We start from the raw sequence: 144,179 nt of genomic DNA on the forward strand, positions 1-144,179 counted from the left end.
GGGTAAATATTCGCATGGCCAATTCCCAAAGCAACTTTTAACACAAACTACCAAAGAACTAAAAAAGTATATAAAGTACGAAATTAGGACACAATCATACAAAGAGAAGCCGTTTTCAATGGGGCTAGAAAGACGCAAGGTATGTTCTAGGCGAGTGGGAGAAATCAGTATTCAAATACTCATTCGCCTTGAACAGTCATCACCATATGTTTCTCTCAACAGCCCTTTTCTGAACATTGAGGGATTTCAGTTATATATCTGAATACGTAATAGTTATCTGTAGATAAATATTCAATAAACGTCACCTATACTTCTACTTCTAAAATTGTCAATTTTGTGTTAATGGCATGGTGTTTCGATTTGTGTCTACACTCCTGTAAAAGCAGTTCAAGTTGCAAGTACCCTATCAACGGAATGATAGGCATGGCATGATGGTACTTATTTTCAGAAATGGTAAGTATGACATGATGATAGTCATGACAAATTATGGTAAGCGAAATGATGTTGGCTTGAGCTTGCCACGGCGGCGTTAATGATTTATTTTTTTTTTATTTGATTGGTGTTTTACGCCGTACTCAAGAATATTTCACTTATACGACGGCGCCCAGCATGATGGTGGGAGGAAATCGGACAGAGCCTGGGGAAAACCCACGACCATCCACAGGTTGGTGGCAGACCTCATCGTTACTGATGACATTGGCAGATATAAGTGCGATTATAAGAAATGATGATACAACTAAGCTATTCTTGTCAAGAAATTTATTTGCAATTTGCAGGGAACTGCAGCTCGGCTTTGGGTATGGAAAGTGGTAATATTACAAGGTCTCAAATTACCTGCTGGCCTTCTAGAAACTGTCATTATGCGAGACCAAATGGTGAGTCAAACATCGCTACATGTTTTATGGCACATTAAGGGTAAAATGCTTAAACACACAGGCCAGCAACGTTGCACACTGCTATTTAAACTTATGTACAATTCTGTGTAAAAGTATCACATGAATGTTCTAAACTTTAATAACGAAGCTCTTTATAGATTTCACCTGTGTGGACCTCTGTGATTTTCAGAGTATGGGTGGACTAACTACCAGTCCTCTCCACTGGCCTATAGTCAAGTTGACTTGTTGCGGGTGAAACAAGTCACTCGGGTGTCGCTGAGTTCTTCTGTTCCGTACTACACTAAGAGTTTCCGCATCTACTACAGTGTTGATGGCAGAGTATGGCAGACGTACCAGCCTCGGTCAAACTCAAGTTTCTTAGGGCAGATTTTGCCAGGAAATAATGAGGTTACCTCCACCGTCGATCGCTACCTGAACCCGCCCATACTGGTGAGTGAGTGACAGAGGAGTTGGGTTATGGTATTACGTTGCCCGTCGTCAGCCGGGCAAACTGATACCACACACTGATATTTCATTCTGCAATAGCGTTTTATCTCATCGAACCAGAATATAGCCATCCGACGCCGTGCCGTGGAATCAGACATCGTACTGTTAGGGTCTATATTGTGTTAATCTACTTTACGTTGACATCGCTCTGTTGACAGATAACTTCAACTGGTATGAAAGACATCAATAGGTAGCCCCATGAAGTTGATTTAATTTTCACATTGATGCTTATATAAATCTCTCCTTTCTAAAATCTAAATCTTTTAAGGGTATTTGTAAATAACAAAATGTTTTGAGTGTATAAAAGAATGGTGTAAAAAAACTACCGGTGGGTGGGACATTACTTTGTCGTGTAAAGTGTAAGGAACAAAACTCTCATGGAAAACATAACATTTAAATACATTTCGTTGGTTGCTCCAGTTTGGGTTGTGAAATCTTGTATCAAAGGAACCGGAGATGAAGTGTCATTTTACTACACTCTGTTATTATTCATCAACCAATTGTAATCCTAAATCTATATCTACTTATTTATATAGAAATTACTAAAATTTCCGTTGTACCAAAATACTCTATTAACTATCAAAAGCCATATTATTATTAATGATGCATGGATTGACAAGATTTATTTATTTATTTATTTGATTGGTGTTTTACGCCGTTCTCAATAACATTTCACTTATACGACGGCGGCCAGCATTATGGTTGGAGGACAATCCGCAGGTTGCTGGAAGACCTTCCCACGTATGGCCGGAGAAGAAGCCAGCATATTCTGGACTTGAACTCACTAGACTGACAAGAGATTACTTATTAATCACTGTGAGTTCAACTCATTCTGGCTTACTCTCCGGCTATACGTGGGTAGGTCTGCAGCAGCCTGCGGATGATGGTGGGTTTCTCCCGGGCTCTGCTCGGTTTCCAACCACCATAATGCTGGCCGCTGTGGTATAAGTGAAATGTTCATGAGTACGGCGTAAAACACCAATCAAATAAATAATTAAATAAATCAATAACAGCAAAGACTGAAAACAACTGCTACTCAGTGGAAGAAAGAATTAATGCATTGTAGTTTGCGTATATTCGGTTATTTTTTTTTGTCAATGCATATTTGTCAGAATGGTCCTAACATAACACATGTTGTAGGGGAGTTCGGAGTTCGAACTCGCTGAAGGTAAAACAAGTTCTGCTTTACGATGTAACCTGTCAGAAATGACATACAATTTTTAACTGCATGTAAGAGGTCTGAGAAAAGTTTTACATGACGTTAGAGCAGACAGGCCATGAGCAAAATTGACTGACTCTTTGTGAACTTAAGAAATTCCTGAATGGAAGCAGTATCATTTGTGCCTCGGGACACGGCGAGACAGGCTATTGGTAAACTAATGTCAGCAAAAGTTGTCTAACATATCTGACTAGTCACATGATCCAGTATGACATTTTCGTACCTCAAGTGACAAAGCATTTCGACCTAAAAAAAAAGTTTGCCAAGATGAAGATGTTTGGAAGTGTGACTATTGTCATATTGTATGTGTGTCTTTTAACTTCCCTTTATCGTCGATGTTCGCAGGCCCGTCACATCGCGCTGAACCCTGTCGAATGGAATGTGTACGCTTATTTGAAGTATGAACTGTACGGATGTGAGGCTGTCTCCCCTGCTCAATCAACCGGTCAAAATGTCACACAGGATATCGAGGTGAGGGCCACACGTTGTATTGTTTGATATTTATTTATTTATTTGATTTTTTTATCCCACACTGAAGACTAATTCACTTATACGACGGCGGCCAGCATAATGTGGGGGAAACCAGGCAGAGCCCGGGAGAAACCAACGGCCATCCGCAGGTTCATTGTTTAATACAAAGCCTTGCTAACTCCATGCAGTGATATTGAACAAGAGAATTTCAGTATCCGCTTTCAGAGTACAACCATTAAAATAGTGTCAACATGCGGAACTACAATGAATAAACGCCCATTTGAAAGCTTTCATTAAACTTGATATCACTGATGGCTAAATGTCGCCATTCATTATGCCCTTCCTTATATCATAAGGTTTGTCAGCTGCCTTCTGCGAGACATCAAGCACAAAAACTGTTTTCATGTTTACATTGAATCCAGTCATATTATTCGTGATGTATTAAAATAATTAATAAAAAGTATAATAAAAAGAGAAATGAGCCTGAATTACCGGTCATAGTTACTTCCCATTACAGTACTGCAAAAACACTGGTGTAGAAACGCTGCTCACAGAATGTGCTATAATACCATTTGTAGGATAACCAGGTTTTCGTGACAAGTCTGAGTCCCTATATCATCGACCGGGCGATCCACATAAGACCTGAAGCCAGTCTCACGATCCAGGCAGGCGTTCGGGTGCTCTTCACCAACACCGAGGCTAAGTTGGTTGTCTACGGTAATTGTCTGTAAACATCTACCTGTTACAATAATGCGTTCCGACAACAAACTGTGAAAAAGCCAGTAATGTTGCGAGTTTATAACAACTAAATCACGAGGCGTTTGATCGTTATTGTCAAATCTTTGGGTTGTTTTAGGACGTTTGAGATCCGATGGATTAGAGGGCCTGAGAGTTGTATTTTCTCATAATTCCCTTCCTCTTGGTGACTCAGCCTTTCGATGGGATGAAGTTGAAGTCAAGAAAGGCTCCGGTAAGCTAATACAATCTCCTCAGTCAAAAAAATACGTCGTACTGCATGTGGCTATTTTCGGTTGGATAATATATTTTTGAACAGGTAATTTTCCAACAAACTCACATTTAAGTTATACTTTGTAATGAAAGTTTAAAATTGGTCTCCAATTTCACAGATGTTATGCTAACGAATACAGACATCTGGCAAGCACAACGTGGTCTTCGTGGCGATGCTGATGACATGGATCTCAGCAGTTGCGGTGTCTACGTGAGTTCATCAGGAATTGTCCTTACATCCGGCAAAAAGAACAGGACAGGTCAAGCATTTACTGGCGGAATTGTGTATGGATGTGGGCAAGGAATAGAACTCTCCTCGGGGCAGCAGTTAAGCCATTTCTTGTTCAGGTCGTACGAAATTGTTAACAATTTAAATGAAGGCATTATCACCAAAACTAAAAACTGTGGTCTTGAGGTTGAAAACTCTCAGATATCTGACAATAGAGGATCAGGGATTAGCGTGTCGGGTTACTCACCGTTGGAATATATGCGGATGAATAAGGTGGACGTCACAGGAAATGCCAATTACGGAGCTCTCATTTATGTGAATCAGGTGGTGGATATTCGCTTTTGTAGTTTTAGGACAAACAAGTATTATGGGGTGCACGTACAAGGTCACACACAAGCATTATTTGCAGTATTTCAGAACAATTCTTTTGAACACAACGGTCGATCTGCTGTGTATTTGCGGCTAAGTAACGTGACTTTCACAGGAAATACATTGACCAGGAATGGAGATCGCTACGCTGTAGAAGTAACTGATTATCGCGGGACAGACAAGGACAGCTGTGTAATCTCGGGAAACATCTTACATGACAACTATGCGGGCGTGTACATCAGAACCTCGTCAAATGTTACATTTTCTTACAACTTTATAACTGGTACTCAATCAAAGCACGCTGTTTATGTCGACGCGGAATGGGTCTTGTTCACTTACAACGAAATTGTCAACAACTCAGCGGCAGTTTTCATCAAAAAATTTCCACAGTACTCTCTCTCAATGAACACGTTTATTAACCCTGAATCTGAATATGAAATTGATACAAACCTTCCTTTTAGTGAGAGCTATTTCATTAATGCCGCTTACAATTATTGGGGATCTTCAAACGGCTCCTTCGTCCGGTCTCGAGTAAGGGATGCCTTTATCAATATAGATCTCGTTCTGATCTTTGTATCCCCGTTTTTCGTAACAAGTGACTTGGCTGAGCTCTATACAGGGCAAGACCCAGACGAGTTCACCCAGGACGACTTTACCATCGGCGGACGGCTCGTCCAAAACGTGACTCTACGCAGGAATACTTCCTTCTCCGTTACACGCAGTATTTACGTCCCAGAAGGAATTTCATTAATGATCGAGCCTGGAGTTGAACTTCGATTTCCGGGATGTCCATATCTCTCAGATGGCTACGGGAATATACCTTACTATAGAGGATGGAGCCTCTGTGGAAATGAACATCGAGGAAGCTACAGTTGTAGGATGCCAAAACGGATTTCGGCTTGATCGACAAAACAGTGGACAGGAAAGATTTCTTCGACTAGTGTTATGTATGACTATTTAACGTCTTCATGTACTGTTAGTCTGCGGACCTTTGTGTTATATGTTATAAGCATAACAGGCCCTGTTATATATGTACAGTGCGGACCTGGCCGAAAGCACCTCGTTCAATGCTCTGTTTATTTAACTGGATGTTCATTGGCTGTTAATTCTGTGTGTCTAAGAATAGTTGAATCCACCTGGACCGTATATAAGCCGTGTTTTCTGTGCAGAGTAGAGGTATTTTTGCTGCATCCACTGGGAGCCAGGAGAGTGTGCGACGCTCTCGTATCGAGTCCATTATTTTGATATGAGCTGGTGATGCCAGTTTCATTTGGGAGGACAGATTTTTATGCCGACACCGTTTGTGTACCACAGTAGTACTGATGTCTGGTTTATGTGAATTTCTGCGGAAGTCACGTTTATTGGTGTTCGGATCTTGATTATGATTATACAGTGTGGACTGTGTAATTTGTTTAACACGCTGACCTCACCTGACCGACAAGGTCGTCAAGGACTCTAAACTGAAGTTTTCAGTTTTGCAAAGGACGTTCGTTCTGCCACAAGGTGACATTACTCTACGTCTCTGAACGGCTCGTTTGTGAGCTTCTGCGGGAGCTGTGACTGATCTGAAGTGGATTATACCGCCATGCCTGTATTTACCCTGTGTTGTGCTCTGCGGGTGTGACGTCATTCAAAGGCTTGACTGTTCCAGTTCTGTGTAACCTGTGTACTGTGTTCGTGTTCGCTATCCTAGCGAAGTACCTGTCTAGGACAATTTGTGACTTGCGTGAATTGTGTGTTTATCCCATGGTCTTTACGTTGGATTTCCTGGAATACGTTCCTTGGGGTGTAAAGGTGAACTGGAAACTTGTAAAGACCGGTAATACTGATGTGTATGTTGTTGTTGTTGTTGAACTGTCTGTAAAACTGTACGTCTCATTTTATATATAAAGCATTGTTTACATTGTAATATTGAGTCACTGAGTCTGTTTTCTGTTGCTGTTTTCAATACCGTAACAGAAATTGGGGGCTTGTCCGGGAACTGATTGTTTCCCTTTTGTTTTGCACCGGATATTTGAAGTTAAACACAAGTGAGAAGCGATTGCTTAATTTTAACGGTGAATGATTCAGTGGCTAAATATTTACAATGGGAGATTTTGATCCTAAACAGTTTGTTAATGCGCCCGATCAGGATGTTTTTGAGAGTTTAAAGAAGGAAGACTTGGTTAAGTTAGGGACATTTTTAGGTTTGTCCATAAAGTCTTCATGGAGGAAAAGAGATATGCAGTATACTTTGTTGAAACATTTAGTGGAGATAGGGAAGTTTGATAGTTCTGCATTATCTGATTATGAGTTCGAGGGTCAGTCTGATGCCGAGCTTAAGTTTAAGCAGTTTGAGTTAAAGTTGAGATTGGAGAAAGAGGAAAGAGAGAGAGAGAAAGAGAGGGAACATGAGATGGAAAAGTTGAAAATGGAGAAAGAGGAAAGAGAGAAAGAAAGAGAGAGGGAAGTGCAGAGAGAGGAAAAAGAGAGAGAGAGGGAAGTGCAGAGAGAGGAGAGAGAAATGCAAGAAAGAGAGAGGGAAAGAGAATTGGAGTTTCAAATGAAAAAGTTAGAATTAGAGAGAGATGAGAAACCGGGTCCTTCCGGTAGACAGGATTCAGGATTTGATGTGACCAAATACATTCGGTTAGTTCCATCCTTTCAGGAAAAAGAGGTGGATAAGTATTTTCTGCATTTTGAGAAAATTGCAAATAGCTTGAAGTGGCCTAAAGAGTTCTGGACTATGTTATTACAGAGTGTGCTAATTGGAAAGGCCAGGGAAATTTACACTCAGTTAAGTGTAGAGAATGCTTCCAATTATGACTATGTGAAAGAGGTAATTTTGAAGGGTTATGAATTGGTGCCTGAAGCTTACCGCCAGAAATTTCGTAACTGTGAAAAAGGTAGAGATCAGACATACGTTGAGTTTGGTCGAGCTAAGGAGCAGTTGTTTGATCGCTGGTGTATAGCCAAGAAAATAGGCAAGGATTTTGAAAGTTTGCGTCAGCTTGTGCTGGTAGAAGAGTTCAAGCGTTGTATTCATAATGATGTAAAGGTGTTCGTTGATGAGCAGAAGGCGAGTACACTTGAAGAGGCAGCCAGTTTAGCTGATGATTATTCCTTGACACATAAGGTTACATACACGGGTAAGCCATTTAATTCATTTACACGTAGGAATACCCAGTCACATGCAACAGGTAGAGGTAGCTCTACACAGAAGAGTTCTACACCAGGCTCCAATGGTTCTACAGCTCATGGTTCACGTAGTTCAGATTGGAATGGTAGTCCTCGAAATAGGGTCACTTGTAATTTTTGCAAGCGGGTAGGTCACGTGATGAGTGAATGTTACAAGTTGAAAAGGATACGGGAAGCTCAGAATGAGTCTAAGCCCACAGGTCTTTGTGTTGCAATGCACAAAACATTGCCGGAAGTTACATCAGCAGTTAAAAGCAGATCTGAGTTAGCTGATACGGGATTGGATAAGATTCCCAAATGCTCTATGGATAGCTTCGCTCCGTTTATCAATTCTGGTTCAGTGTCGCTTAGAAGCGACATGTCTTGTGCTACCCCTATAAAGATATTGAGGGATACTGGGGCATCTCAGTCTCTGTTGTTGATGAATACTCTGCCCTTTTCTGAAGAGTCATACTCTGGGGTTCGTGCCCTTATTAGAGGTGTAGAGTCTAGTGACTTTGTCAGTGTTCCCCTTCATGATATTTATTTGTCATCAGATTTGATATCTGGACCTGTCCGGGTAGGCATTAAGCCTTCATTACCTTTTGAGGGTATTCATTTGTTGTTGGGAAATGACTTAGCACATGATAAGGTTACTGTTGATCCCTTAATGGTTGATAAGCCTTCTCTGAATTCGGTCACAGAGCCAGTTGAAAGCGAGATAGCGGGTTTATATCCGTCCTGTGTTGTTACAAGAGCTATGTCTAGAAAAGTCAGTACAGACCAGGGTAGTACTGTTGATTTGAGTGAGACTTTTCTTAACAACATGTTGGATGGAGATTCTTCCAAATTAGACAGCCAGCAGGAAGTAGATACTAATTTTGTTAGTGGTGATCAGCCATTTTGTAGGACTGAGTTGATTGCTGAACAACACAGTGATCCAAGTATTTCTTGCTTGTTTAATGATGCAGCTAAAGATGGTGAATCTTTACCTGACCCATGCTACTACTATGTCAAGTCTGGCATATTGATGCGGCAGTGGAGGCCTCCCGATGTTTCTTTGGAGGATGAATGGGCAGTTAAGCATCAGGTAGTTGTGCCCAAGTCTTATCGTAAAGACATACTGACCATAGCGCATGAAACGCCGTTAGCAGGTCATTTGGGTGTTAATAAGACCTATTATAAGATTCTCAGTCATTTTTATTGGCCAGGAGTAAGGAAAGATGTTACTGAATTTTGCAGGTCTTGTCATGCATGTCAGTTAGTGGGGAAACCTAACCAGACAATCCCCAAGGCAGCCTTGAGGCCTATTCCTGCAATTGGTGAGCCATTCAGTAGAATCTTAATAGATTGTGTTGGTCCGCTACCTAAGACAAAGTCTGGAAATCAGTATATGTTAACCATAATGTGTACTTCAACTCGTTTCCCAGAGGCAATTCCACTAAGGAATATTACTGCCAAGACTGTAATTAAGGCTTTAGTTAAGTTCTTCACCATGTTTGGTCTGCCTAAGTCAGTACAGTCAGACCAGGGTTCAAATTTCATGTCTGGTGTGTTCTAACAAGTTATGCATGAGCTAGGTATTAGCCAGTATAAATCCTCCGCTTATCACCCACAAAGTCAAGGAGCACTAGAGAGATTCCATCAGACACTGAAAAGTATGATAAGAACTTACTGCTTTGAGACAGGGAAAGATTGGGACGAGGGTGTACCTTTGTTAATGTTTGCTGTAAGAGAGTCTGTACAAGAGTCACTTGGATTTAGTCCATTTGAGCTTGTGTTTGGCCATACTGTGCGTGGTCCACTACAGTTGTTCAAGGAAAAGTTTGTGTCTGGTGATAGTGACAATGTTAACCTATTACAGTATGTGTCAAGTTTTCGTACTAAGCTCAACAGAGCATGTGAGTTAGCCAGAGAGAATCTTACAGCTTCTCAGAAGAGTATGAAAACTAAGTATGACAAAGAGACAGTAAGACGCAGATTTGAAGTTGGTCAGAAGGTATTGGCCTTACTTCCAGTTAGTGGTAAGCCACTTGAGGCACGTTATTTTGGACCTTATGTAGTAGACAAGAGGCTAAGTGATCTTAATTATATTATTTTCACTCCTGATCGGCGCAAATCTAGACAACTTTGTCACATTAACATGTTAAAGCCATATGTAGACAGAGATAGCACTGATATCAATGTTGTACATCCTAGTGGAGTTGTTACCTCTAACTTATGCCCTGATTCAGCTGTTAGGGATGATCAAGATTTTGACTTAAGGTTCCGGTCAGCCAAACTCCAGAATTCAAGTATTCTTGAGAACATTGATTCTGTGTTGGGTCATCTGGAATATCAGCAACGCCAGCAGTTGAAGGATTTGGTTCGTCGATATGAACATTTGTTTCCTGATGTTCCAACCAGGACTGAATCCATCTACCATGATGTTGAAGTTGGAGATTCCAAGCCAATTAAACAGCACCCATACAGACTGAACCCAACTAAAACTGAATACTTGAGAAAAGAAGTTCAGTATTTACTGGAAAATGATCTGGTCGAGCCCAGTAACAGTAACTGGAGTTCACCTTGTATTCTTGTGCCAAAACCAGATGGGACGTACCGTATGTGTACAGACTATCGTAAAGTGAATGCCGTCACTAAAGCAGACAACTTTCCCATTCCAAGGATCGACGACTGTATCGATGCCGTGGGAAAGTCCAACGTTGTCTCCAAGTTTGACCTATTGAAAGGATTTTGGCAAGTACCGCTCACGCAGCGCGCTCGTGAGGTGTCAGCGTTTGCTACCCCAGATGGTTTATACCAGTACAAAGTCATGCCCTTTGGGATGAAGAACAGCCCTGCCACCTTTCAACGACTTGTGAACAACGTCACATCAGGCCTTAAAGGGTGTCGTGTTTACATCGACGATGTAATTATATTCAGTGACACTTGGGAGGAACATTTAATTATCATGGAGGCATTATTTGCGAGACTGTCCCAAGCCAATCTTACAATAAATTTGGCTAAGTGTGAGTTTGGTTGTGCTTTTGTCACATATCTAGGGCATGTTGTCGGACAGGGTCAGGTAAAACCTGTTAATTCTAAAATCAGTGCTATCTCTTGTTTTCCAGTGCCAAGTTGTAAGAGAGAGTTAAAGCGTTTTTTGGGCATGGCAGGTTATTATCGTAAGTTCTGTAGGAACTTTTCATTTGTTAGTGAGCCACTAACTCAGCTGTTAAAGAAAGGTGCTAAATTCTTGTGGTCCATTGAGTGTCAGAGATCTTTTGATAGATTAAAGGCCATGCTAAGCAGCGGCCCCATACTTGTAGCACCTGATTTTAATTTACCATTTAAGCTAGCTGTTGATGCTAGTGATATATCTGCTGGGGCAGTTTTGTTACAAGAAAATGAAACAGATCACGTTGATCACCCTGTATGTTTTTTTTCTCGCAAATTTGACAAGTGCCAGAGAAATTATTCGACAATAGAAAAGGAGTGTCTGTCCTTGATTCTAGCATTACAGCATTTTGAAGTATATGTGACTTCCTCAAGTTACCCCATTGTTGTATATACAGATCACAATCCCTTAACCTTCTTGGACAAACTAAAAGGTAAAAACCGAAGATTGTTACGGTGGAGTTTGCTTTTGCAAGAATTTAATCTAGAGATTAGACACATAAAAGGGAAAGATAATGTGATTGCTGATTGTTTGTCACGTGTCTAGTTGGTTTTCTGCAGCTTTGTTTTTAAAGACTGTGTGGTAAACGTTATTATTATTCGTGATTATGAATATGTTAAAGAAAGTTTTATGCAAAACTTTCTTTCCCTGAAGGGTGGGGGTGTTATGTATGACTATTTAACGTCTTCATGTACTGTTAGTCTGCGGACCTTTGTGTTATATGTTATAAGCATAACAGGCCCTGTTATATATGTACAGTGCGGACCTGGCCGAAAGCACCTCGTTCAATGCTCTGTTTATTTAACTGGATGTTCATTGGCTGTTAATTCTGTGTGTCTAAGAATAGTTGAATCCACCTGGACCGTATATAAGCCGTGTTTTCTGTGCAGAGTAGAGGTATTTTTGCTGCATCCACTGGGAGCCAGGAGAGTGTGCGACGCTCTCGTATCGAGTCCATTATTTTGATATGAGCTGGTGATGCCAGTTTCATTTGGGAGGACAGATTTTTATGCCGACACCGTTTGTGTACCACAGTAGTACTGATGTCTGGTTTATGTGAATTTCTGCGGAAGTCACGTTTATTGGTGTTCGGATCTTGATTATGATTATACAGTGTGGACTGTGTAATTTGTTTAACACGCTGACCTCACCTGACCGACAAGGTCGTCAAGGACTCTAAACTGAAGTTTTCAGTTTTGCAAAGGACGTTCGTTCTGCCACAAGGTGACATTACTCTACGTCTCTGAACGGCTCGTTTGTGAGCTTCTGCGGGAGCTGTGACTGATCTGAAGTGGATTATACCGCCATGCCTGTATTTACCCTGTGTTGTGCTCTGCGGGTGTGACGTCATTCAAAGGCTTGACTGTTCCAGTTCTGTGTAACCTGTGTACTGTGTTCGTGTTCGCTATCCTAGCGAAGTACCTGTCTAGGACAATTTGTGACTTGCGTGAATTGTGTGTTTATCCCATGGTCTTTACGTTGGATTTCCTGGAATACGTTCCTTGGGGTGTAAAGGTGAACTGGAAACTTGTAAAGACCGGTAATACTGATGTGTATGTTGTTGTTGTTGTTGAACTGTCTGTAAAACTGTACGTCTCATTTTATATATAAAGCATTGTTTACATTGTAATATTGAGTCACTGAGTCTGTTTTCTGTTGCTGTTTTCAATACCGTAACAACTAGTCATGACCAAGTCTGTGTTTCGACAAAACACACATTACGCCGTATATATGACCACAAACAACCACCCAACATCAGTGCTTATTTCACAGTGTTTGATGGAAGGCAGCTCCCGATATACTCATGGAATGTACGTTGATTTGAGATATGGTAATGTTTCAGTTATAAACAGTACATTCAAATCACTTGCGAGGCCAATAGATTTACGATTCCATGATCAGTGCCAAAACATTAACATTGAGCGCAACCGCGTTGAAAATACCTTATCTCAGAGACATATTGATTTGTATAAATCTGGTTCTGGAAAAAGCGAAAACTGTACCTTGAACATTGTGGATAACATAGTTAGCCAGGATAGTGGCGACACTTCTCAAACCGGCGGGGTAAGGGTTTGGGCACGCTACGATATTATGAGAATCAACTTAGACAGAAACAGCCTGTCAGGTATCAACTATCTGGCACTTTATCTCTATCTCTATCACACTTCCGCTCTTGTTTCTGTTTCCGAAAACGTTATCGCTGACTGCGAAAAAGCCATGCACGTTGAAGCATATGGTGGGTCGGCAACTGTCAGCATACATCAAAATACGGTTCTAAGAAATTTTGGAACGGATATTATCAAACTCATAACAGCTGATTATTTAAAACGTCCACTGGAGTTTGAAAGAAATTCGATGCGAAATAACTCCAACACAGTTGTTACTGTTGAGGCGTCAAATGCTTTACTACACTACAACGTATTCAACAACCCGGATGCAACGTCCAATATTAAAGTGTCCACATCACAAGGAGGTTACGGGGATGTGAACGCCACTCTGAATTACTGGGGCAGTGTTGATTCAAGGCAGATTGCGGGAAAGTTGTACGACCAGAGATCAAACCCTGCACTACCTCTCGTCATATATCAACCCTACTTTGAGAACAGCTCCCTATCTTCGGTTTACGAGGAGACGCGGAGGTTTGTGACTCCAGACGGTATTCTTGGTGGTGACGTCAATGGCAACGTCACATTGACTGTAGAGGGAAGCCCGTACACCGCCGTTAGTTCCATTAACGTACTCCCCGGTGACGTTCTTCAGGTTGAAGCAGGTGTCGAGATCAACTTTTTGCCGAACATTGGCGTCACCGTCGAAGGTATCAGAATCCTATTTATAAGAAGACTGTAGAAAACATTATGCCATGTTTTTCATGTACATACGAACTGTCTTGATGGAGATGCTTTATCTCATTAATTTGTATGAGTTACAAGTAATTATAGTTCCAAGTGTCTTATCAACTCTTAACAACGGTTTACTTCATAAACTTACTGTAAAGGTTTTTTATAGATCTGGAGTGAGTTAGCAGAATATTCGTCTAGGTTTTCATAACACACTTGACTTTGAGTAGTCTTTTATCTGCAGAAATAAACACATTTTTGTAACTTTCAAGGAACGACAACTGTTTAATGAAGGCCCGGCAATCCAACTATTCTATTCGTAAAACTATTTGCATTTTCATGAGGAAAACCTAACATTGTCCTGTCAGAAGATACTGGAGATCAAAAAGGAATAATTCACAATCGATTTTAAGCGCAAATATTTATTTCAAACGTATGGATGTTGTGAGCCAAGTATCGAAAGCAGAGCTATGGCCGTTAACCTGTAAAACCATATTCAGTGAAACTAACCAAGTTCTTCTAGAGTTAGAAATTTGAAGTAGTTGAGTCAAATTTAAAATAAAAAAGTTTTCCATGGTTTCTATGATTGTTTGACTAATTTTCTGCCAAACAGATCATTACTTTGTTGAAAGATAATTCTAGCCGAAGACAACTTTACGGTTAAATTTATCCATTCCTGACGCTTTGGTAGCAGTACTCTAAACAACGTCCATGACCCACATTTATCAAACGTCTTAAGATTTTGGTAAAAAATTCAAACACAGCTAAAATTAAAATACTTGGCTCTGAAAACCCTTTAAATCTGTATATTAATTATTTACTTCAGAACAATATGAAAAGCATAATTTGAGAAATCTTAAGTAGCTTGATAATTACGAGTGCTTATGATATAATAGTATGTTTGTACCTAATTTCTCACCCAAAAATTTTCATCGAAATCAATACTTGTCATGTTATGCATGTCTTAGAGTTTGAAATAATGCCAGACAATGTCCTATGGTTTTAATATCAATAGAAACCGAGTGAATTTATATGTTCTCCAAAGTATCGTCAGACGAGCAGCTCGGTAACGGTACATCACATTTAAGCTAAATATGGCTGCCTATATAAACCAGTCTATAAAATCTACGACTTCAAATATCAAAAATTAATTATTTTGTGCTTTTTCGATGCCTTAGTTTCTTTACCGAATCAAAAATGTGCAGTGTTTCCATGTAAGAGATATATGTAATTTCAACTTATGGCGGACTAGGTGAAAGCGCATTGCATCAGGCAGTTAATGTTTCGCAGAGTTGTGCGGGCCCAGTTTCCAGCTGACCCATAATGACCTTATATCTGATCTAAATGATGATATTTGCTTACACACTGAGCGAATACCACGCACACCTTTATGCGAATTAATTATCCCACACTCTCTTACCACAGGTGCATTAATCGTGGAGGGCAACATCGATAATCCGGTGAATTTCTTACCTCAATCGACGGAGAAAAAGTGGCGTGGGATTGAATTTCTACACACTGGTAAGTGCTGAGTTCTGTTGGGTGTGAACATATCAAGGTATTTGCCATCTAGTGCACATTACACCAGTAAACGATCCAATAATTTTATCCATAGGTAAACATTATTAGTATGGTCCAAATGTCTAAAATGTAAGAAACAAAGGTAGTTTTGGATGTTTTTCTTCACTCGAAGAATTAATCTGTTAATTTGAACAGAAAGTCTGTTGTCTTAGTGATGCTAGAATGTATTTTGTAATTACAACATAATATTCTGCCATATTCCAGATAATATGCTGTTGGCTTTGTAAATTCTTTATGTTGAATTAAGTGTTATATTTAACAGAATAATCGGCTGCAATAACAGAATGCATTCTAACGTCACTCTTACAACAGACTTTCTGTTAAATTTAACCCCTTGTTTTTTTTTTTTTGGGAGAGTATGAACGCTCCAGTATCATTTTGCAGGACAAAGATACAGCCAAGACAATAACTACAAGAACGCCTGAAAAGGCGATAAATTAATAAAAGCTGAACATCAAGTTAATTAATCAAAAGTCAGGCTGTTTTGTAATTAAACTAAACACGGAAAGACAACTAGGAAACACAATTTATTTAGCTTTTAATATCTGGATATGGAGATTTCTTACAAGAAGTTCTTCAGTAAGACATTAGGTTTGTGGATATCACACCTTTTTGCTCTCAGTACTGATCAAGGCATTATAAAATGGATAATTTATGGTTAGTTTTAAACATAGTTGAAACTGAGTTTAATATCATCCACGTGGCTTCCAAACGTTTTGTGGGGAAATAATGTCCTACAATGTTTAAAATGTGGATTGTGCCTTTAACACAGATAATACTATCACAGAAATGCAGATAAACATTAGAATAAATGACACCGGTACTTTTGTTACGCATTGCAGAGTACTTTCCGGATCCGGACATCCGTCTCGTTGCCGGCAAACTGCCGAACGAAGGTCGTGTCGAAGTACGTTATAATGGCGAATTTGGGACAATTTGCGACGACAATTTTGGCCAGGAAGACGCCATGGTGGTTTGTCGAATGCTTGGCTATGAGTAAGTAATATATGCCGTTACCTTGTTGTAAGTTTCTCAACGTCGTTTGCTTAACGCTGCAACAACGTAGTCAAGGTAACTTTGAATTAGTGTTTAAATTCAAAAGCCAAACTGTCTTTCAAAATGCCACGAATTGCATCGAAGTTAGTCAGTAGAAATACAATCATTAACTTTTACTTTGACAAAAAAGCAGGCATTTAAGAAAAGGGATTACAATAATCTGTCAGCTTGGTATATGGCCTTGTATCTTGTTAGTCCACGGGGAGGGGTCACCGTCAAGGCAAGCGCAGCGTATGGACGCGGAAGTGGGACCATCTGGATGGACGATATCAACTGTATAGGTGACGAGCTCAACGTAACGTCCTGTATTTTTAATGGCTGGGGCAATCATAACTGTGGTCATTGGGAAGATGTTGGGGTAATCTGTCATGGAAATAGACTCAAGGAAACCAAGCCAGGTGAGGTTCTCAGTTATACCTCGGCAAAACCAAACCAAGTAAAATTTACAGGTAATACTGATAGACGCAGAGAAACAAAACCGGTCGAGTCTCACAAAGTCTCCATTTTCCTCTGACTCAAGAAAATCTACCCAGGTAAGCTTCTCAGATGCTAATGATTAAGTGAAGGAAGACAAACCTCGTGGGACTTTCAGTTAATGTTGATAGACTCAAGAAAGCTAGCTAGGGGAGTTTCTCAGCTAATGTTGATAGACTGAACGTAATCTGGCATGTTGCTAGATTCAAGGAGGCTATGCGAGCTTCCCAGAGTGTTGACAGAAATCAAAACATAAATTAAAGATGCTACCTTCCTTACAGCGATACCAGTGACCAGACACCAAGGTCCAACTGAATGTCAAATAAGAAAACACTATAAAAGTAATGCACTAAACTAATTTGTCACCATCGGAAAAATTATGCTTTGTCAAGCATCTTTTTACGAACTGGCACTAACACACATAACGACAAATAACTGGATTTAACTGCCCAAGCACATAGACAATGGAAAATTCAATAAATCAAATCCGCATGTACAAATTGTAACAGTGTTTACAAAACAGACAACATGGAGAAAAAGCATGACAGAAATGAAAATAACCAACTGTGTTTGAATCCAACACTACCAGATATCATATACAATGCGTCTAGTGCTGAAAAGCACCACTGCGTCTTGTCCGCGTTAGGCCATGTTAGGCCATTAAGTATGTACATTTCAACGTTGCTCGACACATGGCCTGCAATCACCTCACTCTAGTGTCCCATCTGGTTTGCCTGAGCTCAGTTCAGATTTGAGAGCGGGCAAGGACAAAGTGCATGTAGGTGACAGGAAATGTTAGGAGAATGTACAGATATGACATTGTGGTCTAAATAGTTTTAAAAGGAATAAGCGATGTTACATCAAAAAACATCCCCAGTCCAAAGCCATGGCTTACGGTTTCGTAGTTACTTTTCTGTGCGGCATCCTAAAGCGTAGACCTTAAATTCAAATTTTTCGTTTGCACATGACGTCACATCATATGTATAGTTAAAACCTAATTTGCAAACATATTGCACCTTTCTCTAAACAAGTAGTCTCCAGGAAACGCTTGTTATGTGTCCTAAATTTTAATCAATCTTACATTGAGTTTTGGAGAAGATGACTGCTAAATGATTTAAATTCAACCCAAAATAGTTGACAGGTCACGTTACTGAGGACACCCAACTCGTAAGAGCACATCTCCGGGTCTACCACGCACCTAAGTTTCACGCATTTCTGTTGAGCCTTTTTACCTGTAGAAGTTGTTCAATATTAAAAAATGTAAAAATAGTATCTTTTTAGAATGTACCACTTCTGGTTTACCGACGTCACTTCCGGTTTTTTGCATAAATCGCATTTTCGGAATCAGCGTATTAAACTGCATCAGATAGGAATTTTGGCAGGACACCCTCTGAAGAAGTGTGGAAATTATGAGCAAGTCACGAATTTTTTGGTCACATGACATTTTCACCCAGTAGACAGCTTGTACAATTTTCAACCAACCAAATTCTCATCTTCAAACTTAACATGCATAGTCTGTGTACAACTGCAGTTTACATTTCAGCTCATTCACATTAGCCGGTCTGGAAAAGAATATTTTTTAGCTTTTCATCAAAACCCAAGGAGGCCGCCAAGTCACGTGATCATATCTGCCCAAAAGTTACGATACACAACTTCAAGTGATACAGACAAACACATTAAAATTTCACATTCTAACCTAGACTAAACTAACTGTTTTCACTAGAAACGCGTCACAATTTTGGTGAGTTACCATAGGATTCGAGTTACACGTCATTGTAATTACGAAACTGACAAAAGTTTTTTAACCATATCTCAAAAAGTTACATAGATAGGCACAATACAAAAGCAGATTCGGAATCATCGTTGCCAGATACACCAGAATACATGAAAACATTATCAAACTTAGACGTCATAACTTCAACCAAAGGCTAGCTTCCAAAGCTTTCGATGAATGTCCAAGTTTTTTTTTCCAAATTTTCTCTGTCTGGGATCACACTACCATTACATCAAATGTCAAAGGAATTCGATCGTTGGTTCTTGAGAAGAAGATTTTTAACGGTTTTAATCAAAACCCAAGATGGACACCATGTCACGTTAGCAAAGTTAACCAAAAACAGCCAAAATTTGCGTTGTCCTTTAACAGCTCTTAAAGTTTGCAAAAATCTTTTAAGAAAACGGAAGAAAAATAATAAAAATCACAGCACAGAGTGCTGGGCCACCGGCCAACTGTATGTATCACAGTTGTCAATCTTTATTTAGACCCAATGACTGATTTCAGGAAACCAAGCCAGGTGGATTTCTCTTCCAAAAGCATAGCATACAAAAATGACCTAATCCAAAGACTGGTGCAAGTCAAAACAACAAGTAAACAACAAAAGCTGTTTACTACTGAGTAAATAATAAATGCAGATGTTATTTAAACATATAGAGTTAATGTAATTTGGTTAGTGCTGTGGAAAGGGTTGGGACAGTAAATAAAAAAAAGGATGCTAGAAACTGAAGCGTTGCTCAATAAAATTGTGCAGTGGCAAAAATTGGGGTCATGCTCTGCTAGTCTTTGTAACAGAATAGCTTTGTTTTAGTGGATAAATATAACAGCAAACGGCTCTTTCAGTAATTAGGGAAAAATGTTGCTACGGTAATGAAATAGTTTATGTACATGTACATTATTCTTTCCATTTTGCTCTGATTTTCCTATTGTTTTCACACAATGCCTTTCCTACCAACTTATTACTCTTAAATTTTTCTCAGCTTAACGTGCTTTATGATGTCTTAAATACCTGCATGCATTTTACCACCAAAGCTATATGTATGATCCAGTGGAATCCTGGTAGTACTGAGGATTGCACAAACACAGTGATCGAACTATAAATTAACCTATACGACTTACATTATCGGAGTTACCTTGGTCAAGGAGGCCAAGCTAGACATACTCCTCAATTAGTTTGATACATTCAAGGAACCAATCCAGACGAGCTCCTCATACTTAATGGTGATGGCAGCAAATAAAAGAAAGCCAAGCGATTTTTTTAAAGAATGTCGATAATAGCACTAAACCAAGCAAGACCAGCAGCTTCCGAGTTAGTCTTCATCGATTCAAAGAAAACTGGCACAACTAATAAAAAACTGTGATTAAATAATTTTTTATACATTTTTAAAACCTTTTCTAAAACAGATAAAACGTTTGAAACCACCTATAAGCCAGATTTACTCTGTCCAAAGTTCTACCATGCTTAAAGAGGCTATACCACAAATTTGTGGCAAAAACACTATATTCGCTGATAAAATCAGTGTTTCTCTATTTATTACGAATAAGTTAAATGATTGCCCTTCAGATATTTTCTGATTTAAAATAACTGTACAACACCTATTTACAGTATTAAAGTTATTCTAAATTTTGAAAGTTATGAAGTAAAAGATATCACACATTTTACAAACTTGATCGATTTTGAAATATAATACGTGAACAAACAAGGTCAATAATTTGTGAGATTAAATTATTTGGGCTAGTACAAAACACATGTAATAGGAAACGTTTTGTCAGATCGTTTGCTAAGATTCACCGGTATATCTATTTAAGGCTTATTGAGATAAAATCAGATTGAGAAACCACCAATCCTCCTTATGGATAATGGGTCCACAAAAAATACCGAAAACTTGTTACAGAACAATGACTAAAATTAACACCATTTCCATGAAATGTCCATGGCAATCTACATTGTACTCCATCAACATCAAATGAACAGATCATTTGCCACGGACACCTTTTTCCATTCACGATGAGGTCATACGTCGGCGGTAAACCTACCACTGACTCTTTGCCCTAAACGATCTTGGCTTGGGAGTGGTTGTGACAGCAAACGCATTCATCCTGGAACTGCAGAAACTCATAAACATAAATGGCGATGACATCGTCACAGTGGAAGACCCTTCACATACATCTCTGGATTTTCATGCTGTGACTCATCTTCACTATTGCTAGTCACCTGGTCGCTTCCACTGTCGTCATTAGCTTGTCTTCGATTAGGTTCACGACGTAAGATTTGCAAGCTGAAATGATTTTCTTCAGTCAAAGCTGTAGCGTTCAACAGTTTGCTCGCTCGTATATCATTGTTACTGCTTTTTGTCTCGTAGAGGAGCTTTTTGATATATTTAACTACAACGACGTAATTAAGATGATCTAATGTCTGCACTATAAGCGTAGAGAACCTCAACTTTTTGTGTTCCCTTCTAAGAATTCACGCATAGTTGAGCCAAAGTTGCTAACTATTTTATTTCACATCACGTACAACTGTACCATTTCAGGTATAGTTTTATAAACCATGATTTCTGAAGTGCTGACCACCCTCGTATTGGTGAAATATTGTTGAGTATGACGTAAACAAACGATCAGATAAATAGATCAATATGATCTCTGGCTGTGCGTGTTAGCAGGGATGCAAGTGTCTATTTCCGTGCATTAATCCATGCATCATTTTAAAATTATGATAAAATGAAATGCCCAGCGAACCCCTGTCTTGATTCCTGGTTTAGATGGGATCTGTTTTTTTCTTCATGACACTAAGACAAGTATGGAATGTCAGCTAGCTTTAAAACAAGGGGAGATTATAACCATATTATGAGACAAGAAATCTGGCACGACTTAGTACATGTACTTGTCTCTTTTCTTGGTTGCAGGCGCGTTGCTATCCCAGCTACACTTCTTATTGGTGAATGAAACAACGGATGGAATCAAAATTCATGGAAGACTTCCCCAGATGAATGCTGTGTCTGTAACGTTTTCATCGGCTGATGGTTTTTTGTTTGAATACCCCATTGTACGACAGGATACATCAATAAATATGCTGTTAGCTGCATTTAATTCCAAAGCAGGGATACACGTATACTTTGGTCGCCAGGAGTTTGCTCCATACCTTAATGTTAATTCGGTCTTCCTTCGGAATAACACTAACACTGGCATACGAGTGGAGAATAATGGCAAGCTTGAGGTAAACAGTTGTGAAGTGTACGGTTCAAAAACCGCAATCAGTCTTGAGTCGAACTTAGCAGGTTCCTTGATTTTCCGTGCTTGTGATTTCCACGATAATTCCGAGCGAGTGATATCATCTCAACGACACACATCTTCTGGGGGAAACTTTTCCTTTGTTCTGGCTGACAGTTCAATTCACGATCACAGTTATTACATTTATTGGTCGTTGAACTACAGACCTTTGATTGATATTTATCCCAATGACCAACTTGAGCAGGCTACGTGGACATTTAAAAATAATAAGTTTTTCAATATGTCCATTTCTGGTACAATTTTAGACATAGATGCTCGATATGTTCGCTCTGAACTCAACGTTTATATCACTGGGAACCAATTCATGGACATCGCTCGCGGAAGAGCTGTTGAAGTGAGAACAAGTATTAGGTCATCCATTAACATTGCCAATAATCTGTTTGAGAACATCACAGATCCTCGCGCCAATGCTTTGGTCGAAATTTATCAACACGTAATTAACGCAACAGTACGTGTTGAAAACAACACGTTTCAGGCCAATGGAGTTTCTAGCATGGTCTATCTTTCAGGGGAATCGGGGACCTTTCCCTATACATACATAACATCAAACACGTTCCTCAACAACTCCGTTAGTAACACAATTCTCAGTGCTATTTCAGGCTTTCAAGCCCGGAACAACATATTCACGAATCCAAGAGCATCATGTGAAATTAAAGCACCAGACTTTAATGACTTTGCTCCGATTGATGCCTTAAATTGCTACTGGGGGTTTGGTGACTTAGACAAAATAGTACAGCGGGTGTGCTCGTTTGAGAAGGACATGCGTTTATCCCGGGTAAACTTCATTCCCTACCTGCTGTCAGCTGATTTGGGGAACAAGGTGGATATTACGGACGGGACCTTCCATTTGGACACTCTGATTGGCGGAGTGGTAACGGGCACTATTACCCTTGCTAAAGGACCTGAACCAGTCGTCATATCTAGATCTGTTTATGTTGAGTGAGTTCACATCTTAATTTTCTTTCCCTTGCCTCTAAAAGTATTTCAAGCATACGTACACAAAGCGTTAATTGGTAATATATACCCCCGCTTATATCTAGCAATCAGTTTTAGTGTAAACGCTTTTTTTGTAATATTAACCTTTGAAATTTGAAAAGAAATTAACATCTAAAACTTTCCTGTTGCTTGAAATATCAAATTATAAGGAGCGCCTGACTTTATTTTATACGTATATGCAGGCCAGATGGGTCGCCCAAAAACGCAAATATATACACAGTTATTAAAAGCAAGGTTCACGGTTTTTATGCTAAAAAGTTGTGTATAATTTTTGCTTGTGTCTCAAACAGGGAAAATGCGGTGCTGGTCATTGAAGCAGGATCAACTGTGGAATTCGAGGAAGACTGCGGTATCTTTGTCAAAGGTATGCATCTTATATATATATATATATATATATATATATATATATATATATATATATATATATATATATATATATGTTTTCATATATATATAACATATATATGTTTTCAGGTTGTTCGAATCGACTGAAGAATTAATCGTCACCAATATAGCATTAAGTCTACTATATATGGCGAATAGGAGACACTATGTCTTACAGATTTAGATTTCAACACTTTTTGCATAAACGCTCATACCAAAATTAAACAGTTCCATATCACTTCAACTCACGTAAATGTCTAGCACTTATCCTAAGCTACAAATTAAACTGGCTCATCTGGGAAACAATCCAATGGCATGACATTGTATTGGTTAATAACAATTACGTGGTTAGTCAGATTTACAATTTTGATAGCAGTTTTATACTTTTTATAACCTGAAACAACCTGAAACAGAAACTAGGCTAAAAGCTAAAACCACAAATCTCCGGGTTGATCCATTGAAATATTAGGCTGATTCCGTCTCTAAATACATCAAGGAATCATTTTATTCCCTTTGACCACGAACCTTTAAGTAGAAACAAATTTAATTTCACAGACGGGCATTTGTGCGACCACTCTCTAGACATTCATAGATCTACTTGAAAGCTACTTTCTGTTATCGTATAAGATTCACCCGTTCAAGATGGATGCTGTTTGGCCAGCAAACGTGCCATATACTGAGTTTTATGTTAAGGCCTTATCATACGATATGTAATTTTTACCATAAATGTTTTCTGGTAGGTGTTACCTGTATAATTTCCAATTTACTTTTTTTCAGGGAAGGTTGTCATTGGATCTGACAAGGCAAGTCGTACAACCCTTCAGCCTCATAACTCCGATTTTTGGGAAGGCATTGTGTTTGGTTCTGGCAGTTTGTCAAAATCCCGGTCTGTGACGTCTGTATCAGAGATGAGGAACACGCACATACTAAATCCTAGAACTGGAGTTAGGTTCCTTACTTCTCAAGTCAGCCTGTTTAATAACGTGATTTCGGGGTCTGGAAATGCTGGAATAACTCTTGATGTGCAAAATACTGTCTTTGACTTTAATGGAACAGCAGTGATAGATAGTGGTAGTTATGGACTTTACGGTGACCCTATAACAGATATCCGGATAAGAAACGTTACTATTATAGGAAGCAACTACGATGGAGTGGCCTTAAGGTCTGCAGGTGGTCATGTGGAGCTAGAGTATGTCACACTTGATGGGAATAGCGGTGCTGGAGTGGAGGTTACATACTCGAATAACGATCTGGAGAATTTCTTCACTATGTCTCATTCACAGGTTTTGAACAATCAAGGCGTAGCGGTCCAAGGTGAATTTTTCATGTTTTACCGGGATATCGGAATAAACATTAACAATAATAACTTTACAAATAACACCAGAGGGGGTTTGCTTGTTACATTGTCCGAATCTTATGGCTGGAGAATCCGGAATCCAAGACTGTGCACGTGTAATATTACGGACAACGTTTTTACCAACAGTGGAACAAGTTCTGTTCGCGTTCAGTCTTACGCAGTGATAGATATAAACAATAATCAATTCCTTAACAGTCATAGCTTAGATGCATGCATATTATCAATCGAGTCCTCTGCATGGATAAACGAACCACCCTCGCAGGTTATCAGCTTAACCACTAACCGGTTTGAGATGGGAAGTGGAGAGTGCGCCGTCGGTCTGTCATCCCAAGACGAAGGAAACCTGGAAGGCTTGTTCGTTTACAATCAACTGACTTCTTTTGACGCGACGGAAGCAACTATTATTGTTGACTCTCTCCATTTTAATGTGACCGATAACATTTTAGACAACCCTGAATCTGTGTATGAGATTAAGGTGACCAAAGCAGGCACTGGTGTAGTGCACGCAGAGCGGAATTGGTGGGGAAGTACCAACCTACTGTCGGCTAAAGCTCGTGTCTTCGATCAAACTCGGGACCCATCTCTTTTGGCGCTGGAAATTCAACCAATCCGCCAGGAACTGACATTTGACTGTAGCCTGGTTAACAACTGCAGTGGTCAGGGAGAGTGCGTTAGGCCGAACGGATGTCGTTGTTACCGGGGATGGGCGGGAACAAGATGCACCGAGTATGACTGTTCTGGAGTTAGCCAGTGTTCTGGTCGCGGGGCGTGTATCGGACCTAACGTCTGTGAATGTAACCTAGGTTATACTGGTTCACGCTGTGAGCTAGCCACGTGTTCTAACGTAAATGACTGCTCGGGCAAAGGGTTTTGCATCGCTCCTGATACCTGTCAGTGTTTCACGAAATATTCAGGCTCAACATGTTCGGAGTGTGGACCGGAAAGATGGGGAGAAGACTGTCTGCCATGTCCATTCTGTGTTAGGCCTCAGGGAACGTGCAACACGCAGAACGGTAAAATACTCATGTGTTATTCTCAGAAAAAAAGCTTTGAAACAAACAAGGCATCAAATCTTGAAATAATAGGAATCGATTAACATTTTTTGCTTTTCCCCTTTAATTTATATTGGTCCTCACTAGTATTTGAACTTAGGTCTAGTTTGCTGGGCTGAGCGTTTATATATGAAGGATTGTCAGATACATTGCATGATTCTGTTCTGCTTCAAATACTGGTAACAAAGCAAAAAAAGTGCATACTCCTACCTCTACTTGTATTGTTTACAACGAAATTCTTGTGAAAAAATTCTTGTGATTTTATTTCAATTTTATCATACCCGTAAGGAACGTGTCTGTGTGCCTCCAACTGGGCCGGAGATATTTGCGATCGATGTGCCAAAACATTCTACGGATCTGACTGTGAGCCTTTGGTGACTGTTCTGAACGTGTTTCCTGACGGTGGACCGGACACTGGTGGTACGGAGGTGCATGTGAGAGGACACAACTTTCCAGAGACAACCAACAACACGTTTTATTGCCGCTTCGGTTCCATAGTCGTGGAAGGCATTCGCCTCTCCAGAGAGCATGTGGTTTGTGTGTCACCGCAGTTGCCCGAGGCGACGTACTTTGTGGAAATCTCTGTGGATGGCGACATGGATTTCACAGACAATAAGGTAAACATTTCCACAGTACCTTTGGAGTACAATTCATCTAATGCGCCAGATTTCCCTTGAAGTTCTTTCTGTTGCCAGTTCTGCTACGACTTTAAGGCAGGAGTGTAGTCTAGTGCAAACCGAACTATGCCCCTCTCCTTCTACTCATAAACCGGCTCATTGCGGAATGTAACTCTGTATCGAGCAACACGAAGTGTTGGGAGAGTTATAGGGAATAACTGTTTCTGATGTGTCGGATCGATGGCAAGCCACATTTACAGCACCTTCACACGCGCATTAAATCTTCGCTAGCTTAAACTCATGGCAACCAAGTGGCCCCCGTAATCAATAAACCTGTTCTGGGTCTCTCTCAAAAACGATTAGAAGAAGTTATTTCACGTTTCTCGTTCAACATTTCGTGTTGCTCGATGAAGAATTTCAACATTTCCTTTTACATTTCGCAACTACCCATAAACTTAACCAACGTCTCGAAACAGAAGAAGTGCTCAGTACGGTGGAAAACATACAATCAAACAAGTTCATCAAATTCAGCTATGCAGAAGAAAGGAATTTTGTAATCTCAGTTCAGTGTTGGATGTCATTTTTTACAACCACTGATCAGTTTTTTTTATCTATATATGGAAATGTCATAATACGGTATAATAGAACAATACAAAAATAAACATAACTCCCCATATTTGAGATCCTTGCTGGCTAACAAAATGAATAATTAAATACTAAAAGTATCTCCACAAAACTCAGACAGTATATAGATAGTTTTAACACAAAAAACTCACAACAGTATCAATTTGAATATATTATAGTAACAATTTCTGTAAAGGCTATATAGTACTTTGAAAGACAGCTTTTGTGTCTGATGTTTAATAGGGTCATGGGTAAGTATGTAATTGACACCACACGATTTTAACAATTTTTCAGGTACCTTTCAATGTCTATGCGCAATGTCCTCCAAATGCTTGTGGAAAGAACTTTAGTCCAGCGCACGGTTACTGTGCCTTCGGGGGATGTGTGTGTGAGTTACCTTGGTCTGGACAAGATTGTCTCACTGAGATTAGAGTTCCGCGAATAGCTGATGTTGACTCTCCTATCGCCATCAGCGAGGGGGACAGCTTTTCTCTGAAACTAAACCTAACACAGGTAGGAATGCTTAAGGGTTTAGCACCGCTGTAACTGTGTTTGTTGTGTAAACAGATACCATGAACGTAATCGCTTACCGGTCTACTTTTGAGTGTGACCCTGGCCTCCCGAAAATACCTCAAAGACTATAAAAAGGTCCTGACAATAACTAGAATTAAATTAAAAGAAAAATCGAAAGAATTTGTTTGATAATGTGTTCTACCAACGACAACAGCGACAGATGACATGTGCAGGGGTGAGAATACTGATGATCTTCTGGTTTATGGAGCACTCCTCCATAAACCAGGTTTTATGGAGCACATTTGTAAATTACGCGAAGGACTTTTTTGTGGTCATTCATAAATGTTCTGTCACAACACAAGCAATTGATGCATATATAGTACAAACAGTACCAAGTAGATTTTAGCGCATTTTGCTTATCTATTGATATAGAAGATGAATCGGGTTGTATACATTAGTACCATGTTGTTTTGTTTCGCCAGTTTACATAAGCTCTCTGTTTCCATCGATAGCGATCAGACGACGAGCACTCGCACTGCCAGAACAACGCAGAGCAGTGATAATGTGTGCGGATTATCTAACACGGCTTTTGGTTTAATTAGCTCGGTAAATGCAAGGGTTTCAGTATCATAGGGTTTCTTGGTAAAATTTTCAAATGTGTGTGAGTGTGTGCTTAGTGGGCAAGTTTATATTCTTCTTTGCAATTATTATTTTTTAATGGTATTTAACTTTCCTCTCATTCTAAGGGAACATCGCCAGTAGCGTGGTTTATCCAAGGTCAGCCTCAGGGTATGGTTCTGGATGTGCGCTCAGCTACGGTCACGTGGGACAGAACGATAGGATCCGGGACACCTTATCGTGTGGTGATTGGTGCCACAAACATCGTGGGGACGGACACAAAAACCTTAGAAATTCGAGTTCCCTTGTCATATAACGTCACTATAGAGACCACGACACCGTCTGGAACCCTGTCCACCCCGGAACCTGTTACAATCCGTGGTCATGTGAACTTCTGGAATACCGACGGTTCACGGGTTGCTCTGGTGGATTTGCTGTATGCACCTGTTTCTTTTTATTTTCTATTATAATGCTCATTCACTACTTTTTTACGCCTCTGAAATCTGATTTGTAGTCTCCGGTTATGATTTGTACGTTATAGCCGAACATATCCTGTAATTTTTGTCGGTAAAATTAAAATAAAAGTTGCACAAATCAGGCGTATAAAGAGCTCTGGTTTTACCTCAGAATATAAGGCATTATCAAATACGAAGGCTATCAAGTAATTCATTCGTGATTAATGGATGTTCCGAAATTTGATCTGGATTTGATTTAAGAACACCGATACCAATTTCACCCAGCTGCTGTGTGCTTGTCTACGTACACTGATATTCCAAGTTAGGCAAACAAATAATGTCCTTATTTTTTTAGGATTCGTCAAAATGACAAAACTAGACCACTTACCACCTTTTCTGATCCCGGGAGAAACGGATATTTTGAAGCTATATTTTATCACCAGTCCCAGGACAGTGGAGAATTTTTTGTGGTAAGATATATCATGTTTACCCCTTCATGTACTCCAACATTCCAGTGGTTAGTTTGAAGGTAACACCAACTTCTCTCTCCAACATCTGTGTATTTCTACCAATGAACCACCAAGAATCGAAAGCCATCTTAATTGGAATAAATGTTATAACTATCAAACATTTAGTAGAGGCGTAGTTAATGTCGTGCTTCGTCATCTAATCACAGTGGAAGCAATGTACATATACAGTAAATGTTGCTTGGGTGATATCTTTAAAAGTGTTATATGTATTGAGCTCAGGTAACACAAAGTGAAGTTTCATCATGGATGTCGTGCAAAATATAGGAATGGGCCTATTATCCGTATTTAAGGGTCGGTCGTATCTCAAGAAAAACTGGGTCCACTGGGCTCAGGTTTTACCTACATGTAAAGCACAATAATAAGAGTGGGTATGTTGCGTGTAGAAAATCATAGTTGGGTAAATAATGGAGACGGTACCTCAAAACGTACTGCAGGTATTGAGCTCATACTATGCACACATGTGAAGAACACTACCACGAGGGAGATTTTTAATCGTAGGTGCTCTGCATGTGTGTTTATAACCAGATGTTGCCAAATTTTGTGTATTACAATCCATAGTAAAGATTTCAGTTCTTCATTTATTGAGCTGAGTTTTACATTGATGGGCCTCATCTTTGGTAGCCTTTCTACCACATATAAGATATTTTAAATGCAACAATGTTGCTAAATTGTTTTATAGTGGATAACCACTTACTTCATACTATCTAATAGGTGATTTTAAATGTTAGTAAACAATGTTTTTTTCATCGAGCACACGGTATATCTTCACCAATAAAAAGAATCACTTTATTTTGAACTTCTGATGTAGACTGATTGGCTTACATGCACCGCTCAGTTAGTAATTACACCGTTTTCTTTAGCTTCTCTCAGCATAATCTTAAAACAGAAAGTTGACGTGATTGTCATGACTAGGAGTGTGCGGAAGAATGAAAGAACTTGTTTTAATGTAATTGTATGTTCAGTGTGATGACAACACAGCATTTTGAGTAATTCTAGATCAGCAGTGTATAACAAACTACAATTAACATTATTTTTTTTACCTACTTCTGCTAACGCCGTTGTGCTAGGAGGCTTGTAAATTGGTGGTATTTATGCATTTACATGAACAGTTAGAATAAAACCCTGACTGAGGTAAATTGACAAGAAGTATTTCACCGGTTACGTGTGCCCATTTGACATGTATCACACTGTCGTCGCTATTCTTATTTTACTCTCTGTACTGTACGTTTTCAAATATATTATTCACTTTATTTCTGACAGTCCGGAAACCATCCATCGGATCCAGTTTTTAGGCCACAAGCAAGTTGGAAGGTACAAGGTCTTAGGTGTTCTGACTCATCTTTGAGACTAGTTAGCTACCTGGATGAGGAGCAAGTTACGTTTCCTAGTGTCGCCCAGCTTATTAATACTGGACTGGAGAATGTTCGTAACATTCGGTCAGAGGTAAATATACCGGATTTCGTCTGTGCAGAATAGTTATTCGTTTTTAATAAGCCGATCAAACAGAATTGGTATCTTACATTGTTTGATCTGATTAACGGATCCTCTAAGGAGATAATTCATAAATCTCGCATTAATGACACATGGTTCCTCGTCACATAAGATACGCGTATTCTTATAGTATAAGCTGGGTGTTGTATTTCGGTCATGGTTTCAGGAGATGTATGCGTATTCAAGGATTCGCATCAACAACTAGATTAGAAACCTAACAGAAAAGAACTCATAGGAGTCCGAGTTTCACCAGCGCGTGATTATTTGTAAACTATGACATTGTCGTCGCTGCTCTGGCATTATTCGCTGAACTCTTGTTTTCTGGGCTCTTTACCTGCACAGAACCTGAGTTAACTGTTGACTTCTTAGCCTTGATTTCATTGTATTGTTTTTACATATGACAACACAACGTATTTAGTAATTCTAATCCAGTGACGCGAAAAACATTGCTATTCATAGAGTTGCATTTGTAAGCGTAATTCTGTTTCTGCGGCTAGGGAGAGTAAAAGTTTACAAAAATGAACTGACATAAACTGACATAAGAGGCCTGGTTTTTACAAAATACTATACCATACTGCCATCGCTCCTTTTTTTAATCGCTATGCTGCAGTCATGTCTAAGCATCTGTACACAGTAAATAAAGGTGAAGACAGCCGATATTCTGGTTATGTCATCTACATATAATTCAGATATCAAACTCGTACTCCATTAATGTTAAACCCAGTAGGTTTTTAACTTGACTTTCGCTTCTTCGTGCAGAGGCATATATTGCCTGAGTAAAGTTGGCAATATTTTTATTCTGATTTGACATTTAAGGTTTAGAAAAAGTTGTATAGCTTTGGTTGTATTGTATCAACAAGGTCGATAAAGTGAGACCTTGCAGCCTAAGCAACTTAATGTAAAATTGAAGAAAAAAGTTTTAACACACAGATTTTAATGGGTTTTTACCTGCAGATTTTCCTAGTCATTGTCCTTAACTTTAGACCCGTTTAACGTACTTTCCGCCAGCTTTACTTTTCTTCCATTGAACCAAAGGGCTTTTGGCTCACACTATCGGTAATGCTTGGAAGGACTCGCACTCTAAATTGCAAAGCGTGTTTTATGTTTGTAAATGTACATTTTGTCCATTTCAGGTTTTGGGCGTTGGATCGCCTCTTCAGGCTGTTACCGTGATACCTACAGGCACAACTGACTCTGGTGCAACTTACTTCACGACGTCTCTGGAATCAAATGCCGGTATAGCCTTTGACGTAATCTTGAACGCTTCCGGACCGCTGCGAGGGACTATTGCTGTGGTTTTCACCGCTGACGTGGGTACAACAACAACGTGTAGGATGAGCATTAACCTAAGCATTCGGAAACCTCATTTTACTATTTCGCCTGGGTCACTACGTGCTAACCTTCTAATTGGCAGCCGAGCATCGTATGAGATTGAAGTCACAAATGACGGAGAGGCAGAGGCCACTAATGTACGAGTCGACCTACCCAGTGACGATAGGTTCTCACTAGTATCTTTTAACAAACGTTTGTCCGCATCAACACCGAATGACGTTCCCCAAGATGTTTTGTCCCTGAGTAAAGATGAATCTGCTATTTTAAGTATTGGTTTACTGTCTGCAAGATCGGACACTTTGGGAGAAGTCCGAGGCCAGATTGCTGTAAAATCGGATCAGATCTCTGTTGCCATTCCATACCACATCATTCTCGTGTCGGACACCCGCCTGAACCTTACGATTCGTGTTGAGGATGAGTTTACTTACTTTGATGGAAGTCATCCTCTTGTTAGCAATGCCGCAGTTACTCTCGTCAACGGACGCCGAAAATTTCGGACCTCTTTAATGACAACAAGAGAGAAAGGCAAGTCATTCTGATGTACACTGTAATACTAACATCCTCCTTGGGTTAAACAGTCTCGTCTACTCCATGATATTCCATGACCCTTCAGTTCAGCGTGTCACATTATCCCCTTATTAGGTTAGCCTAGCTTGAGTATGGCTTTAAACAACAGACTGACAAATATAAAATAATGAAATGTGTTAGCTTAGTAAATTGCCCTCGTATTTTTGATTTTATTTCATAGATTATTATTGAATTTCCTAAACAAGAATTATTCACTTATACGTTTGAGAATAGTTCCACAAATGGAGGAAACCGGAGCGCCTATGGTAATCCATCGCCATTTTGTCAGTTCCTGAGAAACATTCCGACTTCAGCCAGGCTAGGATTGCACTCGAGACTGATACACTGGTAGTAATGGAAGCTATGAATATCTTGCCCAGGGATCTGTTTCATGAAGCACAGTTAGCTAAGAAAGCCTTTCACTGCCATGACAACGTATGCTGTGGAGATGTGAAGTTGGCTTCATTAAACTAAGGGTAGACTGGGTTGAACAACATTTTCATGAAGATGACGATTTCTCGAATGGCATATTTATTATTTTATATTATTTTATATTATTTCCTTTTGGTAGGTTGGGTGACCTTTGAAAATTTACAGGAGGATAAGTACGACTTACGTGTTCAGGCACCTGGTCATGGCTCGCACGTTGCCGTCATTGTTGCTGACAGCACATCTCCAAATATGAGCGTTTTTCTGCAGCGAACCGCTGTCACTTACACATTCAGTGTAACGCCAACCACGTTTGAAGACAAATACGTAATTACCCTTGAGACTACGTTTGAGACTCAGGTAATCCATGCATATGCTTTAGTCGTAATTAAACCTGTTTACATGATAAATGCAATTTACGCCACGCTGATGTCCTGTTTACTTATGACGACAGTTAATATATTAAATGTTGTAAATGTATATTTTTGTTTATTTAGAGAAGATGATTTTCCTGGAGCCTGTTTACAGTTTGTGTAAACTAAAATATACAGCTAAACACATTTTAATTAGTCTTGCTCGTTTATGGATTCTACTAAAACCGACTTACAAACGCAGACTGTAGATTCATTCAGACAAATGAATCTGTTTGCACTGAAGACACAGAAGAGATATTGTGTATTCAATGTACGCTATTCTACGCGTAAACGGATCTTCTCGCTATTTGCCTAACTTCAGATGCATTTATTCAGCCCTTTTGCTTACCATGCTTTAACAAGGATGTTGAGTGCTACAGTTAAAGTTTTATCGTTTATATGAGGAATCAAAATCAAAAGTTGACCGCTTTGCTTCACCAGTTTTATGTATGTCCTTCCACATACCAAGTGTAATCTTGTCGCTTCTTTAACTGATTTTACTTTTCCATGTGCTTCATCTCCATTTTGGATCATTTTGTCTTATCAAAAGGTACCAATGCCAGTCGTTACTGTGGAACCCGCGCAGGTTGATACCATTCCGTATGAAGAAGGTCGCAAAAACATCATGGAATTCCGCCTTACAAATCATGGGCTAATCCGTGCTGATAATGTGCGTTTCGCTCTCCCCAGCCATCCTCGACTCCTATTTTTTATGGTAAGAATTATGCTTTTTCATTTTCTTTTCGTTAAATTTGCATTTACTACCCGTTGTGGGACGAGGTACTCCTAACTCATATAAATAATATATTTCTCCATTTAACATTAAGGAGAAATTTTTAATATGTATAATATTGCAAATGGTTTGTCCAATCACATTTTGATTTTCCTGTATGTATTAATCATTAGTACTCTCTTAACCGTCATTACGTCATTATCTGTAAACAGACTATTGATGAGATTGGTCATTTAGAAGCGAATAGCAGCATCATCGTTCCTGTTCGAGTGGAGAGAAAGGTAACGGAGACTGCGCCATCTCCCACTACAGTCTCTGTGAAAACCATTTCACCACGGACTCTAAATCCCGGTGCTACAACAGGCCGGCCATCACCAACCAATGCGCCGGCAACGAGAGCACCATCCACTCGGACTCCTACGGGCCGGCCCAACCCACCATCTTCCGGTGGTCCCGGTGCTACAACAGGCCGGCCATCACCAACCAATGCGCCGGCAACGAGAGCACCATCCACTCGGACTCCTACGGACCGGCCCAACCCACCATCTTCCGGTGGTCCCGGTGCTACAACAGGCCGGCCATCACCAACCAATGCGCCGGCAACGAGAGCACCATCCACTCGGACTCCTACGGGCCGGCCCAACCCACCATCTTCCGGTGGTCCCGGTGCTACAACAGGCCGGCCATCACCAACCAATTCGCCGGCAACGAGAGCACCATCCACTCGGACTCCTACGGACCGGCCCAACCCACCATCTTCCGGTGGTCCCGGTGCTACAACAGGCCGGCCATCACCAACCAATGCGCCGGCAACGAGAGCACCATCCACTCGGACTCCTACGGACCGGCCCAACCCACCATCTTCCGGTGGTCCCGGTGCTACAACAGGCCGGCCATCACCAACCAATGCGCCGGCAACGAGAGCACCATCCACTCGGACTCCTACGGACAGGCCCAACCCACCATCTTCCGGTGGTCCCGGTGCTACAACAGGCCGGCCATCACCAACCAATGCGCCGGCAACGAGAGGCCCATCCACTCGGACTCCTACGGACCGGCCCAACCCACCATCTTCCGGTGGTTCCGATGGAGGGTCGTCAAGCAGCAGTGGATCGTCAGGTTATTGTGGGATAATCATAGTGTACGATTATGTGTGCGGGGTCCGTATCAGCCGGCAGATTACGGTATCTCTTCCTAGGGTGTATCCAGGCAGACCACCTATACCGTGTGTGACTTCCACAGCTGTAGCCACTCTGCCGTCCATCAGAACAGGAACAGTCGGTGTAGGAGGAGGAGGTGAGTGAGAAAAGTTCATACTGCCTGAGTGTTTTGGATGCAGATTGTTTCAAGCCATTCTCAAAGTGAACTAATCTGTGAAGGATAATACCCGCACACGCAGCATCCGATTGGTTTCGAATCCGCCAGGAGGCTTGAATCCAACTGTCTCTGGTTCGACTGGGTCCTTAAATCAGATTTATTTTGGGGATTGTGGTTTCCTCATCACAGTCGTCAAATTGAGAAAAAATCGACTGAATACGAAGCAAACCATATGATTTGGAGTTACACAACGGCTGCATATCAACAAATACTTTGGTGGATCTATTATGAATAAACATCAGTAACAAATGATAATAAACACCAGTAACAAGTGATAATAAACATCAATAACAAGTGATGATAAACATCAGTAACAAGTGATAATAAACATCAGTAACAAGTTATAATTAACGTTAGTAACAAGTGATAATAAACATCAGTAACAAGTGATGATAGACATCAGTAACAAGTGATAATAAACATCAGTAACAAGTTATAATTAACGTCAGTAACAAGTGATAATAAACATCAGTAACAAGTGATGATAGACATCAGTAACAAGTGGTAATAAACATCAGTAACAAGTTATAATTAACGTCAGTAACAAGTGATAATAAACATCAGTAACAAGTGATGATAGACATCAGTAACAAGCGATAATAACCGGTCGGCGATGCTTGTATGCTTGCCATTGTATAGTTAAAATATTCAAGTAAGGAGGTAAAGATCAATCAAATGCATCAATATGTAAGAAGGTTTAGGTTTACTTTGTAAGCATGATATGTATTGTTTTTTTTAAATGAAAAACATCGTTTCAGGTGGGGCCTCCGTGGCTCAGTCGGTTAGCGCGCTAGCGCAGCGTAATGACCCAGAAGCCTCTCACCAATGCGGTCGCTGTGAGTTCAAGACCAGCTCATGCTGGCTTCCTCTCCGGCCGTAAGTGGGAAGGTCTGCCAGCAACCTGCGGATGGTCGTGGGTTTTCCACCCACCATAATGCTGGCCGCCGTCGTATAAGTGAAATATTCTTGAGTACGGCGTAAAACACCAATCAAAAAAAAAAAAAAAAAAAAAAAAAAAAAAAAAAAAAAAAAAAAATCGTTTCAGGTGAAAACCATTAGGCCGAGACTTCAGTAATATTAATTTTCTGAGATTACTTCCAAAGCCTGGCGTAGCTTTAAGATTCCTCCCTATGAATTGCTTACTGTGACAGCGATTTAAACAACGTAGATGACCGATGTACCGATGAAATGGCCGCCGCCCGGAGCCCAGCTTACAGTATGATAAAGTCCACCAAGGATTATGTATAGTTTGTGCCTCCTTTATTTTAGGCAGTGTATATGGAAGCGGAGGACTTGTTGTATACAGGCCTGTCACGCCAATCTCCTGCGATTGTTTGAAGTCTTATGTCCAGAACTGTATTCCATTTGGGAGCTGTGCAGTGAGCACGTTGGAAGGATCCTTGGCTGGAATTTTGAAGAATTGTGTATTACCGATTCTACCGATCTCTGGGTGTGCGAAAGCAATTTGGGCAGCCTTTCCTCAGAGCAGTTTCCTCGACCGTATCATCAGCGTCATTGATATCGCCATGTCCTGTGTAGTGTCGGCTATATGTCCTATCTGTGGACCCATCTGGACCCTCATCAAGTACGTTTTGTATTGTACTGAGAATGATATAAGCTATAATGCCTTCTAGCATTAACAAAAACTTTGCCTTCCTTTTGTATCATATAAAGTATACCCGAAATGCATAATACTCACGGAATGTTACTCTTTTTGACAAGCTTGCTTTAACCATTATTCACTGACGGATTGTCATGGCCAAATGTCGTGTTATGTCAACTCACATTATTCTTTAAGACTTTGTAGTACGATTTTAAATTTCAGTTCACTGAATCTTAATATGGGTGAAAGTGTCATGGCTTTTACGGTTAATTTTTAGATGTCTTGTGAAGGTAATAGCTGCATGTTCTTTCGGTGGGCTCGGTCGAAGGAGACGAGATGTCAGTTCAGCTATCGTGGAAAATTTAGTGATGAAATCTCCGCCCATGGATAACTTCCTAGACCTCAGCGTGGGAATCCTTGGAAACAGAGACATGTAAGTTCTACAACAAGTACCACATAAGCCTTTATACCTGTGCATCCGAGGTTTTCTGTTTACACTCCCTCATTACCGTCGTGTGTTGCTTTGTGTAAAATCCCGCTCTCTTTTATTGTTGTAGGTTGGAACTGCCTGATAATGGTTGGTATTCCAAGTTCAAATCGGCCATTGGTGACGACAGTCCCAGTGGAAACTATCTCACAACTGCTGAATACAACACAGTGTGGACAGGGCTGAACGATACAAAGTCGCAGGAAGCTGTTCGTACCTTCCTAAGGAGATGGAACAACACCGTGTCGGCCTTTAACGACGGCACTCTGGCATCACGACCTGACACAGAGAATATCATACCTTTCCGCAGCTCACAGGAGAAATATGAGCAATACCTCAAAGATACTGCCAATGCTAAAGAGGTACAACTATTTGTGATTTTATTTGGATGCTCTCCACATGTTAGATTTTCCATGTTAGCCGTCGTACAGAAATTAATGTAAAACTTTAACGGAGCTTGTGTCTCGTTTCTTCGACGCTTGTACTGCTTGTTATAGAGCTTTTGTTAGCAACTTTACCATATAATGCAATACAGCATCAGACTTTGAACACCATTCCTTTCAGCAGAATCTTTTTAAGCATTGCTTTTTTATTTTTCAGTCTGGATTTGACACAATTTTTGATGAATTTGACAGTGCGATTGGGGTTTATATTGATGCGAAGAACAAGGAGGTATGTGAAGTTCTTATTAATTTGTTGAATGTTAGAAACCCAATCGGTTGATTGAGTGCAGTTTGTACAATTCAAAGTACACGGCATCTTCACGCGCACTGTACACGTCATAGTGCGTGTTAACGGTTTACCGCCAAATTCTACCAATCAACAGGAAGCTAAATATAACTGGATTTGTTGGCCACGAGATTGATTGAGTTGGAACTTAACCTGTGACTAGCTAACCGTGCTGAAAATGTATTCCACTTTCCCACCACTAACACTAACACTACCTCAGTGCTATACTTATTATGAAGTTAGTATACAACTTCTCTTTATTAACTTAAATTCCAGTTGTGAAAATAATTGTTCTATTCTATAACTTCAAATCTTAGCATTTATATGTTTAGGCCTCTTGTTTGTCAGTTTGTCTGCTTTATGTCTGCTCTACCAGAGCCCGGTGTTCTTCTAAACTCTTTATGTCAGCTTAGCAGAGTCCCGTTTTCCACCGGAACACTTGTCTGTCCTGTAACGTACCTGAGCACACTATTGTATTTACTATACATTAAATGTGCCGTACATACATTCCAGCTGGGTGACGGGTATTTGTGGAACACTCTTTATGCCAAATAAATCGTTAAAATTTATTGCTAAAATTTGTTGTCTTTGCCATAATAATGGTGGGAGAAAACTGGACAGAGCTCATGGGAAAACCACGACCATCTGGCGGTTGCAGACTTAGCTGGCAGACTTTCCCACATATGGTGGGGAAGAAACTAACATCAGCTGGACTTGAACTGAAAGGGATCGCATTAGTGAGAGGCTTCCGGGTCATTGTCTGCGCTAGCACACTAACAACCAGGCCACGGAGGTCTCCCAGTCTCACTTGTGTGTCCCAAAAACATTGGAGATATGCTATACACTGTTATAGTTAAGTTTCTGTTATTTTCCCCAGTCTGGACAGGATAACGGTGTGTGCGCCAAGGTTAGAGTGCAGATAGTCCAGGATCTCGTACTGACACGCGATGCATTTAATGCTCGACTGGAGATCGAAAATGGAGAACAGTCGGCTTTGTCTAACATAAAAGTCGTCCTAAAGATTACCCCGGCCATTGATCCAACCAAAAATGCAACAGACAAGTTTGCCATAGGTAGATGGTTTGTCTTTTGATGCTTACCATTAACTTAGCTTTTTGGCATTAAGAAAACTTGTGCAGAATTTCTCTTTTTTTGGAGAATAAATCTACGCTGTCCTTGATTAGGATTGTTCTGTCAGTTATTTCATTTCCACATAAGACATTGCTTGAAGCCTTGACTTTAGTACTTTTGTTTCTGTTAGTTTTTAAATTTACTATCTAATACCACATGTGGCAAAACATCTGGAATAAAACGGTATTCAAGGGGCACGTAAAAACGTTATTTTCTATGATGTTTATCTTTACAGGCTACGCCGAATTGGTAGGCATTACAGCTGTAGATGGGACAGGATCCCTGGGGCAAGCCAAATCGGGCACAGCAGACTGGCTGATTATCCCTTACCCCACAGCCGCTATTCGCGAAGACACCGAGTACGATGTCGGAGGGAGCTTCTCCTACAGTGTAGGTGCGTCTTCTCTGACAGTGTCTCTCGTACCAGATACTATCACCGTAAAACCCAACCCCAACCTGGAGGTTCACTATTTCCACGATAAATACGTTCAGGGTGACGATCCCTTCACCGATGCCGTAGAACCTAGCGTGCCGTTTGTCCTGGCAGTCATGATTACTAACACGGGCTACGGGGTGGCCAAGAGTTTAAAAATAACATCAGCTCAGCCGGAGATTATAGAAAATGAGAAGGGATTGTTGGTGAATTTCCAAATCGTTGGAACAGCTCTAAACGGAAAACCTGTACCGTTTTCTTTGTCAGTTGACTTTGGAGACATCAATCCTTTCCAGACAAAGGTGGCAAGATGGTACCTGACCTCTTCTCTAAAGGGATTCTTTTATAATTACTCAGCCACATTTGAAAACATAAATCCTCTTGGTGACCCTCAGCTGTCTGTACTCGACGTGTTGAGGAGTCACGAACTCATACACACTGTGCGTAAGGATGTCCCAGCTGATGACAAATTAGATGATTTCCTTGTTAATGATGAGCTGGATGCTGATGATATGGCTGATCATGTTTTTGACAGCTCAACCGGCCTTAAAGATCGCATCGTTGACTCCGAGGTGACGCAGTTCCAAGAACGCGTTGGATCAGATGGACAATACATCTCTGTGAGCCTGATATGCAACGTGTTTGATGTTGGCTGGTTTTATCTCAGAGTCGAAACCGACCTGGCTTCTTCGGATGACAATCGAGGGGAACTATTAGCGGTCACCCGAGAGGACGGTAGAGAGATTTCACTGGGGAAAAATGCGTGGACAACTGATCACTACAAGGACGCTTCCTTTTTCCATCTGTTTGATTACAGTGACGATAATTTCACTACTTTCCATTACACTCTCATATTTGGCCCGGAGAACAATTTTGAGCCAGATTTTGACAAAGACAATTACAATGTCAAAGTTAAGTTTCCGATTTCTGCAAACGATATTGTAACCAGAGTACATGCGAGTGACGCGGACGGCCATCCTGTTACTTATTCACTGCAAATGCCAACAGGACAGTTTTCCATTAACAACCAGACCGGAGATATTCTATCATTAGTAGCGATCTCGGAACCGCAAAGCCTGATGCTGATTGTCATTGCCACCGACAGCGGTGTGCCGAGCAGAATCGCGTCAGTCAAAGTGACGATCACGCCTGATGACGGCAGTCAGCCTACCACTTCATCAACCACACGTTCTACAAAAACGACGAGTATATCATCTGCCAAAACCACAACGCTGATGACGACGATATCATCCACCAAAACCATCAAACAAACCACGAAGATATCAAGCACCAAAAGCACCACAGAAACAACCAAGTCTTCCATCAAACCAACCCACACTTCACCCGCGACATTGGCGAATACAACAATAGACTTGTTCGGCAACGCCACCGGTGTAAACCAAACTGTGTCCACGGCTATCCGGAAAGAAGCAACACTGGTATTTTTCTTTGTACCAGCCAGTATCATTATTATAGCCGCATATGTTAATGCGAGCTAAAACATGGAACTACCGATTAATACGTCTAGGTTCAATTCATTTTGTTAATCTCGTAGTATGAAATTCAGACTTCTGTGCTGTATCAAACAGGGTGTCATATTCATGTATTATAATTACTTATTTACTTGCTAGAGGGTTAAGAAAATTTTTAATTCTTTACGGGAAGACACAGTTATATTTTTGAAGAGAAGTGGTAGATTTTGTTGGCTTCCGATATGAATCATGATATCGCTACTTAATTGATTACTAAAATCCGCAACTTATGTGACGCTCATATAAAGGGTATAAATGTGATATTGATTGCGTTGGTAAGTCCAGAAAGTCGCAGGAACTACAGTCTCCAGTTGTGGAGTTGTGTTTGACGGGTACATTAATTGGTGTTCACATTGTGTTTTATTTGCATCTAAGTATGAGGGTTTTATGAAGCACAATGTGTTTGAGGTGAAGTACATGTAGCACGCTTATTTTGTATACACTGTGTCTTTAATCGCATGTTATCCATTATTACGCCACCACAAACGCCAGTACATTCATGTACAAAGCTAGTTTTCATTCTTGTTCTATTTTAAAAATTGTTGATTATTATATTGGCGGTATGTAGACGCAGTCTACCCTTTTTGTAAGGCGATCAGTTTAAGACATAGGACACCTTACTACTGAAAAAAGTTGTGGAGTTGTGTTTGATGGGTACCTTAATTGGTGTTCGCATTTTGTTTTATTTACCTTTAAGTGTGAGGGTTTTATGAAGCACAATGTGTTTAATGTGAAGTACATGTAGCACGCTTATTTTGTATACGCTGGGTGTTAAATCGCATGTTATCCATTATTTCGCCACCACAAACGCTAATACATTCATGTACAAAGTTGGCTTTCATTCTTGTTCTGTTTTATAAATTGTTGATTATTATATTGGCGGTGTGTAGACGCAGTCCACCCTTTGTATAAGGCGATCAGTGCAAGACAGGGGACACATGAAAATTGTTTTCTTATGCCAATAGATTTTAGCGTTTCATGTGCACTTTCTTCGGTTTTTTGAACTGACAGCATTTGTTTATGTGCTTTAAATAATAATAAATTTCATCTCTTTTTATAAAAACGTCATCTTATGCACATCTTTGTCTCAGGACTAGTCCGTAACACAACGAACAATATGTCCGGATATGTAAAACACCATGCATGAAGGATTGCCTTGTACAGTGCCACAACCTTTCTACTGCAAGCCACAGGACTGATGGCCAGTTGAACAAAACACTATAGCATATAAGACTGCAGTATAGGTATAATAAAGCCATAATCATTCATTTTAGGGCCGTTTTTACAGTTAGACCAATTACTAAATACACTATTCAAACCGACGGACGTACATCCCAAAAGGATTAGCCCTATCAGGCTTTTTTTGGCTCAATTCAAAATCTGTTTATGCGAATGGTATAGTGCGGGGCGTGAACTTTACCTTTGTGATAAGCGACAGAAGATATAAAAAAATTCTAATCGATTTATCATCTGTACTACCACAGCCTAGTCAGTCCAAACCATAACTCACAGACACAGTTAATTGGCACAGGAATTGTTCCTTGCTACTACACAGCCTTCAACTGAGACGGAAAATTATTCGCTCACAAGAGAATCATGTCATACTAGAATATAAAAGAATATCTCATGGACAGTAAAATCAGAGCAGCGATGACAGTGTAATTGTGGTATTAAAATGTCACACGTAACCATTGCTATCCGGCCTCTTACTTTCGGCTTTTATTTTAACTGTATATTTTAACTAATTCTCACTAATCTGATAGCTAGCCTCTCTCAGTGGAATATGCACTGGGAGTATTTACACGTTTGACCAGTACATATGATTTCACGTTTATCATCAAAGGAATCATCATAAATCTGATTAAGGCTAAAACCCATAATGGAAGCAAATGGTTGAGAAATGAGTGAGTGAGTGAATGTTTGCGGTTTAACGTCGTACTTAACAATTTTTCAGTCATATGAAAATGAAGGAATCTTTAGAGTGCATGTAATGGACCTCCTTGTTGCAGGACGGATTTTCACCGTTCTTTTATCTGGTGTTTCTTCACTGAGACGCCTTACGGAAGGCAAGTAAGCCAGCTGCTTTCTCTGTAGCCGATGGGCTTTGAAGAATTGGGCTGTGAGCTCTAATCCTACTCTTGTTGATTTGACTGCAGTTTCATTCAGAAGCTTTGATGGAGAACTGCTGACGATTTCCTATACTGACAGCTGTGGTTTACGTCCAAAATTCTTGAGCACAGCGTTAAACACTTACTTGATAGATGAGAAGAAATGAAATGGTGGGACGGGGTTGTAATACTGGCGCTCAGAAAACGGAAACACAGTCTCTTCGTGACACTAACGGTGGACACACTCGGTACTGAATTCTGTGAACTGTGACTATTGACCACCCTGTTTTCACGCTGGCATAGCTGGCACAGTTATTACCCTAAAATTTGAAAATGTGATGGAAATTAAAACCACAATTGATAATTAATACTGACCTTAATTGTTGAGGTAACAAATTATTTAATCCTGAGAGAAAACAATATAAAATTGCTTCGTGCGTTTATATTTTTATTGAGTATTATTCCATCAGAGATTCAGGATCACAAGCTGTTGTCCTGGGCGAGGCCTAAAAAGGTTGAGTACACAATATATGTTGTCTATATCCGGGAAGTGACTTTCCTGGATAATTCCACTGACTTCAAGTGAAGACAGGTACAACGCTTCCACAGTGCGTTTAAAATGACAATTAATAATATATATTTCTATACTTTAAATAAAACACATTGATAGCCATAAGATCTTTCAGCTTTTTCAAAGAATTAAATGTCACAAGTCTGTATAATTGTTAACATTTCTACAAAATTATACACAAAAAATAACTGGTATGACACGGTCTTCATTTCAGGACACACTACAAATAACTCGTATATCTGAATTTTACCGAATTAGTAAGACAGTGCACATTATTATATAAGATTAGAGACGTAGTGACGATGTTAAATTCAAGATATGTGCCACGAATGAGTAGTATAAGTTTTGTCTGTGGAGTCTGTTTTCTGCAAAATACCGAGAAAAGAAGAGGTCATCTTGACAATACCTGTATTTTATTACAGATCAGTTGTGAGGAAAGCGCGATTGAAATACCTATATTTGTATTCGAGCTAGGAAATTAGTCAGGGACAACAAGTTTGAATTGAATGTCATGCTTAAAATATGGACTATTTCATCTGAAAATCGTTAACTGCTTCTTTCTTACAAACTTACCAGCATTATGTACTACTCATTTATTATTTCGTACATTTTCCTTTGGGAATTGGGCGTTTTACATTGTTATAGAAATATGCGTTCCGATTATTGAACTTTTATGGTTTACTAGTGGTGTACAAATATCAAACGGAGCTTAGATTTCGTTAATTGGACAAACCCTTAACATGCTACATGGAGTCGATTGATGTTACAAGGCTGTAAAACACCTAAATAGCAGAATATTACAAAAGCTTAGCATAATCGCCTGGCAGGTAGACGCTGAAATCGGGCAAACTTAATCAACATACATGCCATAGCTTATATACCGACTGGAGTATTGTCATGGCTAATGGAAAGCAAACATACCTAACGTAACCGTAAATACCGTAAATAGTATATGTACGAGAGTGATATTTACTCATAGGCAACAATTTAAGTCATTCTTAGTCAAAATAGCCATTTTGATTGGCAAATATGAATTTCTGGCAAGAAATCTCCATTAAATGTTTCCATTCTAACATAGGCTTTATGAGCCATACGCATTATTACACTAATGGTCAATTATGAAGTATTTTCAAGACCTTGTATAAATGTACGCGCTACCAAATGGAATATCTTTTTTTTTCTGAAACAGTCATTAAAATATCAGTTCAAACAGTTGAGAAAAACATATTATAATAACAGGCAATAGTTAGTTATAGAAATTTGTTTTTATCCCATCTGTATGATACTTTATCCCATCGACATAATATCAGTCTCTCAGTCCGCGTGTAGAGACGAACTGCTCGCAGGAGTTACAGGAACTTCAAATTTTCTCTGTATTTTCAGTTAAGGATGAACCAGCTTCCAGATCAAAGTGAATCTAGGCGCCAAAACAGAGAGTCAGTACTTGTAAGATCATTTTTCTAAACCTTCTGTGTGTTTTCAGTTAAGAAATCAAATCAATTTCCAAATCGTGGACCATGCAAATTTATAAGTTGCCGATATTTATCAAAATACATACTTCAGTTGCACTTTGATAGCAACCATTCACATAATGGTTGTGACGACCTTATTCAACACGATGAATATACCACCCCTAGGCACAGCTTCATTGAAACTGAAAGCCAGATATCCTGGATACCGAGGACATATTTAGTTAGAAGAGAACCGCATTCATTATAAATTTTAAGATGCTTACAAAAGGCTTATAATGGAATCTTTGCACATTACACTTTGTGGTATATAATTGCGACGTTGATTAAATTGGTAACAGAACACACACGATTCAGTGCAAATACAGGTAAGATGTACCGTCTGGAGCATAGGCACTGTCTTAATTAAAGATCACCAGCTCGTGACCCTGTAGTATCAAATTTATTAAACGAAATTTTGGACTTTTGGTCACGAATTGGAGATTCTGTTTATCCCATTTCGGAATTTTCTTGCCTGCTACGTACAATGATTTAAACGGGTTGTGTGGTTTCTATGCCTAATAGACCTCACCCGGCCTCACAATGCCCTTCATAACGTCATCGCCCCCGCCCTCACTCCATTCATAACGTCACCGCCCCAGCTCTCGAGAATTTTCTATAATACACACAACATATATTTATTATGTATAAATAACTCTTCTCTACATAGAAGGATGGATGCCTGCCATTATATAAATGGGGTAACTACGACATAATCTCCGGAAAAATAACTCACAGTGCTTCCAGGACACGCCTATTACATGTATTACTTATGTCTGTACAAGGACACGCCTATTACATGTACCACTCATGTCTGTGCAAGGACACGCCTATTGCATGTATCACTTATGTCTGTGCAAGGACGCGCCTATTACATGTATCACTTATGTCTGTACAAGAGCACGCCTATTAAAAGTAACACTTATGTCTGTACAAGGACACGCCTATTACATGTACCACTTATGTGTGTGCAAGGACACGCCTATTACATGTATCACTTATGTCTGTGCAAGGACGCGCCTATTACATGTCTCACTTATGTCTGTACAAGAGCACGCCTATTAAATGTAACACTTATGTCTGTACAAGAGCACGCCTATTAAATGTAACACTTATGTCTGTACAAGGACACGCCTATTACATGTACCACTTATGTCTGTGCAAGGGTAGCGAAGGTCTCTTCCAAAGCCGTCTTTATGACCCCACTTATGACATGTTCAATTTTGAAATTTTCCCGTTACATGGGAAAGGGTCCTACACATTGTGTATACACATAAATGGTGTTACAAAATGAGGCATGTGTTGAATCACGTGGAAAATCTAGTTGTTTCAGTGTATGCAAATAGGTTATTTTTTAAACCCACACTAATGGATCAAACATTCTCCATCGAACGCCTTCATTCTATTTATTTATTTATTTATTTATTTATTTATTTATTTATTTATTTGATTGGTGTTTTACTCAAGAGTATTTCACTTATACGACGGCGGCCAACATTATGGTGGGAGGAAACCGGGCAGAGCCCGGGATAAACCCACGACCATCCGCAAGTTGTTGCAAGACTTTCACACGTACGGCCGGAGAGGAAGCCAACATGAGCTGGACTTGAACTCACAGTGACCTCTCTAAGTAAGAGATGTGTAAGCATCCATGTTTATGACTGCACATCAGCCTGGTGCCTTTATGATCATATCGTACCTGAAATACTTATATTTGTATTCAATTTGAACATTATTTCAACTTTAAAACTTAGATTGAATATCATGCATAAAATACCGACTGTCTTCCCTTCATCACCGAAAACTTCTGCCTGATTCTCCATTACATCTTTCTGATTGTATTTACAATTTATATAATAGCTTCTTACATAGTCTGGTTGTAGTTTTTTAGGTTGATTATTAAAATGGGTCTTGCAATCATCGATTTGGGAGGTGCGATCGTGGTATACGTATGGTATACGAATGTCGGACCGCATTTTTATTTTGGCCCAAGCCACATACGGTAATCAGCCGCTATTAACCAAACTAAAACTAACCAAACTAAAACTAACCTGAGTGCTTAGCTGATAAGTCGTCAATGCCGGAGTCAGAAATTCTATTTTCATGACGTTTATTTAAATGACAATAAATCGGTGAAAGATAATGCCAAAATATTCAAATACATAAAACATATAACTTTAGAAAATATTATCAGCTAACAATAATATGTATCTAGCCGAGTTCTACCTGGACAATATTTGTATTTACATAAGGACTATATTATTTTTATTTATAAAACCAACCATTCCGAAAGAAACATTCGTGCAAAACACCTGAAGCTGGCCCTTTCACACCAAAGTTAAGCAAAATGCGCATTCAATACCATGTTTTGTATCAGTTCATGATCTGTCCATATAACTATCAAACAATATCAGTCAGATGTAAATAAATGAATTATATTAATAACAGAGTAGAGCTGAAATAATAAAGAGTATTATCAGCAGTCTTTGTAACTGTTCATGTGTTGTCAATCACGTTACACGAAAATGTAAAATGTGAATATATAGTAGTCAATCAAATCGGATTATGATTGTGCCCATACGAAACATGTAGCTCATTCTTATTCTAAGTAATATAAAAATGAATAAAGCCTATTGGACCATGTTATAAGGTTAGTAAGTGTAATGTCAGTGAGAAATCATCTGAGCAGGGTCATATGAAATTAGCTGATGCTCAAAACAATATTTGTTTATTTATTTATTGGTTTATTTATTTATGTATTTATATATTTACTTGCTGTCGATGACTTAATATATGTACAATAATTTTACTTATATAATGGTGTTCAGGTAATGTGGGATGAACCTGAGTTCCCGGATAACCACCGGCATTGGCAAGGCACGGACAAACTTTTCCCCGATTGACGTACAAATTGGCACACAGTATCAAATGGCCTTAACCGAGCTTAATACTCCACAAAGGGTCCTATAATGACATGGGAAGGAACCTTCACTTAGCGTGAGAATATGGAATTGTACATCTTACAACTGATCCACATCCTGCCTTCCTATTATAGAAAACAGGTCTCAGTGACTTACCTGACTGTTACATCAGCAGAACACACACTCCAGCAAATGTTCATTGTACAAGATCAAAAAAGGGAATAAAAACCGAATTAAACTAAAGCACTGACAACTTTGTGATAAATTGTAAATGAACAGCCGAAAACTGATAAACTATCCACGTCAGGCGGAGGTCAGGCCTCGAGGAATCATAGCTAGAATCCGATCATTTACAGGAACGTAATACCGACTAAATACAACAAACATGCATGTAATGTGTTAAAATGGTAGATTTCACCAAGCACCGTGATTATAATAGAATGGTTTGGGTGGTCAGAGATGTCGAACATACCTGTACGAATTTAAACAAAAAAAAAATCCAAATCCATCACAGTTGCTGAAAAAATACGTAAATTCAACATATATGATAATTTTAGCTTAAAGATATAAAGTTGAAATCCATCACAGCTTCATGAAAAGCACATTACAGAAATCCACAAATGGGTCTATTCTCCCAAGACGGAAATATGTAATGGTTCCTACGTTCAGACCACATGAGGCATAAACTTTTTAGATAACTTTGACTACATCAACATCACGGACATCAAAATTAGCTTGACAGTGAACTATCTACATGATTGCCGCCAAGTCAATAGGCGGTAACAAAAGGAAACAATAAGCGTTAAAAAAATATGGTTCCGGTAAATTGTAGTCAGTGGCAAGTACATTGCAAATATTTTTGTGTGACAACGTGTACCCTTAGTTGAAACATATCTGATACAAAATATTACAAAAAAAACAACAGCACCAGAATCATAAGACAGATGATTTTCAGAAATAATTGTCTGTCTGAAGAGACCTGTCCTTTTAATCAAATCATTTCAGGAATATTAAAAGCAAACATGATGCCAAGATCAGCACAGGGTTAAAAACTGCCCTCTCGCACTTTGAAATCGAGTCTCCTGTGGTTGGATTTTGAGATGGTACAGATTGATCACTTATTGTAGTGGGAGGTACCACATCGGTACAGTTTGCTCCTTGAAACCCACTGTCACATCTACAGGAGTTAGGGCTTATACACGTTCCTTGAGACGAGCAGTTATTTACCGATGAACAAATTGGAGTCTCACACGTCGTACCAAACCATCCAGAAAAACAGTCACATTTGTTAGGACCGGAGCAATCACCGTGCCCTTGGCACATGCTGACATCGGCACAATCATACTCTCCACACTTCGGTCCTGCCCAACCTGAGTGACACCCGCATGTGTTCTGTCCAATGCAGTCCCCTCTCCCACTGCAGCTGTTAACCTTTGAGCAGTCGAAGATCATGTGACCTTGGAAAGGTTGCACATCGAGGCTGTAAACATCCGGATCTTCTTCTCGGTCGTACACGCGCGCGTAAATTTCCGATAAAACCGTTGTACCCCACCAATTATTCTCAGCATTTATTGATCCAACTAAAGAGCCACCGGGGTGCTCCACTTCCACATACGCCTCCAACCTGGATCTGGGGTTATCGAAATTGTTATCATTCAGCCTGTATTTACCAGATTTAATTCGAACGGTGGCCAAACTAGAGTAACTTTGTGTTATGTTGTTGTGGGTAAATTCGCCAGAGAAGATTTCAGACGGCGATGATCGAAGTTCCACCACACATTCCCCAGACACAGAGTTAAATATGTTACCATCTACATGAACTTTTCTCCATTTGTCAGTTGACGCCTGTGTCTCTGATAGTTCCGCTCTGACGAGCAGCAGGCAATCTGACTGGTCTCCGCCAGCCTTGAACTCATTGTTTTCTACCTCCACACTCACGTTGTTCACTGCCCAAACGGCTACAGGTCCACCGTGCTCAAAAACGTTGTCGACAATCGACACAGATCTGTTTTCGTTTAAAGGCCTTTGTAAACGTTGAGGAGCGATTACCTCAACCGACAATGAGCCAACGGTGTTATTCTTCATGGTATTTCCCCGTACATTTACGAATGATGGACCCAGGTTACTCTGGGTTTTAATTTTTAGTCCATCGTCGTTGTGATGATTTTCCACAATCGAATTTTCAACAATGACACTTTGAGAAACCAGGTGATCATAACTATACTTAATATTTATTCCCGCAGACGAACTGCTGGAGATATTGACATGAACTACCTTCACAAGTCCGAACTTTGACTGAATATGAATTCCATTGTTTCCACTATTAAGCACAGTTACGTTCGCAACACCTCTGCTTCCCAAAGATTGGATTTGAACTCCATCGTATAACGAGTCCCTGATGACCGACCCTCCAAAGTCAAACTGGGCGTAGGGAGCGGTGATTACGACTCCTGTACTTTTGGTATTGGAAAGTTCCACTTCGGACATGTGGACTTTCAGGGAATCTATTCTTAGTCCGTGTTCAGTGTCGTTTATCATCACATTCTGCAGCCGAGAAACTGGAAATAGTAGAGTATGAGTTTTAGTTAGTGAAAGATTTCTTTTTTTCACTGTGATTAAACAACACTAGAGAGATTTAGAAAGGATGTGTTACACATTCTGTAACACACTCTTGCGACTACTTGTACATGTAAATGGAAAGTTGTACTGGGGTAAATGTCTAATAATTTCTCACCGAAAACATGTATTTTTAATTTTCTCAGCACAGGTCACGTCTTATATCTTCTCATGCCCGGCGATGAACGTACTACTAATCTTACGTGGAAGAAAAACATCAATATTATGAAGTCATATGACTTACAATCGTTAAGTTCACTGGATGCTCTGTCAACACCCCCATAACACGAAACAATCACATCTTCAGCGTGGGTACACAACGTCCTGTTAACAACATCGTCGTGCGGACATTCAAGTAAAGAGTTCTCGGTTCCTAGGCACTGCAGGCCGGAGAGCCAGATCGGTCCAGAGCCCGGCTTGTTCGAAGAAAAAAATTCCACATCATCCAATTGACTGCAGAAAAAAAGGATTGTCCAAACAAATTAATAGCTTAAAAACTCATATGGTGAAACCCAGTGGATCTCAAAATCAAATTCATGCTTGTCCAATCATATATTTTTGCAATGCCCGTTTGTTTAGTTATTCGATTTTCTCTTAAACAGCATTTGATAATTTTACTTTGACCTCAAAAAGGAACCTTATAACTTATTAGAAAATAACATTAATTAAACCTCACAATGTCACTTTAGTTTTACCAAGGATACCGCACATTCCCTGCGAGTAACACGTTTTTCGTGAGAGGAGTAGGCCTATATCATACTGACGTATATTAAAAACTCACCTGTATCCAAACGATCTACACGCGACTATCGCATCAAGTGCATCAAAGTCCTTGGAGCATATAGTCCCATATTGTCCTTGACGGAGAATCTCTACGCGTCCGCTTCCCCAATACTGGGAATCCATTAGACGGAGGTCATTAGCCTGGTCACGTGATGCTGCTCATAAGAAAACAACTTCTTTATTAAACGCTCACAATAGATGAGACTGTTTTTGTTGAAAATTAAAACGTTATATGTTAGAAAATTTTATTTTTACATCCTTTTAGCATTTTTAAACAACAATTTGTAAACACTCCACATTCATAATTCTTCACTGACCACAGAATATGATTTCCATACTTACAACGTTTGAAGTAAACTCCGCGCCAAGCGTTAGATTCGGGAACAAGTCTTGCCTTTTCTCCATCAAGGCTGCCGACGCTGAGAATTCCTGTAAACGATGGAGAAACAGAGATGTTGCTAAGTTAGTAATACTAGGTCTTGTGTAAATGTCTATTATTTAATGGACACTGACAACAATCGTTGACTCACTAAATTTATGTGCCATTTTTAAGCAGTCATTGACTTTACTGGGAAGGAACTCTCTCTGGGGATGTCAGTCAACATGTAAGAAATTGAACCAACATGTAAAGTAGCATTATATCCGATACGAGATACACGTGCATCTCACACGTATTATTACTACCAAACAACAACTTCATAAAGTTTGTTTTGTGCAAAAAAGTGCGAAATAGTGTAAGTCGCCAATATCACTGTTGTGGTAATGGTGAGTTATTTACCTTTGGCGTAGATTCCTGTGTTGAGTGGAAACTGAAGGGTCACACCAGGTTGAATTGTTAAAGACCCGCCTTCCCTGAATGGACGTAAAAATAACTTTGTCTCAAAAATATACAGCAAACCTCATGGCAGCTTCCGAATCATCGATAGACATGTGTACATATTTTATTCACTTAAAAAGAAATCGTGACATGAGGTGTTAACTGGCTTCATATCTATATATTTGTACGACTTTGAAATCAAGTATTAAAATTACTTCAATCGAATTGTCAATATGACCTTTATCGACAGCGGCAAATAATGCCCATCCCCGGTTCGTACAAAAACGTATTCCATTATCCCAACCTAGTCAAACGACATACACTTGCAAAAAATATCCATAAACCCTTAAAGCACTCACTCAATGTATATGGATCTTCGAATGACAACAGACTGTGAGACAGCGACTACTCCATCTATCTTTCCTCCGTAGGCACCGTCAGTGTCGAACTGGGCAGTAGAAGGGGACAGCAGGTCTTTTGACGTGTCTGACAAACGGTATGGGAAGTATTCTACTCTTGCCAATCTCATGTCCTTTTCAAATGCACACATTCTTTCCGTTATGTTATTCAAATCGGAAGAACCCCAGTAGCACCGTTTCGCACTGAAAACATTGTCTTCTGTAAATGCAGGTACAGAGATCTCGCACTGGGCAATTGGGTTGACAAACGTGTTGTCGTCCATGACAATGCCATACGCCTGAACACAAATAGTGTTGGAAACCTGGCCGTTAGTAAAGGAATTGCCGGAAAGCTCAACATCGAACACAGCATTGCTTCCTCTGTACTCTACTACACAATACCCCGCAATATCGTCAAATATGTTACCGCTCACTCTCACTTTAAGGTCTTTAGGACTGGGTCCATCAAAATAGACTGTAGACACGGCAGCTCTTGACATGGACACATGGTTATCTTCGAACTTGATGGTGTTTTTGAAACCTGATCCTAATATCGCCTGCAAGATAGGGGAGAAGTTTTCCACAAATCTGTTGGACGTCATCGTCAAGTTGAACGCTTTTCCTGGCAGGTATTTGTTGTTCACGCTGATAAGGTAGCTGTTCCAATAGTTTCCCGTGAATGTGTTATTTACAATGTTCCATACGTTATGTGCGTTATTAACGACGCCGATGTTTATCACCGTGGAGCCGAGTAGTGCTCCCCCTGGTCCTATCAATGACGTATTATGATTGCTGACTGAGCTGTGTTTCAGGTTAAATTCAATTTCGCCATTGTTTCCATCCCATGCATCTACTCGAATGCAATTTTCTGAATTGTCGTACATATCAGTGCTAGTAATGTCTAATTTGCCGGCTGGTCGTTTATTGACTAAAATTCCTCGTTTCGATTTAGAGATAACACACCTGGAAATACTCAAGTCCGAGATATTGGTGACTAGTAAGCCGTTGTCTTCATTGTACATCAGTTCACAGTCTGTAATTTTCAACGACTGTTTCGCATTGCCCAGGTTGTAGTAAATACCAGATTTGGTGTTGTTTCTTGCTCGTAGTCCAGTCATTGAGGATACATTATGACTGGGTCCCCAAGCGAATGTAAAGCCAGACCCTGCGGAGTAGTCTGAGGTGACGTGGTCCAACTGTACATACATACCGCTTAAGAATAGCCCATGTTCCGTGTCGTTTAGCACAAGGTGCTGCATTTGAGATAGAGGACCTCCCGACGTAACATCCCTTCGGACCACTAGAAATTTCGAAAACAAATGATTAAGTCTCATGCTAATCTTTCTGTTTATTATAATATGAATATTGCTACTATTATTATCTCTAGGAGATTTGCTTCCATGTTAACAACAATATACATGTAGGAAGAAGGCACAAGTCTCGCAAAGTCAGACGGACTATTTATGACAGATAAGCTAATGATGATGTAAGATTTATTTATTTATTTATTTATTTGATTGTGGCGTTACGTTATCCTCAAAAATTCTACACGTGACCGTTGTATACATTATTATAAAAGAAAAGCCTCCAGTGTGTCTTACCAGCTGCCTGCTCAAACCTCACTCCTCCCCACTTCACGCCCTCTCGTTCTGGCAAGAACTTCACTGGATGAGTGGCATTACCCATTATCATTAGTCTTCCTGCAAAAAGATTTTCAGATATAAGAATATTATTTTCAGATCCTACTAGCTGAAGATTTTTGGGTAGATGGGGAGAGACAGACTTCGATGTAACTGTAGCTAATTTTTTTATTGTATGTGATACTGTTTGTTTCGAGTTTAACGTCGCTTTCAACAATATTTTGATCATGTCACCAGCACGTCATTTTACATTTTCCGGGTCCATATGCCCATATACTATTATACAATGCAGTGCTAAATCCATGAAATTCGACATTTGTATACCAAAGTCGATTATGGCAAGATCCATCAAATGCTGTCCGGTTCATACTTCACGTATGTATGCCACTGGAACCCAGTACACTGACAGCGGAGGGATCGGTAGTTCGCTTACGCCCTTATGCTCAAGGCAAAAATGCAGTGCATACTCCAAGTGTTGGAGTATTGGCATCAGGCTAAACACGACCACCCGCAGGCTGCTGTCAGACCTTCCCATTTTACGGCCGGAGAGAAAGCCAGCATGAGCTGGACTTGAACTCAGAGCTACCGTATTGGTGAGAGGCGCCTGTGCCATTACGCTGCACTAGCGCGCTAACCAATAACCATGTTGGCAGCTTTCAAAAGCTGTTGACACATATTGTGCAAAGGCATTAAATAGAAATACATATACTTATAAAACTAAGCTTTAAAACAGTGGGGCTTCCGTGGCTAAGTCGGTTAGCGCGCTATTGCAGCGTAATGACCCAGGAGCCTCTGAATGCGGCCGCAGTGAGTTCAAGTCCAGTTCATGCTGGCTTCCTCTCCGGCCGTATGTGGGAAGGTCTGTCAGCAACATGCCAATGGTCGTGGCTTTCCACCGGGCTTTGCCCCGTTTCCACCCACCATAATGCTGGCCGCCGTCGTATAAGTGAAATATTCTTGAGTGCGGCGTAAAACACCAATCAAATAAATAAATAAATTTAAAACTGTAGTCAAAAACTAATATTTAACTGTGAATGTTAAGCTAGATCTGCTAAAACATATTTCGATTCACCTACAGTGGCTCGGACGTCAGCATATTATGGTCAGCGAAGACTTACCTTGAACCACCATAGCTAATCCTGCTTGGAATAGCACCTCCACTCCAGCTTGCATAGTCAGACTGCCATCTACCGGGACCCTGATGTCTGATATGACCTTGTAGGGACTGCCGGATAAACTGAGCAGTATATCTCCAGTAACCAGTCCACCTATTTCTCCGGCTGGCGTGACAAACACGGATTCAGAGCAATCGGGGCCTTTGAAGCCAGCATCACATTCGCATATGTCTGGAGTGACGCATGTTCCTTGAGACGAGCAATTCTTTACCGCAGCACAGACTGCCGTGTCACAAGCCGGCCCAGACCATCCGGTGTGACAGTCACATTTATTGGCACCGACACAGTCACCCTGCAGAAAACAGAAATTTACGGCCGAACAGTCCGGCTGGTCGCACTCAGTGCCAGTCCAACCAGAGTAACAGCTGCAAGTGTCTTTCTCGACGCAACCTCCGTTGTTGTTGCAAGATTTGACGCCGGAGCAGTCAAAGACCGCGCCATTTCTAAAGGGTTGCACAATGAGCCTGTACAGGGATGGGTCATCTGCCTGATCGTGGACGCGTGCGGATATTTCAGACAAATCTGTAGTACCCCACCAGTTGTTCTCTGCGTGTATAACGGAGTTTGGGGCAAAACTCATAGGATTTACTTTAACTTCTATGCTTGTGTTTGGGTTGTTGAAGGAGTTATCTGTCAGATTGTACATCGAAGACCATAGCATCAAACTGGCGTCACTGGAAGAGCATTGTAAAATGTTATTGTTGACAAACTCCCCAGAAAATATTTCCGATGCAGGAGATTTCAGTTCCACAACACATTTACCTGACACAGAATTAAACGTATTACCAGCAACACGAACTTCCTTCCACGAGTCAGAATCCCTCTGGACCTCGAATAATTCAGTGGAGATGAGCAGCAGGCAACCAAATTTGTCACCGCCTGACTTGAACTCGTTATCTTCTACCTTCACACCCACGTTATTCACAGCCCTAACAGTCACAAATCCACTGTGGGCAAAAACGTTGTCTACAATCGACAAAGATCTGTCATCATAATAAGATTTTGGCAGATGCCTTGGCGAGGCGATAGAAATATCCACTGAGCCAAACGTATTATTGTTCATTGTATTGCCCCGAACGTTTACGAATGATGGACCCAGGTTACTCTGGGTTTTAATTTTTAGTCCATCGTCGTAGTGATGATTTTCCACGATCGAATGTTCAACAATGACACTTTGAGGAACCCGGGAATCATAACCAAACATGATATTTATTCCCGCCGCTGAACTTCTCGAGACATTGACATTAGCTACCTTCACAAGTCCGAACTTTGACTGAATATGAATTCCGTTGTTTCCACTATTAAGCACAGTTACGTTAGCAACACCTCTGCTTCCCAAAGATTGGATTTGAACTCCATCGTATAACGAGTCCCTGATGACCGACCCTCCAAAGTCAAACTGGGCGTAGGGAGCGGTGATTACGACTCCTGTACTTTTGGTATTGGAAAGTTCCACTTCGGACATGTGGACTTTCAGGGAATCTATTCTTAGTCCTTGTTCAGTGTCGTTTATCATCACATTCTGCAGCCGAGAAACTGGAAACAGTAGAGTATGAGTTTTAGTTAGTGAAAGATTTCTTTTTTTCACTGTGATTAAACAACACTAGAGAGATTTTAGAGAGAATGTGTTATACATTCTGTAACACACTCTTGCGACTACTTGTACATGTAAATGGAAAGTTGTAAATGTCTAATAATTTCTCACCGAAAACATGTATTTTTAATTTTCTCAGCACAGGTCACGTCTTATATCTTCTCATGCCCGGCGATGAACGTACTACTAATCTTACGTGGAAGAAAAACATCAATATTATGAAGTCATATGACTTACAGTCGTTAAGTTCACTGGATGCTCTGTCAACACCCCCATAACACGAAACAATCACATCTTCAGCGTGGGTACACAACGTCGTGTTAACAACATCGTCGTGCGGACATTCAAGTAAAGAGTTCTCGGTTCCTAGGCACTGCAGGCCGGAGAGCCAGATCGGTCCAGAGCCCGGCTTGTTCGAAGAAACAAATTCCACATCATCCAGTTGACTGCAGAAAAAAAGGATTATCCAAACAAGTTAATAGCTTAAAAACTCATATGGTGAAACCCAATGGATCTCAAAATCAAATTCATGCTTGTCCAATCATATATTTTTGCAATGCCCGTTTGTTTAGTTATTCGATTTTCTCTTAAACAGCATTTGCTAGTTTTACTTTGACCTCAAAAATGAACTCTTATAACTTATTAGAAAATAACATTAATTAAACCTCACAGTGTCACTTTAGTTTTACCAAGGATACCGCACATTCCCTGCGAGTAACACGTTTTTCGTGAGAAGAGTAGGCCTATATCATACTGACGTATATTAAAAACTCGCCTGTATCCAAACGATCTACACGCGACTATCGCATCAAGTGCATCAAAGTCCTTTGAGCATATAGTCCCATATTGTCCTTGACGGAGAATCTCTACGCGTCCGCTTCCCCAATACTGGGAATCCATTAGACGGAGGTCATTAGCCTGGTCACGTGATGCTGCTCATAAGAAAACAACTTCTTTATTAAACGCTCACAATAGATGAGACTGTTTTTGTTGAAAATTAAAACGTTATATGTTAGAAAATTTTATTTTTACATCCTTTTAGCATTTTTAAACAACAATTTGTAAACACTCCACATTCATAATTCTTCACTGACCACAGAATATGATTTCCATACTTACAACGTTTGAAGTAAACTCCGCGCCAAGTCGTAGATTCGGGAACAAGTCTTGCCTTTTCTCCATCAAGGCTGCCGACGCTGAGAATTCCTGTAAACGATGGAGAAACAGAGATGTTGCTAAGTTAGTAATACTAGGTCTTGTGTAAATGTCTATTGTTTAATGCACACTGACAACAATCGTTGACTCACTAAATTTATGTGCAATTTTTAAGCAGTCATTGACTTTACTGGGAAGGAACTCTCTCTGGGAATGTCAGTCAACATGTAAGAAATTGAACCAACATGTAAAGTAGCATTACATCCGATACGAGATACACGTGCATCTCACACGTATTATTACTACCAAACAACAACTTCATAAAGTTTGTTTTGTGCAAAAAAGTGCGAAATAGTGTAAGTCGCCAATATTACTGTTGTGGTAATGGTGAGTTATTTACCTTTGGCGTAGATTCCTGTGTTGAGTGGAAACTGAAGGGTCACACCAGGTTGAATTGTTAAAGACCCGCCTTCCCTGAATGGACGTAAAAATAACTTTGTCTCAAAAATATACAGCAAACCTCATGGCAGCTTCCGAATCATCGATAGACATGTGTACATATTTTATTCACTTAAAAAGAAATCGTGACATGAGGTGTTAACTGGCTTCATATCTATATATTTGTACGACTTTGAAATCAAGTATTAAAATTACTTCAATCGAATTGTCAATATGACCTTTATCGACAGCGGCAAATAATGCCCATCCCCGGTTCGTACAAAAACGTATTCCATTATCCCAACCTAGTCAAACGACATACACTTGCAAAAAATATCCATAAACCCTTAAAGCACTCACTCAATGTATATGGATCTTCGAATGACAACAGACTGTGAGACAGCGACTACTCCATCTATCTTTCCTCCGTAGGCACCGTCAGTGTCGAACTGGGCAGTAGAAGGGGACAGCAGGTCTTTTGACGTGTCTGACAAACGGTATGGGAAGTATTCTACTCTTGCCAATCTCATGTCCTTTTCAAATGCACACATTCTTTCCGTTATGTTATTCAGATTGGAAGAACCCCAGTAGCACCGTTTCGCACTGAAAACATTGTCTTCTGTAAATGCAGGTACAGAGATCTCGCACTGAGCAACTGGGTTCATAAACATGTTGTCGTCCATGACAATGCCATACGCCTGAACACAAATAGTGTTGAAAACCTGGCTGTTAGTAAAGGAATTGCCGGAAAGCTCAACATCGAACACAGCATTGCTTCCTCTGTACTCTACTACACAATACCCCGCAATATCGTCAAATATGTTACCGCTCACTCTCACGTTAAGGTCTTTAGGACTGGGTCCATCAAAATAGACAGTAGACACGGCAGCTCTTGACATGGACACATGGTTATCTTCGAACTTGATGGTGTTTTTGAAACCTGATCCTAATATCGCCTGCAAGATAGGGGAGAAGTTTTCCACAAATCTGTTGGACGTCATCGTCAAGTTGAACGCTTTTCCTGGCAGGTATTTGTTGTTCACGCTGATAAGGTAGCTGTTCCAATAGTTTCCCGTGAATGTGTTATTTACAATGTTCCATACGTTATGTGCGTTATTAACGACGCCGATGTTTATCACCGTGGAGCCGAGTAGTGCTCCCCCTGGTCCTATCAATGACGTATTATGATTGCTGACTGAGCTGTGTTTCAGGTTAAATTCAATTTCGCCATTGTTTCCATCCCATGCATCTACTCGAATGCAATTTTCTGAATTGTCGTACATATCAGTGCTAGTAATGTCTAATTTGCCGGCTGGTCGTTTATTGACTAAAATTCCTCGTTTCGATTTAGAGATAACACACCTGGAAATACTCAAGTCCGAGATATTGGTGACTAGTAAGCCGTTGTCTTCATTGTACATCAGTTCACAGTCTGTAATTTCCAATGACTGTTGTGCAGCGCCGAGATTGAAGTAAATACCAGATTTGGTGTTGTTTCTTGCTCGAAGTCCGGTCATTGAGGATACAGCTGGGTTGGGTCCCCAAGCAAATGTAAAACCCGAATCACTTGAATAATCCGAGGTGACATTGTTCAGCTGTACGAACACTCCGTTCACTGTCAATCCACTCTGTGTGCTATTCATCAACAGGTTTTGCACCATGGACAAGGGATCTCCTGTAAAGACATGTGTTACTGTAAGACCGACTGAATTTGTGATTATCTTTAATCGTTCACTTGATAAAGCTACTGTTTTTAAGGGAACATTGTACAATATACATTATATGATGACACACTGACACTTGTAAGTAAGGGATTCTCTAACATTTACGTCTTGCCAGGAGAATAAAGGAGTATACGGATGAAAACCCCAACCACATGTATACAAGGGTGTAAAGTATAATAAATTTTGTGACACATTCAGTAATTTGGAAATCGGATAAATATATATCTCACACACGAAAGGTGTACATGTTCGAATGTCCATGTTACCCACCCGTTTGCTGTTCAAATCGCACTCCGGTCCACCTTTGCCCGGCAATCGTTGGCAGGAATTTCACCGGATGACTGGTGTTTCCCAAAATAGTAATTTTACCTGTAAAAATACATGTTTATTTTTACAAAATGAACGTTTATTGGTTATCTGTTTACTGGTGATTTTTTTCTTTGCAAAATTTTATCTTTGTAAACCATTGATAGATATTACGAACTCTACATTTATAAATAATCTTTTATTATAATTCATGTATGATGTTTACTAAAATTAATATGCAAAAAGACCACAGGATGAAGAGTCAGACGAGATCAGAACAACGAATGGGCAGTTGACAAATGGGCAGTTGACAAATGGTCACATGTAATTATCAATTTACCTCAATTGCGACGTTCTAAAACATCATAGCGACATTCACGTGCCCACACATACCTAAGTCTTACGTATTAACATATTTTGCAACCATATACAGCAAAACTTCTCAACACGAGACAACTTACCTTGTGACCGCAGTCCAGTGCTTTGTGGAAAATGAAGTTCCACTCCAGCTTCTATTGTCAAACTGCCACTTGGCGATACCAGTATGTCGGACGTAACAGTGTAGGGACTGCGTGATAAGATGATAGCCATGTCCCCATGCATAACACCTCCTATTTCTCCTCGGGGAAGAGGAGTTGTAGCGACTGTCGTTGGTGTATGTGTGGTAGTTGGAGGAGTTGTTGTTGTAGTTGTTGTCGTTGGTGTACGTGTAGTAGTTGGAGGAGTTGTTGTTATAGTTGTTGTCGTTGGTTTACGTGTAGTAGTTGGAGGAGTTGTTGTTGTAGTGGCTGTCGTTGGTGTACGTGTAGTAGTTGGAGGAGTTGTTGTTGTCGTTGTAGTCGAAGTTGTGGTTTTCGTTGCTATTGTTGATTTAGATGCAACAGTTGAAGTCGACGTCGAGGTGGTAGTTTCTGCGCAGGTGGGTTTCTGGCGGCCAAAGTCGCATATGCATTCGTCTGGTCCAATGCACGTTCCACTGGATGAGCAGTTTTCCACGCCCGTACAAGTTGGCTCTTCTCCAAATGGTTCGACACTAATTTGCGGTAATGCAGCATCTTTATCTTTATCAAACACTGTTTTCTTGACTTCAGCAATAACATTTGTTCCCCAGCGATTGTTTGAGAAATCCAACACTTCGGAGGAAAATCCAGTCTTGTTAAATCTAACATTATACTTTGCAACTGGGTTCTCAAAAATATTGTACTGTGCAAGTATATTGGGGAGTTTCAAGCTTAGTACAGTTTCACCACTATTGTTCCTCAAAACGTTTTTATTAAATTCGAGATTTGTAGGTTGATATGGGTTCGATTCTAAAGTGATCACCTGGCTGCCCTTGTTTTCAATAAATGTATTCCGTACAAAATCGATGTCGCAGTTTGCCGATTGATCGTTATAGAAGTCAACAGCTACTAAACACCTAAAGAACCTATTCTCTTCAGCGAGGTATGTTGATAGACTTGCGTAAATAGAGCTTTCAAGACAGATACCCATGATATCGCTGAAGTCGTTACTTGCAATCCGCACAGATGAGAACTGGTTAGAAGCAATTGAAATACCTCTGGTAGGAACAGTTGGATGTCCTTGGAAAGAATTTCCGACAATGTTAAGAGGACATAGAAACGGAGAGGAAGTGGTATCTGTACCGATGTATAGCTCGGTCGACAGTGAAAAGACATTGTTTTGAATGGATGCCATGCTGCATTTTTCCCTGAAAGTGAGCCTAACTCCAAATCCGGCAACGTTTCTTAACAGTCGGCTATTGCGGAGAGCAAAGCTGTCTATCCAACCCGAGATGTCGATCGAGCGACTTTTACTTCCATATATGTCGCAATTATCGATGGTTATGCTAGAATTCAACCTTGGGGTGCTTTGTAATGACAAGGCCATGGAATTGTTTTGTAAGCTAGAATCTCTCAGTTGAATAATCAGTTCAGCTGGCGATGAGAGGAAAGATGATATACCGATGGCAGCTTGCATGCTGTTAGTTATACTGGAAGATTTCACCGTGATCTCTATTCGCGAATTATCCCGTGTTTGCGCTAGAATTCCGCGAACGTTGCCGTCAAAGGTGCAGTCTGTCACAAGCAGTGATAATCGTGTATGAACGACAGCATTGATTCCCGCATTAGCATTGGCTATATTAACACTGGTTAGGTTTACTGTTGACGTTGTGGTTGTATTTATTATCGCCAGAATGGGTTGAGTTGCGCCATTTATCACACTGTTTTTGAGCGAAAAATCTGAAAGCAAAATAGAAATGCTGACATTATCTGAAGAAAAAACGCGATAGTTGTTTGATACAAATATTAACACACTGAGATAGATTTTTACACACGGTTCCAGTTTAGCCCAATTTTCCTCTGGTTTTAAAGTGATTCTTAGTCAACTGTATCGAATTGTCCCATTCTGAAATATAAAGTGTACTTACGCAATCCTGTTATGTAAAATCCTGTCCAGCTACCGGCAACAGCATTACCAAACGTGATGATGCCCGACTTCTCACCGTTTCCTACGAAGGTTCCTGTAAATCAAGGAACACGGCATAGGTGAAACCTTATCTTTGTAAAACCAACCACTGTGACAAGCTGGTTTCCACGAAGAAATCAATGAGTATTTTGCGACATTTAAAGTTAAGTAGGAGTCTCCTTAACCGAAGGGGCTAGCACGCCAGCTTTGCGCATTGACTTAGGAGCCTCCCACAGATGCAGTCGCTGTGAGTTCAAGTCCAACTCTCACTGGCCTCTTCTCCTGTCGTACGTGGGAAGGTTCGACAGCAACCTACGGATGGTCGAAGGTTTTCCGCGGGCTCTGTCCGGTTTCCTCCCACCATAATGCCGGCTGCAGTCGTTTAAGTGAAATATTCTGAGAACGGCGTAAAACACCAATCAAATAAATAAATAAGGTGTGATCCTCAAATTTAAAGAATACTAGAGCTTCATTCAGTGTGTACATTACTTTAAATGAGATATTACTGAAAGTTTAGTTTGTCAAACCTCATGCATATTTATTTATGTAATCTAATTGACTTTTACTAAGACTTTTTAGTAAATGTAGACCAGCGATTAACACTATATTGCAATTAACATCATTGCATATATTTTTTTTACGTAAATGTGTTTTTGAAGAGTATAAATCTCTGGGAGCATCCCAATGAGCGTTATTACAAGGAAAAATACCTACCTTCCACAAAAATGCCACGCTCATCCAGAAATAGCAAGGTGCAGTTCCTCTCAATTGTCAGTGTTACTCCAGGGGGAATCCATATCGAAGAAGTCACTGTGATTTGACTGTGTGCAGGTATCGTGATGTCATTTGCTAGTTTGCCTCCGGCTTTCCCATTGGCTAATGTGAATCCCATTCCAACATCACCAGTATAGAGACTGGTAAGAGCGGAGTCGGTATAAAGAGGGAAAATGTCAATCATGGCGTAGAGAATGTTTACCGAGAATCCCCTTACACGAGACCTTGCGCGATTCGGGTCCGAAGTACCCCAGTAGTTGTAGGTAGCATTGATTAAAACGTTATTCCCAAATAGGGCAAGAGTTTCCAGATCATACTTTGCAGCAGGATTCATAAAAATATTGTTGTAAAACCTATTCGAAAACACTCGTTTAATTCGAACGCCCAGTTTCGTAGAGGTTTCGATCGTGTTTCCACTGAACTCTAGATCAGCAATATCTAGGTACACCGCGTAGGAACCAGACGACCCAGAGAACGTGTTTCGTCTAACAGCGACCTGCAAGCTTGGAGACACTAGTGTATGACTCATTTTAAAGTCAAGACCTCTACCGTTTCCAGTGAAAGTGTTGTCCTCTACTATAAACCTGCCTTGAATCTGATATTTACCGTCGATCGACATAGCACTGTAATCATTGGTGACTCCATTTCGAATGAACTTGTTGTTAGCGATGTACATGACTTCGTCTGGTGTGTTATGGCCGTACAAATCCATGCGAATGCCTGAAAACTTGTTATCTTCAAATGTGTTTCTTTCTAATACCCATCCTCCATAGTTATTCTGGCGATAAGACTTTAAAAAAATACCGTAAGCGTTGCGCCTAAAAACAGTATCTGTTATGTTGATGAAAAAAGAACTCTGTGCACCTCGGGAATCAAGCAGCAAGCCCGTTACGCTATTATCTTCTATGGTTGATGCCGTTAATTCAATTCTCACCTCAGATAAGCCATTAGTAAAAATTGGACTCCTTTCATTGTTTGAGATTGTTAATTTCCTTCCCTTGAAATTACATCCATTTGTTCTTGGGATAATTGCGATAGCTGCCTGGTAACTTATTGTGCAAAGTCCAACGACAACGTGAGGTTTTTCTGAAGTGGTAGAAACCTCTAGGCCAACTACACCATTGGTAATGGTAGTGTTAAACAGAACTTCCGTGACATCATCAATACTTCCTGACGACAACCTTACGCCAGTGGGGCACATGTCAAATAGACAACCACGAACACGGACGCCATCTGCCGGACCTTCAATACCCACAGCGGCTTGTATCATGTCAACATTCTCCAGGGTAAGTTCTACAAACAGAAGTGAATACCAGATAAATATTTGAGCATAATAACAAATATAACCCACTGGTAATGTTATTTTTTTAATGAGTTACCTTACATGCGTATAATTACGATACGAATCTTTCACAATTTTTTCCTTGTTCAAATTCATCTTGATTAAAGATGTGAAAAGCAATCACTTACTTCCGGTGTCATGGACGAGCAAGCCACGCCAACCAAATGATGAGTATGCGTAAATCATTTTATACCCAGTAAACAGGATTCTTTTCTCTAGCTGCCCATTCGCATTCACAATACCTATAATAAAAGCAGTTATTGTTTCATTAACATCTTGATTCTATGCAGCCTTAACAGTGTAATGAAACGTGGTTTGTAGAAAACATCTATTGTTGCAAAACATTGTTTATCGATATCGGCAAGGATACTGGCATCTTTAGCAGCACATAGACAGTTTACTTTGTTCTGAACCATGTAAAATAATGCAAAAAATAGCTTTACCTTTCTTTTGAAACACCCAAGCAGCAGTCGTTTCAACAGTAACAAATTCATTCATAGTAAGAAACATTTAGTCGACAAAGAGTTTATTCATAATGAATAATTCCCAGCTATTAAACAGATGAATAGTGCTTATACGAAATACCTTTCACTACCAAACCACCAACGGACTGCGCAAAAACAACGCGCACACCAGCCTCTATGGTCAGTGTGGCACCACTTTCAATCTCAATGTTTTCCATGACATAATACGGGCTCTTGTTTAATTCCCAGGTAGTGTCGGACTGTAAGTGAAACAATGGATCAATAACTAAAGCTAGGGCCTGTGAAATGTCATCAAGAGAGGTGTAAAAGACTTACATTATATACCAGAGAACTTCATTATCAAACACTCCCCTCCCCCATTATATCTTATCTCAGGCTTTGTCTATACCGCTTTACCATACGTATAGTTTTTTTATCCGCAATTATCTAGATCTTTTCTCCAACTTCAGCTGACAGCTGAATTAATGGTACGTTATGTTAATCTTAATTGTGTCCACTTTGCATGTTGTATGATGTGTAACCCAAGCATTCATTTGATATCTTTATTTGATTTCTGTTTAAATGTTTACTCAAGACCTCATGGAGTTAAGACCTTTGGTTGGTGGTTTCATGAAAGTTGACCCGAATCAGCTCAAGGTATGACAATACGCAACTGACTATCGTTTTGCTCAGCTCAAGGTTGCATGGGAGACAACTCTGCCATCGAAACGCGATCTCCCGTCGTCATATCTACTGGTGTAATATCTAATACGTCATTCGTAGTTGTACATTGCCTGTGCTACATAAAGCCTTCATCAAACACAAAATCATACCTGTATGGGATCCCTAACCTCTGTAAAGGCTGGGGAATAGGGAGGGTCTAGAATGCAGCCGTAGAGTTCCAGTTTCATCTGCGGGCCACCGCCTCCGGTCCATTCCACCGGGTTGACAACAACGTAGCGCGCCTGAAGGGTAAACAATCGGGGGTACTGCTGGTTAAATTTAGGAGATATAAGATCTCAACTAATAGGTTTTGTGAGCATCACCTATTAAACTGGCATTTCTGGCCAATAATCGTCTTATTGAGCCCCAATATTAAGACGAACGCCCGAATGCCGCCCTCCAAACCTGAAAACTCCTGACACATACGTGTATACAAAGAAACGCATGTCTGATGAAAATACGTTTCATTGTAAGGGAGAGGAAAGCCCGTCTGTTGTCAAAGATCTCGTTATCATACATAGCAGTTACTGTTCTATGTGGAATTCCACTTATTATTTACGTCAAGTATGACAATTTCACATGTTCCGTGCACTTAAAATAGTTATGTTTATACTGGATTACATCCGACTTCAATGGAATATGCGATTTCATTTGAGTGACATTTTGCGACCTGAAATTTTTAAATGTGTCTGAAAAAAAAACGTTTTTTTTTTTTTTCTTCGCGTTTTGTACTGTCCCATCTTGTGTAAAACGTAGCGGCCTCAAACCACAAAGGGACAGTACTCTTGCCGTGAGAACAAATTTGTGCTACTCTATTGTGGTATGCATCAAACACAAAAACGGATAGTTCTCACCATTACCATTGTTTTTTGTTTTTTTTTACCTATTAACCTTTTCTTTGTGCTAGTGTGTACTGTTGCTGTCCACAACCAAATGGACACATGCTAACACTCTGCATTTTTGTCAGGCTAGAATAAGTTGGGTGGTATATGTCGACTTGTGCACAACCGCTATGTTACATCTCTGCAACCCAACCTGCTCATATCGTCATTGATTGTAATAAAATGAACTCAAGCGAATGCTTGTTTTTGTTAAAAATGTGCAAAATGGACAAGAAAACAATAACATTCAAACTAATCTAAAATTGATAACGGATTTATTTAATATTCACAGTACCTTTATTCCTGGTGAAGAAAGTTCATAGGTGATGGCCAATTGGTCCCTTGTGTTTCCCACAAGTATATCACCGAGGTAAGTGTTAGGCAAACCTGCAGTTGTGTAGCCGTGCCACTGGACACCGTCGGCGCTGTAGAACAGGCGGAACTTTGTGACGTGCATTCCTGAGCCTGACGCATACAAACCTATCTTTGTCACCATCTTTGCTGCACTTAGGTCAACCTGTATGTAATCCTTTCCCTCGCTCTTTGACAGGTACCACCCAACTGGATTAACAAAAGTCAACTGCCTTCAGAACCACAGATAAGTTTATCACAAATTAAAATGGGTGACACTCCGACAATTGGAGCCACGTGTGTAACCAATTGCTTCAACAGTTATCATAAGGTGTGCCAAGAATACATGTTGTTGATGGGTAGGGATTATTGACAAACAGACACAGTGACTTGGGAAATCCCAGGACGTCGAAAACGGCGAATAGCTACTGTACCCATAGTAAAACTCTCTGGGGTGGGCACGACCTGACATCTTGAGATATCGCTGCATCTTCACTTGGAACAATGTGAAAGGTGTCTGTACCATGCGTATACAACGATTGGATCGGAATTGTATTTAAACTTTCAACTACAAATGAAATGATTCTTCCACCTAAACCATCTAAAAACGACTGCGGAAATAGTTGCGCATCCCTGATACGCATTTCATTTTTGATGTCCACATTTAAATGTGGCTAAAATCTGTCCTTAAAAAGTTAAGCATTCTGAGAATTTCAAATTAAGTAAAAGGTGTAAAAAAACTTACACTTGCTGGGCCGTACGTTAGTACAGGGCTGTTCACTGGAGGAGCACGTGATTTGCTGATCGGTGATAGCTCCACTTGCCATGCCTAGGACGGATTCCGTTGTACATTCTGAGGAAAAGAAAGCGAACATTAAGGAAAAAATTAATAAATAAGGGTATAAAGCATGACATTTGTGTAAAGGTTGATATCAGAAAGTTAAGATGACCCTTAATAGCCCGTTCATTAATGGACTTGTAGTTATAGTGTACGTCAAATGCTTTTCATTCTGCATCTCAGCTATTAATAATATTTTTATATATGCTCATCGACACTTTAGACTCACCTGAAGAAATAGTTGAGATAATTCATCTAGATTTGGAGAGACTAGGTCTCTAGGAACGAAGGCAGCATGAGTTGGATTTAAACGCATAGCGACCGCACTGGGGAAAGGTTTCAGGGTCATTCCGCAGCGCTGGCACGTTAACTAACTCGGCCAAGGCCACGTACCGCGATAAAGGAAGCTACTTAGATATCCTGTGCGTTTAATTAAGTAAATCGAAACAATCATGAGCTTAGACAAATGCCAGATAAATGTAGTTATTTTATATAATCATGGAGGGGTATTTTATGCACATATTCGTCCACTTGGCCCTACACTTTATGTCACATAAACGTGGAGTGGTGTGCTTAATTTTCCCTGAAAAACCGTCGTATGTGAAATACTCTTGAGTACGCCCTAAAACACCAATCAAATAAATAAATAAATAAATAAATAAATAAATAAATAAATACCAGGCCTTGATCATTGAAACAACATGTTCCACCCCAGCTCTCGCTATTCCGGGTGCAGCTTTAAGGCAGGAGGTTTGTAAGATACCCAACATGTAGCCTTAGATCGGGAGTTTCTTCCGAACACCCCAGTTTCTTTCGGACACTTTAGTTTCCTCCACCCTTGGATAAAGTACCGGCGTTAAGTTAGTTAAAAGTTCTTTTTAAACATATTATTGTTAAAAGGACGTCTGGTTTTAACTCTGAAAGTTTTATTGAAGAAAACAATGTAGGCTTGTCATGTGAAATCAAATTTCTATATTTTTTGTCACTTTTGTCACTTGATGCCATTGTATAATCCCACAAATGGTTTTCTATTCTCAATCAGACGACTTATTCAGAGTTAGTGCCATTTGTGCATTTCTTGAACTGATGCTCAGTCAGGCGTTCAGCCTCTGTCCCACGCCTGCCAACATCACCTGAATTCGTGTAGTCTCTTTCAAACAAAGGAAAGTAGTGCATAAACCATTTTTAGCCCTTGAAAACAGGTTTGGAAAATATATGAGTACATTCGTTACCAGAAGGGGACACCGAGGTGTGACTAAGATGGATTCAACTATGCAAGCATGTGTCTGGCATTGTCAACCCTAGTCACGATTTCACACAAAAGTACACGGAAACTAAAATTAAGGAGCACATATTCTTTGCAACTATCCTTAATATAAACGAGTATTACTCGCTATTGGCAAGAAACAGTTACCATTGCGGTTTTGTTAGTACGTGTAGGTGTACATACTTATTACAGAAGCCGTTAAAGTATAAGAAGGCGTCGCTCAGCTTTAACCAGCCTTGTTCATGCACTGAAACTGCTTAAGATAGGGAGTGTCTTCAACGGTAATCCTTACAACGCAATCCTTACATCCTCGTTTTATACATTTGAAACTACCACCAACTTTTGTACAGAAATACTGGTCATTAGGATCAAGGCGATGAGACAGATTGTGGTGTCAAAAGAAAAAAACTCTGTCTCGACTGTTGGTTTAAATTTTACTTGATACATCTCTTTATGTAAATTGCGTAGAACATGATTCAAACTGACATATAAAGCAATGTTATGTACATGTGTGTATGTATATATGCATTCTTAGGGTTTAACGTCAATAAAAATCAATAAAACAATATTGATTATTAATATTGATTAATACCGATTGTATGTAACGTTGGAGCCCAAAGGTCAAACTTGCCTACATGTGGTAGTCATTTAAAGACAGCATATAGAACGGTGCATATATTTAAGAAGTGCGGGCTGATACTACTGCTTCCTGCGCTGCTTGTAATATAACAATGGGAGTGACTGCTGGACAGCGTTCACGGTATGTTCTTCGAACAATAGAAAACACTCGGGCATACACATGCTATCACAGAACGCGCGTCTTTTGCCCCGAGGAAAAAGAGATCCGACGCTCATTGCATTCAGCTTGTCATCTTGTATAAGCGTCGTCCGTGAATAGCAATGGGGTGTAGCAAGACGACACTGTACTGTGAATAGACGGCCAATGATTAAAAGCAAATCGCACAGATAAAGTTTTAATAGCTCAATGCAATGGGAAGAGTGTTTAGCGTGCTTAGTATGCGGTTGTTCTGGGTTCAAGACCAGCTTATGCTTGCTTCGTCTCTATTTGTACATAGGAAGGTCCTCAGTAACCTGTGGATGGTCGTGGGCTTCCTCCGCTTCGCCCGGTTTTCTCGAACCAATAATGATGGTCAGATTCGTATAAGTGAAATTTATTCGATTCTAGTTCACACTTGCATTGCAGGGGGTAACTTAATCATTTTATCAGGTAGCTGTATATTATTCCCCTTAACTGCATTTTAATATATAGAGGATCTCCATTTCGTAACCCTGTAGTATCAAATTTACTAAACTCGAATTTAAAATTTAAGGGTTAACTCGAGTTAAGGTCGATGGGTCCCAACAAGAAGAACGTTAGGTTGGAAACATAATACAAATATACACGAGGAAGTAAAGCTAGTTCGAAGATATTGTAAATTGACCCTTACTAGCTGAAGAAATATTATCACATGGAACATGTTAACACAGCAACCAAAGAAAGGCTCATGCAGGATTATCGGTTTAGTTAATTAGTGCACACCCTTTAGACAGGCTACTAAAACAAGTGTTGTGAAAAATAATTAACTGGCAGCTTAAACTGACAGCTCCCCCCCCCCCACCCTCTCCCCCCCACACACACACACCAAATTTTACCACCTACCCAGCTAGTTTATAACAAGGCCATGTGTAGCTAGCAATAATTCGCTAACAAAAAATCCAAATAAAAAAATAAAACATACAAATACGTCGGCCCTTATAAGTTTGATGTGACCCCTGAATTTACTCAAATATAATTCGACCTATATGTGGATGTGCGATACATAACCAGTCGAACAAGTTCTGGGATGGTGATGTCGGACTATTCACTAGGCAGGGCTGGGAATGTGGGTATACTGCTGAGTTATACAGTCAAACGGGGTTAGTCGACGAATAAAAAATATAAGCCCTCTTTTATACCAGTGAACCCCTCCCCATTCACTGTCTGCCTGTCCGCGTTATTGTCGGACACTTGGGTTTACAGTTTACTTGAGTTTAAAATAACCACAGTGTCATCAATCTGGACGTTTCTGTACACCTACACAATTGAGGGTTGTACAGAGGGCACCACACCCTCAGAGCGGATAAGTGGTGTAAATAATCTGGGTTTGTCTTAGGGCATCTTCACACTACAACACTGACTCTACAATCTACAACTCTACAATTGCCTCAGGAAATATATTTATCTTTTCGTGAATATTGACAGTTTTGGCTACCAGATGTTAGATGTCTACAAATAAACATGGCACAACAACATGAGGCTCGAAATGATGTGTATCAATCCACAGTGAACCTATACACATACATGGATATGCAGTGATCACTAATTTAATTTTCAATGACATGAACTAAACTTGCAGATCTCCATATATTTCTCATGTACATATAACTTAACATGTGCTATAATCCTTGTGAATACGCATCAAAGGCGCCCTATCTGTATTTTTATAACAATACCACTGAACATGTGAAGGCATGTAACTGACATAAACAAAAGTCATTGAACGATTGATTTGACATTGGTATTGTCAGAAAATTCCAAACCACATGCCGAGAGGGCACAAAATGTTTCTTTTGTGTCTGATGTTGGGTCGATGAATGGACGATATTGTAGGTTACAGTATAATAAGAATTAGAATGGTTAAGTTAGTACATTGTTATTATGTTTCGTATACTCCTGCGCTATGCTGATTTTTTCGAAGAATTGGCTGTAGTGTTGTGTAAAATGTGGACAGCGACATTTTCTCACAAATGTCACATACGCGTGCTCTTAGCGTTGAGGGAGTGAACTATCAATAACCAAATCAGACTAGACGTGGACTCGTTCTGGAACAGAGAATTTCCAACATTTCAACGCTCACATTGTTCTCAGCACTATGGTGGTAATACGTGTTTGTGGTGTTCTCTTCTGTGGTCCTCTTTGAAGTTCCCTGGAGACTACATTCCTTCCAGCGGTATCACATATATCAGTGGAAACGTTTGGTTGTATAATTTGCCAAAGGTCGGTAGTTTACTACGGGTGATGGGGACTTCCTTCGCTTATAATTAATACAATAGCTACCAAAAATTCCAGAACGTGACGTTTAACGACAATAAAAATACATTAAACCTTGCTGTTATATTATTAGTTACATGATGACCTTCCGGGGGTGTACGGGTAAGTTCACATTTTGAATTTAGCACTATAAAGAGCATTTTGGAGACGTAATAGCGAGAAAAATTAGCGCTAACCAGGCCAGACCGACTGCTTACCCGGAGCTGTCTCCATTTGTAATCCGTGTCTGTATTGACGTTTACAGCCTTCTCACGTCGAAAGAAAGCTGTAATTTTCTATTAATATTATTGTTCACTGACTGTATCGTACAGTTATTAAACGTCGGAGCTTTTCATATGTTTCTGTCATTGGCAGCGGAGCTACGCCATCATAGTCACTAATTAGCTGATTTAGGTCAGTCAAGGTCAGTATAAGTGCTAATCAAATGGAGCGCGCGAAGATGTGACGACAGAATACTGTGATGTGTGTGCTTCTGACGACTTTGATTTCGGAAGACAAGATGTCGATTTGGATAACGACGCGGATTGTACAGTACGTTGGAGATGAAATCTCAGCACTCAATACTCAGTCTTTGCCCATGTCAAATTTCCCTCGTTCACGATCAACACTGTGGTATTGTGATCAACAAGCAGGGGCGAAACTGATTGATTTGGGTCCGGACACAGCTTCTGGACGGTGATTTAACTACTTGTAGGAATGATGAAGACATTCAAAGGATAAAGGTTTTTGCAGCCCCTCCTGTGTTTAGGCCTCAAACTAAGGCAAACGTTTCTTAGGACTTTACCCGACCTTTCTGGAGTTCAGCTGTCCTCTTCATCATGGTAGAAACAGTAATTATTGTAATATACTCGTTAGATTTTTTTCGTATTTCCGGAATAACATTTGCCCATTAAGCCACATTCTTTTTATTAGTACGACACAAAAAAAATCCTTTTTTCCGACGTCAGTCGCTAAAAAGACAGACGACAAAAACGTTACTTTTCTTCAAGAAAAATTATCTCTCTTTTTGTTTACATTTTGCATCAATGCGTGTCGATTCGACTCCGGGGATATATCGCGTGAGGCCTTCACTACAGGGGTATATGGAAACTTATGTACCTCACGTAATCCCGTCATATTCGGTCTAGTATGTTTGGCATTTTAACCAATCAAATCAACAGAATTTTACCCGAATGGTGATAAATACTGATAAATGAGAGGATCTGGGAAAATGTATATATATATTATGGGCTAATATCCTGCATACAGAAAAAATATCATACATGTAGCTCCTAATTAAGTTATTCATTGAACTTTTTCCCGAAGCAGGCTAAGACTTAAGTCAAGTTAAGTCTTAACTTTAAATTTTTTTATTTATTTTTTTATTTGATTGATGTTGTACGCCACACTCAAGAATATTTCACTTATACAACGGCGACCAGTATTGCGGTGGGAGGGAACTGGGCAGAGTCCTGGAGAAACCCACAACCATCCGCACGTTTCTGGCAGATATTCCCACTTACGGCGGGCGAGGAAGCCAGCATGAGCTGGATTTGAACTCACAGTGACCGCATTGTTGAAAGGCTCCTTGGTCACCGCTCTGCGTTGGCACTTCGGCCACCCTCTTAATTAATATAGACATACCAAAAAAATTCACTTCGAGTAATAGTGAATCAGAATACGTAAGGTTCAGTTCTTGTAATAGTGAGCCAGTATATATAATGAAATAGGTAATAATGAGCCTTCATACGTAATGTACAGTTCATATGTAGTGGGAGGGGGGGGGGGGTTATATGTAATGCACAGCTTATATAATAACGAACCAGCATAAGTTCAGAGTAATGTAATATTGAGCCAGAATACGTAATGTACAGTTCATGCAATAGTGAACAAGAATATGTAACGTACAGCTTATGTAATAGTGAGACAGTATATATGATGTAACAGGTAACAGTAAGCTGTTATAGGTAATGTACAGTTCATATAACAATGATCCAGCATACGGCTGGGATAGCATGGATCTGGCGGTAAATCCTAAACGGGAATATAATATAAAGACTTCAGCATAAAGAGTAAAAACAGAACAGTTTATATGGTTAATAAAATTTTAAAATCGATATCTTGTCTAAACCTTACCTTGTGCAATGGTAAGTTGAACTGACAACAAAGTCACAATCACCAGGACTCTCACCATGATTCGCCACAATTGTGATACCCTGTCCATGGTGTGTGGACGATTCATATCCTCCTGGTACAATCTCGCCCAGACAAACTTGTAGGTGATCAATCACTTGTACTGTGCATTTGATGATATGGAATCCAACTAAAACTGCACCAACTGCGCAAAACAGCAATAAATAGCAAATCGGTGAAAGATGCCTTCACTCGGGTTAGTCGTTTCACTTTGTAAGTACTAAGCTGTATGTCACCTTTGCATGTTGGCTTGTAGATCCTAATTTTCTATATAAGGTCACACGTCGAAAATAATTGTGTAGTGGATGTATCGAAGGTTTTACGACATCGTAGACCACCTGATATCAGAGCGTGTGTGATAAGTCAGCGGGCGTGGCACAGAAGCCATGTGCGTGGGCATACTATTGGAAGGAAGAATTACAGATTTAACGGGGATCTACAGCTCCCGCTGCAATACCTGACAATCTGCTTAACACGTTCATTGTGCCCATTCCATAAGGCGCTAATTATTTCTTCAACGTTAAAACAGGTGTATGGTTAATTAAGCCTTGCAAAATAAAGTTCAGTAGACAAAAACATTCAGATAATCTTAAAATCTAGTGCCACTTTTGGAGCAGCGTGCTCTGACTTGCCTTAACCAACAATGGCAGGTAGAGTGTAAGTGTTTTATAAGCCCGACCCTAATCTCATGGGCACCCTTGCTTCTAACAAAATGTAGGTGTTCTAAACCCACCCTCACCCTTCCGCCTGACTGTTCCAAACTCGTACGGGTATTAACCGTACAAAATAGTCATAACTCTTCTGTGTAGACTATAGATATATCCGAAGAGTTATTGGTGGAAAAACTGGAAAATTTGATATAGCTTCATTCACTTTATTTGTTTCAGTGGTCTTTCTCTCTATACTCACGCATTTTTTTTACTTAAGTGAGATTTTTATGTGTGGAGGAAACCAGAGTGCAGAGAATGCCTGAGACTTTAAATTTATGTTTAGAGATCGGTATACCTCAACAAAATTTTCCTGCAATTCTACCACAGAAATGTCGTTGGCAGATAGCCTAGTGCCTCAGGGCCGGTCTGGGGGACAACCGGTGTGACGTTCCACGCCTATTTTACTGCGAGGCAAGTTTTGGCATGCTTTGATTCCTATAAATCCAAGGAACACCCAAAATTATGGGCTTCATAAAACCAGAATGGCAATATGTATATATGAATCTATCATATCCTATATTACAAGACATTAGCTTTAAATTACTGTAGTTAATAGTGCTTATTACCTGAATTTGTCTCCAATACGGTGTGGAAGCGGTGAAGTTGTGAGGTGTGTCGCCTCTATTCGTCTGATCACGAACTAAACCTAACGCGTAGCGTCTTGCCCGACCACAAAAGCTCGCCATTGAAAAGGCCAGGTCAGTGGCTGTGAATGGAGTAAACGAATGAAAGGTGTCTCTTCTCTCACACAATGAACTCTGTAAAGGGTCATGGTACTGGAATGGAGACGGTACATGTCGACAATATCTCCTGAATGCTGGGTGAATAAGAATAGAAAAATGCGTCGAACCGCCTCGCATGGTTGTGTGTCTATTTGTATACACCAAAGGGATAGACATTTAAAAGCATGCGGAAAATGTACATTTTTATATATCCATACAAGTGAAAGAAATAAATTGAATAATAAAGATGTACACCACCACCTAATGCTAGTTTAAGCATAATTCATATATACACCACTTTCAGTAGCCTGTAGCAGTGTTACAGCACGACAAACAAAAATGTTAAAGTGAATAAAATTCAAGCTCATGCAATAGTTATGATAAGGTAGTGTTTACATTATAATAATTCCTTTTTGGAAAATTGTATGTTTCAATACTTTTTCTGGCCAACATGCATCTGCCTATAGTTTATGCATGCCACACAAACCATCGTCCGCACAGTTACCCATAGCCAGAATGATTTACATTCGATGTGGATCCTTTTCTAATCCATATGTACATGAAATGCAGTGCCGTGTAAGGATTATGCTAAATGATCTATTCGTTTTATGTTAAACATTGTATAATATTCTATCATTTTTTTTTTGTATTTGTCTGACCTACATTTTTCCGTCTCTATATCTTATAGCATGCGCTATATTCAGGAGAGCGTTCTAGAGGCATCCGTGTTTATGAGTTTGCTGTCATTACAAATAAAGTGTACATTCTGAAAATATTGGTGTTGTAAACATGTTTCCGATCAAACTATCCAAAATTTTCTTTTATGCTAGTCTATAAACATGAGCGACGGAGTTGTGAAGCTCGCAATCATTTATTGAAGTCCACTTGTGAGGAGTTTCATCCTAGTTTACCCTGAAAGTGACTTTGTATCGGAAAGTGACTATTTCTAAGGAAACATACATCGACAGCTCAGCATCATGGACGCCACTGTCAAACCGTCCGCCCTGAGAGGTTACACATTCGCAGGCAGTTGGGGAATAAACCACTTATCGGACTGTCATCCGTAGATTCAGGAATTCATCTTAACTGTGGATTCTATATATCGGGTGGGCATAAAAATATGGGCCGTACTTTGATGCTCTATTGCTCCATTATACGAAACCGTATTGTTCAAACCGTTTCAAACGTTAGACATTCAAATTGCATGATTTTGTTAATACACTGACCAATTTTCTAGGCCATAGCTTAAGTAGTCTGCACACATGGTTAAAATGAAAACATAGATTTAAAAACGTCCCATTGACCCACATTGCATCACCTGTCAGGTGTTACGAGTAGAGCGCGCGCTGCACCTGTGTGGCACGGATCAAAAACTAAAAAAATTACTCTTATGGAGATTCGGGACTCAGTCAGCTCATGGAAGAAACGCGCCGTCTACCGAGAAGATGGAGGACCAATTGATCACCTTTACAAGTAAAACAAGGCAGAACATCATTTCGAAATGTCCAGAACATGCGTTTGTGACTCAGTTTTGATTTTGGTCCCATGAACAGAAATCTTAAAGGATAAAATTGAAATTTGGTCTGTATACTTAGGACATAATGGTTTTTGAGTGTTTGAATTTTTAGAAGCTGACGTAAGAGGGTTTCAGAGATATTGAGTGTCAAAGTACGGCCCATTTTTTAATGCACACCGGATATACTCTAACTAAATCGCCTTTATTATTATTTGTGTTGATGTGTATATTATCGGCAGTTGTATTATTTGTCTATGTAGTCAGAATGTATGTATTGAACTTATTCAAGCGTCTTCGTTGTTTCTTTCTGTGATCTTGTGTAAGGCATATCTGATCTCAGAGATAAACAAGCCAGTTGTTTCTCATCTTTTCTCTCTGATAGTGGTACCCTTACACTTAATCACACTTTCTTAATTATACCTCTTGATTAACTAAGATAAAAACTGGTTATTTTTTAAACAACATATTGACCAAATACTGATGACAGTCACATTTATAATGTAAACTTTGAAATATTCTTTTTAGTGCTTAGAATATAAAAAAAAAGTTTATTCTTTGAGTATTAGGATCTTGCCTGTTGTTTAATGCCTGCAAGGAAATCATTTGTATAGCCATTGAATCTAGACGCTGCACTGTGTTCAGAAATACATTAATTATTGTTTCCTTTTCTTACAACAAGGGACGGTAATTATTTTCTATGGTGTTTTTTGAGACCGTGTTTCGGTTTTTTCATTACACTATCATGAAACCACTAAAACCGGTTAACTTAAATTCAACCGGATTAACCCATCAAGTGGTTCACCAGAAATTACTTAACAAAAATTAACTGTTTTTAAAATTTCCAGTAGACATAGAGGAGAATATTTTACATGTAGTGAAGGAGATAATTTGGCACCCGGTGATTTATACCTGGTACGAACAGGACCTGCAGTATTACTAGCTATTTCAGCTGCTTTCTATTGTGCGTATAAAGTAATTATAATAACAGTTTTGCTTGGCGCTTTGTATGGTTCTTATTTCATTGTATCATTTACGTTGACTTTAAAGAAAAAGAAATCGAAACTTGATAAGTTTGTCTCCCAAAGAGCCCTATCAGAGTTGCAATTTTAGACACAGGCATGTAAGTTCAAAACCCGGCAAGCTGAGACTCAATTGGATAGGGGCTGACATTTTGACCGACTAGTCTTATAAAGATGTCATTGGTTTATAATCAACTAAAATCTAACAGGGTCCAGTATATGCCAATGCGTACCCACATTTTATCGTACAAATATACACCCCTCATCCAATATACTCTGTTTTTAAATAAATACCACACTTGGTAAAACTGTGTCTCTGTGACACAGTTGCATGAACTGTGACTAAAGCCTTCTTTATTCTCTAAACTTCCCGTATTCAGTGAAAAAAAAATTGAAATGTCGTTTTATTTTCAAGCGCCAGCCATGCATGTTCAATAAGAAACCAACAACCCCCCTCGTGAATGTTTGTCGTGATGTAATGGTGTTTAAAATCCTAGTCCAGAGAAATTACATTTTATCAAAAAGTAAAAGTTTGGTATATGATCTTTAAAGTGAGTAGGTAAAAAGCCTGGGTTTTTTTTTTTAATTTTTAATTTTTTAGTGTTTTTGTCAACTTTGTGGTTTCCCCCTAAACACAAGTCGACATTTGAGTTCATTAGCCATATGTTCAACACTACAGACCAATGACAGACGTGCGAAAAGAAAAATACATCGGCAAGCATGATGGATTGTATAAATCTTGTAAGTAATAAAAGACTTTACTTGAGTCATATTGTAAGTCATATACGAACCAGAGTTGGCTGATGGATCGCAATTTTGTCAGTGGACAATTAAGTCTTTTTCAAAAGCCATGAGGTAACTCATTGGTGAGAATTAAATTTTTAAATATAGTTTCGCAAAAGACAATCATTCAGTGCAAAGGAATACCATTGGTGTTATGATATTGTATGTTCCGTAAGGCGAGTTACTCAGTAAACATATTTTGAATTATGAGTAACCTCACATTGTTTCATCCCCTCTTGAAACAAAATTACGGTAAAATGGGCGCCCAGCGCGTTTTGAAACTTTAAGTTCACGCTACACGTTCTTTCAAAATTCCTGTTCACTTAAAACCCGGTCGTCACATGTCAGTGCTCAGTGGTTACAAGGGTATCCACCCCATGTGTTCTCGTCTCCGCACGTAGTTGCCTTCTGTTGTTCAGTTGTCAACCTTCTCCTGACTGGAAGACGCTGTGATTTATGTTAGTAGTGTGTATGAGCGTAAGAGCGTGGCACAACGCAATAGTTATAAGTAGTGAAAGCAAACAGCAACATAGAGATGTTACAAAACCTGCAATATTATAATTGTATGGTTTCTTTTGGGGGCCCTGCATTCATCCACGAGTTTCGTACACAAATAAAAATAGATATATCAAGACATCGACTTGGCATTTTAACATTTTGTTTACAACCCTATGCTATACGAGGTGAACAGACGTTTATTTTGAAATATGAATCACACAAGGAAACCTCATTGCAGTGTGTTTCAACTCTTTCAGAAATGATAGTTCACCGCATATTAATGAGTGAGTGCTTGGGGTTTAACGTCTTACTTAAGAATTAACAAGTCGTGACGAGGAAGGAGTCCTTATCGAGTGCATGGATACGCATCCTTGTTGCAGGACTGATTCCCAACGTTCTTTTATCTAGTGCAACTTCTCTGAGACGACTTACCGAAAGTCGTCCGGCCCGAGCCATTATACTGATACGGGTGAACCAGTGGCTGAACTCTAAGCGAGGAAGCTATAACTACCTCTTTTAAAGTCTTGGGTGTCATCCTGGATCTCCCGCCCCGAAGCGGAAACTCTACTAACTTAGCCATCGGGACGGGTCACACATTACTGTAAAGCTGTATAAGAGCAAGGTAAAACATGCTCAGTACATACCATGCGTCATGTAAATGTGCTATTTCTAAGAGGGCTTGTCAGGTAACTGCTGTTGTATTATATTTATCTCCACATTGGTTTACATCTAATGTAATATCTGACAAAAATGAGGAACATGCACGAGGAACAGAGATGTGCATCTGAATACGATTTTACAAAATTCCATTTCACAATTTGCATCGCCATAATGCCCAGGGACATGAGAGAACACATTTAAGTCCTCCGTCAGACCCCCCCCCCCTGACAAAAAGAGAACAAACTTCGTAATTTATGTCGAAGGTTATCCCTAGTATATTTCAAACAATATAAATGTGGGTTCACCGGAGAAAGTTATGCCATATCTCCATTTTCCACACAAATCGTGGTGGGCCTATCATATGTAAACCATCTGACATGAAATTATAAAAGGTTAAGGCTTGTTGATTCCACCTAGAAATATGAAGCTTTTAATAACTAATAACAATACTCTTACTTTCATTATCATTCTCATGTATTGTCGCATTTGAATTAAGTTATACATTTGTTTATTTAATTGTTGCCTAACTTCATACTCAAGACCTTTTCACTCATAAAGGACTTTTAAGGGTGGTGAAAACTGAAGTGACAAGCGTAAATCTTTGGAAAGCTACTGACGATGTTTCCCCACAAGTTACTTACGAAGTTTCCCCATAGGTTACAGACGAAGTTTCCCCATAGGTTACTGACGAAGTTTCCCCACAAGTTACTGACGAAATTTTCCCATAAGTTACGGACGAAGTTTCCCCACAAGTTACTGACGAAGTTTCCCCACAAGTTACTGACGAAGTTCCCCCACAAGAAACGTACAGATAAACACGCAATATTGGTAAAACAGTTCATTTGTTCATTCTAACACCACCACAACTGTATAACAATCATTTTAGACCATGGGGATATTATTATTAATGTCATATGAGATTTCCATGGCTTTCACCCAAATTTGGCTACCTAATACAATACGTTTGGCGTACTTATTTGGAACAGTCATTTTCTTAATTGCCTTTTGTCATCTCTGCGTCACATTCCTCTTGTTGGTTTATTTTCTTAAAATCATGTACAAGATACTTAGTCCCATAGATTCAGGTTTTTAGTCCACTTTATTCAAATGTTTCAAGAATTCTTTGAGGTCCTTAGAATGGAGTTGCCTTATTTTCTATATTACTAATGTGCATAGTACTATGTTTTCACAAGCTTTTAGCTCTTAATACTTTGAGTAAATAAATAAGTAAATTTTCGTGATATCCATTATTTCTGGTACAGTTTCACACTTATCATGGGCTTAACTTCCTTAAAGATTTCTAACAGTGCACATTACCTTACAACTAACACACGGTGTATTTGTGTTAACAATGGATGCACATTCGTTACCTGTAAATCGTGTATATATTCAAACAGCGTGAAACCTACTCGTGCATAAACTAACATCCTTTGACTTATTTCTCCCAAATGAGAACAACTATGATGTTGTCTTGCCAAACTCAATCTGTATGTTATAGCTTTTCTTGTGCACACAATACTGGGATTTGTATATATGTATTTTGTGAAGCAATTCAGACGAGGCAGTTTACTTTCTCTAATTTCCATTTCTGTGTTGGAAATCCACCTGTTTGTAGCATTGGCGTTAGAACAAACCGGATTTACGAACTGTATCGTGAATTGTTAACATTAGCATATGTATAACTAAATTCTACTCTCGCAAGAGGTATAATAATGTTTCTACTCACTGACCATACAGAGTTATCTCCCGTTGTTCAACGATCGATTTCAGTCTCTCGCACAAAACTATACAAAATACTAGCCTACAGTAGCATGCCTTTTCGGAATCTGTTATCTCTAACTCCCAAAATCCCATCACTCTAGCGAGATTTAGCGAGACCCAGAAAAACTGTGTGCTCTATACAATTCTTTGGTCAGTCAAAATAGACAAAGTGTTCAAAATCTCTGGCACTCTGCATCATGATTGAGTTAAATTTAACTTTACCCGGGGCTAGAGGTTTTGTAACCATCGTTTGAATTAGATCGCCATGTTAGATACACTGATTTATTCCTTTATTTATTTGATTGGTGTTTTACGCCGTACTCCAAATTATTTCACTTATACAACGGCGGCTAGCATTATGGTGGGAAGAAACTTGGCAGAGCCCAGGAGAAACATCTGTAGGTTACTGGCGGACCTCCCCAGGCTCTGCTAGAGAGTAAACCAGCATAAGTTGGACTTGAACTCACAGCGACTGTGTTGGTGAGAGGCTCCTTGGTCATTGTGCTTCGCTGGCACACTAACACGGAGGCCACGGAGGACCACGCAAGTGAGCTACATATTATCTTATGGACAACTTACATACTAACATGGTACACGATTTGAATACTGATGTCTATCATTCACATAGAGCGTACATTTAACTTGGGCCTTTCCAACATTTCATTGAAAACTGTTGACAGCTTTTAATTTACATAATTCTCTCCTAATTTCACTCTTATATAATTTCTTAGTTCTGTGTGCTAAGCTTTGTTTTGGAAATTGGTCTTGCGGTTATTGACCTGGAACATCCATTTTGGTTGACGGCTCGCCTCTTTGGATGTATAGATTTAAACTTAGAAGAGTCTTATTCGTTCCTTTTCCAGGTTAGGTAGCAAAGTGTCTATCACATTTCACTCGCAATATAATTCGGTCACGTGAAACGTTTTGCAACAACAGCACCTAATAGATTCTACGGTATTAGCATAATTTCTGTTTTAAGCCCATTACTGACATATCTAACAAAAGCTACAATCGTTGATGCGCGACAGATGTACTTTCGTTTAAAGGACAATTTTCATGTCAAAGATCTCATGATGATAGTTGAATCAGTGAAGTGAAGGACCTCCGTTATAGTCTTCAACTGTACATTGCAGATATCTGTGCATGAAATTTAATAATCCGGTGTGAAACACAAGTTGCAAAATTGGAAAGAACCTGGTGTTAATGGCAGTTATGTCTTAAATTACCTACATTTATTAACACGTATGCGACTAGCTAATCACACGAATCATGCATGTATAAAGATATCTTATTTTACAAAGAAAAGCGAGACATGAGAATAAACACTATATCGCCATACTTCATTATTTCATGGTGCTAGGAGGGTTTGTAGATTGCTACTATTTATGCATTTACATGAACAGTTAGAATAAATCCCTGACTGAGGTAAATTGACAAGAGGAAGTATTTCACCGGTTACATGTGACCATTTGCCAGCTATCACACTGTCGTCGCTGTTCTGGTTTTCTATGCTGTACTTCTTGAATTACGTTGTATTCCAGCATAAACTGTGGTTCTGCAGGTAGACTAAGCACTCCGAGATGCATTGTTCTATTATGCATTTGCATGAACATTCAGAATAATACCCTGACTGAGGTAAATTGGACCATATTTCACAGGTAACATCTGACCGTTTGCCAGCTATCGCACTCTCCTCAGTGCCCTGGTTTTACTCTCTATGCTGTACGTCTTTAATTGTATTTTAACTTTTTATCCCAGTATGCCTTGGATACATGCCTAAATCTATAAAAGCGCAACTACCGTTAATTAGGACGTGGAAGAGGGTCATTTATTGGAACATGATCAAGTCTAATGCCTTCGTTGCGATTTAACCTATTAAGGTTTCCCAAGTTAAGGAGGAGTGTTTGAGGAGCCGTGTCGTTTGCTCCATAATGGTATATTTGAATCTCACGAATAACGTTATAACAATAACATTTTTATGAAATTAAGATCTACGAATGAAACTACATCTATCTGCATAGGTTATTTATTTGTTAATGTGATTGGTGTTTTACGCCGTACTCAAGAATATTTCACTTATAACCGGGTCTGTATAGGTTAAATATTTAGGGTAAATTTACTCTCATCCCCCACATGTACCAACAAGCTCATGACAGTGGATGGAACACAATATGACTTAACGTTATGCCATACAAGAATATCTTTGTGTGAAGACTTGGTTGACATTTTGATGGATTAGAGCGATTGTTGGAGATTTCGGCCTAGATTAAGTGTGGTTCAGTTCTCATTCACTGAATGAGTACACCAGATAGAAAAATGATATTTACATCATTTTTATATTTACATAAAAAAGGGACTAAACGCAGATATCGTGGTTCCTGAACCGTTTGACTGTTGGACATCGATCTGTCCGGGGGGTTAAAGTGTTGTAATCAAGGACGGCAACCCAGATGGACAGCGTTATCCGCAGATGGGATTTTTTTCTAATCGAATACAACTTTTGCTGGATCAAAATGATGTTCTACTGATTTTTGGAGAACCGAGACTTTATTTATTTTTGTATAGAGGATTGTGTTGAATACTTATCCTATCAAAGGTTAAGATCTCTAAAATGTAACTAAGTTGCACATGGTAAGGATACTGGTTTTATTTATAAATAATAAAAATAAAAATTAAACTCTGCATTTTGCTACCCAGTTAATTGACTACATGATGTGGTTATTATTTACGTGATTTATTTATTTGATTGGTGTTTTATATTATTTCACTTGTACGACCAACATCATGCAGGGAAGAAACTTAGCAGTGCCTCGTAAAACCCATCAACATCAGCAGGTTACTGTCAGACCCACGTGTGGCCCGCGAGGAAGCCAGTATGAACTGGACTTAAACTCACAGCGGTCACACTGGTGAGAGACTAATCGGTGATTGTGCCTCGCTGGCCACGGAGGACTCCGTGGTTATTACTGAACAATATAACAAAAGACTTACATCATACAGGGTAAAATCAGGACAATGACGATATTCTGATGTTATGGCAAATTGTCGCATTTAACCGATGAATTCCAGTCACTGTCAGTTTGCCTCAGTTGTGGCTTTATTCTGACTGTTCACGTATATTCCTTAACAGCAGCAACGGACAAGATCTTTAGCACCATCGCATAAACAGAATTAGATGGGGAAAAATGCAGTGATGATAGTTGCAAATTATTGAACTTATCTGGTCTGGAATTACTCGAATTGCTCTGTTGTCATCACATTTAACATACAATCGCATTAATCAATGCAAAGAGAACAGGCTTTCCGTATATGTAATCTTACTCTGTTATGCATTGAGTAATGTAACCAATGAGTAACGTAACCAGGGAGTAAGGTAACCAATGAAAAGCGTAACCAGTGAGTTGCATGTACATAGCCAGTGAGTTAAATGTCTGTATTTCTATAAAGAAATACATTCGTGGACTGGATGACTCTGTGTTTGAGTCACCGTTGGAAAGAAAGAAATGAAGAGCTCTTCAGAAATTCTAACGTGGATCGATCATGAATGTGCATTGTTATGTCGTGCAGAGTCATGAGCTTACCTGCAATCATATTACGTCACACAACATAAAAATACCGGGTCTTGCCTAAATCATCAAGAACGCATGGAATTCGAAATTATATAACTTTAAGTTACCTGACAAGAGGGTGAACTCTAATAACCTACTTCCAGTCTACTTTATTAACTTTTACTTTATTACTACTTTATGTAGTTAAAAATTGTGTCCACTGGATTACTTTACAAGAATATATATAACGATAAGAATAATTTTCCGTGAAGGGGTATTTAAAAAATCTGATCCTACAGGAAAGGTGTGCGTAGAAGTATTGACATGTAATTAGCTCTAAAAACAAAAGGACTATATATATATATATATATTTATATATAATTTTTTTAAATAAACGTATGAATAATTAATAAGTCTATTTTATACCACCCGAATCTGCCCATCATTGCCGTATGTATTGGGTGCATAAAGGTTTAACAAAAATGTCATTCTCCATTATCTGTCATGTGCCACGTATATATCTTTTCGATTTTACCAATGACGCGTTTGACGAACAAGGCCTCCTTTCACAGGAAAAACCTACACCTCAGGGAAAGAACCGTCTGCTTGTTTCCCGTTTAGACCAGTTTATTTCTTCTGAATTGCTCAATATAGAATGCGGCGTGACTTTGCCGAAGATACTGTTCTTTCGCAGTGTTGTTATCGGGCTATGTCAGAGTACAGGAACTACAATGTATTATCTCCGCAATTCTGTATTGAATGCGGGTGTATGGCATACATCACATATAGAAAAATGTCCTCAAAGGCACTAAAAAAAACAAACAAAAAAATGTTTACTGCAAAATTTGTCCGTTAACTCATTTTGTACATAGAATGAACGAGTTCAAACCGGAATATATGTAATTGATGTACCAGTCAATTAAGCCTAATTGTTATAATTAATGCTGTGGTGTTACCACCAGAATCCAATAACGTATACCCAAGAGCTAAAGGGAAGGACACTGAACAGAATCAAAAATTGTACGTAAAATATTTTCGGATTATATTCCATCATTGATTTCATTATATAATTACAAGGTAATTCAATGATGATTTATTTCTTATTGATTGTGTATTATTGACAAATTTCATACCGTGTTTATTTGCTGGTTAAAAGAAGACAATTTTCATCACTGCTCTATGTAGAGCTTTATAACTGCAGAAAATTTGTACAATAAGTGGTTTGTCACACTTTTATCTGAAGTGCGATGTAGAGAAACTTAAGGAACAGTTAGTATTCATGCATTTGAGAGCTATAATTGGCACCGCACGCATCAACTTAGTGTGGAACGGTTGCCTCATGTTCAACCGCGTAGTGTAGTTTAAAATTTGAAGCTAATATATATGTTATGGTTTCTTTTTTTTGTAAAATTCTTTGTTTAGGCATGTGACTGTAGGACCTAATTTCGTGTGTATAGCCTCACTATTGTTTACATCTCCCTCACAAACCACGGTTTTTGGATTTTTCTCCATGGGATAAGTTGAGTGGCAGGTCAAGCTGACGTATCAGAGACCTACATATATGCACCCTAGACTGCCCAAGCAAGTGGAGCTTTTGAAATACATATACAGTGGCTAATTACATGAAAGTCATTATTATGTATACATGTAGGTCTTATGCCTGAATATTCAATCAGCCCTGTTCACCATAAGGTGTCAACGGGAGGTTAGCACACTGTGTAAATGATGTGTCTACTCAACCGAGACATCGAGTGCATTACACCATATGTCACAATAAGGCATACTTTACCGTGTTCTTTTTTCGTGAATACGTCTGTAGATTTGAAATTTTTGAACAACGCAGAATTCGTCTTAGTCTTTGCAGAATGCTTCAACCGCGAGAGATTATGGCCCCGGGCGGGATACACTGGACAGTATGTCAGGGTATCTCCTCCCCAAAATAGCCTCACTGATCGCCTAGCTTGTGAAGGATATTCAAATAAGCTCGTGATTCAGTCTGTTGCAATAAAAATAGATGTATTCATTATAATAGTTTAAAGTCCGGCTTGCCTACCGTTGTTCTTCCACTCAACATGACCTGCTGACTGATTACAGACAGCCCTCAAGATGACAAGACGGGTCTACTTCTTACAACTTACTCTTCCCATTTTCTTTCTGTGTTTGAAAGCAGTATTCTCTCAAGGTAAGCTTTGGCTAAAGTGCCACATCCGCTAGTGTGGACAATCTGATCATTATGCAGGTGCTTTCAAGTAACTTTGACACGACTTTGTTGATACGATTTACATATGCAAGTATACAACAGTTTGGGTGAAAGGTCTCGGTCGTTGTTGTTGTTGCACCTGGTTTAATGATGTTACGATGCCTGTGACCTCTGCAGACAATGAAAACATATCCGTCAGCCATTTTGTTTGTGCTATAAAGATACTAGAGAATACGACATGACTGAGTGACATAATCCTGTCTCGATTCGAGGAACCATTGTTAAAATATTGTTCATGCTGGCGCATTCCCCGATCTAGAGGACACCGAGTATTTCACATTAAAAATAACCAATATTCCTCCGTTCTTCTGCAATTATGTTAGATGCGGCTTTCCGTGTTTAAATTTGACATGAAAGAACGTGAGTGTATGTGTGTTAATTCTACAGATGTATGGGGCTTCTGCACACGGTTCTATTTTTCCTACGTTAGTTAGATTTCCACTACAACTTTCATCTGGTTTAAGTCAACCGATAACCACGCGCAATGGAGAAAATGTGTATCTGTATGTAACTTTGTAGGCCTATATTGTTCTTTGCTTGTGTGATTTTGTGATTGTTGTCATAAAGTGAACACAGGACCATTTAACATATATGAAGTAACTTAGATTTATGTCTAGGAGTGAATCAAATCGGGTATAACACCTCAGCCGAACTAGCGACTAGGTTTGAACTGGCGATCTCACGATCATCGTTTGAAGGCTTATCTTCCAATCTAATCTACACGGATTTACCTGTAAAAGTGCAAAACGAAGAATGTTTATTAACCGTCCACCGGCATCATTATTAGCTATATGACACACAGGGTTTATTTATTGAGGTGGTGTCACCTTATATATGTGCTGTGCCACGTTATTGTTCTTGTTATATCGTGTCAGAACTTTATTAACCGACAGAATGCATCACCAGAAGCCCTGGCTGTGGAGATAATGCATTCTACTGTTACACTGGGGAAGAGTATCGATACGAATGCCATTGTAATCAAGGATACGAATCTCCGATAACAGACCCGCTCGCCCGTAAAAACTGCACAGGTTTGTGCCAATTTTGAATTACTCATTAAAAATTAGGTAGACATAGGTGTAATTTTTGTGAACAGTCGTGTATTGTAAAAGATTAAACTCCACTTTCGGAGGCTCAATTAAGGTAACTTAATGACAAATTGAAAACTGCACCCAGTTTAAAACTTAATGTCGCAGTTATATTTCATTCCAACAAAGCAGAGATAAAAGAAAGTCAACATTAGTCAGACTTGAGCTTCTTTGCAATGATTTTATTCTACATTGATGTCCTAAACAATAATACCAACTGGCAATTTTGATCTCCTCCTAATGGATACGTTTTTCATTATGAAAGTGAAGTGTGCTGTCGTATAGATGAGTCATGTTCAGTAATTACATTCCAGTTGTCCTTAAATCAGTTTGTGTATATGTCGAAATGCTTACGTCTCTTCATTAATTGCGAGTTAATTTCCTTGTTCCCTTCTGTAGACATTAACGAGTGCAATGGCCCGCCCTCGGATAACCACTGTGGACGAGGTACCGTGTGTATTAACACTGAAGGCTCCCACGTCTGTACGTGCGAGCCCGGATGTAGAGGGTTGACAATACAAGAGGGCAAATACGTCTGCTTTGGTAAGATTTGTGGGCTAATTACCTCCCTCATTTTAAACGATGAAATAGCCGATTATAGGCCTACACGTCAACGCGCGTATAAATTGTATAAGAAAACATCTCTGATAAACAACATTGAAAGCTCCTGTGACAACTTTATCATATCTTTGGGCGGAGGTTTTTCTTGGAATGGTGTTTTCTTATGTGGACATAGCGCAGATATTATATATTTTTAATGATTTTTATTATTGGAAATGGACCTACCCGGATAATTCTTCATGTTTATGTTAATGATGGCCTACGTGTTTTGCTTTTGCTCTAATTTCTGTCACTTTTGGACCAAGAGCTAATGTGACATTTTATTGATAAAATTTCTTAAAACATTGGTATTTTATACATAGTTGAAACCGCATCAAAATAAATACAATTTGTAACCATTGTTTGTTTGCTGTTGTTTTTTTTTTTGTTTTTGTTTTTTTGTGTTTGTTTTTTGTTTTTAGATATGAATGAGTGTGAACTTGGGAAAGATAACTGTGGGCTTGGCACGGTATGTAATAACACCGCAGGTTCGTTCTTCTGTACCTGTCAGACTGGATATGGATCAAAGACTCTGGTCAACGGCACGTGGCAGTGTTCAGGTATGTTTAAATGCTTTCCTCAATGACACACTGCATGAATGTTGGGATAGGTTCCTGACAAGCTGTGATCACAGACACATGTAATTACAGCAGTATATCAAAAGAAAAGGTAAAGAACATATTTGGTAAGACGTCTTATTGAGCAACTGATTAACAGTTGTTTTAAATTCCAAATTACTTGATAGTAATTTATACTCGTACTGTAATTCTTCTTTTTAAGACAGATATTAGTGGTGCCCTAAACTACAATTACATTCCACTCCCAGCTTCTTTTTTGTTGGAAAACTAAAAATATGGATATGTTGTTCATTACGTGGACTAACAGTGTGAGAAAAAAAATGTGTGTTACTGTTACAAATTGATGTGCATTGGCTGAAAAGAGCTGATCAAATGTCCTAAAAAGTAGCGGAATTAGGGTATATGATGTACACTTTTCTATAAATCAATTAGGGTAATATCAGACTTTAAATTTTGCCGAATGAATACTTCTGAAAGGGCGCTGTGGGTGAACAGTGGGTCAGCTTTCTTTGTAATGTTGGTAAACTGTTTGTAAATTGTAAATCTCTTAGTAAATCTGGAGATCACCATAATTACAAAAGAACTCATATTTTGACTGACTGGATTATTTTTCCGCAGAACTAGATTCTTGTTTCATGCCAAATAACTGTGGGGCCGGAACTAGATGTAAGAACAGATTGGGTGGATCATACGATTGTGAGTGTCTGGCAGGATTCTACAACCTTAAAATGGAGGGCACTCAGTACACTTGTGGTAGGTTGGTCTAATTGATTACACGTTCGCGTTTGTCGACTTTATTAGACATGTATTAATAAATACGTCCTATTAAATATCATTATATCACTTTGAGAATATTTTTAATAAATGGAATCAAGAAAACTATATGCACCGGTAGTTCAAAAAGTCTTTTCTTCATGTGTAGTTATAGATTAAATTGGGGAGAGTAATAGTTAGATGACGGCGAGATTTTAAAGCTCGTTTTTAGATCTTCGCCATCTATTAACCATAACTCTAAATTTGCAGATGTGGACCTGTGCCAGACAACCAGGAATAACTGTGGTCAAACAACGTTGTGTAAACCAAGAGGTAGCGCGTTCCAGTGCGACTGTCCGGCGGGATTTACAAATAAGCAACTTGTAAATGGGAAGTTCGAATGCTCCGGTAAGCCTGGGAAATAGTCCTTATAGCTTTGTATTGCAGATTGCAATACCGTAAATGTCAGCTGTTAATCTGATGATACAACCCGCAAAAAATTACCTATCGTTATTTTCTGAAGGGAAATGTTGATTATGGCGCTTGGAATATCTGCACGCGTATCATTTACCTGTGGTTCACAAATTAGTGAATGTCATGAGGATATACCCCTGGGACATACCCGACCATGAAACTGCAAATCTGTGGATGCTAAGAGAAGAGAGTTAAAATTATGTTAATGATGAAAGAAGTGGACTCTGAGGAAAGGGGTCTTATATTACATCTATGAGAAACCAGTGTGTGCTAAGGGGATTGAGCTGTTCCTAGGATACATTTATGAGCACAGGATTAACAGGAGAAAAATCACATCTCTTTCTGGTCGGATTGCAGATATCGACGAATGCTTGTCTAGTAGGGCGAACACCTGTGGGCCGGGGACGTTCTGTGAGAATACCCAGGGCTCTTACAAGTGCAAATGTCTGTCTGGTTTCAGAAGTCTTACCAAGTCGTCAACAAATCAGTATTTGTGTAGTGGTAAGTATATATATTAGGTAGCTCGTCTGTACACATAGCACAATAATGTAACCAATATTAAGCCAAATCTCAAACTCAGAACAATACACTGGATTATAATTTATGTATTTTTCATCATTCGTGAACATGGTTTTGGAAGATTCAACTTTCGTTTTGGAAGGATTTCAGTTATAAAGCAATTTTCACAGTTATTAAACCCCTATCGAATCGCTTGTCTGTCTGTGTGTCTTTCCAATGTTCTGTCTTAAAGGTTTTATGTAATATCATACTAAATTTTTCTCGTTTCGCTCTAGACTGTAAAGGACAACTATGTGAAACCTAATTAGTGCATCTCTCAATAAAAGTTGTGTTTCACTTCAAATTTTCTATCCGGTGTAATATTGATATATCGTATGACGTACGTTAATTATATATATATATATATATATATATATATATATATATATATATATATATATATATATATATATATATATATATATATATATATATATATATATATATAAATTGGTTCAATGCAATTGAAAACCACCATATCAGTCATACAATCCCCTTAAGCTAGTTAATTTTTTCGTAAATTCATGTCAAATCCACACGAATAACATGTTAGGGTTATCTGTCCTTGCCTCTGTACATTTCTGATTTTATTCTTATTATAGATGTCAACGAATGTGCGACCAATACCCACAATTGCGGTTTATTCACGGTTTGCAACAATGTTGTCGGATCTTACCGGTGTAGCTGCCAGGCTGGTTACGGGAATTTGGTCAATATGACTGGCCGGATGCAGTGTTCAGGTACCTTTACACTTGATTAGCCAATACGAGATATCAGGGGCCAGTTGTTCAAATGTGTATAGGCCTACAGTTAAGCCAGACTTATATATAAACACCGGTCTCATCCTAATACAAAGTTACTGTCACTTTAGTCGGAACTAAGCTTAATACCGTGCTCAAATCCTAATACCCTTTTGCACAACTGGGTCCAGATCTTTATCTGTTACAAGAGGCACAAGTTCGACTCAGTTTCAAAAACACGTCACACCAATTCCTTTACATTAATAAAACTTCATGCCACCAAAGGGTTAATCGTGCTTTTTCAAAACAGAAGAAAATAGTTAGAATTCATATAAAAATAAACTTCATTTAACTGACTCGTTGACAATCATCACGTTGCCATCTTTGATGCCAACTAGTACAGCACTTTGGTAAAATTTAAACAGTACTTCTTTCGCCAAGAACTAACAGTGTATTTGAAAATTTCTGTTTATTGAATATATACATATTTATCATTATGTCAGAATTTATTGCATATGTTTATCGTGACAATCGCAACGCTTTTCCCATTTAGTAGAAAACAAGCCCGTTTAATGCCGGCGTCAGATTATAGATTATTTGTAAACCAATGGGTGGGAAGATGTTCATATGTATATAAATAGGAAATAAATAAATAACACCCACTGGACTGATTAGATATTCTGTTGGCATTCCAAAAGCTAATAACACCAACTTAATGCGATTCGTTTGTGCCCGGTTATCTGAGGTCATCAAATAATGGCTCATAGTTCCACAGCCAGAAGCCTCCACGAGAAGGCTGTCTCAAAGCGCATGCTAATTATCACTATAACGCTTTGCCATGGCTTTGAAAAGATGCCTGTCCCATATATAAGTATGTATCAGTTTATCAGTTAATGCATTTCTTACGGAGGCTATGATATTAACCTGGTGATTATTTACCTGCTGTGTACATTGCATGTTCGACAAGTAAGTAATTCAAAAACATCACTTAACGCCAATATTTGCTATATAACATATATATGAATCTGATTCATATAATCACACTTACATTAGTAGCCTCACATAGACCATTTGTTTGTTTTTCATTTTCTATATACTTCTGTGTGTCCCTAAAGAAATCTACTGAATCATAACTACCATACAGTGGTTGTGTAGACATCCGTACTCATCTATAACTACCAGACAGCAATCGTGCAGAAATCTGTACTCATCTGTAACTACCAGACAGCAATCGTGCAGAAATCTGTACTCATCCATAACTACCAGATAGCAATCGTACAGACATCTGTATTCAAATATAACTACCTTACAAAAATGGTGCAGACATCTGTACTCATCCATACAGCAATCGTGCAGACGTCTGTATTCAAATATAACTACCATACAGCAAACGTGCAGACATCTGTACTCATCCATAACTACCACACAGCAATAGTGCATACATCTATATTCAAATATAACTACCATACAGCAATCGTGTAGACATTTGTATTCAAATATAACTACCATACAGCAATCGTGCAGACATCTGTACTCATCCATACACCAATCGTGCAGACATCTGTACTCATCCATAACTACCATACAGCAATCGTGCAAACATCTTTACTCATCAATAATTACGATACAGCAATAGTGCATACATCTGTATTCTAATTTAACTTCTATACAGCAATCGTGTAGACATTTGTATTCAAATATAACTACCATTCAGCAATCGTGCAGACATCTGTACTCATCCATAACTACCATACAGCAATAGTGCATACATCTTTATTCGAATATAACTACCATACAGCAATCGTGCATACATCTGTATTTAGGTATAACTACCATACAACAATCGTGCAGACATTTGTATTCAAATATAACTACCATACAGCAATAGTGCAGACATCTGTACTCAAATATAACTACCATACAGCAATAGTGCATACATCTGTATTCAAATATAACTACCATACTCGCATCAGTTGCTAGCAGCAGCTTTACAAGAGGTAGGCCAATTAAGAAACGGCTCTTCCTTTATTCAGGAATACTTGTAAAGTGGAAGTGTTATATAGTTGTACAGTAGGATAAATACGAGTTTACTCACTTTTATACAATCACTTTGTATCGACTATTGATTTTCCTTTGTTAAATTTTTGGTTGTTTATTTCCATTTTTTGTGGTGTTGAAATTTTGTACACGTATGTTCTTTGTGTTTTGGAAATGGTTTTTGTTGTTTCTGTGATCGTCCTGAACAGTAACCTGTAACTAGTTTCAAGTCTATTCCATTCTTTATCTTTATTTCAAGATGTAAATGAATGTGCGAGGACACAGCTGTGTGGTCTGGGTACAGAGTGTAGGAACACACCCGGAAGTTTCCTCTGCGTCTGTAGACGAGGCTTCGAATCTTTGAGAAAAACCGCGACTGGGATCTTTACATGCACAGGTAAGCAGCTGTGTATCTGCATTTATGCATGTCACCCAAACTGTCTTTTTGTTTTAGTGACGTAATTTATGAAAAATATTCTTATCTGAAATAGAATCCAGTAGACGTTTGATGTTAGTATGATTGTCCACGCAAAGAATTCGAAGTATTCATGATAGCTGGCTTTAAATATATGTGATATGTGGTTTGCAGGTGTTAAAGTAAAAACTAGATATGAAGGAAGAATATATTAATATTCTATCTGTCAGTTAATCGCTGAGCACGTTTACAATGCATTTCTTGTTCATTTAGTATTATATTGATGCGTTGATCAATGGCATTCTCTTCCGAAAAAAATCTTTCCTAACCGTTATGCGATGATAATATAAAGACCTGTGTTTTCAGACGTCAGTGACATTCTCTTCCGAAAAAAATACTGTCTTCCAACCCGTTACCTACAAAAGACCTGTGTTTTCAGACGTCAGTGCCATTCTCTTGCGACCAAAAAAAAAACTACAGTCTTCCAAACCGTTACCTGAATAATAATATTACGACTTGTCTTTTCAGACGTCAGTGCCATTCTCTTTCGCCCAAAAAAAAAAGAAACTACAGTCTTCCAAACCTCTACCTGTATAATAATATAAAGACTTGTCTTTTCAGACGTCAATGCCATTCTCTTCCGCCAAAAAAAAAACCACAGTCTTTCAAACCTCTACCTGTATAATAATGTGAAGACTTGTGTTTTCAGACATTAATGACTGCCAAGGAGTGTTAAACAACTGTGGTGCCGGCACGAAATGTACCAACGCCGTGGGTTCATTCAACTGCCAGTGTTTACCGGGATATGTGGGTAAACGATTGGTGAATGGACGATGGACATGCTCAGGTAAGGAATGTGATCAGCATGACTAATTAGAAGGAAAACGCCCAATAAATATATCTTGTAGTCTAAAAAACACACAAACTGATTGTTTGCATGGTACCGTGATAATATTTCTCGTTTAAGGTTTAATGAAGAAGGTGCAGCTAGGTAACATCTAATTCAGTAAAGTTTCACTTCACATAAAAGTATACGTTTAGTTTTGTGATAGTTAACATTAAGCTTAATAAACTTTTACCGCTCATGGGTAAACTATTAGTGAAACATTTGTTAAAAGATGCAGCCTAGATTTATAGTCCTAGCTTGTATCATAGGCTTATAGGTAAGTAGTCATTTAATACACATTAATTTAGAAAACACACACGAGTTTTACATGGCCAAACCTAAACGTTCAGTTACATGTATTTGGGTAGAGTGGATATACTCGTACCTGAACATGCAAATTTTTAATAACTATTATTTGCACAATGTAAAAAAATAGTACTGTTTCAAGTAAAAAAAAAGTATAAATGTAAAAGTAATTCATGTTATAAATGTGGAATGTTTACTGTAACGGTAAACATTTACACAGTGTGTGTAAACCTAATACATTTCTCGCTAAATGTTTACTAGAAATTCTAACGGTGTATAAATAAATTTCATTGTTGATAATTTTGTTTGAATTTTGCATGTATAATTATAAATAGATCACATGGCGGTTACTCAAGTTTAATACATCTGATATTCCGTGATTTCATCCTAATTTTGGGCTGTGTTGTTACAGATATAAACGAGTGCACGTCGCCGCTGGCAAGCGCGTGTGGTCAAGGAGCGACGTGTCAAAAATTCAGTGGGTTCTTATCAGTGCGTGTGTAAGACGGGCTATGAGAACATGGTCATACGAAATGGAGTGAAAGTCTGCTCAGGTGGGAAAAATAGATTATACAATAGGAAATATCCCATACAGTTAAGACAAAACTTGCATAAAAAAAATGAAGTTCAATGACAGCTATCATAGTCACCCAGTATAACGTAGTAAGTGGTCTTGTCGCTTTATAGCACGTGCATCTTATTGTATCTGATTCAGTAATTGTATGTAACATTTATTATAAGAAAAGTTTATTTCTGTTTTAATATCAAAATGTTATCTTATGATGCACTGAAAACAACGAATATACAGATTGTTCTTGACTGCTGCAATGCTTCAAAAGTCCAGCATATGGTAAACCTGGCTGTCTTTTTTTTGTATCCTGAACTTTTACACAATGCAAAAAACCTATGTAATTATTTACAGTGAGAAAATATGTCAGTCCCTCGAATGCAGTGCGTGAGTATTGTGTCGATTCTAATGTCACAAAACTGCATTCAGCTACCGTAAAGGTATTCTCCGATACAAGCCATGTATCCCTGTGGTTATAAAGCACGTCAGTTGAGGTAACAAAGTTTAAACATTCGTTTCAGATGTGAATGAGTGTCGTCAACCAAATGTAGTATGTGGCAGGGGAAGATACTGCGAGAATACAGAAGGTTCCTACAAGTGTCCATGCGCTTCCGGGTTTACAGACAGAAACGTTCCTAGCGGACAATGTGTCGGTAAGATGACATACTTCAGATTCTATGAAACTCGCATTCAGGAAGACACTTTTTGTTTAACTCACGGTAGAGCCCATCGCAGCCGATGTCTTGTGTTACAGTTTATTTGTATGACCACAACTCAGCATTTAACGAGTAATTCCAGATGACCAGTGTCGCCCAACATGTAATTGACATGAGCCCTGATGGTAGGGGACATGCTTGCTAATATTTAAGCATCTACATGAACAGTCAAAATGAAACCCTAACTGAGGTAAAGTAACAAGAGGCAATACTTCACTGGTTTTGTGTCGCAATTTACACTGTCGCCATGCTGTACGCTTTTATATTTTGTTATATCATAAAGTTTGTAAACTGGTAGTGTTAGGTGCTTTTGTTATTTATTTAAATATACGAACTTTATAAATTTTTCACGCGCTTTGCACGTTATTAAGAGACCGAATGCTAGATACGCGGGCATTTAATTTGTTTGTCTGATGAAAATCAAAATGGATCTGCCCTTTATTTTGTGGTAAAGGGACGTTTTCTATAGATAGTTACTAGTATTATTAAATTCCTGCATTGTGTTGATGGCAGATGTAAATGAGTGTTTGACTCCTGGGAACACCATATGTGGGTCGGGCACGGAATGTGCCAATCAAGAAGGGAACTACACTTGTAACTGTAAGACAGGTTTCACTGCCCGGTCATTGCGGGCTGGGACTTATATCTGCACAGGTGAGTTGTGCTACAATCGCTGTACTCATCAGAATCTTACAACCCAAGTCAGCTGTTTATTTTGGGTACATACCACAAGGATATAAATATAATATAATATAATTTTGATAATAACAAGATCGCCACGACATGGCTGTACTATTTTCGAGCTAACAGTAAGCCACAACAATTCATTATGATAAAATAATTGATATTTTTCTTTTCACAGCCATACAGTGAATTACTGTATATGCTGCTGTACGGTTGATTACAGTTGGTTGACTGTTTCGGGTTAAAGTGTTACACTAATGGCAGTAGTCCTTCGACTGTAAGTGGGAAGGTCTTGCAGCAACCTGCGGATGGTCGTGCGTTTTCCTCCCACCTTATTGCTGGCCGCCTTCGTATAAGTGAAATGAGTACGGCGTAAAACACCAATCAAATAAATAAATTGGCAAATAATGGCAGCAGTCTATTATAAGTGTTACCTAAAAACACCTGCTAATTAGTTTCATGGCATAACTTTTCATTAACAGTATGTTAACATGTGTTTTCTTCTGGCTGCTAGATGTGGATGAGTGCCGCCAGGGCAGATCCCCATGCGAAGCAGGACGGACGTGTCGGAACACACCCGGATCATTTACCTGTTCCTGTGCCCCGGGCTACACTAGCAGTAATATGCCCAATGGACCGTGTGTGGGTAAGCCGAGCATTTTCTCACAGGCTTATAGATACATAATAATATCGGGATTAATGTCATGTCTTACTGTCGCTTACTCAACGGTAGTGTTAATCAACGTACCTGATCAAAGTTACAACGATCCCAAATACAATAATATAACGGCTAATTTAGGTTTAGACCCTGGCTTGCCCAGCAAACTGATGGCTTATGAAGGAGGCCGATTTCCTTTAATCTTGGCGCCTTTAAATTGAGAAGTTTGCCATTTGCCTAAAGAGGTGCAGTGGTTCTTCCCGGGTTATGTTGAATTTCATCAAGCCATACCCATACTATGGGTGAATAAACGCAAATTGGCAGTAACTGTGACATCTGATGTCTTCTAGCAATGTCTTTAAGTGAAAAGAACGCCAGAATATTGACGGTACCACTGACAGTGACGTGTTGAGCTGCATTTCGCAGCTTAAATAGGCTAGGCAGATATCTTGTGTAGAAATTATCTAAATGTATGTGCGAAGTGTAAACACACTTTTGTTGCTGTTCTGTTTCCTCGGAAAACAGCGTTGACCAGCGACGTATATTCTCTTTCCGTTGTTACAGATCTTGACGAGTGTTCCATTCCCGACACAAACCAGTGCCCCATTGGAACCGTTTGCCAGAACACGGTCGGGTCCTACCAGTGTGCATGCGCTAAAGGGTATCGAAAGGCCCAGTCTCCACGAGGCACATTTTCTTGTGTCGGTATGGTGATTTCCTGCATGATATATTTTCAAGTCTGCACGCGTTGGTGGTGACACCAGATGATGAGATGAACGTCCACGAATGAACTTCCATAACTCATCTTATGAATGCTAACGTTCTGACTGTATGTGTTTAACTAGGCTGAATTATTCCACTTTGACGTTTTCTCTCGTGCAAATTCTCAGATGGGGTTTTCTTTTTGGAACCTTGTATTTAAAATGCCTAAGATATGATTAAAATAAACCTGTAGTTACACCGGAGAACTGTTTAAATCTAAATGTACCTAGGTATATGTTGGGAAACAATGGGAGATATAACATTAAAAATTAGACTGTTAAAGATTTTTAAACGTCATTTAATCTGGCTGAATGGATTCTGGCCACAGCAGTGTTTGTAAATCGTGGTTTCATTTTCTGTTCAGACGTAGATGAATGCGGCACAGGTGTACATAACTGCGGAGAGGGTACCACGTGTCAGAACAGTATCGGGTCGTTCGGCTGCTACTGTCCGGATGGTACACTTAGTCGGGAGAAGAGTGGTCGCTTCTGGGTGTGTCCCACCAGTACAGGTGAGGGGAAATAACCGTTAGAATGCCCAGGAGAGGGGAGATAAAAGTCATAATATCCGGGAAAGAGGAGAAAAACGTCGCAATGTCGCAAGAGGGGAGATAAAGGTTACAATCTATGCATTGAAACCTTGGTGTACCAGCTGTCAACAAGGACAGATGTTCCAGGTCAAAAATCACAATGTCCGGAGACAGGAAATAATTATCACAGTGTCTGGGGCAAGGGGAGATAAACGTTTCAATGTCCTGGGGAGGGGAGATAAACGTTACAATGTCAGGAGGGAGCAAATAAATATCACAACGTCTGGGCAAGAGAGATAAACATTTCAACATCTTGAGGCGGGGCGATAAATTTTACAAAGTCCAGAGGTTGGAGATACATATTACAATGTCTGTGGTTGGGCAGATTAACGTTACAATGTCCGGAGAGATGAATATTCCAGTGTCTAGGGTAGGGGAGATAAGTGTCCGGGAGAGAGATAGATCTTCGTGACGTTATGCATTGCGTTTCTTCCAGCGTTGAAATGTTGTATTTGACAACTGGTTGAATTCGTTTGTGTAACATTTGTATTCTAAATATAGAATAAAATTCAGAAGCCATCTATCTATTTTATCCCTTAATTTATTCTTCCTCTTAGAATCAAGATATTTATCTGTATGCATTCATCTGTATGCATTTATCCGTATGCGTTTATCCACCCAGATTGTATTATTTGATTTCATATCACAATGAACAATCAGAAAAATAGACATGTGTGTGACATTTAGGCAAGTATGGTTAGTTATTAAATTGTCCTTGGAAAAACTGAAGTTGGAGAGAGTTTATCATTACCTTACATCTGTATATTTCTGTTCAGGTCTGAACCTGTGTGACACCCGGGGAAGCTCTGTGTGTGGGGCGGGCACCGCCTGTGAGGTTGTGAGTGGTAACATTTCCTGTACCTGTCTGCCAGGATTCTCAAACATCCGCGTTTTGAACGGGGTCAACACCTGCACAGGTACAGTACACACATAAAAACTGGATTCATAAAGTTGACCTTTTGTATACGCCTTTTGACCGTCAGGTCACAGTGGAACTAAATTCTAAATACATAAACCTCTGCTCCTCTACCTGTACCGTATAATTCTGACAGCTGTTGCCAGCGAAATAAATTTATAAAAGGATTTACGTTTTGTTGGATTAACAAAATGAATAGAAAACTTTTTTCCCTGCTCTTGTATGCAAATTGGGAACCACTCTATGTAAAGTAAATGAGGTCATGAATTGCTAAGGCGCAGAAAGTTTAAAGTAATCATGAAGCCATTGTGACATCATACCTTAGCTCTTTTAATTACTTTTTCTGTTAATATATCAGCGGATAACTGGTTTCTTATTAAAGTATGTACACATTTCTACTTGGGAGCTGGAAATATAAACTGACAAATGGTCGGTTATCCCTGTGACTTGCCTGGCTCTAATTGTCACGCTATTTTTATTTATTTATTTATCTGATGGGTGTTTTACGCAGTACTCAAGAATATTTCACTTATTCGCTATCACTCACAATTATGGCGGGAGGAAGTCGGGCAGAGCCCGGGAGAAACTCACGGCCATTTGCACGTTCGCTGTGTTTTAAGTGAGTGTTTATTTAGGTTAAAAGGCAATTGTGAATAACCGCACTATACTCACTGACATGGGAATAACCGCACTATACTCATTGACCTGTGGTATTTTATTTCTTCAGACATGAACACTTTTGACGCTGGTCTGGGACAGGGCGCGGTCAATGCCCAGTCAGGTCCCGTCCTGTGTGGGGAAGGGATTGGCACTACTCCATGCGTCTGTGGCACGGGATACACGAATGTAGCTGGCAGCTGTCAGGGTAATTCATCTTCTCACATGACACTGTGTATATATAACCTATCACATGTAACATTATACAGGGAATCGCTAGGCGTGTTCTCATGTTGAGTGTGTTTGTTTGCTCTGTGTGGATATCACAGCTTCTGTAAACACGAAGCCATAAAAGTATATTGTTTGTAACGCTATGGTGAACATTTCCAGCTTGGTCGAGGCGCCATTTTTGCATAATTGCTGGTTGATTATAGTTAAGGCTGAGTACGTCAGAGTAAGTAGATAGACAGCTTGGTCCTTGTAGTGCTCTACGCCTGATGGATTGGGAGCACCATTATCATGTAATGAACTTTTAATTCTTAGACCTTTTATTTTTCAGTTGGATTCTCTTAGCACAATATTTTTATCACTTTCTGTTAAATTCTTCTTAACACTTTTATTGGTAAAATTTGTCATCTGTGCATGTCTAATTGCAGACGTTGACGAATGCTTAACCCAAGGGACATCGGCCTGTGGTTTGTACTCTGTTTGTACTAACACCCCAGGGTCGTTTAGCTGCGCCTGTGAGTCGGGATTCGTCAGTTCATATCAGGACGGTACTGGATGCTACCCCCGAGGTACGGCCACCAACAATCCCTATGATTTCTTTTATCGGATGTTTTACCCAGTGCTTTACTAAATGCCCATGTCACGGACTATTTGTATTATATAATCAGAGGCATTATTGTATGTACTAGTAGTTTAATATAGATGTAAGCCATACCTCAAACTTACTTCCACGGATACGAAACCTACATTACCTGCTTAACTTACTCTTTGTTGGAGATAGCTATATCCGTTTACAAAACACACTCCTTATCGTGTCATCCAGTGTAAAACAATTCCAGTTTGCACTTGTAGTAAATCGGTTTAGCTTATATACTATATGTAAGTAGTGAATATTATTATTGTTGATATTGGCAAGGGATCAAGTATGTATTTTATAAAATTTGGATTTATCACTGTAGAATATTTGTTGTGTTATTATGGAAAATATTATCCATTAGAGATGTATAACTTACAGATTATAGATTTATAACTCCCTTCATTGAAATATGTACCATTATCATAGACAAAGGCAACAACCGGGTACCGTACCAAAAGTAGATCGTAGCAGAAGTTGGTGAAAACTCCCATGGTAGCGTACACTTTACAGATGAGTCACCATGGTAGTTTTAACCATTTGTTCTCATGATCCCTTTGAAGATCCGAGCCCTGGTACCATTTCCTCAGAACAATTTTTCATTTTATTCAAAATTGAAGACTTCATCTTGGTGCTTAGCTCGTTGTCCAAAAGGTACAGAACGTTCGAAAAAAATATGTAATAGGTCTTTTCCAATTTAACTCCTATGTTCGAAATTGAACATTTATATGGCGTTTTCAAATTTGGACAAAAATCTAAACTTGTTTTGAGGAGCAGGCCTTTATTTACTGAATGGCATGTACCTTCTCTATCTGTATCGTTTTATAGCGAATAAAAGATTAATTCAGAACTTCTTCAAATCTTTGTATCTTTTTTGTACTTATTATCGGTTGAAAAATTCGCCAGTTAAATTTTGGCGCGGAGTTTCTGGAAAAGGCCATATATGGACGTTTGATAGGGCCAAAGTTCAAGATCTGGTTTTCTAAAAAAAACACCATTCCATCCATTCATTCAAGCATTCACACATGCATCGGTACCAGCCATGGTCGAGCCTAACCACGGCCACAGTGCATCTTTAACCGTTAAACGTTGGCATTTAAACTGAACTTATCTTTGCAGGAATTACACCTTTGCCTGCTTCACAGGAAGCTAAACAATCTTCTTGTAAGTATTAATCCATTAAATATTCTCACTTGACGGCTTATGTTTAAGATTCTATAACATTTATTTATTTATTTGATTGCTGTTTTACGCCGTACTCAAAAATATTTCACTTACTCGACGGCGACCAGCATTGTGGTGGGCGGAAACCGGACAGAGCCAGGTGGAAACCCACGACCATCCGCAGGTTGCTGAAGACCTTCCCACGTACGGCCGGAGAGATTCTCTAACTAAAAGTCCTCGCTTAACTTGTACACCTGGATTTCTTTGACCTCGTTTCAAAATTACAGTCAGTTAACAAATTTTGAACTTAATCCAGTGGACCAGACTGATATTTACTGTATCAGTCTAAATATCTGTGTTCTAAATAACATTAGAAAATGTCCCCGAAATAACCACAGTGCAAGAAAATAATAATATACAGTGCGTCACCTAATACCATATTAATAATAATAGACTACGACTGAAGTCAGATTGTGAACCGTTTCACCTTCGTTGATCCCTATTTGTTTTCAGTTCCCCCCTTCACTGGCGTTGGTATAGGATTAGGAGTTTTAGTGTTGATAATTGTCGTTGTTGTAATAATCTACATGGTGCGGAAAAAACGGTAAGAATTTGGGGCAACAACCACTGGGTGTAGCGGGAATTAAAGTGATTAAGAGTTTGACAATGACCAACATAAGTGATAAATATTTTTCAACAACAATGACCGACATCGTTTAAATGAAATATTCAGGACTCTGCTGTTAAACACCAGTCAATTACTCAAAGACCACTTCAAGTTACACTTTCGCAGAAAATAAATATAGGTACCATTAAAAGTTATTTTTAAGACGTAATGCTATTTTCCTTCAACTCATTTCTTGATACCGTACATCAAGCAAGTTTGATGCGGTACCTGAGAGATAAACTTTTTAGTATATTTATTGCATAATTTATTGTTTATAGCTGTTTAATTATGACATTTTGACATAATTACAGACGGGAGCGAAAACAGGACCAGTATATGCAGCGGGCAATGCTTCAAGAAATGTATTCAAACAAGTCCTCGCCAGTGAGAACCTCATTTAAAGAAAGATCTTCTTCAAATCCATCCATATAGCGAGAATTCGTCAAAAAAGCGCTCCACCATGGATTCTCAAATGTTTATTCACAGTTTTACCACGTCCCTTTAATAGATGACCTGAATTAGATAACTCATGAACACATATTTACATTTATGAAAGTCAGCAAACTTGTACACCTTCTTATCATCAACCACCAATCGCTGATAAAATACATGTTCAATCTTGATTCATTAAACTGGTATTTATTAATACAAGTGAAGGACTCATTCTTGGTGGGTTTCAAGAACAGATTTTGTGATAATATTAGTGTGTCCTTTACAAAGTTGAAGTTAAAAGTGCTTGGCATAAATGTGCTCAAATATAAAGGATGTCTCCGTTGTACATGATACCATCTCAAAATACCATGACAAATCGCTTGATTGTATGCAATTTTACGCTTGCTGTGAAACTTCTGGTGTGATTTAGAGGATTTGTTAAAACAACACCCATGGTTTTTTGTGCTTATTTATTTGCTAGTTTAATACTTACTACTTTACTTTAAATATATACGTATATTTATTATTTTTCCTATTTCATTTTCATTTGAGTGTCGATATCAGTTACGACGGTATATACACTTTGATGTTAATTATGGTCCTCCTTTGCTTTCAATTTTCGTGAAGTCTTGGTGACGGCGCAGGTATGGCTGTTTCGCTGTCCGTCAACGTTTGCTGAAGGACACATGTCTTCTTCCAATACGGTGTACTTGTCTGTATTACAACTTACAAATGGAGAAACTCGTCAGTATAAACGTGTCAGTGGAGAACTAAGGGCACTACAACTTCCTCCACCCATAACTCTGAGCGCCGTCGTATAAGAGAAAAAAATCTATTAAATAATCTATTAAATAGATATGGTTTTATTTCGCTGAAGTATGTGTGATTACTTTGTGTTTATTTCGAGTGACGCATTTTTCAGTTTCGCTCCATAAAAATGCCTGTTTGTTCGACCGGGTGTTTCAAATATACTCGCAGAGAAAGTTACTTTTGTAATATAAGCACGTCAGTGCGGTTGGATGCACTGTTGCCATTTCATTTTATGTACTTTTGGGGGAAAACTTTCATTGATTGCCGTACACGGGAAGGTCTGCAACAACATGCGGGTGGTCGTGGGTTTCTCCCGGGCTGTGGCGGGTTTCCTCCCACCATAATGCTGGCCGCAGTCGTATAAGTGAAATGTTCTTGAGTACGGCGTAAAACACCAATAAAATCAGTAAGTAAATAAACTCATCGATTGGTTTTAGAAAACTCCCAATAAAACACAGCTCCTAAAAATAGGGCTCATAATAGTTTGCTGTAATAGTATTTGGTTAATTTCGTTACAGAATATAGGGTGTTTCATCATTTTTAATACCAAAATGATTTGAATAAAACTGCAAAACTAACCTATACTTGACAGCGTTTATTACTTGTTTTTGACGTTGCGAAATCTGTAACATGGTCACATTACCAATACACGTGACTAACCCGAAGTCTCCTTCACAAATTGGGCCAGATGATTATAATCAGGTATTGTTTATCTGGTACTGTGGTCATTTATAAATGCCATTCTTGTTCATGGCCATTATAACAGTATAGGTCTCTCCATGGGTGCGTCCCTTCAAATCACGACATTAAGCAACCTTTACCCATAATGACCGAGTCTAACTCGACTGCCCGAGGCTTATTCTGTATTTCCATTCCAAATCATGGCTACCTAATACAATTGACCCATGATATGGTTCAATAATATATGCATCCGGAAACTAAACAGTATAAAAAATTACTGTCAACAGTATGACTTTTCATAAAAGCGGTTGTATATTAGTGTGAATACAGTAGTCTTATTGTCTGTTTGAAATGGACAGGTAATTTCAGGTATTTGTGTTGTACGCTGGATTCCTATTTCTCCCAAAAGACGGATGTAAGTTTCACGCCTGAAGAAAGAAAAGGAGTGTTGTTAAATGTTACTAAATATTAAGTCGTAAAAGGTTAGTGATCACTGTACAGGTAGAGGGTTTATGGTCTTTAGCTGCTCGACGCCTTAGAGCCCTAAGCCAGTGATATCAGTCAGAATCACAGGCCTATAGAACCCTTTTAAGGGGAGTTGTAGTCAATAACATATAATAACAATCTGCTCATCCTGTAGTTCAGAGATTTCCCGCCAAGCAGGTTTCATGGGCGCGTATGAATATTAAAGAATTAAGGAGTTTATTCTTTGTGACCGGATTGGAATCCTGTTTAGTACCTTAAAGTAAAAGCATGATGTTAAATAAAAGCACCATTTTAAGTAAAACACCATGTTAAGTTAAAGCACCACGTTAAGTAAAGGCATCACATTATGTAAAAGCAGCATGTTAAGTAAAGGGACCATGGTGAAATATAGGATATCAGAAATAACCTCTTGTAAATGAACATCTTTTGAGACGGAGGTGTAGTTTTTCAGGCATAAAACAGTTAAAACTTACTTGAATCTAAATCACATTTATTATACTACATGCCTTGCGAAGGGTGGAGTGATGTGATAAATACGTATTGTTTGATCTCAAGACAAAATTGTCCTAAAATATGATTTTACTAAATTCAGGCCTTCCACGTGCCAATTCTTGACATAATAATAATATGATTTAATACGTGAGTCAGAATTATTTGTGTATATTTTATATAAAGCTATTACCAAGAAATATTCGTCATTGGAGTTGTGCACTCACTATGAAAGTCCATCGATATTAACCCGTTATGCCCATTGGTCCACAGGTATAAAACACGCGGCGTCCAAGCGAGATGAAACAAGTGCAGTGATAAACCCCACACGAAGCCATTTTTTCTGTTTTTATATTTTTCCAAAACTATGTATTAAAAAAATTCAAAATATATTGATATACATGTACGATGAAGGATTTATTGTATACATCCGCTGAAAGGCCAATACAGCCAAACATGCGTGTGTGTTGTCAAGCGAGATCTCCTTGAACCTATGTTTTTCATGCTGCCTCACTGGAAATCCGCAACAAACCACCTGACATGAAGACATGACAATTTTAGGATTTTAGTCGTTACTCGACTTGGACGTGAACCGGGATTCCCAAATTACGAGGCACACACTCTAACCTCAAGGCCAACGAAGTGTGGTTAGAGTGGTAACGGAGCCTACGAGCTCAACGGAAAAAATGACCACCTATATATAAGCAGCGATATATGTCTTTACACAAAAGATGAGGTGATCAGTTCTATTTATTTATGGATCTGATGAGTCTTTAGTCACGTACTCCATGAAGTTTTCACTTCCATGGTGGATGTTGGGCTTGTGTCCTTTGCCAGATATCTGACTGAAACCCCGAAGGCTGGATATAACTACGCAAGCTCAATGATTACGGGCTGAAGCGTCATACCGGGCCAGGGGCCTTTTTCACAAAACCTTGTAAGTCAAATTTCTCCTAAAATTTTCGAAAAGACGTTGTCTAGGTCATAGTTCGTCACAGGGTGACGAAAAACTGATTTAGGAAGTTTTGTGAGATAGGCCCCTGATCTACGGCAATCTGTCCCAGTGCTTTAACCATCCGAACCAGGGCTTTAACAATTTGAGCTAGTGGCGGCTGGCTATAGATTATAAGGGGTTTTGAACATAGTCCGATATTTTCCTGGAGCACTTGCAGTATAACTGGCTGTTCATTATCAGCATACGCCACAGCTTAACACCCAACTCTACTCAACCCGACTGTTGGATCCGGGGTCCAAAGCGCTCGTGTATGTCAAATAACGACGCAACTCATGACGCCACTCCACGGGTGGCCGTGGGTGAGCCCGGTTTCCCCCCACCATAATGCACCACAAAACACCAATCAAATAAATAAACAGATGAAAGAGCAGACAATCTAGCACGATTTTATAAGTGTAAATAAATACGAATTACACTAAGACTTAAGATATACTGTATAATGATAATCGTCAAACCACACAACTGTGCAGGATATGCACGAGAATGTGGTTGATGTACATTTGAAAACTTACATTCAAACTTGTCAGTTTGCCCCTACCCAACCACCCCAACACCCACCCCCAAATAGTATGTAGACGTTCATCACGTGACACACGAGATTTCATTCAATATTATACACTAAAATAACCTGTTAAATTTAGTAGAAAGTCTGTTGTCTAATTGATTGACGGATGCATTACGCTATTGCAGAGGATGTTAAATAACTATATGTGCACACATATTCTGTTAATTCAACACAAATATTCTATTAACAGGATATTATGTTGAATATGACAGAGTATTGTGTTATAATATACTCTCCCATAAAAGAAACGCAACATCCCCCCCAAAAGATCAATCATAAATTCTTCAAAAAATTGGCGTGATTGAGACATGACAACATGATCATATTATAATGTAAATGTACGATAATTGAATTTAAACACCAGATAGTGTCTGTTGGTCACACGTGACTTAAGGGTCGGACTTTGTATAACGCTGCGCGAGGGATTCGTAGAGAAAAACTTAGGACAGTTGCACCTGCGAATCATGCCGTATTTTTAAGCGGATTTAATGGGTATAAAAGACACATAACCGTTCCGTTGAATTCAGTCACTAAGTTGCTTCTCCAACCTGCCAAGATATGCCAAGACTAGACACCGCTACCCGGAACATCGTCATTGGTCGACTCCTCGCCGGTGAATCACAGAATGCAGTCGCTAGACTTTATCATGTTCACCGGAGCACGATTTCCCGGCTCTGACAACGGTACCAGCAATCCGGTTCAACAGCTGACCGTCAACGTTATGGCCGACCTAGGGTCACAACAGCAGCCCAAGACCGTTACATCCGGTTACTTCATCTCAGAAACCGAACCGTAACAGCAACAGAAACAGCATCAAATGTCCCAGGTCTCCGACGAATATCGGCACAGACAGTCAGGAACCATCTCCGTGAAAACGGCTTACGTCCCAGACGTCCTTACTTTGGCGTAGTACTGAGACAACAGCATCGACGCGCAAGGGTACGATGGTGCAACAGATTAAGGGACTGGAATCTGCGAAATTGGAGGCGAGTCTGGTTCAGCGATGAATCCAGATTCATGCCGGAGAAAAGAGATGGCCGTACACGCGTCTACAGACGCCGAAATGAGAGGTTCGCAAGGAACTGCGTCCTTGAAGTCGACAATTTCGGTGGAGGAAGTGTGATGGTGTGGGGTGCCATATCATACGCCCGAAAATCTCAACTGGTGCACATCCCAGGTAACCTTAACGCCGCTCGATACAGATGAGGTTTTGACGCCACACATGCTGCCCATAATGGACCTTCGTAGGGAAGTTTATCAGCACGACAACGCTCGGCCGCATACAGCTCGTGCTACGGTTGACTTTCTGGAGAACCAGAACGTAACAGTGCTGCCCTGGCCGTCCAAATCACCAGATTTGAACCCAATAGAACATTTGTGGGATGACTTGGGAAAACGCTTGCGCAGTCGTCATCCAGCGCCCCAAACTCAGCAAGAAGTGCTGCAGGCTCTTGACCAAGAATGGAGAAGAATTCCGCAAAACCGTATTCGCCGATTGATCATGTCTATGCCGAGACGGATTCGCGCTTTGTTACGGGTTAATGGTGGGCATACCAGATATTGACTTTGCAGTGACGTCATCTGAGTGCTATGGACTTTAATGTGATAAATTTTGACATTGTAATTAACTTAAAAGTCTGAACAACCAGTGTGGAAAATTTCAGTGTGATGTGATGCTTATTTTTGTATTTAAGATGATGTTGAAAAATTCATATTTGGATAAAACGAATCGGATGTTGCGTTTCTTTTTTGGGAGAGTATAACAGAATACATTCTGGCATCACTCAGACAACAGACTTTCTGTTAAAATTTACTAATTAATTTTTGAGTTTATATGAACAAATTTTAACAGTGATTTAAGCACTCAGATGTGTGACAAGCTGTGATCCCTTTCACGTACTTATTTATCGTACTTTGCCGTACGATATTTTGTACGTTTCTATTAACGTACCATTGTCCTATATGTGCGATATTGTACAAGTACGATATCTTTTTGAAAGTGGCCCCCGCCCAACAACACTTTGTGAAAGTAGCCCCTGACCCACAACTCTTTGTGAAATTGGCTCCTGTCCCACAACACTTTGTGAAAGTGGCCTCTGTCCCAAAACACTTTGTGAAAGTGGCCCCTGCCCCACCACTGTGTTAATTTCGAGATACAAATTAACGTGTAGATGCACGTGTAGATTCACTTGTAGATCCTAGCGCATGTTATAAAAACGGCTGTCGTCTTTGTTTGTTGACATGTTGTTAATAGCCTATCCACAGTCCTGATTCTTGCACATTTATTTGTGCAAGAAATGAAATATAAACCTTTTTTTAAATAACACATTTGGGGGAATGACTTTATCTAGATTGAAACTCAATAGATGATTAAATTATAGATTATTTAATCTAAAAATTTGGAAAATATACGGAGGAAATGTTGCTTAAGTCAGAAATCATCAAGAAATATTCACATATTCCTGTGCTGATAACATCTGCACGGGATTGATAATAGCTTCATTGTTCATTCTGACACATTGTACTTATTTCTTTCTACATTTCTATACACGTGTGGCACACTTTGCAAGAACTGAAAATATTCGAGGTGCTATATATAATTAGGACGATAAACAACATGCTGGGATAATCTGTTCTATGCGGATATAAGATATATTAAGACGGTCGATTAAAACCTTTGCTTTAATAAAAAGAAACCAAACACTTTTCTAAATTAGGCGTTAACTACATGCAGTAGATGTATATCTTATCACTTACAATGCTTGATTGTTGTTCATATGCTATATTTACATTTACTCTCATTTTAAGATATATGTACATGTAAACTAGCAGATATTGCTATATACATATTTTTTGAAATATGACATTTGAAAATAATACATTTACAAAACTGTACACTTGAATGATCATGTCCATGTTATCTTAAAGTAAAACGTTTTTTGGGTCTAAATGACTGTAATTATATTCAAACGAAGATAAGGGTCAAAAACTCTTAATGAATAACCATAAATAATCCAGTTTCTTGTGTAATGTTTTAATACGTCTTAAGCTTGCGCTAATCATTTATCTTTCAACAAATCTTGGTGCGTGTTTAATGTTTTTACTAGCTTCAGTTTCCCTTTCTTTGTCAATGCTCTGTGCCTCTGTGGCCATATTATCACATGTTTTATTAATAATTAATAATTTTTTAAAGTTCTTTAACATTTCCTCATCAACCCCTCTATCCCGTGTTGAAATATTTCTCACCCGGGTAAAAATGTTTGAAAAGAAGATAACCGTGATGCGGAAACATCAAACCGGGAGATCACAAACTAGTTCACTTATATGAGTAGTAAATTTCAAGTTTGTTTCTTAATTATTGTCTTTTTTGTTGTACAAAGGTACACTTAGTCCCCTAGGTACATGTATTTCATTAGGTTGAGCTAGTTTTACTTTTATACATTAGTATACATGCAGAAGTAATGCATGTCAGCTGATTATGAGGGATGTATAAATGATATAATGTCATCAGCTGAATATTTTTAAAACGGCAATCAGAGGTGTTACACAAATTATCACGACAGCCCTTGTGTTCTTTGTGTTAAGAGTGATCCTGTCTACAACATGGAGATGTTATCAATCCAAGGGCTTGTTGAGCATTATCTGGGATCAGCTGATCATGAAGTAACGGTTGTAATGGAAAAAGAATTCCAAACTTTCGTAGGCTGACATTTACCGATTAGTAACAGGTCACTTTTTTTCATTCAAAATATGCAGAACTCTATGACTTGAATAAAGGCTTTACTATAATCCCCAGACCATAATTTAATGTCACGATTTTAAATCAGCATATTTGTGTTAAGTTAACTACGTAGAAAGATGAATTCCTAATTACTACAGAGGCTTATTTATTGTGCTTCCCACTCAGATTCCGCACTGGTTAAACAATGACCTATAGGTCGCGTCAGTTAATGAAATACTTATTGGTACGCTGTACGAAAGGGAAGGTCATGTAAATGGATGTTCCAAATATACATCGTGAATTATATGTCGCTAACACTACAGTGGTTCTAAACAATGACCTTGTGGTTGATAACTTTTGATGTACAGAGCCTGTCGTGTGCATATTACATTGTTAGTTTTGTCAGTAAGGTTCTTTCCGTAAATAGAAAGACATGTGAACTATTTTGGTAGAACCCCAAAGCTTCCCTGTTTGTCGTCCTTGTATGCACTACTGTCTCTTAGATGGAAATATGACAAAATGTTCGTGAATATAGTGCTATCAATCATATTTGAAATGTGTAACGGAAAAGCAGCAAACAACCAATGAGACAGAAGCATTTCTCATTATCATATTAATTACGGCGTAAATAAGGAAGGGGCGGCGAGAAGGAATATGCAGGATGCGTCAGGAGGGAGAAACAATGGCACTCTTGTTGGAAGTAAAAACGTCAATGTCATGTGGATCATAATTTAAAATTAGTATTGGGTTAATGAATGTCTCATAGGAGTGTAGTACAGGCGCAAAGCGTTATTAGTGTCATATAAAATTCGCTTTCGATCGTGCTGGACCGTTTTTCGAGAGGCCTGCTGAAGACTATGTGGAAAGAAATTCGTATACACCAGGGGGCAGTTCTCTGCCTTCTCGTGGTTTTCTGCCTGCGAGCAGCTTCAGCACAGAATGGATGTAAGTTCTCTTTCATGTTATTAGCAACTTTAATAATGAATAGAATAGATATACATTTCACAAACTAGCTTTTTGCTTCAGATCTCCTATTTTCCGCAATAGTTTTGAAGTTATATTACGAAGTACATGTAAATCATGCAGAATGTGCAAAATGTCATTTATTGTCTAAATCATTGCAATAACTTGCACATTGATGCATCTTGGACAGATTTGTTACTACAATGTCAGTTTGGATTAACATCTGAATTGTAAAGATATTTTAGTGTATAGAGTATGATATACTGTAAGTAAATTTTCAGGCCATTACAAATAGCGGTAACCACGCCTCAGTATTATTTAACATATTTATGCCTCTGGAAGGATATTTTGGAAATTGTACATGTGATTTAACATTTACATAAATTGCAGAAAAATTCTTGAGTACGGTGTCAAACATAGCGGAATACTTACAGTGTGTAAATAGATAAATGCATTTATGGGAAGAATTCGGTATACATTGTCATTTAAATAATTACATGCTCCATACCAACATCTCTGCTTGATGTTGTTCACGGGAATGTATCAGTGGAAACTGTTACTAAGAACAAACCTGACTAAAAACAGATAATCTTTTCATGGTTCACGGTTTAAATGTTTTAATATAACGATATTAATTTCGTTGAGTTTTTATTTTTTCTCTCTTTATTTTATTAGTTTTCGCTGGGATCAGCCCACAGCAAACAAACAGACGTAAGTATGGGTAGCGATTGTTTGGTAGTGGATTTGCAATCTATTCACTTGAACATAATATGGCATGATAAAAAACATAACGTAGAGAGCAGTCCTGCCATTAACGTGAAGAAGTCTTCATCAGTGGTACGGATATTAGATATTACTGTTACAGACGCATACCTGGATCTAACATTAAACAAGGAAACTCTTTGTTCCATCAATAAGGATATCAAAGAAATAAACTCAGTATAAGCACTGATAGGCCATCATAATGTAGAAGAGAAAAAAATCCCTCCAGCACGATTTGAATATATTGGCTTTTATGTACAAAGGCATGATGTCTACTGATATATGAAAGTGTCACAAGTTAGGGCCTCAGGATGTAGCGGTATACCTTCCACTGCGCTGAAAACAGGTCGGAATGTTTTAGGCAAGTAGACGAGCATTGAGACTTCTATGTCGTGAATGGGTCTTTTCTGGTGTATCGTCTCACTGGCCTTTATGAACTCTTTAAACCTGGAAATTTGAGCTCTGTACAAAGGTTGTAAGTGTTGTAAAATATACATGCTAGAAAAAATATGAGATAATCTACATCAGTTTATTGCTTTCTACAGCAGCTTTTCTGAGCATGTCAATGCTACTTGATTATTATAGCAGCAAGTATTTCACTTTAATAGTACAATTAGAAGTCCCGCATTCTTGTATGTGAAATTTATTATTATCGTTAAACAACAATCATGTAATTAATGAATTCTTTGTACAAATTCAGTGCAATTCTTAATATTCCAAAGTACTGCAAAGAAATAATGTTGATAGAAGATAAGTATTTTTATTTCTTGCGTCTCATAGGATGCACCTCTATTCAGCGGTGCGGAGATAACACCCAGTTCTGTTTCAACGACGCCAGACAACGACGGCTATGTGAGTGTAAACCAGGCTTCAGGAACGATTCCCCTGGGGCCATCTCCTTTCTCAAATGTACAGGTATGTATCCCTTTAGCTCACAACAAAGTTTTTCGTGTTCTATTCTAATCGTGGCATGGTCGAGTAAATGGTGTTAATAATAAATGTGAACATGGTTTTTACCATTTACCAGAATCAAGAATTGGTCAATATATAAGTGCATGTTTACGTCTGGTGTCGTCCTCGTAGCTTTACTGACATTCAACTTGACAACTTCCAAATCAAACCACCATACTGATAGCACTGCAGGGTTTTAAAAGACTTCGTTAAAACTCAACAAATACTTATCTGCAAATACACGAGGGTTTATCCAAGTTCCCCGTTCAGTTCTGTAACCATGCAATTCTGTAAAACTGGCGTGGCTTGAGTAGACTATACTGCCGCCCCACAGCATGGAAAACTGTAGAGACCTGAACAAAGATGGGAATGACAGAAACTTAAAGTTGGTCCCTATTTATTTATTTATTTGCCAGATATTAACGAATGTGGACGAGGTATCACGATCTGTGGAGCAAACACTTATTGTAACAACACACTAGGCTCCTATGAGTGTCGTTGTAACAGAGGATTCGGAAACATTCGACTGTTGGGCAATCGCTGGACATGCTCAGGTAACGTCTTATCTTAAACGCGTATGCCAGATTTTACTCTTAGACTTTTTTTTAACCCCCTGTAAACATGTGTGTTGAATCAAAAGTTAAACAATGTCAAATGATGCCTCATAAGAATACTTCATAGTCAGGTCAGTTCTAAAATGGCTTACATTTTCTTTTAAAAAGGCAATGAAAAGCCAGCTATATCATTTAATTTCACACAGGTAAATCTCAGTTTTTTGTGACTTAATATCTGGAGATGAGCATGGTGCTCTGCATATCAGAAATTATTTTTGTTATTTAAAGCGAGTAAATATTACACGTTATGGCATGTAAAAACGTTGATGTGGTTAATATACAGATTTCATTCAAGGCGCATGCTCTGAAACATCAACTACCTGGTGGTGGTGTTGTTCACGGTGACCAGTTTTAGCATGCCTCTTCGTTTTAGAACTGAACGAGTGTGGTGCAGCTCAGCTGAACCAGTGTGGAGACGGGACTACCTGCGAGAATCTTGTTGGGTCTTACCGCTGCGGCTGTCTGCCAGGCTACTCAGCCAATGGCATGGTCAACGGCAAATACACCTGTAGCTGTAAGTGAAAAATAGCCTTTCTAAACAATACACTGGCACTCAAATGTTAACGGCAAATGCACCACGGGTGAGGAAAAGAAATTGATATAATTTTACAAATTTACACCAGTGATTGTTTACGAAAGCTAATCGCATTTAGTCACACGAACGTGCCAGCCACACAGACATATTTGAAAGCAAGACACAAAGGAAGTGGTTGATCAATTGCAATCCACTAATTAAAACTACATGAATGGTCTATGCTTACCTTTAACCTGACAACAAAAAGTCACTCCACATCAATTACAAAATAATATCACAACACCAAAAAGTATTGAATATTAACTAGCAGACGTTTTGAGAATAAAAGATTTCTACTACATTCAATTCTAGCGTTATGTCTTTGACCGGCATAACTGGGCGGAAGTAAAGATTGTTCTTATTCGTTTTGTCTTGTTAGTGGCCAGTCCTTGTAGCAGACAACAGAACACGCAGTGTGGTGTGGGTACAACGTGCCAGATCAGGAACGGAATTCCATCCTGTGTTTGTTTCGTCGGCCATACCGACTTACGAGTGTTGCCAGGCGTGCGACGGGTGTCTGTATGTCGTGGTAAGTGTTGATGTTTGGGCGGCTCCACCTTCGTTCTTATTTCCAATACCTACATGTAGTAATTGGTGTTTCACAGAATATCTGGATGTATTCTCAATTTTACAAGGTGTAGCCATACACAAGTTGGATGAGTAATACTTTTTGTGATATAATGAAAGAAATAGTTCAAACAAAGGTACATTGTAAAATCATACTACCTATGAGAATAAAAAGGGAGAAGAAACCTTTTCAGCCGCTCTAGAAAAGTTCGAATTCACCGAATATTTCTTTTCCACATTAACATCTTTCAAAATACACAGTTTTAATTCTGCTGTTACATATTTGTTTATCAGATGTCGATGAGTGTCTAGTACCAGGAACCTGTGGTGCCAATTCCCGATGTGAAAACACGATGGGTAGCTATACGTGTATCAGTACTGTGCCACAGGCTCTCGAACCACTCCCAGGTAATTTTATTTATTTTATTTTTCCAATTTTATTTATTTATTTATTTATTCCATTGGTGTTTTACGCCGTATTCAGTAATATTTCACTTATACGACGGAGGGCAGCATTATGGTGGGTGGAAACCGGGCAGAGCCTGAGGGAAACCCACGACCATCCGCTGGTTGCTGCAAGACTTTCCCATGTACGGCCGGAGAGGAAGCCAGCATGAGCTGGACTTTATCAGCCAGGTGCCTACCTAATACTATTTACTCTATGTCACAGAAATTTGAACCCCAAAAAGGTAATTATCAGCAATGTGTCACATGCACAGTGACACTAGCTGTAACTATTAACCCTATGGCACTGGCCCTTGGACTACTCCCATGTAATAATCAGCCATGTGCAACATGCGCTGTGTCACCACCGGTAACTCTTCACTCTATGCCTCAGAAACTTGAACCACTACCAGGTAATTATCAGCCATGTGCCACATGCACTGTGGCACTTCCGGTAGCTATTTACTGTACCATACACTTGAACCCCGACCAGATAATCATCAGGAATGTGACAAAAGCACTGTGTCACTACCAGGTACCAGTACTTTGTCACAGGTACCCAATTCACAATTAGATTGTTACAAAATCACGTAATTATCAACTAAGTATCCTGTAAGTTTAGTTCCACCATTTGTCACAAGAACTGGAGAGACTGGGGTGGCACAACAAACGGCTATCTCGGGCGTTCAAATATATGTAACATTAACCGTCTATATATGCCCGAATAAGTCAGACTGATCGACTGATCTGATCCACTCATAAAACTGGCCATAGTGTAACTGTGTAAAGCGTTACGGACATGTCGATCCGTTAATCTTCATGTTTACAATAGCAGATATACAGATGTGCGGTCATTTTTTTATAACAAATATACATCTGTTCATAGATGTGGACGAGTGTGCCCGTTTCGGAGTCCCTGCTTGTCCTACCACACAGAAATGTATCAATACCATTGGAAGTTTCCAGTGTATACCATTGAACGGCCAGACCGTGGGTGCGGACGGCATCGTGCGAGGTGAGTTAAAATGTGCAGCGAATGTGTTCTGAGGTGTCATGTTCGAATCTAGCTGTCTTTGATTTCAACCAAGAGGTTTGTCAAGTACCTGGCGAAGGTCGCTGGATTCCTCCGGCTACTTCGCTTTCCCCACGAATAAAGCTGACCGCCCTACGGCCCTCTCATAGGTGAAATATTCGTCACCATGCAGGGCGATAAATACCAATCAAATGAATAAAGAAATCAAAATCTAACAGTCTATTGGATGAATACCAGCTAATGTGGAGTAGTTCTGTTTATTTTCAGGAAATTTCAGTTGAAGGTGAATAAAAGTGATTTTACATAGTTTATTTGGTACCATCCATGTTTGTTTTATCGTCCTATTTTTGCGTGTAAATTTCCTTAAGCCCATATATGTAAGACTAAAGATATAGACATGTTACGTATTCCTGGGATTCATTTAGAAGTTGTTGTTAATATTATCCTTCACAATGCGCGCGGATGTATGTAACCAACGTCTTCTTTTCCGTCATGTTTTAGACTACAATGAGTGCAACGTCCCAAACATTTGCCAGCCTACGGAGACGTGTGTTAACCTGCGAGGAACGTACAGGTGTGATTCCAGACCAGGGTTCCAAAACGGCAGGGGTAGGTAACTCGTCTTTGTAACTGACCCAAACTGCTATGAATCCGTCAAGTAAAGCGCCATTTATGAGTTAACCTTCTCTAGCAGAACTACTGACCATGTAACATGAAAACGAAGCCTTGAATGTGTGCTTATCCGTTGCCCGATGTCTTGGTTACATCTTTCACATATTTCTATGGCTATTATATACCGTTACCTTTTCTGCATATGTTTACTTACAGACATAGATGAATGTTTGCTGGCCCCCACCTCTCAACCTAGATGTCCTAATGGCGACAAATGCATCAACACTATCGGCAGTTTCCGTTGTATTCCAGCTGACGGGGGCACTCGGGACTTGAGTGGCAGATATTTAGGTAAGTCACCAACCATGTCTCTGATTCCCAGTAAGTGGGACACATGACCATTTTTGGCGAAAGTCATTTACAAATCAGGAAAACGGAATGCTATAGCGGTACTTTATCAATCCAAATTATCCCCTGAAAACAACGTTATCAACAACATTATTACAATGACTGGTGCATTTATTTACTGTTTGCTTCTCTAGATATTGACGAGTGCCAATTTCCGGGTATCTGTGCAGCAACGGAACGGTGTGAGAACACCAGGGGCAGCTATACTTGTATTGCTCAGCCAGGTCTTGCAAACGGAGAAGGTAAGTTCACTCAGAAGTCAGTCGGCTCATATACCTACAACCCATGGTTTGTCAAATTTCAAATTTTGCCCAGTATCCAATTTATCGAAAGACAAAAAGCAGTTTCTGTTTTCAATTAAAACAGTACCATTTTTCAAACGATCTACAAGGATTTATGAATACGATTATAAATGGAATGTAATAATTGAATCTAGACTAGGTTGACACAAATATTTTTTTACATAATCATCAGCTGTGTGACATATTTTCTTGGGGCAGATGTGAACGAGTGTTTGAATACTCCTAGCCCTTGTGGCCTTACCCAGCGTTGTATAAACACAGTGGGGAGTTATAGGTGTTTACCTAGAGAAGGACAGACAGTCGACAACCAGGGTGTTCCTCAAGGTATTTCAGTATTTCATATCAGTGAAATTCATAATTAATCTAAAAAGTGTCTAATCTCACATGAACAGTTTTCTCCTCTTCCCGCCGATGAAGGCATCGCTTTCTTTTTCATAATGTTTTGAGTTGAGCAATCTCATATGAACATTTATCTCTTTATGCTACCTTAAAGACGTTGTTTTCTTTTCCATATTGCTCGGAAGTGAGCGATTATCCTTAACTTGTATGATCTTTGTGATTAAAAATGTCACTTTCGCTGTACAAATAAATACTTTATGTTGGACTGTATCAATGTGATATTTTGTCTTTGGAGTCATGGCGATCGTATAAAGAACATATTTTGTATGTAAACAAATGCTGCATGATTTACGCCTAGTCTTATTGTCCATTAGATGTTGATGAGTGCGCTATCGGTGGAATTTGTCCAGTCAATCACAGGTGTCGTAACACGCCAGGGAGTTACGAATGTTTGGCTAATAATGGCTTTGATGTCAACGGCCAAGGTAATTTACTGCAAGCTGTCAAATGCTGACAGTGTGGTAAAAATACCAAATTAACGTTGTTTTATTTATTTACTTTCTTGGCATATCTTTTTTCATTCTCCTTAAAACTTCAATGTAAGCTTTAAATTACTTTACTTTGAATACACACACCCCGCTAGTGTTAATGAACTTCGTCACATGCAATACCATGGCAGACATGTTGCCGTAGAATTGAAATTTTTGTTGTTTTTTGTATATATATTTACATATTTGTTCGTTTTGTGTGCTTTTGAATGTTATTGAATATTGAATATTGGTCTTTCAGACTTGAACGAGTGCCTTACAAACACAGTTTGTAATGTTAATGAGCGATGTATTAACACGATCGGCAGCTATCAGTGTGTTTCTCTACAAGGGTGCATTCAAGGCGCCACGGGGCGTTGTAGAGGTAGGTGTTGTCCGCTGGTCATTTATTTACGACCATACAAGAACATGGTATTCTGTAGCGATGCAAGCTTGGCAAGGTAAAATTATACGATGTTAAGCAACTTTAATTTATTCTCATATACGTTTACTCGCGTTATAGCTTTATCAACGAAACATTCCAAAAACTAAAAAGCAGCTGCTTTTAGCATTATTTTGAGCTGTATCGTTTACTCAGTGTTCCATAATCATGCAAGGATTAGATTCATAATCATAACCACTTACGTTGTTCCGCAATTTGTATGAACGCCTTGAACATGGTGTATTCAGTATTCATCGGTTCTGTAAGTAAGAAATCCTGGACAGATTACCGAACTGTAATAACTGAAGGTGAAACTGCAGCGCCACCTCGTGGTCAACTGAGGGAAATCAGGACATACATAAATGAGAGTTCTAGTGATTTATTCCATGCTGTTGATGTGTTTTACAGATATTGATGAATGTTCCTTCGCTGGCATTTGCCTGGCCTCAGAGATATGTGTGAATAGCATCGGCAGTTATCAGTGTCAACCTCAGGTGGGATTCACAAATGGAATAGGTAGGTACATCCACAACTGTTGTTTATGACTCGTTATTTGCTTCTCTAGATATATATTTCAGTAAAAAGTGTCGGGGATATTCCAGTTAATTGGCATTGTTATTCCTCGCAAATATGATTCTATGAATGTAAAGCAATAATGAATACAGTTAAGTTACCCACGATGTGTCATAGTGATGATCGTCAAAACACTACATTACCGTGTAGAAATTTTGTATGACGCACGTAACGAGGGATCAGTCAGTTTCCCTACAATTAGCTGATAGAAGCTCGTCTAAACTCCGTCCTTCGTCACATCTCTAGGCCATATTGATTGGTGTGTTTGGTAATAAAATTAAGACATTAAACAGTAATGGCTGTGGTTCAGTTTTATGGAATATTTGCAGTTTTTCTTTAAATACAATAGTACGTGTAACTACCTATTTCTCTATTGTATTCCTACGCATATTGTCCTTAATTGTTATAAGCCACTGTATGATGTACACACGCATTTCGCATGAAAACACCAATTATCTGCATGGCGTATGTATTTGTTTCATTTAACAGATATAGACGAGTGTCAGGTGGCTGGTATTTGCCCTTCATTGAACACAGAGTGTAAGAACACGATAGGAAGCTATGCTTGCATTCCAAGAGGAAGGGGAGTGAATGGCGAGCCTGGTAAGTGGCAATATAGGCTGAACAAAACAGTTTTCGATGCTCAAAAATGGTTCCATTTTAAAAGTTGATTCACAATTATTAAGGGAAATAACTCCAAAGGCCAATGGTTTGAATTTCGTTTTCAATGTGATATGATATGATATGTGTCTTTATATCCTTTTTCACCATAGTATAAGGATACCGCATTCAGGAACGTCATTTCAAAATGTTTTCTGCTAAGATTACTAGATTCTTTAATTCCTTTCTCTGACGTTTTTTTTTCCTGTTTAACAAATTTCAGATTTTAATGAGTGTGAAATATTTGGTATCTGTGGATCTGGACGGACTTGTGAAAACACAGTGGGCAGTTACAGATGTCTGTCTCCACTGGTCAATGGTATAGAATCTGGAGTGCAACAAGGTAAATCCTGCAACGCAAGTTCTCGTTTGTGACCCATCCAAATGCCTGTTCATTTCTAGGCACTATCATTTCCGAGGACAAACCGGGATACATGTAACCACAGGGATTTAGAAGTAACTGACATACATGCATGTTAAAGGGCATCTTTATGGGCGACTTGTCTTTCATGTCGTATTAATGGAACCAGGCCCTCGCTGGGTAAGTTCTATAAGGACTTGTCCTTTATAACAACATTGTTACCTGATTTCCTGCAGCTATTAAATAAGACGACCAATATAAGTAAAGTAAAATATTCCGAAACACAGCGGAAACCTGCGATAAAAATATATCTTTTTTAAGACATTTTTTCAGTACTCCAAGATGAGAGTTTTTCATACTAGCAATTCATCGCTTAATTAACTCCCTGTAAATCGAGCCCACTCTCCCTGGCTTAATCTCGTAATCCTATTCTTCAAGATGTCAACGAGTGCCTGACTCCAAACGTCTGCCCTGGTGAGGTGTGCATAAACACAGTGGGCAGTTTCCAGTGTATCCCTTCCACAGGTGGGCGTGTTGGTGTGAACAGCCAGTTTGAAGGTAGGCGTCAATGTACAAAATTCCCTCATTTTCGCTTCTTCACCCAAAGAACAGATTGCTGAATTAAAACGAACCTATCCCTTTGAAGTAGACAAAACGATGGAGAAAACTGAGGAGCTGTATGAGCGGGTCAGTTGTGCCACTTGAACACGGCGAAACAAGTAATCAGTATATTAATGTCAGCCAAAGCCAAATGATACAACAGGACTTCTTTAACCTTTGGCGACAAAATAAGTTGATCTCAAAACTCTTGTTTTGTGTAGGCTGTTATACATGATCCCGCTTTTATTTGACTGGACAGGTATTGATTGAGGCTAGCAAGAATGGCCTAATATGAAAAGAGCCGTTAGATAGGACAAGCTGCTCTTTGGCGGAGTTACTACCACCGCATCTCATTTAATTTAGCCCAGACTGAAATTGTGCAGCGGAATTAACACAAAACAGAATGCTAAGCATTTTTACACATTTCGACGAAAGTTGTCTCCCCTCACACTAAGGACCCGCACCGTCCTGGTCGTGTTCTCTGATTTTCGGTTTTCTCCCTTTCACAACCATAGTCCCACAACCACAACCAAAGAAACAAAGATTAATCCTTGTTTTGCAATGAAGCATTAACAGCGTCTTATTTTATTTCAGATATCAACGAATGCAACATTCTGAATGCAATCCCATGTGGTTTAAGGTCCCAGTGTATTAACTCGATCGGATCTTACAGATGTCAATGTGAAGAAGGCTTCGTCAGTCGTACAGGGGACGGCAGATCCTGCGAACGTGAGGCATTCTATTTTATTATTACATTAAACGTATTTTTCAAAAATTAAAAAAAGTAAGTAAATGAAACAATAACACATGCTTTGGAAGTTTCAGGAAATGTTGTTTTAAAATATTTCGATCTTGTATTGTCTAAACTTGCTGCTTACATTGATCCGACATTACTTATAGTTGCGTTTTTGTGCCGATTTATGCTCATAATATGCTTTGATATACATTTTGTATTTATTACAGTGGCGTTAAACGCAGTTCTTATGGATGTTCATTTTTTCTCCTAATCTGGAGATTGTTTCTGGATAGTATGCTGCCAAAACCCTACCATAGGTTTCTTTATGTTTTTTTTTTTTTAGCGTTTGGATCGAATGGCCGTAACGGTGTTTTCGGGTTGGGAGCAGTAAGCGCATCATCAGGTAACTTTAGCATACACTGTACTTCACGGCTTGTTTATATTGTACCATTCTCTGCATAGTCCGAGCTTATAGTATACCTAGTCATGACCTTTCCAACCTTAACAAAGTATGTTTACTTTCCCTGGTAGACAGTAGGCCTATTCAATACATTGTTTTAACGCAATAACTCAATGTACATGCAATATGTGTTCATTTTCCGTGGTAGACATTTTATCTTAGACGTTTTATTTTGACGCAATAATTCAACCTACAAACAGTATGTGTTCATTTTCCTTTCCCCAGATGACACACAGAAGATCGGTATCGGAGTTGGAGTGGGTGTGGTCTGTCTGGCTGTCATCGCCATCATCATTGTCATTGTCGTCGTCAGGAGGAGGTAGACATAAACAATGTTCCTATTATAATGAATAAACGTTTGACGTAATGAGTATGCCATACGTTTAGGTTATATGACAGAAAATCAAAAAAAGTTTACATTTTGCTTGACAGCATAATGGTAATGTGGTACGAGCATGCATTCTTGGTTTAGTAATCAGTCTGATATATGGCTCGCGTACTTTTCTTGTTACGGCATTACGACACACGTATTTGACCCATCTTTCATTGTGAGGATGTCACAGTTTCGAACAGATCGGCTTTCTTCAGCAAACTTCTAGCAGATATGAAGGGGAACAAATCAAAATCAGAGGGCAGCCGATCATCCGTAATCGTTCGTAGCAATTTGCTAACATCTTCGCTCTTTATCCAGCACATTGAGTCCAGTTCCATCTCTTTTGTGAAGTTAAAGCTCGTTGGTCAGCTACGTGACAAAGTAAATATTTTTTATCAAAAACCGTCAGCGTGCACTTGCTGTGCAAGATTACGCGAGTTTTTAGTTTTGTCTCCTTTGGAGTTAAATATCTTAACGACTCTATGTGCAGCGATAGTATAGGCTCTGACCAACAGTTCTTATTTATTTCGTGCAGAAAACAACGATCTTCCTCTCCGGAATAGAACACGTCGCCAGCTTGCTACAAGGGAATGTTGAGCATGGCATCCAGTCGTTATAGAGATGGTTAAGTGATCTGAACGCGCTGTGGCAAGCACAATGTCCCACAGGTCCAATACTTGTCTCGTAATGCCAGCAACAAGTGTCGTCAGGGGAACTGGAACAGCTCTGACTGGTTTACTATTTTACTTTTGAGCAGCGGAGATCCCAACGATAGGGCACACACAGAGTCCTCCAGCTTTAACTTTCAAGAAGTAGAGAACCCGTCTAACCGGCCAGCGACTTCCGAAACGACCAGCGACAACCAGCCAGTCATCTCCACCTCTCCTGATCCCGTGATTGGGGAAGATCCCTCGCCAACCGGCAAACAGCCCGGGGCCAGACGCTCGCTGCTTGAAGAACTGTACAAAAACTATAACATTCCCAGGGCCGGTAATTCCACGGACCCCGGGACGATTTACTCGAATGACAAGGTGAAAGCGAGTAAGGCAGCTGCCAGAGCGGAGAAGTAACTGTCGTTTGGGATCGTCAGTGTTGTAATTCTTATTTACAATCTCGTCATCGACTGCTTGGTTATCTGACATATATTTACCACAAATGGCATTTCAATTGTAGAATATATATAAATATATGTATAAATATGGAAGACTCAAAAGCATATTAGTATAGGTTTTGGTTAGATTTGTTATTCATTAACGTCAAAAGAATTGCTTGCTGTCGGTAAGCGGTGGCTTATCTGCCTTGATACAAAGAATTTCGCTCCTCTGATAACATGCGTTGATGCCATTTTGTGGGACAGAGTATTGTGACCTGTGCTTCTTACACATATTTATTGTTATACTTTGCGTTTATAATGTCATCTTGGGACATTTCGTTAAAATTAATATTCCATGTGGATTTCAACATAATACCATTTATTCATATTAATCCCATTTTGTTCAAATTTGAATTACATTGTGAGATTATATTGGAGCACTTGTAAGGTGCTTTTGTGCAATTATGCTATTATGCATGAATTGGTGTACTTTCAGTTGGGTTAACAGTATTTGTCATCTTGAAAATGTTTGGGTTTGTTTTTTCCCTTATATATTTTGAGTGGATTCCTTATTTTTATTAATATAAAACTGTTTAGCATGACCATTGACAAGCAGTGACTTTCTCTGTAACTGTACTTACAAGTCCTTTCAGGATATTAAATTTGAAAACTGTTCATCTCCTTGTTACTTTCCTCCGTTATTTATTGCTGTATTTTTACCGCCTGTTTTTCAGATGTCATTGGTTGATTTGTTTTCACTTATACGATGGTGGTCACCTTTATGGCCAGAGTAATCTACCAACCTTTCACAAAAAATATCGTCCACTTTTCTCACGTGTAATGTAATGGTTTTATTTATTTTTTTATTTCACTTGTGATTTACGCCGTACTCAAGAATATTTCACTTATACGACGGCGGACAGTAAGTTTAGTCTGTAAGCCAAACTGGTGAAAGACATATGGCAGTACACGTGATAAGAACATCTAAGCGGTTCATTGGCACCAAGGTCACGATAGCACCGAGGCCAGAAGAATTTCTACATTTCCCGGTACGATTCTATGCCTAATACTTGTACGAATAATTTATGTCGTGTATTAGGTCATCTATTTAATACAAAAACAGTAGTTTACTTAATACTGTGGATACAAACAATCTAAGTCTTAATCCAGTGTCCAAAAAATGAAATTAAAATGGCTTTGATATTGATGGTCTCCTTCTACATTACCGAATACCAGAGATACGTAGCGTGCTAGAACCTTGTGATGAACTGCTTTTGTCTGACACTTGAATATTTACCACGGGTACCTAAATATGTCCTTATCACGTGCTTTTCAATATAATGTAAACAACACACTAAAGGCCGGTGGTTTACTCTAACCAATCCGGTTTCATACAAAGCTGATAGCTATCGTGTTAAAGTTTGTCAACAACGTACCAAAGGAGAGTGGTTGACTCTGACCAATCCGGTTTCTTCCACAGCTGATAAGCATCATGCGAAAGTTTGTTAGCAACATACCAAAAAGGCCAGTGGTTTACTCCGGCCAATCCAGTTTTCGCCACAGCTGATAGGCATTATGCGAATGTTTGTAAGCAACATACCAAAGGCCGGTGGTTTATTCTGACCTATCCAGTTTCCTCCAAAGCTGATACGTTAAACCCCAAGTACTCAGCACTCAGTCCAAAGCTGATCATTATATTGGTTTAGTTTGTCAGCAACATAGCAAAGGTTCGTTGTTAACTCAACAGCTGATCACTATCATATAGGCTAAACAGAAATTCTTAATATGGCGTTAGACAACAATATACTAAAAAAAATAGTCTTAACATGGTTGGCCATATCATCTAACGGTTTGCTTCGGAATACAACTAGCCTTTATTCATGTAACGAGGATCGATTTGGTTAGAGCTATAGAAGGTTTATCACATTTCTGAAAAAGTGAAGCAATTTCTCTCCAGAGGGATAAATTCCACCAACAGATCTCCGTCATCTTAATACATGATTACACCTTTAAATCAATAGAAAAAAATAAATACATCAATATTTATTTATCAGTTATAGCATTTATTATTTATCATTAAACGCCATACTCAAGAATTTCTGTACAACCACAGAGGAGGTCAATTTTATGGGTGGAGGAAACCCGGATACCTGAGAAAACCCATTGACCTTTGACAATTCACCACCGGAAATGAACACTATACTTGTGGAAAACAAGTAGTCCACAACGAACGTTAGAGTGTGCAAATGGTTACAGAAGTGTCGTCAACAGTTTATAGTTACAGTCGTGAAAATCTACAAATTTCCTTTCCACGACCAGTATTGAATTGTCACCTGGTGAAAAACAATGTCTTGTCGCATAACTTCGAGACAACCAAGTCTATGGGTGCCATTTATTATTGATTCAAAAGTGTGTTACCACTTAAACATGCATATGGTATTAACGTTAATAACCTGAACTAAATTCCCATTAGTCTGTTATTGACATAAAACTGATTTTGCCATAATGTCGACGTAACAGACTCTTGTGAAAGGAATTCTTTTCATGCCAGGATATGCAGCGCATATGTGATGTAAAAAATGTTTACTGCTGCCTATGTCTAAATAACATGTCCAATTTTCATGGCTACAGACCTTTACCTGTAGCGTCAATATTACGTGATAGCGGGTCAGCATTTAGTGACAGCTAAGCGTTTCCCCAGGCCTAATCATATATATGTGTAATGTTATGACACACGATCTGCACCGTGCTAATATGCCATCCACCAGTTCATTTATCAAAAGATGGAAAAACTTAAACCTTTTATCGAATTATATGGTGAGACTTAATTTGCCCGATCACGTCAAAAGGTGAGATACACGACATAAAAAATGAACTTAATCCAATCAATTTTTATTAAGTTGTGCTAAGCATAATCATAGTAGAAACGCGAAGAATAATATTTACATCAATAGTAAAAACGACTGTACGCACGACTTGTCTAAACTGGTTTTCAGCCTATTCAGTGCATTCCTAAACATGTTATCTGAATATTTACTTTATATATTATAATAATTCCCTCACATTTCACATGCGCAAGGCTGTATCAGCGTATTTCACGAAAGTATATTTTTATACGTTGGACCAGTTAATCTTCTATACAGCTCACGAGGTTAGAGAAGAACAAATGATTGAGTTCCAGCATGCAACACAGACCCACACACGCTGCTCGAAGACATATCGACCTAAACGAGATTTAAGTCTATCAGATCGTCTCTTTGACGTTTTACTGTTACCGACATATGTTGAGAAAATGTAAAGATAAAATAAAGAAATAAAAATATATGTACGACGCCAAAATGACTGAGCGATGTGGCAAGCATAAGCTAAATCACTGCTAGGGAGTCGATATTGACGGGTATCGTGTAAGTTATAGCAGTCTCCATACAGCCTTTCCCTATCCCTCATGTCCATGACAGAGAAAGGGGCTGATTATTAGGCTAACCTGTTAAACCGTGAATAATGACTCATCCGAGCAAACCGTATATATTTTCCCTTACCTTTGGCTATAACTTCCATTGTTTTAATGTGATTGTATGTTAAATGTGATGACAACACATTTTTTGGAGTAATTCTAGACAAGTAACGTATTATGTATTACATTTAACATCATTGCATATATTTTTTACCTAAATCTGTTTAAGCCATGGTGCTAGGGGGCCAGTAAATGGCTACTTTTTAAGCCTTTAAGAAGAGTTAGAATAAAACCCTAACTGGGGTAAATTGACAAGAGGCCGTATTACAACGGTTACGTGTGACCATTTGCCAACTGTCACACTGTCGTCGCTGCTCCGGAATTACTCTTTATGCTGTACGTTTTTAATTATACTATGATACATAAGTGTTTCTTTTCTATTTTTATGCGAGGATTCTGTTTCTAAAATACACATTTAAGTTCTTTTTTAATCAACTTATGGTCGAGGCATCAGCTGATAACGTATGTCTACGTGTATCAACCAGTTTCTCTGGTAAATAACTTGGCAAAACATGAAACAAACGATTCAAAGTAAAATTCTTCAAGGAGTACATAAAAAAATTCGGAATAACCTAGGAACTTGTCGAGATGGACAGGGAGTCTAAAAAAGCGGTCTTCAAAGCCTGAGCTGATCTTGTGAACCTATATAGTACGTGTGAAGTTTTGTTCTTTTCAAACAGAATTTTGATTAGCAACATAAAATTTGTACAAATTTTCGTCAGAGAAAACATAACTGTCTACCCCTTAAATACACATGAAACGTTAAAGGAAAGTATTTGTGCGGCAAATGTACGTTAAAATGCATGCACAAATCTTTTAACACCCAAAGTCGCTCCACGTGTGTGAATTGACAAATGAAAATGCTGCGCTAAGTTCGCATTATACTATTTCAGTTTAGGCGTAGTTACATGTGTAGTTATATATACCAGCGGTATAGGCATAGTTGTGGGTGAAGTTATATACAACAGTGGTGTAGGCATAGCTATAGGTGAAGTTATATATGTATACAAGTGGCGTAGGTGTAGTTACAGGTGAAGTCATATATACCAGTATTGCACGGGAAAAACGGCATCTGGTAATGAATACATGAATATAGACGGGGACTTGACGATAAAAACTCGTCATTCGTCTCGCTTGACTGAGGCCTGATTGAAGGGTAAAATCGACTGTAGGGATCAGACGCTCATTAGACAAGCATGGGGTATGCACACAACCACATCGATGTCAACAGTACCGGCTCCCCACACCATCCATAATGGAAGCTGATATCCCCATGTTTATATTTGTTTGTTTCTTCACCATTCTTACGACAAAAGTGGCGTCTCAGCGTAAGTACGAGTTTGATCCGTTTATTTATCAGGATACAGTAGAGGTTAGTTTGATGAACCGGTCATACTGTGTCAAAACGTTTGATGAATAAACCGTCATTAAAATTTAGTCGAAAGTCACTTAGCTGGAAATAAATATAGTTTCTAATTAATAGATAGCCAAATTCAGCGAGTCGTTACAATAAATTAAACCGCGTAAGTCGAGATTTTGTTTATATGCATGACTAGTGGGGACAGCAACAGGCACATGTATGACGCTTTACATTCAATACTGCTTTTACTTTCACTTTAGCGATAGACTGGTTATGAAACAAAGTGAGACAAAACAGTTATGGAAGAGTACGTGTTCTCTTTGCCAATATTTCAAGAGATATCGTGTGAGAAAGTCTAGTAATACATCAACTGAAGATATCTGTCTACTGTTGACTGTTTTGTCTGTATGAATAATTCATCTACTTTTTTATTTTTCGTCACGGCACAGCATGTAATGGTGGACCATGTGGGGAAAATGCTGTGTTCTGTTTTGATGAAACCTCTGAGCAGTGGGAATGCCAGTGTGTGCGTGGATTTAAAAGTATCACGACAACCAGAGTCAACTGCACAGGTGAGCACAGTTCAAAAGTCGGCCTCACAGGCAGCATTGAATGAGAAAGAAATAAAAAACGCGTTACTTGATTAATGTTAAAGCTGCTAACATTCCTTGGTTGAGCAGGATTGGTTAATGTGGGGTAATGTGACGGAAAAATGAGTTGTTCCAGAGATCCATAGGAGAAATTAAAGTACGTGTATTAACACGTGTCACGTTTCAGTAATGTTTTATTTAATGACATGAGGCTAAAATAGCATCTCCCAATCAACACTCTAAAAAAACTGAAGCTTTGGTTGATTCTTACTGCTGAGCATTAGTAAATATGTACATCTATATTTAAAGCGCAAATGACTTCATCTGTATTTCACTTCTTTGTGAATTGGTCAATATCTCAAAGTACATGTGCACAATATTTCTACACAAACCACAAGAATTGAAGCTTTTATTCCCTTTTTGTTCAAAGCGTAATGTTTTTACTAAGCTTAACACCGCCCACTTACACGAATGTCAAAACCCGCTTTATGAAACCGGTTCACCATGCATGCATGTCTGTTGTATTTAGTTTCTTATTCGTTTAGCAGGATGTAAGCTGCAATGGAAGTCTCCATGTCGTGTGATCAGGCTAGTTTACAGAATAGAGTCTATCATTAGGCCCTTGCATGGTCACGAAGGTTTAAACGAAAAAGTACAGGGTCCGCTTTCTGAATATGCTTTTCTTTCGTCTGATGAAAAACACACTTTTTCGATAAATGCCAGTCGGCAGTGAATGAAATATCTCTACTACAGACAGAAGAATCATACATTGTGTTGCCATTCACCTGAATACAACTACCATCATCAACTGCATGCGTTACATCTGAATACATGCACCATCATCAACTGCGTGCGTTACATCTGAATACATGTACCATCATCAACTGCGTGCGTTACATCTAAATACAACTACCATCATCAACTGCATGCGTTACATCTGAATACATGTACCATCATCAACTGCGTGCGTTACATCTAAATACAACTACCATCATCAACTGCATGCGTTACATCTAAACACATGTACCATCATCAACTGCGTGCGTTACATCTGAATACATGTACCATCATTAACTGCATGCGTTATATCTGAATACATGTACCGTCATTAACTGCATGCGTTACATCTGAATACATGTACCATCATCAACTGCGTGCGTTCCATCTGAATACATGTATAATCTTCAACTGCGTGCGTTACATCTGAATACATGTACAATCATCAACTGCGTGAGTTCCATCTGAATACATGTACAATCTTCAACTGCATCCGTTCCATCTGAATACATGTACAATCTTCAACTGCGTGCGTTCCATCTGAATACATGTATAATCTTCAACTGCGTGCGTTACATCTGAATACATATACCATCATCAACTGCATGTGTTACATCTTAAAAATATCCACAGGGAATACACAACTAAAACAATGTGGACAAATGTTTGTAGTTCAAGGCCCGGTGTTACAGCTAATATGTTATAGTAGGGTCTATACGGTAGCCAAATCGACACAAACTCCAGACAATAACCGACAGAAGTTAACTGCATGGCAACAGGGGGTTCACAGGGATGGCTTATATCTTTGCTCCGACAATGAGATGTTCTTTACATCTATATGGTCTTAACATTTTCAGTGGTAAAAAAATAATTGTTGTCACTGTGATATTTTTGTCATGCATATTAATGCGACCAAGGTTCATTTTCTCTTTATTTGTCCTGCAAACTGTTGCTGTATTTATTTATCAATTAAAGTTACAATTAACTGCAGAGGACTACTCTCAGCCACCCTGGAGCTGCTTTAGTGCGATGTATGATGTAATGATAAGAATGTATTCTTTTTAGGTATTTTGGAAGAAAAATGAGACCATTGTATTTTCATAATATCAACTTGTTTAACTATATATATTTGTTTAATAAATAATAAAAAATAGAACTGATCCTTATGACAAAACGAAAATATAATCACGATTTAACACCACACTGGCATTGTTTCAGTTACATCGTGACTAACATATTAGAACCAGGAAACAGTTTGACATGATAATGACAGCATCCAAATTCACTACAAATAAGAATACAAACGTTTTCGAAAATCACACAAAAAATATAGTTCTCACACAAACTACAGAATCGCCGGCAACGCTGTCAAACAATTGAAATAATGAGCCAACTGACATACGGAACACAGAGGCGACGGCAATAGTATGTTTTAATCGATAAGGACATACTGTATTCATCATGGGAGAGCTCAAGGTTAATCGCCTTTTACATCAAGCCTGCCTAGAGCGCTGGTGTTCTATTCTGTTTACCTTGAGGGCCCTACAGGGAATGACATAGATAATTTAGACCCAGGCGTTACACTTTACAATAACTGCTAAAGATTAACGGGTTCAAGGTATGTTTATTTTTCAAATACACGCGTTATTATTATTTTTTTTTGATAAATACATCGATTTATTTTATAAATGCATACATTTATTCTGTAAAATAGTGCAATCATTTGTGTAATAAATTCGATGTATTTGTTGTTTAAACGGAGTGGTTTAAGGCTTTCTATGCATATGACCAACATTATAAAGGAGTCTTATTATCAGTTGTTGGATAAACATGTTTAAGTATGTTACAATTAAACATTATGTAAGTTTATTATCTGTTGACAGGATATGGTTATCATGCGTTTAAATGTTAAACATTTGTTGTTGTTGTTTTTTTAGTGAAAAGAATAGGTATGAAGAGAGTGTTATCGGGGGTAATCTAAAAGTACTAGAAGTGTCACGATAACTTTGCGATAACACCAACATAATTCGGTAGCACCTCACTTAACGACATATCTCAGTTAGTTTTAATAAAAGATGTCAGTTCGTGCTTGATTACGTCTATTAAGATGATATGGCAACACGTTATTAGCTAGCTGTCACTAAAATGAAAATCACTTGAGGTCACATCCTGCGTAAAAGGCTTTTTAATGTGACGTTTTAACCCAATAATCGGATGATGTCACGCGATTATATATTTATATAATTGTGGATTGGTCAGGCGCACGTAGATATGTATCAGTTAAGGATACATTATGTTTTGTTTTACCAAATTATGCGCGTACTTAACCATCTTACAGAAAGAGAAGAACTATATGCGGACACGTATACTATGCTGTTACTATATCATTCATAGGTCTTTAACACCTTTGAACTATGCTTGAATTATCCTAAGCCACTTACATGGTATTTAACAGCTGACACCGTCGACACCGAAATAATGTTAAAAGATACACCAAATGTGAAAATGGGAAACATTATGTTAAGAAAACAAACGCCATGTAACAATACATTTTCTTTACCTTCTTTATCCACCAGTGCATGTCCGCCCAGGGTGTACTTTTCAAAATTGCTGTATATTTCTCAGCGCAGCAACTTGTCACCTGGACAACCCTTTGTCTCCCATCTCCAATGGTTATAGGAGTATCTAAATACCACTTGTTTATGACTTAACAACACTACTCGGTTTGGCATGTCATCTGTTTATTTATTTATTTAATTAGTGTTTTACGCCGTACTGAAGAATATTTTACTCGTACGGCGGCGGTCAGCATTATTGTGGGAGGACACCAGGCAGAGCCCGGAGAAAACCCATGACCACCAGCAGGTTGCTGTCAGGCCTACACAGAGTCTGCTTTGGAGGCCATATTAAAATCTTTTCACTTAGATGTGTTCATTAGATACTACCATTTAATTAGTCTCCCCTGTTTGTCATGTCTGAAGCAGTCAAAATTATTGTTTTCCAGTGATATTGTTGAATCTAACACGTTATTCGTTGCCTCCAAATTTTCTAAGCATTTGTGTTAACAACTGACACTCAATAGAGTGTGAACATATACTTCAGTATGCAGTTATACAAACATTTTTTTTCACCAGATCTTTGACATGAGACATGGAATCTTGCATTGTGATTTACTTTAAGTAGTTCAAGTAACCCCATTTACTCTCTTAATTATCCGCATGGGGTTAGCATGCCCTATTACTCAGGAGTAGGAATCCTATTCTTGTCATTTCACCTGCTCCTTAATTGCAGCATGAAAATTAACCATCGCAAAATGTTGTGGTGTTGCCTCGCAATGTAATTGATGATTTGCTGGGATTCATCATCATCTTGGCAACTTGATGACAGCTGGGCGCATTTAGACTCGTGATCTGTATTCACTGTCTCGCCACAGTGTAAGTCAAATGTTGCATCTAGTGTTTCAATCATTGTTTGTATCCAATGTCTTTCTCCTGTAGACTTTGATGAATGCGCCGAGGATGTACACAACTGTGGCAATCACACCCGCTGTCGCAATGCTGTGGGATACTATTCTTGTGAGTGCTTGGCAGGGTTTGGACAACTGCACGCTGCGGAGGGTCTCTGGCATTGTTCAGGTAAACCACACTAAGAAAAATCTACACGTGTTTCCCCAAATTTTTTTTACAAGTTATTTACCTCATACGCTTTCCGCTAATCTTTCAAAATACTGCACATGTATTTCCTCTGGAATACCACACTGAGTCAACCCGAGGTAGTGATACAAAAACAAGCAACGTATTATACTACTAAAAAGATTTATCGGTTGGTTCATAGACAACTGTGAGCATTTCTACCTTGAAATACAGAGGATCTGTACTCATTGTTCCACGGCTGTCCTTTCATAGAAATTTTAAATATTCATAAAGAAGAATTTGCCATAAAAGCATTTTGTAAAAATACCTTTCTGTGACCGATTCTTCTTTTCCGTTTGGTACATAAGGTACAGTGCATATATAAATAATGCATTTATCTTCTATACAACGAAAACAAAAAATAATTGTGATGAAGACAGTACTTTGGAATTAATTATGAGTGCGTCACTGTCTTATGTAAATGTGCTCTCCTAAACACAAAGTGTCGTTTGTATTGTGCTATACAATAGAACAGTCTACCCTGACTGCATTGGGTGCAGCCGTGTGCACATTTGCATGGGAGATGTGATGATTCGCGCCGGATACGCCAACAAAAATTGCAGTCACGTAAAGACAGTTAACATCTGCATTTTAATTAACGTTCATATCAAATGGTTAATGTTTAAAAGAGTCATTTTGTGTTTATTCTTGTTTAGATTTTAATGAATGTGGTGCGTACCCGATGAACAACTGTGGTAACGGGACCGACTGTGTGAACACTATTGGAGGATACACATGTCAGTGTCATGAAGGGTTCAGAGAACCTCGCATTTCATTCGGACAGACCGTGTGCTCAGGTATTCCTCACATCATACCCACCATAACTCACCTTACACCTTACGTCCTCCTTACACTACCTTACACCTCATGTCCGCTATACACCGCCTTACACATCACGTCCGCCATACAACATCCCACACCTCACGTCCACCAACCACAACCCCATATCTCACGTCCGCCATACACTACCCAACATCTCATCTTCGCCATGAACCACCCCACACCTCATGTCCGCCATACACCGCCCACATCTCATGTCCGCCATACACCCACATCTCACGTCCGCCATACACCATCGCACATCTCATCTCCGCCATGAGCCACCCTACACCTCATGTCCGCCATACACCAAACACATCTCACGTCCGCCATACACCATCCCACATCTCATCTCCGCCATGCAACCACCCCATACCTCACGTCCACCATCCACCACCCTACATCTCACACCAAGTCCGAAATACACCACCTCACACATCTCATGTCCGCCATACCTCACGTCCGCCATACACCACCCCACATCTCATGTTGGCCATCCACCACCCATACCTCACGTCCGCCATACACCACCCCATATCTCACGTCCGGCATACAACACCCCATCACCTCACGTCCGCCATACACCACCTCACATCTCATGTCCGCCATACACCACCCCATACCTCACGTCCGCCATACACCACCCCACATCTCATGTCCGCCATCCACCACCCCATACTTCACGCCCACCACATCTCACGTCCGGCATACACCACCAAACACCTGATGTCCACCATACACCACCCCACACCTCACGTACGCTGTACACCAGCCTACACCTCACGTTCGCCATACACCACCCCACACCTCACGTCAGCTATAAGCTACCCCACACTTTACGTCCGCCATACAGCACCTCACATCTCATGTCCACCATACACCACCCTACACCTCAAGTCCGAAATAGATCACCCCATACCTCACGTCCGCCATACACCAACCCATACTTCACGTCCGCAACACACCCCACATATTATGTGAGTGAGTGCTTGGGGTTTAACGTCGTTCTCAACAATTTTTCAGTCATATGACGACGAAGGAATCATTAGGGTGCATGCACGTGTAATGTGCCTCCTTGTTGCAGGACGGATTTCCACCGCTCTTTTATTTAGTGCTGCATCACTGAGACGACTTACCGAAGGCAAGTAAGCCGCCCCGCCCGAGCCATTATACTGATACGGGTCAACCAGTCGTTGCACTATCCCCTTCATGCTGAACGCCAAGCGAGGAAGTTACAACTTCCTCTTTTAAAGTCTTAGGTGTGACTCGACCAAGGATTGATCCTGGATCTACCGGTCCCGAAGCGGACGCTCTACCAACTGTGCTATCCGGGCCGGTCACATATTATGTGCCATACCCAACCTCATACCTCACGTCCCATACGGCGTAATAAGTTGGATAACGATATTTCCGAAAAAAAAAGTGCCTGGAAATTTGCTTCTGTTTTTTTTTTTTTTAGATCAAAAAAGAGGTCGTGAGTATAGTTATAACCCTTGACATTGATTGTAGGTTAGTGGACTGAAGATTGTTATATATAATTAGAAATTTAAAATCGGGGATTTGCTATTCCATGTGTGTGAAGGACTATGTCAGTCGAGCGTGACGGTGGTAGATTATAAATATGTGTGTGTCAGCAAGTTCGTGTCGCCCGATTCTATGTTAAGACATCTGCTCATTTCAATATAGACATATTTACGCCGCCATGGACCTAGCTTGTTAGAAATGCTAGCCTAGTTTAGCTCCTTAAGGTGTGTCATATGTCGTTAACAATAAACCTTAGATATCTTGTTGCACCTGTATGATTTTTCGAAGGTTAAATGTAACACGCACGAAGGCAATAAACATCAACAATGCACGTACTGACCATTTATATTTATGCCCATGTACTTTCAATTAGATACATGTAAACTACCTAATAGAGCCACTTTGATTTCTTTACCAGTATTTACCATGTAGACATCTTTCCGGGACGATAAACTCTTAACACTTTCAACTTAAACACAGGCGCATTAAAATAATATTTCTGCGTAGTCTTATTTTAGCAAGTAACTTAATTTCTATTGTTTCATGAAAATGCTGTTGAAAGTTTATTACCAGAGTACGATGCTAGCAGTGGATGATCTTTTAACTACTAAGAAGGCCTTTACCCTATACAGGTGGTGTTCTTACGCCTAATTGGTCCTTCTTATGATTGCCCCGAATCGTCCGGTGCAATTACTCTTTATTACTCTTTATCATACTAAATTCTAAAAATGGGATGCAAAATTAGACACAGCTCTCCACGATGCGTGCCACAATAATTTTTTCCCTGAAGTGGCATCATTGGTGTGCAGAATTGCTATAGGATCGATGATTGGTCGATATTGATATACTTTAATTATGAAATATGGGGGCCTCCGTGGCTCAGTCGCTGTGAGTTCAAGTCCAGCTCATGCTGGCTTCCTCTACGGCCGTAAGTGGGAAGGTTTGCCAGCAGCCTGCGGGTGTTCGTGGGCTTTCTCCGGGCCTTGCCCGGTTTCCTCTCACCATAATGCTGGCCGCCGTCGTATAAGTGAAATATTCTTGATTAAAACACCAATCAAATAAATAAATAAAGAATTATGAAATAATCTGAAATCCTTTTAGTACAAAAAATGTTAGTAATGATTGAAGAGTTATGTAAGCCCTCATTATGTATATGAAAGTTAGATAACGGACACATGGAGCCCGAGTTCAGTTTGTGGGATGAAAGACAAGATACCTAATTGTAATAAAACAATTTACTGATAAAGACAGAATATATATATTGCAGCGGAAGCAACTGAGGACCAGGGGTCGTTTGCACGAAGGGATCGTAAACCTAAATTGGTTGTAAATCACTAAGATCTAGATCGTAGCCTTATCTTACAATCGACACCCTCTTGCACCAAAGGATCGTCACCCATGGTAGTTGTAACTTACAATCAGAAATTTACAGTTGGGTCCATCCTGATTTAAATATTTACATCGCCCCAAAATTAACGCACACATCCTTGCCTTTGGTAAACTGTTACAAGTAACAATATTACTTACAATCGCCTCACAGTTCTTTTGTGCAAGCGTATTTTTCCAATCAACTGTAAATTTAATAGTTAATGTCCACAATCGAATGTAGCTACGATCTCGTTGTGCAAGCTGGCCGTAATGTATATTGCGCTTGATGGGATACAGGACCGTTCCTAATTTCCTGTTGTGAGAGATGGACAAGTACATGTATATGCCCAGTCTACTACATATCTCTTACTTATCATTAACGACTATATAATGTCCTACAAAACGGTATAAAATTTCAGCTCTTCCTTCAGTCCTTCAGATGGTCAACATATTTAACTAGCATCCTTTACTTTCCTGCCAGACCTTGACGAGTGTGAAACTAACTCTCACAACTGTGGGGAGGGGACCTGGTGTCAGAATCTCCCTGGGTCTTACCGGTGTAACTGTGCCACAGGTTACAGGCGGGTTGACCTTACCCTGGGACAAAACACCTGCATGGGTGAGTAACTCATATAAATCTATGAACAGTTCAAACTCGCTGGAGAGACTGGCACGGTTTACCTGCTTCCAGTAGGAGTTTGACGTTGACGATGACAAAGCTCGAATATGTATGTGGCGTGATTTGAACTGTTTGCTGACATCGATTTTTTTCGGCCGTTATAAATTATCATCATAAACAAAGATAATCATTATGTTGACTTTACCACAATTTATGTGACATACTGGTAAGCTTTATTTCCCCAGAGTAAATTCAGGAATTCTTAATCCATACTGTGTTCGTCATGATATTAAAATCAACATTCAACTTTTAAATGTCACTTGAGAAAATCACTCTCTTCAAAGTTTTACCAAATTTTCGAACTGATCTTGGACAGATTGTAACATCTGCCAGGTCGTGAATATTGATGCATTATCGTGTTTACCGATAACGCTTACTTCAGAAAGCTTGAAAAGTTATTTGGTCATTATGGTGCAGCTTAACAACAGAGCTTTCTAATTTTGTATTCAGATGTGGATGAGTGTGCCGTGAAACCGGGTGAGCGATGTGGTAACAATTCAAAGTGTATCAATACGCCTGGCTCTTTCTCGTGTGTTTGCGAAGAGGGTTTCGTCAGCCAGCGGGGCGATGGCAAGAACTGTTCTGGTAAATATTGCTTTTTTAAATAAACGATCAAATCCCGTTCCAGTATATCCTTATACAGCTCAGTAAATTCTTCGTGATTTGTTTGTCTTTCTCGTCTTAATTATTTGTTAAAATAAAATTTTTATTTGAACATTTCCCTTTACTCTTCTGTTTAAAACGAAAGGTGCTTCATATCAGTCTTTTCCCTCAAATATTACTTTCTTATCTTCAGCTGTCCTGGCCAGTGTTACATCGGCTGTCACAGAAGCCTTACCATCCGGGTTCACGGAACCTACAGCCTCCAGAGGTGAGCAAGTACGGTCACATGGCTACCCTCAGGTCACTGTAGCTTGTCTTCATCACTCGAAAATGACAGACAGGTTCAAGTGATACAAACTTTGCATGCAGTAGCTAAAATGCATGTAACCACTAAGAGGTATACAACATAGGTATCAACTCCAAACAGGAGACTGTACGCTGTATTCCACTGAATTGGATCGACACAACTACAATTTTCTTGAGCAAAAGGCCCACATTTAAATGCAGTTTTTTGAAAACTATTGAAAAACATTGAAATGATACTGACTTGAATTCTTGATTGATATATCTGTATCTAACTGTAATAAACTAAACTGTAACTCTAATTGATAAATTAATTAATCTAATTGATTAAATGCAAAATATCTTGATAGACGATTCGATGAATGGATGAAATGCCTTGAGACTTATTTTTTCAATTTTCAATGTCAGGTGATCTTTATGTGGGTGTTGGGGTAGGCATTGGAGCCGCTTTCGTCGTCATTGCCATATTTTTTATGGTTGCTTATATCGCCGGATCGTAAGTAGATAGTTAGATTCAAGGGGACATAATTTACTTTTGATTGGTAACATATGTGTCCAGATTTATTTGTCTTTTCCTAAAGCATCTACATTAAATCGGCCATGTTATTAATGGTAGCTATGACTCTTCTCCCCAGGTTTAAGTTTTACATATTGACATTAATGATTTGTTCTTAATTTAAACCACAATGGTATAAATTTTAATTTGTTGTTCGCTTACCGCCTAAAAACTAAGGTCTCTCAACAGAAACAGCATAGGTCAAATGAGTGATTCTTACAGCTTACATGCCATCATCTTCACATAATATTGCCACGATTTTCTGGCATTTTTATTGCGTCGAGAGTAAAGAATAATAAAAAGACTGAAAGCATGGAAAGTAAAACCAGAGCCTCCACAACAGTGTGATACTTAACAAATGGTCACACGTATAACTGATGAAATACGGCCTCTTGTCAGTTTACCTCAATTAGGATTTTATTCCAATTGTTCATGTAAATGCTTAGGTAGTAGCAAATCCTCCCCACGCACATCCCCACCCCACACACATACACCCTCCTACCACCGTGACTTAAGCAGAATTAGCAGAATTCAACAGAATTGCGTTTGTCTTTTCAGAGAGAGAAAGAAAGGGAAGCAATCCATACAACACGATGTGAGGAGTTACCAGGTAGACCCCAAGAACCAGTTCCTTGACTGTGACGCACCTATATACGAGGACATCGGACCGCCCTTGACCTCAATTACTCCGGCTGTCGAACTACCCCCAGTGCATACCCTACCCTTCAAAAGTGCCACCATGGGCAGAAAACAGGGAATACGTACCTTAAGTGGTTCTGTGGACAACAAGTCTGTACAGAATTGGAGGCTTGTCCATAATGAAATCAATGAAGCTCTGTACGCTGCCGCCGACGTTGACAACGATCCTATTTATTGCAACACAATGGAACGGAAAAAACGCCAACGTCCAAAACTAGAACCAATGGCAGAGGAGCTGTACTACAGTCCAGTGTATCAGTCTTGTGGAGATCTTACCCGAGCAGGACAAAAGAAACCCAAACCCCCGATCGCTCCGAAAATGTCTCACCCAGACGATTTGGCAGCCACTCATACTCCAAAGAGGCACATCATTCGCCGGAATAGGCAAAGACTGTGGATCTCCAGGGTGTACTCTGA

At 39.2% G+C, this 144,179-nt stretch overlaps 5 protein-coding genes and 2 long non-coding RNA genes across 7 annotated transcripts; 5 read left to right on the plus strand and 2 right to left on the minus strand.

Moving 5' to 3' along the window:
* The first annotated feature begins 2,868 nt into the window (after positions 1-2,868).
* LOC135464106 (uncharacterized) lies at positions 2,869-5,581 on the plus strand. The gene is made up of 4 exons (XM_064741600.1): positions 2,869-3,072; positions 3,651-3,789; positions 3,929-4,042; positions 4,200-5,581. Exons 1-4 carry the CDS (start codon positions 2,869-2,871, stop codon positions 5,579-5,581), a joined length of 1,839 nt encoding a protein of 612 aa, XP_064597670.1.
* A 7,119-nt stretch (positions 5,582-12,700) lies between these two features.
* Positions 12,701-15,679, plus strand: LOC135464116 (protein bark beetle-like). Its single transcript, XM_064741611.1, has 3 exons — positions 12,701-13,809; positions 15,257-15,352; positions 15,675-15,679. Exons 1-3 carry the CDS (start codon positions 12,726-12,728, stop codon positions 15,677-15,679), a joined length of 1,185 nt encoding a protein of 394 aa, XP_064597681.1. The 5' UTR covers positions 12,701-12,725.
* A 587-nt stretch (positions 15,680-16,266) lies between these two features.
* Positions 16,267-22,040, plus strand: LOC135461546 (uncharacterized). The gene is made up of 3 exons (XR_010443370.1): positions 16,267-16,408; positions 16,664-16,866; positions 21,620-22,040. It is a non-coding gene; the product is annotated as an uncharacterized LOC135461546 (long non-coding RNA).
* Positions 22,041-22,218: 178 nt separating this feature from the next.
* Positions 22,219-25,416, plus strand: LOC135464126 (uncharacterized). The gene is made up of 4 exons (XM_064741622.1): positions 22,219-22,943; positions 23,291-23,364; positions 24,162-25,216; positions 25,396-25,416. Exons 1-4 carry the CDS (start codon positions 22,225-22,227, stop codon positions 25,414-25,416), a joined length of 1,869 nt encoding a protein of 622 aa, XP_064597692.1. The 5' UTR covers positions 22,219-22,224.
* Positions 25,417-49,511: 24,095 nt separating this feature from the next.
* LOC135464136 (uncharacterized) lies at positions 49,512-68,185 on the minus strand. The gene is made up of 21 exons (XM_064741632.1): positions 68,107-68,185; positions 67,041-67,172; positions 66,329-66,467; positions 65,872-65,985; positions 64,342-65,694; positions 63,590-63,682; positions 61,623-63,401; positions 61,126-61,224; positions 59,492-60,806; positions 59,094-59,167; positions 58,658-58,744; positions 58,314-58,470; positions 57,776-57,984; positions 55,888-57,480; positions 54,731-54,829; positions 53,091-54,429; positions 52,693-52,766; positions 52,257-52,343; positions 51,913-52,069; positions 51,376-51,584; positions 49,512-51,073 (listed from the first exon to the last, which is right to left on the minus strand). The coding sequence occupies exons 2-21, from the start codon at positions 67,116-67,118 to the stop codon at positions 49,512-49,514; spliced, it is 10,617 nt and encodes a 3,538-aa protein (XP_064597702.1). The 5' UTR covers positions 67,119-67,172; positions 68,107-68,185.
* Positions 68,186-68,261: 76 nt separating this feature from the next.
* Positions 68,262-75,611, minus strand: LOC135479312 (uncharacterized). The gene is made up of 3 exons (XR_010445846.1): positions 75,474-75,611; positions 68,908-69,015; positions 68,262-68,372 (listed from the first exon to the last, which is right to left on the minus strand). It is a non-coding gene; the product is annotated as an uncharacterized LOC135479312 (long non-coding RNA).
* Positions 75,612-88,853: 13,242 nt separating this feature from the next.
* On the plus strand, positions 88,854-102,353 carry LOC135464145 (latent-transforming growth factor beta-binding protein 4-like). The gene is made up of 11 exons (XM_064741644.1): positions 88,854-88,929; positions 90,495-90,638; positions 91,118-91,255; positions 91,892-92,026; positions 92,858-93,001; positions 96,960-97,097; positions 99,240-99,380; positions 99,925-100,056; positions 100,633-100,773; positions 101,195-101,341; positions 102,196-102,353. Exons 1-11 carry the CDS (start codon positions 88,854-88,856, stop codon positions 102,351-102,353), a joined length of 1,494 nt encoding a protein of 497 aa, XP_064597714.1.
* The last annotated feature ends 41,826 nt before the right edge of the window (positions 102,354-144,179 follow it).

This window comes from Liolophura sinensis, chromosome 1, assembly GCF_032854445.1.
Source record: "Liolophura sinensis isolate JHLJ2023 chromosome 1, CUHK_Ljap_v2, whole genome shotgun sequence".
In the NCBI taxonomy this organism is placed as follows: Eukaryota; Metazoa; Mollusca; class Polyplacophora; order Chitonida; family Chitonidae; genus Liolophura; species Liolophura sinensis.

Coding starts and splice junctions, on each gene's coding strand:
- LOC135464106 (XM_064741600.1), top strand. CDS start 2,869: ATGAAGATGTTTGGAAGTGTGACTATTGTCATATTGTATGTGTGTCTT. Junction 3,790..3,928: donor GGCTAAGTTGGTTGTCTACG/GTAATTGTCTGT, acceptor GGGTTGTTTTAG/GACGTTTGAGATCCGATGGA. Junction 4,043..4,199: donor TGAAGTCAAGAAAGGCTCCG/GTAAGCTAATAC, acceptor CCAATTTCACAG/ATGTTATGCTAACGAATACA.
- LOC135464116 (XM_064741611.1), top strand. CDS start 12,726: ATGACCACAAACAACCACCCAACATCAGTGCTTATTTCACAGTGTTTG. Junction 13,810..15,256: donor CATTGGCGTCACCGTCGAAG/GTATCAGAATCC, acceptor CTCTTACCACAG/GTGCATTAATCGTGGAGGGC.
- LOC135464126 (XM_064741622.1), top strand. CDS start 22,225: ATGTCCATTTCTGGTACAATTTTAGACATAGATGCTCGATATGTTCGC. Junction 22,944..23,290: donor TCTAGATCTGTTTATGTTGA/GTGAGTTCACAT, acceptor TGTCTCAAACAG/GGAAAATGCGGTGCTGGTCA. Junction 25,217..25,395: donor AATCTGTGTATGAGATTAAG/GTGACCAAAGCA, acceptor TAACAACTGCAG/TGGTCAGGGAGAGTGCGTTA.
- LOC135464136 (XM_064741632.1), bottom strand. CDS start 67,118: ATGAAACTGGAACTCTACGGCTGCATTCTAGACCCTCCCTATTCCCCA. Junction 58,745..59,093: donor CACAGGAATCTACGCCAAAG/GTAAATAACTCA, acceptor CATCGTTTACAG/GAATTCTCAGCGTCGGCAGC. Junction 52,767..53,090: donor CGAAGATCCATATACATTGA/GTGAGTGCTTTA, acceptor ACGTCCATTCAG/GGAAGGCGGGTCTTTAACAA.
- LOC135464145 (XM_064741644.1), top strand. CDS start 88,854: ATGACAAGACGGGTCTACTTCTTACAACTTACTCTTCCCATTTTCTTT. Junction 91,256..91,891: donor CGGCACGTGGCAGTGTTCAG/GTATGTTTAAAT, acceptor ATTTTTCCGCAG/AACTAGATTCTTGTTTCATG. Junction 100,057..100,632: donor GCCCAATGGACCGTGTGTGG/GTAAGCCGAGCA, acceptor CCGTTGTTACAG/ATCTTGACGAGTGTTCCATT.